The sequence below is a fragment of the Blennius ocellaris genome (assembly GCF_963422515.1).
Source record: "Blennius ocellaris genome assembly, chromosome: 16".
Classification (NCBI taxonomy): Eukaryota; Metazoa; Chordata; class Actinopteri; order Blenniiformes; family Blenniidae; genus Blennius; species Blennius ocellaris.
In genome coordinates this window covers 20,888,944-21,033,122 of record NC_137665.1, presented here as the reverse complement: position 1 = coordinate 21,033,122, position 144,179 = coordinate 20,888,944, and the positions used below count along the sequence as shown (strand labels likewise).

Sequence of the window (144,179 nt, the reverse complement as noted above, 5' to 3'; positions counted from 1 at the left end):
CTCAATCAGAACAAACGACAACGTTTCGCCAGAAAACCCTTCGTTTTTGAGTTCTCATTTCCGAAAAGTTGCACCATTACAGAGACTTTTTGCAGAACCAGACTCGGAGGACCAGGAACCTGCAGAACCAGATTCAGAGGAAGAGGAACCTGCAGAACCAGAATCAGAGGAAGAGGAACCTGCAGAACCAGACTTACAGGAGGAGAAACCTACAGAACCAGACTCAGAGGAGAAGGAACCTGCAGAACCAGACTTACAGGAGGAGAAACCTACAGAACCAGACTCAGAGGAGAAGGAACCTGCAGAACCAGACTCAGAGGAGGAGGAACCTGCAGAACCAAAATAAGAGGAGGAGGAACCTGCAGAACCAGACTCAGAGAGGAGGAACCTGCAGAACCAGACTCAGAGGAGAAGGAACCTACAGAACCAAACTAAGAGGAAGAAGAACCTGTAGAACCAGACTCAGAAAGGAGGAACCTGCAGAACCAGTCTCAGAGAAGGATGAACCTGTAGAACCAGACTCAGAGGAAGAGGAACCCGTAGAATCAGACTCAGAGGAGAAGAAACCTGTAGAACCAGTCTCAGAGAAGGATTAAGCTGTAGAACCAGACTCAGAGGAAGAGGAACCCGTAGAATCAGACTTAGAGGAGGAGGAACTTGCAGAACCAGACTAAGAGGAAGAGGAACCTGCAGAACCAGACTCAGAGGAGAAGGAACCTACAGAACCAAACTAAGAGGAAGAAGAACCCGTAGAACCAGACTCAGAGAAGGATGAACCTGCAGAACCAGACTTACAGGAGGATGAACCTGCAGAACCAGACTTACTGGAGGAAGAACCTGCAGAACCAGACTTACAGGAGGATGAACCTGCAGAACCAGACTTACAGGAGGATGAACCTGCAGAACCAGACTTACTGGAGGATGAACCTGCAGAACCAGACTTACAGGAGGATGAACCTGCAGAACCAGACTTACTGGAGGACACTCTCTTCAAAACAAAGGTTCCCCGGTCTGGTTTGTTTCCTTTGCCTTGTTCCTCCTCAGAAACGACAGATTGTAAAGCGACCTTGGCGAACCTGTGATTTCTGAGCGAACAAACACAAACAGCGTCGCTGCATCAAGGCGACGCCTGCAGGTGTGAAGGAAGAAGAGAAGCAGCCGGGACAGAAGGACGCGCCAGGGACAAAGACAGACAGCATGAAAGGAAAACTTGAGTTTGCATCTGTTGTCCTTTTTTTCTGGGTAAATCAAAGCTGCAGCGCAGAAGGACGTCCCAGCAGGGAGCAGAGACCCCCCCCCCCCACACACACACACCCTCTTCAAAATCTGGGACTTGACTTTAAAGACCTTTTGGACCCGACCTCTTCAGACCCCCACATTAATGCTGATCAGGAAGTCTGCTTAAGAAAACCTCTTCCTATTAATACTATAAGTGCATAAGAGCGTGTCTTAATGACGATCTGAGCCTGCAGAGTTATGGATTATACAAATTTATAACCTGGACGTCCGCGTCTCTTTACTCCCGGCGGTAATTGAGGGCAAGGCAGAGTGGTTTAGTGCCAGACCTCCAAGTCACTCTGGGAATTCAACCCGCCTCGTTTGCATACATAAATTATTAAATGGTTAAGTTCACTTTCAAATGTGTGACTGTGCTTTTCACATCCGGCGGAATGAAAACCCTGAGCCCGGAAAACTTTGAGACCGACTGTCAAAGGAACCCGTCTGGCAGGCAGGTCCCACCTGAGAAACGGTTTGTTTTTTTACGTTGTGGTGGAAAAGTTCTGCGTGTGTTCTGACCGTCAGCGAACAAGAACGCACTGAACAGTGAAAGTGAAGGAGTCTGGCGATAGAAAGTGTACAGGGCCCCGCGTACAGGACGAGTTCAAGTGAAAACGCTAAACTTTCATCGGGTTTTAGGGTCTGTTTATACGGCAACAATGCTCAGAGAGCAAGTTTTTGTAAATGACCCCCAATGTGGAACTTTTTGAGAAAGCTTCGACTCAGTCACCATGGAAATGGAGGAAAACACAGTTTTCTTGAGCCACTTTGGGCTGGGCAATTTATGATAAAAAAAAAATCAGAATTTTGTTTTTATTTTCGATTTTTATTTTCAATACCCTCAAAAATGACTGCAGACGTCATATATATTGTCAAAAGTGCAACTTTATTGCAATAATTGTCCTCACAGTTAAAATGCATATAAACAATCCAGTGTTTCCTTGAGGATTTTTTTCAGCAGCGGTTCAGGCTCTTCTGGGGTATATATGGACCAGAGACCATGACTGGACCAGAGACCATGTCTGGACTAGAGACCATGACTGGACTAGAGGTCATGACTGGACTAGAGACCATGACAGGACCAGAGGTCATGACTGGACTAGAGACCATGACTGGACCAGAGGTCATGACTGGACTAGAGACCATGACTGGACCAGAGGTCATGACTGGACTAGAGGTCATGACTGGACTAGAGACCATGACAGGACCAGAGGTCATGACTGGACAAGAGACCATGACAGGACCAGAGGTCATGACTGGACAAGAGACCATGACAGGACCAGAGGTCATGACTGGATTAGAGACCATGACAGGACTAGAGGTCATGACTGGACTAGAGACCATGACAGGACCAGAGGTCATGACTGGACTAGAGACCAGGACAGGACCAGAGGTCATGACTGGACTAGAGACCATGACTGGACCAGAGGTCATGACTGGACAAGAGACCATGACAGGACCAGAGGTCATGACTGGACTAGAGACCATGTCTGGACCAGAGGTCATGACTGGACTAGAGGTCATGACTGGACCAGAGGTCATGACTGGACTAGAGGTCATGACTGGACTAGAGACCATGACAGGACCAAAGGTCATGACTGGACTAGAGACCATGTCTGGACTAGAGACCATGACTGGACCAGAGGTCATGACTGGACTAGAGACCATGACAGGACCAGAGGTCATGACTGGATTAGAGACCATGTCTGGACTAGAGACCATGACTGGATCAGAGGTCATGACTGGACTAGAGACCATGACAGGACCAGAGACCATGTCTGGACTAGAGACCATGACTGGACCAGAGGTCATGACTGGACAAGAGACAATGACAGGACCAGAGGCCATGACTGGACTAGAGACCATGACTGGACCAGAGGTCATGACTGGACTAGAGACCATGACTGGACCAGAGGTCATGACTGGACTAGAGACCATGACTGGACTAGAGACCAGGACTGGACCAGAGACCATGACTGGACTAGAGACCATGACTGGACCATAGACCTTGACTGGACTAGAGACCAGGACTGGACCAGAGACCATGACTGGACCAGAGGTCATGTCTGGACTAGAGACCATGACTGGACCAGAGACCATGACTGGACCAGAGACCATGGCTGCACTAGAGACCATGACTGGACTAGAGACCATGACTGGACCAGAGACCATGACTGGACTAGAGACCATGACTGGACCAGAGACCATGACTGGACCAGAGACCATGGCTGCACTAGAGACCATGACTGGACTAGAGCCCATGACTGGACTAGAGACCATGACTGGACTAGAGACCATGACTGGACCAGAGACCATGTCTGGACTAGAGACCATGACTGGACTAGAGACCATGACTGGACTAGAGACCATGACTGGACCAGAGACCATGACTGGACTAGAGACCATGACTGGACCAGAGACCATGACTGGACTAGAGACCATGACTGGACCAGAGACCATGACTGGACTAGAGGTCATGCCTGGACCAGAGTCCAGAGTGTGAGGTCCCGATCAAGGCAGTTTGCAGTTTTATTGATTACTATTACTTGTAGCTGTGCACATATTCAGTTTTTTCTCAGTGATTATCATCTCTTTATCTTTTTTTTTGTTCCTTTTGCTGCTCGCACAAGCACCGTACTGCTCAACGGTGTCCCCGCAGGTCATCGGTGGTATTACTCCACAGACCTTTTTCACACTTCCTGGTTTAAAACCAGATGTGGGGAAAAACAACTTCCGGCGGCTATCGCTTTAGCATTGGACAGTGAGGACAACGGCTCAGTGTCAACGTGGCTGTTGTTGTTGTGTTCCTGGTTGTTTATGTGGGGCGAGAAAACAGCCTCACCTCTCCAACCACGCCTTTCCTACGGACCTGGACCAAAGGAGGCAGTGGATCCAAGCCTTGAGAAGAACTGAGGGTCGAGATTGTGCATATAGACAGGGAGCACTTTTGCATGCAGCCGGCACTTCACCCAGGAGGATTTTGTCAGCGGATCTACGATCAGTCGCCTGGAAAGTGGAGCTGGTCCATCTCTCTTTCCCCGGAATGACTTTATCGGCCACCTCAGAGGGACTCTGAAACGGCAGCTTGTCCTCTCACATTAAACTCGCCTGGCTGAAGCTGCTGCTGCGAACCACCATTATGTGGAACATCCAGCCACAGGTAAATATCCAAGATGGTAAATTGTATAGATCAAATATGACCATCACGACAATTGCAGGACGTAGGAGTAGTTCTATAACCACCATCTAGAGATCAACTCCACGACGGAGACATACTGTATATACTAGCACCTCGACTCATATAGTGTATTGATCCACAAGGAAATAATGTCTCAATAATTAAAACAATCTTGCTCACCAGTGAAAATGAAGATCAACAAGACTGTGTTGATTTAATTTTACATTTGAAAAATAAAGTCACAAAAATATGAGATAAAAACGTATACTAACACATAGCCATGTACAACATTGGCTCTGTGAGTTAATTATTTTAAAGTTAGACCTTATTTGTATACTATTGTATTTTATTGTATGATGTATAATTGTATTTTTTTAAAGTCCTAGTGAAATGTAACACACTACTTTGCAAAAAACGATAGTTGGGCTACTACTTGTAAGGTTCCTCCGACTCTGCATGGATTTGCTGAGATGCGTGTTCAAACCAGTCTCGTGTAATGACCAAGAAACCAAACCGTGGACGATCAGGAAGACACACTCTCTGTCTGCCACTGCTCGTCCTGCTGGTTGTTCTGCAGGTCCAGGGTGTTGGACCTCAGATGCAGGTTCCACTGATGCAGAAGAGGAAGGAGGCAGCGGCCTGGACTGGGTGTCTTTTAGGGCTTTGACCAGCCGGTTCTTGTGGCTGTTGCTCTCGTTGCTGAACCGCCCGTCCATCGCTGTGAGGATGCGCTTCACTTTGGACTCGGCGTCTTTTTGGACGGTGCGACACTGTGCCCTGCCTTGCTTTTTCCTCAAAGCAGTGACGCCACCTCTGGACACCGACTCCATTAAGAACTCCCTCAGGTCCACCGAAAATTGTATACTTTTGCCTGTGAGCTTCTCCTTCACCATCTTGAACTCCTGGACTTCTCCGACATCGTCTTCCTCCTTGCTCTCCAACAGGTCGTCAATGTGTTCAGCCACTGATTCTGCTGACTGACTGCTGCCATGTTTGGCCTTCAGCTCTGCCACGGCCCCAAGTATGGCCGCTTTGGCAAACTGCTTTGTCAAGAAAGTCTTGATAATTTTTTTCACTTGGCTCAGTTGGTGTCTCCTGATCTCCGGGATCTTTTTGGAACGGGGGACAATTGATTGGTAGATGTCCTCCACAATCAACTCGTTCTCCTTGTCCGAACCATTGACCGACATTGTCCAGTCCTCTGACAAAGGCTCTGAGTGTTGAGCATCCTTTTCCTCAGCTTCCTCCTCCGCTTCATCCTCTTCCTCCGTTTCATACTCTTCCTCCGCTTCATCCTCTTCCTCCGTCATTTGGGACGATTCGACATTAAAGGTACGTTTCAAACATTTTGGGTTGGAACTTGATGGAGTTTTACAAAAAGTTACACAACCATTAAATGCTAATCAATGTTTCAAATCTTGTGGACTTTCACAACAGATGATCTTTGGCCGAGGTTTAGAAGAAAAGGGTAAAAGTCCTTTAGGCCTGAACACAGAAATGCAGAGTGTTAACAGGAGGTTCATACTGATATACTATACAATACTAATATATATATATATATATATATATATATATATAAATACCCCAGGGATTGCGCAATAACTGATGGATTGTGCCATCAGTGTTGCATCATTCACAGCCAGGATTGCGCAATACTATGAAAGTCTGACCTCAGGGGCTGACCTGCTATCATGTGCTACATAAACAAGCTCCCATGCTAAGGTGTGCTTTGTGGATGAGCTCATATACGAACATGCATTGTGCAGACTAGCTAACATGCTAATGTGCACTGGCACATTAACAAGCTAACAGGCTAATGTATGCTTTGTGGAGCAGATAACATGCGTATGTGCACATAATGTCACATAATGCTTATGCTTTCAATGCTTTGTAACGCTAATGCTAATGCTAAGCTAGTTAGCCTGGCAGATGAGCATATGAGATAATACCAGATTCCAGGTCAGGGTCACCTTGGGTGTAACCTGTGTTATTTTAGGAAGATCATAGGTAGTAACCTACCATGTTAGTTAGCATGCTAGCAAGGTTTGTTCGATTGAGCTGATATTTGGTGGGTGGCCTAATGGTGGTGTGAAGGTCACGAATCACTAGTGAATTATCTGGTCCCACCCACTTTTGATCTCATATTTTTCAAAATAATTCATTTTTGGTTAAAACCTTCAGAATTTATACTGATCTCAAGGGCCAAGAGGCCATGATTGGTGCGACCCCGATGGGCCAGAGTCCTGGGCGCGAGGTCCCGACCAAGGCTGCTTTCAGCTTTAATCTTAATCTTATTTTTAAAATTTTATAGCACTGTATTAATCTGTGCCTACTTCCAGGAAGCGTCTCAGAGTCTCTCAGAGCTCCTAACTGAGCTCAAAAAATCCTTGCAAGGAATCTGAGCTTTAAAGTGATTCAGGAAGTTTCTAAGAGCAACTTTGATCTTAGTGAAGAGGTGTGGTCAACCCGTTGCTATGTATGATACAGTCTGCTGAAAGCTGATTGGTTGTTAGAGAGAGGCAGAAAGAATAACGCCTAATATTGAATGGAGAGTAAATTTAACCAATTAAATATTAAAAATGTCTAATTAGAGAAGACTTATTTTAATTTGTACACAGCTTAAAACTGATTGAACCTCGTTCACATGCCGATCATTATATTGATTTGATTATTGTTATCTTTTCTGTCCACGCTGATTATTTGTACCTCTTAATGTATTTGATTTTAATGGTGGTTGCAACGCAGCATCACCACTTGCTGTGATTTACCACCAATATGGGGCTGTGAAAGAACCACAGCAGTCAGACGGAGACTCTCAGGCTACGCTCCGTCTCCGTGGAAATGGGGAAAACGTAACTCGAGTAACTAAATATTCATACTTTAAAGAGCAGTATCGGTGCATCACTAATGTTAAAGTTCTCCTCTTCTCCATCTTCACCTCCTCCTCCTTCTTCACTTCCTCCTCCTGGTCGCTCCAGAAACCTCGTATTCAAAGTTTCCAGCTCCTCCTTGATTCTCCTCCATTAGAATGTTGGATCCTAGGAGCTGCATTCAGAATCTGCTGTGTCTGTGTGAGCTGGACTGGCTCCGCCCACACATGGCCATCAATGGGAAGAGGAGGAAGTACTTCCTCTCGTGGTGCCATGTGCCAGAACAGAGCTGCCTGATTGTGGGAGGAGTCAAAGAGGGAGGAGCCTACCTTGATTGTGATTGGCTGAACCCCCGATGACACTACATAGAGTTTGATTTCTGATTGGCTGCTTGGAGCAACACACTTTTTAAAACCTGGAACAAGCCAGGAGAGAGAGAGGACACTCTTTCTTCTTCTGGGGCGTCGGTCCAGGTGTGGAGACGAGTAGAACTGCTGGAGAACCTTGAGGAAGTGGATTTTTTCCCTCTAAAACATTGCGGCACCCTTCCAACCCCCGAGCTCATTCACAACCCGCTCCCATCGCCGGCGGCAGCACTGAACATCCGCCCACATCAGACCACAGCGGCAAGACGCCGTTTCTCCCCCGGTTTCCTTTATGGCGGATTAATGATTTATTGCGCCAACTTCTCACTCTTCTCATCTTGCCGGGAAAACGGAGCAGTTTAACAAGCGTGGCTCATTTTCTCCGGCGGCGCTCAGAAAGTCCTCACTGACAGAGGAAATGTGCCACGGTGCCACAGCGTGCAGCACAGCTGTGACCCAGTTCAGAGACTTTCTCAGCCTCAGCGGGGTGCCGAGGCAGCGAACCCGACGGGCTCGGCGCCGCCGCTGTTGCCGTACCGCCGGCTTCGTCTGCTCTGATCACGGCCGGGTCGCATGCTGGCAGGAGAAAAGAATGTAAACACTTTAAGGAAAATGACCCGGTCGTCCTTTGATGTGTAGCTTCAGTCATTGAAACACGTGTGACGAGTCCCAAATAAGCAGCGGGTTTCATTCTTCATAACTTTTTGAATGATTTACAAATGACCCCCGGAAAACGTTTGACATTCAGCACCGCAAAACACTGGCGGTGAAGATATACCAGCAACATGCAGATAGATACAGAAACCTAAACTCTATTTGCGGCTAATCACAGCTACTGTGGTACAGGCTAATGCTAAAGGCACTGACAGATGGTAAACTTTCATGGTGCTTTCAGTAGGACTGACCGAGCTGCAGTCACTCCTCCAGTCAACAGGAGTTCAACGAATTACAAGCCGCTTTTGGCTGGAGCTAAGAGCTAACACCATTTTACACAGAAACAGTACATTGAAAATGATGTAGTTAGCATGTCGGGCCACTAGTAGGAGCTGTTGGTAGTTTTACTAATGAAAGCACAGACACACACACACACACACACACACACACACACACACACACACACACACACACACACACACACACACACACACACACACACACACACACACACACACACACACACACACACACAGCATAGAACAATGAGCTATAAACATGAACACTGGGAGAACATTCTAGTGGATAGACTTGTTATGACTGTCAAAATAAAACTACCAAGTTAGATTGATATTACAATGACTGTCAAAATTAAACCACCAGGTTCTCTGGAGAACAAGGACTGGGAGTCATGACACCACGGAGGAAACTGATTGGCCCTACTGAGCATGTGCAGAACTACTCGTTACGACCATGAAATCAGTTGCAGCATTTTGGAAAATGTGTGTTTTCCTGTTGTCGCGTAAACAGTCACAAAGGAGACCACAAACGTTTTCAGTGTTATTTTATCTTTCCGTCCCTCCTACACACTACAGCCTGACTCCTCCTGTCGTCGTCTTGTCTTGTCTGGGGGTATTTTTCACTGCCACTCCTCTGTTTTGTCCTCTTTTCCAACTCCACGCAACTTCCCATTTGGGCTGGGTGCACCTTCTTAACTAAATTTGGTACCAAACCTATTTTTCTAACTAAAAATGAAGCTGCTTGTTATAGAGAATAAGGCCTTCTGACCTACATGTGTGGAGTCTGACTTGTCCTCGCGCCGTGCGGGAAAGAACTCCTGAGAGATGCCCTGTTGTGAGCGTTTGCTCGCTGGGAGAGCACACCAAATCTCAGTCTGTGCCTTATGACCGGTTTGAGCTCTGCTCGCTGGATGAGTTTATCAGCTGAGAGTGGTTTGCGATTGTTGTGTGTGAACAACAGTGGTGAGCTGTGAGGGCTGGTGGAAGCCTCGAGTTCAATTTGTCTGTCTTGATTGTATGATTTAATGTCCGATCTGCTCAGCGCGTCACTCTACACTATCGTGGGCTGGTGCGGGATCGATGACTTTTGGCGAGTTACGGGTGATCAGAGTCTCGGGGTTGGATCGCTGCTGGCGTGCAGTAACCAAAGTCTGTTATGAGAACAGCCCAAGCTGGGACCAGGACTGTGGAGTATATATGAGACGACTCCCAGGAGGAGAAATAGGGCTGCAGACCCTTCTTCATTAAAACTGTCAATAATTCATCACCAACGCGTAATAATGTGTTGTTTAAAAGATGCTCGGGGGAATTATTGAAACGTGCAGCGTGACTTGTTCTGTGTGGTTTTATGTGTTGTTGCACGTAATCGCCGTTTTTACTGACATTGTGTGAATTGTCGGCAAACACAGGCACACACAGACATGGGTAGCACACAGTCACAACAGTCCACAACAGAGGTGGATAACACTAAAAGGAAAATTGCAAAGATTGGAAAACATCAAATTAAAAAAGATGACCAAAAAAAAAAAACCTCACCAAAGGAAATAAAATTAATATATAAAAGATGAAAAATGTATTAGCCAAATCGGAAGATATTCATATAATCACACAGTGTAACATTCACAATAACTCATTTAACCCTTAGAGCAGGGGTGGGCAGTCCTGGTCCTGGAGGGCCGCAGCCCTGCACGTTTTAGACGTCTCCTCACATCAATACAGCAATTATTGGCTCCTTGTCGTGCTTTCTGCAGAGCCTCATCATGATAACAGGTGTGTTTGAGCAGGGAAACTGCCTTAGATGTACACGCGGGGTCAAAAATGACCCCACAGATTCTTCAACATCTTTAGAATGAAAAGTTGTAATATATTCACATTCCAGGTATTCCTCCAAAAACATGTTTGTGACATGAGGCCATTTGCATTTTTATCTATTTTTTCATTAATTTTTAAGAAAGTGCAGTTTTTGTATCACGACCCCACTCTTCCACAAGTAGGGTCAAAAATGACCCCGAACCAGTTCCGATGGAATTTTCTATGAAACTTAATTCTTAGCAACTCTGACAGTCCCACTTACACATCTGATGTCATCTCTGACATCTAATGCAACTTTGACTGTCAATACTGTCCCACTTACACATGTGATGTCAGCAGTCTCGCCACCCTGGAGGTCATTTTTACCCAGCAACCAACCAATTCTTATTCATCTCAAAATGCAAAACCTTGTGCGTACCACAGAAAATGTACAAACGTATGTGTACAGTAATGTGTGAGGTCAACGGGGTACTACATCGTCTCAACTGAGTTTAGATCGGTACGTTACTCAGGTAGGTGTAAGTACATTTTAATGAGACAATGATGATTGTGGGTGAATAATAAAGATGATTCTCACCTTGTTTGGATAATCAATGACACTAATCAATATATGCTCCATGTTCAAGAGCTCAGGTCGTCAATATCACTGTATGTTGTGGTTTGGTGCACCGTACAGCCGACACGGAGGGACCTCAGTGTGAATGTGCCTTAAACATCTACTGTTATCTTTGATGCTGTGATTGAAGATTCATTTTATTTCTTCACACGATATAAAAAGAAGAAAATCCCAACAGCGTTGTTAAAAAGTTTTATTATTTTTGTATATTTGCTACAATAATCAGGATTCGTCCTGTTCAGATAAGGGATTGACATGTTTCAGGTGATGGCATTGTTATGTAAGTGTGCATTTTGAGGATTTCAATGTACTCGTGCATTGCATTGTATGTCATTGTAACTTCGTACTCTGTTTCTCTGGGTCACACACAGGTGAAGAGGGGACCAGCTCTTCTACTCTTCTCCCAGGTTGGCCTGAGGGGAAGGTGAGGTTTGGGCTGGATCCTCGGCTCAAAGTCTCTGGGGGGCATTCTCGGTGACTTTCCAACTGATTTGGTAAACATCTGCACATTCTTGTGTGTATAATTGTGTTGGAAGGGCTGGTTTGTGTACCTCGGAGGGGCTGCGAGTCAAGGGGGAGTTTGTGTGACCGTTACATACAAAGAAAAGAAAAAAGAGATGCAACAAGGGGTGTTTCCCAGAGCTGATGGGGTGTCATCATGAATGTTGTGAATGTGAATGCATTATTCCATCTTATATGCTTAGGTCTCCATCTTGTATGTGTAATAAATGTGTAGTGGTAGTAGTGTTGATCCAGGAGAGATTTGTTATAGAAAATAAGGCCTTCTGACCTACATGTGTGGAGTCTGACTTTTTTAGGTTTAGACTACAACATGGGCCGGCAACCTTTAACACTCAAAGAGCCATTTGGTCCCGTCTCCCACTGAACACAACACCCAGAGAGACACACATTTTATTTTGACAGTCCCACAGGAAGACCATGCCAGGAGGACACGACACACAAAACCTTCTTCACTGCTGGTTGACAACTTACAACTAATAAACTAAACTACATGAACTAAGCAACAAAAACACAATTATTAGCAACACTACAAACCTAACATAACCCCCAATTATTACATTTAAAACACCACAAACAAGCTCCCATAATGCATTGCAGCTCTCAGCTCCTTTATTGCTACACATTATTAACATGGAAGATAAATGTGGGAGATGTGGATTGTTAGAACCATGAGTGTGATGGTGTGTCTTTAATGTCCTGTAGTTGTTGTGTAATTCACTAGAATGTTCCGTCTCTCTCAACAAGTCTGTAATGAACCTCCTGGAACTGTCGGCGCTCCGCAGCGCAGCACTTTTACTGTGAAAGGTACAGGAAGCTCCCAGCTTCAGACACCAGTTGAGCCGCTGTCATGACCTGCAGCCGCAATTCTACCTTCTTCATCCTTTATTGTTGTAATGACGTCACATCGCTGCTCGTTCACCACCCTACATTTTACCACTCTTTGTAGGGACTGCGCTCTGGGGGGGCTTTGCCTCCTTACGTCCCTCTCTGGGTGGCTTTGCCTCCTTACGTCCCTCTCTGGATGGCTTTGCCTCCTTACGTCCCTCTCTGGGTGGCTTTGCCTCCTTACATCCTTCTCTGGGTGGCTTTGCCTCCTTACCTCCCTCTCTGGATGGCTTTTCCTCCTTACATCCCTCTCTGGGTGGCTTTGCCTCCTTACGTCGCTCTCTGGGTGGCTTTGCCTCCTTACGTCCCTCTCTGGGTGGCCTTGCCTTCTTACCTCCCTGTCTGGGTGGCTTTGCCTCCTTACATCCCTCTCTGGGTGGCTTTGCCTCCTTACATCCCTCTCTGGGTGGCTTTGCCTCCTTACGTCGCTCTCTGGGTGGCTTTGCCTCCTTACGTCCCTCTCTGGGTGGCTTTGCCTCCTTACGTCCCTCTCTGGGTGGCTTTGCCTTCTTACCTCCCTCTCTGGGTGGCTTTGCCTCCTTACATCCCTCTCTGGGTGGCCTTGCCTCCTTACGTCCCTCTCTGGGTGGCTTTGCCTCCTCACCTCCCTCTCTGGGTGGCCTTGCCTCCTTACGTCCCCCTCTGGGTGGCTTTGCCTCCTTACGTCCCTCTCTGGGTGGCTTTGCCTCCTTACGTCCCTCTCTGGGTGGCTTTGCCTCCTTACATCCCTCTCTGGGTGGCTTTGCCTCCTTACGTCCCTCTCTGGATGGCTTTGCCTCCTTACATCCCTCTCTGGGTGGCTTTGCCTCCTTACGTCGCTCTCTGGGTGGCTTTGCCTCCTTACGTCCCTCTCTGGGTGGCCTTGCCTTCTTACCTCCCTGTCTGGGTGGCTTTGCCTCCTTACATCCCTCTCTGGGTGGCTTTGCCTCCTTACATCCCTCTCTGGGTGGCTTTGCCTCCTTACGTCGCTCTCTGGGTGGCTTTGCCTCCTTACGTCCCTCTCTGGGTGGCTTTGCCTCCTTACGTCCCTCTCTGGGTGGCTTTGCCTTCTTATCTCCCTCTCTGGGTGGCTTTGCCTCCTAACATCCCTCTCTGGGTGGCCTTGCCTCCTTACGTCCCTCTCTGGGTGGCTTTGCCTCCTCACCTCCCTCTCTGGGTGGCCTTGCCTCCTTACGTCCCTCTCTGGGTGGCTTTGCCTCCTTACGTCCCTCTCTGGGTGGCTTTGCCTCCTTACGTCCCTCTCTGGGTGGCTTTGCCTCCTTACATCCCTCTCTGGGTGGCTTTGCCTCCTTACGTCCCTCTCTGGATGGCTTTGCCTCCTTGCATCCCTCTCTGGGTGGCTTTGCCTCTTTACGTTGCTCTCTGGGTGGCTTTGCCTCCTTACGTCGCTCTCTGGGTGGCTTTGCCTCCTTACCTCCCTCTCTGGATGGCTTTGCCTCCTTACGTCCCTCTCTGGGTGGCTTTGCCTCCTAACATCCCTCTCTGGGTGGCCTTGCCTCCTTACGTCCCTCTCTGGGTGGCTTTGCCTCCTCACCTCCCTCTCTGGGTGGCCTTGCCTCCTTACGTCCCTCTCTGGGTGGCTTTGCCTCCTTACGTCCCTCTCTGGGTGGCTTTGCCTCCTTACGTCCCTCTCTGGGTGGCTTTGCCTCCTTACATCCCTCTCTGGGTGGCTTTGCCTCCTTACGTCCCTCTCTGGATGGCTTTGCCTCCTTACATCCCTCTCTGGGTGGCTTTGCCTCTTTACGTTGCTCTCTGGGTGGCTTTGCCTCCTTACGTCGCTCTCTGGGTGGCTTTGCCTCCTTACCTCCCTCTCTGGATGGCTTTGCCTCCTTACGTCCCTCTCTGGGTGGCTTTGCCTCCTCACCTCCCTCTCTAGGTGGCCTTGCCTCCTTACATCCCTCTCTGGGTGGCTTTGCCTCCTTACGTCCCTCTCTGGGTGGCTTTGCCTCCTTACATCCCTCTCTGGGTGGCTTTGCCTCCTTACGTCCCTCTCTGGGTGGCTTTGCCTCCTTACGTCCCTCTCTGGGTGGCTTTGCCTCCTTACGTCCCTCTCTGGGTGGCTTTGCCTCCTTACGTCCCTCTCTGGGTGGCTTTGCCTCCTTACGTCCGTCTCTGGGTGGCTTTGCCTCCTTACGTCCCTCTCTGGGTGGCTTTGCCTCCTTACTTCCCTCTCTGGGTGGCCTTGCCTCCTTACCTCCCTCTCTGGGTGGCCTTGCCTCCTTACCTCCCTCTCTGGGTGGCTTTGCCTCCTTACGTCCCTCTCTGGGTGGCCTTGCCTCCTTACGTCCCTCTCTGGGTGGCCTTGCCTCCTTACGTCCCTCTCTGGGTGGCCTTGCCTCCTTACGTCCCTCTCTGGGTGGCTTTGCCTCCTTACATCCCTCTCTGGGTGGCTTTGCCTCCTTACGTCGCTCTCTGGGTGGCTTTGCCTCCTTACGTCCTCTCTGGATGGCTTTGCCTCCTTACATCCCTCTCTGGGTGGCCTTGCCTCTTTTTGTCCCTCTCTGGGTGGCTTTGCCTCCTTACGTCCCTCTCTGGGTGGCCTTGCCTCCTTACGTCCCTCTCTGGGTGGCTTTGCCTCCTTACGTCCCTCTCTGGGTGGCTTTGCCTCCTTACGTCCCTCTCTGGGTGGCCTTGCCTCCTTACGTCCCTCTCTGGGTGGCTTTGCCTCCTTACGTCCCTCTCTGGGGGGCTTTGCCTCCTTACCTCCCTCTCTGGGTGGCCTTGCCTCCTTACATCCCTCCAGGACGAGCTGCAGTGGGACGGAGGCTCAAGGAGCCACAGTGGAGGGACCAAAGAGCCACATGGCTCCGGAGCCGCCGGTTGACCCCCCCTGGATTAGGAGGAAGCGGCTTTATTTCCGGGGACGAGGGAGTGTGGAGGTCTTCCGAGGGACGGACTGTGTGCGCCTGTGTTTGCGTGAGGGTCTGTTGAATGTCTCTCTGTCCGTCAGGCGAGGGAGCGCTCCAGCTGCAAGTCTGAATAAAATCCCCCTCTTTAGCGTCTTGACTACTGAGGAGAAAACTTTGAGGAGCACGGCCACCCGCCGAGCTCTGCCTCCATTGTGTTAAAGCTGCAACAACCTTCAGGAGGCTGTCTGTGATTCTCGGGCGCCTCGGCGCCGCACCGACACCGGCGCCATAATCCCGGAGAAGAACACCCTCCCGGGTGTTTTTGCTGGCGGCAATAACAAACGAGTAATCGATACAGTTTGAGTTTACACTGCTTAGTTGCCTGTCGGGCGATAACAGAAGCATATGCATCGACTTCCAGATGGCCGGCATGTCTTTATCTCGCCCGCGCTGCAAATGTACTGCGTTTATTTCAAATACATATATGCATGGCTTTAACCCTTTATTAGGCTTTATTATTGTTGAAGTGGATGAAAAGACATAAAAAAAAAAAAAAAAAAGGATTTAAGGTACAGGGAATAATATAAACCTGTATGATATTTACACACGCTCAAATCTGTTGTAAAAAGCGTAAAATAAACCACATTTTTTTCCCCCTCATCTATAAGCAGAGGTGTCAAACACATTTCAGTTCATTATCCCGAGAGGACTGCACTGGTAATAATAGTACCAAAATAAACTTGAAAATGAGCCTTTGCAGTTTCCCTTCGTTGTGGTGATTGTGTGTGATGAAAGTGTCAATATCTTCACGAAAAATTTATCGATTACTGGAGAAGAATGACCCCAGTTTGAACATAAAGCCCATTTTATGATGTAAAATACAATTCACTGTTGTATTCTGGGTGTTTTTACAAACTCCCCCTGACAACACAACACAACACAACACAACACAACACAACACAACACAACACAACGGTCCTTATTGTCACTGCAGTGATGTTGAAACCCAGCAGTGTTTGCAGCAGTGAAATGTCGCCACAGCAAGAAAAAAAAGAGTAAAGTAATAATACTAAAATATGAAGTATTGAATATTAAAAAGCAAGACTCAGAGAAACACACAAAAGTAAAAGGCTCAGAGGTTCAATGTTTTGTTGGAGATTTCAAGCCTTTTCCTGGCGGTTTGGCCGGATTAGATCCTCTAACCCAGTGTTTTTCAACCTTTTTAAACCGAGACACACTTTTTTGTTTGGAAAACTCTGGAGGCACACCACCACCACCACCACCACCACCACCACCACCCGAAAATGTTAAAATGTGAAACTCTGTAGCCTCTATTAACAATATAAAGTCTTTCTCATCAAAGTTTTATCAACAGGAATCAAATAAATACAGAAAAAAAGTATTTCCCAATGTGTTTTTTTAATAGTGACTCCCTCAGTGTGAAACCTGGACCTGATGGATGAAGAGCTGAGATCCTGGTTCACATTCTTCCTTTTCTAAAACTTCTCCATCACTGTCACTGACACAGTACTTTGATACAAGATGGTAGCAGGAGGTGGAGATGAACCACACTGACGTCTGTCACTTTACATTTCACCGGCAAAGTTCTGTGCTGCCCTCTAGTGGTGAAGAGTATTTATACATGATTACTCTGCAACACACCGTGAGAGCAAATGTTTCTTTTAGAAAAAAATGTGAAATTGGATAATTTCCCACGGCTCACCTGACGACATCTGGAGGAAACACCAGTGGTTGAAAAACACTGCTCAAGTGGACGTCGCTGATCTGTTGGTTTCAATCACTTCTAATATTTTAACATGCTAGAATAAAAGGTAGTTATTATCTCATGTTGTCATTAATGAATTTGAGTGAATGTCTTTGATAATAGAGGTTTTCTTGTTTGATTACATTAAAAACAAAACTGCTCTGGTCCCAATAGTATTAAAACAAGCCGGCCTGTTTGTTCCTGTTTGTTCCTCCTGTTTGAACATCAGTTGGCTCGAAATGAGCCTCTCTCTCTCTGCGCGCACACACACACACACACACACACACACACACACACACACACACACACACACACACACACACACACACACACACACACACACACACACACCCCCAGGAGAGGCGAGGCGTCCCCGGGCGACACGCTGAACGTATTAATTTATTTACCTTCTATTTCCAATATCCGTCTCTTTGTCTTCAAACGTCAAGACGCATTCATCAGGCAGAATTGAGAAGAAAACCTGAGAGTTCCTCCCGTTGTGGAGTTTTTACCTGAAGCGTTGTGGCGTGTTGCTTTATGAACCTGCAGGACGAGCTCCACTCTTTTTATCTTTCTGTTTCCCCGGAGCTCACAGGTTTCCTCCAGTGACTCGTGGTTGGACCGACTGAAGTCGTCCTCGTCGGCCTGCGGCGGAGCTCGGTTGGCGTCCTGTGCCGGCCCGTGTGGACGGCGTGGCCAGTGACCACGCTATCTGTCCACAGCAGCCTTTAGCCACAGCTGTTGATACGTACGTTCACAATGTTTGAGATTGATGAGAAACACAATGAGGTTGCGAGCGGCGGCAGCATTCCAGCTGTTTGACGTGTGAGAGGCGTCACCAGCCCACTGAGACCCCCCTGAAGCCCCCCCAGCTGGGTTACCATCCCCTGAAGCCCCCCTGAAGTCCCCCCAGCTGGGTTACCGGCCCCCTGAAGCCCCCCTGAAGTCCCCCCAGCTGGGTTACCATCCCCTGAAGCCCCCCTGAAGCCCCCCCAGCTGGGTTACCATCCCCTGAAGCCCCCTTGAAGCCCCCCCAGCTGGGTTACCATCCCCTGAAGCCCCCCTGAAGTCCCCCCAGCTGGATAACCGGCCCCCTGAAGCCCCCCTGAAGTCCCCCCAGCTGGGTTACCATCCCCTGAAGCCCCCCTGAAGCCCCTCCAGCTGGGTTACCATCCCCTGAAGCCCCCTTGAAGCCCCCCCAGCTGGGTTACCATCCCCTGAAGCCCCCCTGAAGTCCCCCCAGCTGGGTTACCGGCCCCCTGAAGCCCCCCTGAAGCCCCCCCAGCTGGGTTACCATCCCCTGAAGCCCCCCTGAAGTCCCCCCAGCTGGGTTACCATCCCCTCAAGCCCCCCCTGAAGCCCCCCCAGCTGGGTTACCGGCCCCCTGAAGCCCCCCTGAAGCCCCCCCAGCTGGGTTACCATCCCCTGAAGCCCCCCTGAAGTCCCCCCAGCTGGGTTACCATCCCCTGAAGCCCCCCTGAAGTCCCCCCAGCTGGGTTACCGGCCCCCTGAAGCCCCCCTGAAGCCCCCCCAGCTGGGTTACCATCCCCTGAAGCCCCCCTGAAGCCCCCCCAGCTGGGTTACCATCCCCTGAAGCCCCCCTGAAGCCCCCTTGAAACCCCCTCAGCTGGGTTACCATCCCCTGAAGCCCCCATGAAGACCCCCCAGCTGTGTTATCGACCCCCTGAAGCCCCCCTGAAGCCCCCCTGAAGCCCCCCTGAAGCCCCCTTGAAACCCCCTCAGCTGGGTTACCATCCCCTGAAGCCCCCTGAAGACCCCCACAGTGGAGTCTCCACCTCCCTGAAGCCCCCAAGCTGGGTTATCATCCCCTGAAGCCCCCATGAAGCCCCCCCAGCTGGGTTACCGGCCCCCTGAAGCCCCCATGAAGACCCCCACAGCTGAGTCTCCACCTCCCTGAAGCCCCCCCCCCCCCCCCCAGCTGGGTTACCGGCCCGCTTGAAGCCCCCCTGAAGCCCCCCCAGCCGCTGGAGTCCCGGCCCGGGATGCTGGCTCAGCAGAATCAAGCTGGTCAAACAACAGAGGGGATAAAAAGCCCCCCCCCCCCCGGCTGCAGATAGAGCTTGTTTACGTGGCCGTCGCTCACAGGCGGCCCACCTGGGAGCGGCGCCATCAGCGCGGGATGTCCTGGTTAGGATTCTTGTTCAATCAGCGCCGCCGGCTGCCCGTGGTGTCGCCCGTGGCATTTTGATTGAATGTTTTCTATTCGCACACAGAGCTCCCGTCTAATGGCTCTTTTCATGTGACAGTGATCTATATGCAGGTAATTGCGACTGGCGATGATGGATAGCGCCGTCACATTTACCATGATTATCCTCCGATTAAACATGTTTCAGAAATTCCAAATGTCAGAAGCTATTACAAGGGTCACCGTTGGGACCTGGCCTTCCACGTGCACATGATGATTGGTCTGAAGTCACCCGCGTGCAGAGGTCCAGCGTCCTGCTGGCACCTGGTGGGAGACGAGGACGCGTCGTCTGGCGTCACATGACCCGGCCTGATCGCAGTGGGTGGAGGAGAGACACAACGCCAAGTTTCAATAAACCACAGCTTCAAATTTACAGTCGATCACATGAGCAAATAAATAGAAGAGAGACTGAGAGACTGAGTGTTTCAGTGAGTTCAGGGACACTAAACTCTTTGTTTTTCTTGGTTTTGTTTGGATCAAAACAGGCAGATTGGATCACTGCAGTAAACAAACAAGTCAGTAACAGTTTGACAAGTTGAAGCTTTTGCTGACGGAAATCACAAGACAAATGTCGCCGATCAATTTAAGTCTGAAACCACACACACACACACACACACACACACACACACACACACACACACGCACACTCACGCACACACGCGCACACACACACACACACACACACACACACACACACACACACACACACACACACACGCACACTCACGCACACACGCGCACACACACACACACACAATGACCTCTAAACTTAAACAACAGGAGAACATTCTAGTGGACGGACCACCAAGTTTTATTATGGTGACTGTCAAAATAAAACCACCAAGTTGGATTTTTATTATGGTGACTGTCAAAATAAAACTACCAAGTTGGATTGTTATTACGGTGACTGTCAAAATAAAACCACCAAGTTGGATTGTTATTAAAGTAACTGTCACAAAATAAAACTACCAAGAAGAATTTTTATTATGGTGACTGTCAAAATAAAACTAGCAAGTTGGATTGCTATCACGGTGACTGTCAAAATAAAACCACCAAGTAGGATTGTTATTACAGTAACTGTCAAAATAAAACTACCAAGTTGGATTGTTATCATGGTGACTGTCAAAATAAAAGCCCAGGAGAATCTAGTCTGGGGGTCAGAACACCAAGGAGGACACCTATGGTGACTGGCTCTACTGAGCATGTGCAGAACTACAGTAGCTCCAGCTGTGGTACACTGAGGTGGCAGCAGCGTTACGCCATCACCTTAACGTTTCCACAAAGTATCGTTTTCAAAAAGTTCCACCTCTGAGCACGGTAATGGTGTGAAGGGATGAAACGAAGGTTTTGCATTTTCACTTGAAATGGTTTGTGCAAACGAAGCTCTGCAAACACTCACGTCTGGAAATGAAACGACCACGAAAGCGAGATTCTCCTTCTGTGGTGTGTAAAGTGAATTACATCACAACACCCTGCAGAGCGTCTCCCTACATCCCACACTTATTGTTTTTAAAGTGAATTTCACCTGGGTGCTTCCCTCCAAGCCAACATTAAACCTCATCTCCTGATTGCAGTCACACACACACACACACACACACACACACACACACACACACACACACGCACACACACACACACACACACACACACACACACACACACACACACACACACACACACACACACACACACACACACACACACACAGACATTCTAGTGCAGTGTTTTTCAACCTTTTTGAGCCGAGACACACTTTTTTGTTTGTAAAACTCTGGAGGCACACCACCATCACCACCACCACCACCACCACCATCACCACCACCACCACCACCACCACCACCCAAAAATGTTAAAATGTGAAACTCTGTAGCCTCTATTAACAATATAAAGTCATTCTCATCAAAGTTTTACCAACAGGAATCAAATAAATACAGAAAAAAAGTATTTCCCAATGTGTTTTTTTAATAGTGACTCCGTCAGTGTGAAACCTGGACCTGATGGATGAAGAGCTGAGATCCTGGTTCACATTCTTCCTTTTCTAAAACTTCTCCATCACTGTCACTGACACAGTACTTTGATACAAGATGGTAGCAGGAGGTGGAGATGAACCACACTGACGTCTGTCACTTTACATTTCACCGGCAAAGTTCTGTGCTGCCCTCTAGTGGTGAAGAGTATTTATACATGATTACTCTGCAACACACTGTGAGAGCAAATGTTTTTTAGAAAAAAATGTGAAATTGGATAATTTCCCACATCACACCTGACAAGATCTCGCGGAAACACCAGTGTGCCGCGGCACAGTGGCTGAAAAACACTGATCTAGTGGACAGACCACCAAGTTGGATTGTTATTAAGGTGACTGTTAAAATAAAATTACCAAGTTGGATCGTTATTAAGGTGACTGTCAAAATAAAAGTACCAAGTTGGATTGTTATTAAGGTGACTGTCAAAATAAAAGTACCAAGTTGGATCGTTATTAAGGTGACTGTCAAAATAAAACTACCAAGTTGGATTGTTATTAAGGTGACTGTCAAAATAAAACTACCAAGTTGGATTGTTATTAAGGTGACTGTCAAAATAAAAGTACCAAGTTGGATCGTTATTAAGGTGACTGTCAAAAAAAAACCACCAAGTTGGATCGGAATTAAGGTGACTGTCAAAATAAAACTACCAAGTTGGATTGTTATTAAGGGGACTGTCAAAATAAAACTACCAAGTTGGATTGTTATTAAGGTGACTGTCAAAATAAAACCACCAAGTTGGATCGTAATTAAGGTGACTGTCAAAATAAAACTACCAAGTTGGATTGTTATTAAGGTGACTGTCAAAACAAAACCACCAAGTTGGATTGTTATCAAGGTGACTGTCAAAATAAAACTACCAAGTTGGATTGTTATTAAGGTGACTGTCAAAATAAAACTACCAAGTTGGATTGTTATTAAGGTGACTGTCAAAATAACGACAACAGTAAAGATGAATGAATATCATATTGCGTGTATGTTGTCAAGGTGTCTTTTGTCTCGTATGTTGCAAAGCAAAATGAAATAAAAAGTGTTTCCTGTCCTGGAACTGTCCTGAACTGTCCCCCCCCCCCCCCCAAACCCCAGGCTGAATCTCCACCCACCTCATTCTGTCCACTTAATGGTGCAGCACCACCTGCCAGCGGACTTTATCACCTCCATCACTCCACTTAATCAGGAGACGAGCTTCCGGCTCGTCTAATCAGACCAATTAGACTGTGGGGCTCGTTGGTGTGGAGTTCAGGGGAGTGCGGGGCTGGCGGCGGCCCAGCGGAGCTTCTGGAGGACAAACCGCCACTTTAAAGGTACGTTTAATACGTCAGGCCAACTTTATTTATTAGAGAAGGTCGCAAGAGGCAAACAGCAACACAACTGAGGTCCTGTTGACACGTCGTCTTCAAGTGAACATGGAAAACGTTTGTAGCATTTTGGCTTTTCTGAATCGCTGCCAATCTCAGTTGGTGGTTTTATTTTGACAATCACCAGTCACACAGTGTCATGAACCCCAGTCCATATTTTCCTGGACTTGGTACTTTTATTTTGACAGTCACCGTAACAACAGTCCAACTTGGTACTTTTATTTTGAAAGTCACCATAATAACAGTCCGACTTTATGGTTTTATTTTGACAGTCACCTTAATAACAATCCAACTTGGTACTTTTATTTTGAAAGTCACCATAATAACAGTCCGACTTGGCGGTTTTATTTTGACAGTCACCTTAATAACAGTCCAACTTGGTAGTTTTATTTTGACAGTAGCCGTAATAACAGTCCAACTTGGTAGTTTTATTTTGACAGTCACCATAATAACAATCCAACTTGGTAGTTTTATTTTGACAGTCACCGTAATAAAAATCCTTCTTGGTAGTTTTATTTTGTGACAGTCACCATAATAACAATCCAATTTGGTAGTTTTATTTTGTGACAGTTACTGTAATAACAATCCAACTTGGTAATTTTATTTTGACAGTCACCATAATAACAATCCAATTTGGTAGTTTTATTTTGTGACAGTTACTGTAATAACAATCCAACTTGGTAATTTTATTTTGACAGTCACCATAATAACAATCCAACTTGGTGGTCTGTCCGCTAGAATGTCTGTGTTCTCCCAGTGCTGTTAATGCTCATTGTTGTCTGCTACGTGTGTGTGTGTTTCATTACTAAAACTAAGAAGAGCTCCCACTAGTGGCCTGGCAGACTAACTGCATTATTTTCAGTGTTTCTGCAGTTTCTCTGTAACCAGACATCATTTTCTAAACATTGCAGTTAAACACCAAACGTCTGTGAAACAGAAGCAGGATAACGATGTTTAGAATTGAAAAGGAAGCCGCGGCAGCAGGAAGGACAGATCCTCAGACCTCCTTTCTGAGTGTACCGGCACCATGACAGCAGAGGAATCACACCCGGCGGAGCGCCGACTGTCATTTCCACCAGATGAACTGTGTCTTATTACACATGTGAAACACGTCATGTGACGTTCAGCGTCTGAGCTCTGGTCCCGAAGCTCGTCGTACACAGGAAGGACAAGGACGGCGTCTGCAGGCCTGGAGTGCCAGCAGCAGCAGAGCAGCAGCAGAGCAGCAGAGCAGCAGAGCAGCAGCAGAGCAGCAGAGCAGCAGAGCAGCAGCAGAGCAGCAGAGCAGCAGAGCAGCAGAGCAGCAGCAGAGTAGCAGCAGAGCAGCAGAGCAGCAGAGCAGCAGCAGAGCAGCAGAGCAGTAGAGCAGTAGCAGAGCAGCAGCAGAGCAGCAGCAGAGCAGCAGAGCAGTAGAGCAGCAGCAGAGCAGCAGCAGAGCAGCAGAGCAGCAGCAGAGCAGCAGCAGCAGTAGAGCAGCAGCAGCAGCAGTAGCAGAGCAGCAGAGCAGCAGAGCAGCAGCAGAGCAGCAGAGCAGCAGGGCTTCAGGAACGATCAGTCAACGGTTCAGGGAAACGTGTTTCACTCCAGATGAGATGAAGAACTGCAGCTCCACATCGCATTGACCAGGGAGGTTCCGACACCAGTTTATAAACAAAAGCAATGAGCCCATTGAAATCTCAGTGATTGTAAATCACTGCACCGCCAAAATAAGATGATGAGGTGAAGCCTTCACACTGTAAATAACTGGTGATGTAACGGAGTGAACTGGGCCCAACGGCAGGAAGTCCTTACACTCAGCATGTCACTCATGACCCCCACCCCCCACCCCACCCCACATCCACTCCACCACCCCCAAACCCCCACCTCCGCTGGATGGGATGCCATTATTTGTGTTCAGCAGGCTTTACAGTATCTGGGGAGGATTACTGCTGCTCCTCCGCCCCGCGCTGCTCCTTCTTGTTGTTGTTGTCGTCCTCCGCAGTGATGTCGCTGCCTCGGTAAACACCGAGTCCATTCAGGCGGTGGCAGCCAATCAATACCTGTGTGTGTGTGTGTGTGTGTGTGTGTGTGTGTGTGTGTGTGTGTGTGTGTGTGTGTGTGTGTGTGTGTGTGTGTCTGTTGAAGGCAAAACGTGGAAAAACAAGCTGCCTCCCTTTTTCCAGTCTCCACCTCTTTCTCAAGGGCCAGAAAGAGGGGGACAGGGGGGGGGGGGTAATACACCAAACCACCAACAACAGAGAAAACAGAAGAAAAATCCTTTCTCTCCTTTTCCAAGGCTTGATCGCCTCTTCTTCCTCCTTCTCCTCCTCCTCTTCCTCCTCCTCCTCCTCCTCCTCCTCCTCCTCCTCGCCCCCCAAGAGGAGTGTTGCTAAATTGCAGCTGCATACTAACAGCTTCCTCTGAATCAATTACCATTTGGATATAAATGTCAGAGCTTTGGAAAGTGTCACCAGGCAGAGACTGAGCGGAAGGCGGCGCTTTATGAAGGAGGGCAGAGCGGCTCGGGGTTTCCTGAGCACAAGTCAGGGAAAAAAAGAAACATTTCCAATTAAAGTATGATCTTACTCTGGAGTCCAGGAGGCAGGGAGGAGGAGGAAGAAGTCTGAGTCTTCTCCCTGTCCCTCCTGGTCCGTACCGGTCCCTCCTGGTCCATACCGGTCCCTCCTGGTCCATACCAGTCCTGGTCCATACCGGTCCCTCCTGGTCCATACCAGTCCTGGTTTATACCGGTCCCTCCTGGTCCGTACCGGTCCCTCCTGGTCCATTCCGGTCCCTCCTGGTCCATACCGGTCCCTCCTGGTCCATACCAGTCCTGGTTCATACCAGTCCCTCCTGGTCCATACCGGTCCTGGTTCATACCGGTCCCTCCTGGTTCATACCAGTCCTGGTTCATACCAGTCCTGGTCCATACCAGTCCTGGTTCATACCGGTCCCTCCTGGTTCATACCAGTCCTGGTCCTTTACCAGTCCTGGTTCATACTGGTCCCTCCTGGTTCATACCAGTCCTGGTCCATACCAGTCCTGGTTCATACTGGTCCCTCCTGGTTCATACCAGTCCTGGTTCATACCAGTTCCTCCTGGTCCATACCAGTCCCTCCTATGCTGAGTGTCTGGTTACCGGCGTTGAGGAAGTCAGATCTGTGTGAGCGTTTGTGAGCTCGGAGTGTCAAAGAACGGAGACGTCCAGGGAAACGTCTCAGAGAAGCAAACGTTCAGCGTCTCACTGAAAGCAATAAAGCTCCTCATTGAAATGTCAATATAACGTTTACTTTTAATAACCTCGAGGCAATAAGGGCACGGCGCCGATTATGAGGGGAAGAATCTCTTCTGCTGAGTGAGCGGTGAGTGGACAGTCACAGGGAGGAAGAGGAGGAGGAGGAGAAGAGGAGGAGGAGGAAGAGGAGGAGGAAGAAAGGAGAGGAAAGAAAACCAACAAGATTTTGGAGAATGAAGAAAACAAAAATGATTAAAGAAGAAAAACATTCCTTCAGCTAACCTCCAGATTATAGAGCATCTTCCTCCTCTAACGTCAGATTATAGAGCATCTTCCTCCTTTAACATCAGATCATAGAGCATCTTCCTCCTCTAACATCAGATCATAGAGCATCTTCCTCCTCTAACATCAGATTATAGAACATCTTCCTCCTCTAACATCAGATTATAGAGCATCTTCCTCCTCTAACGTCAGATTATAGAGCATCTTCCTCCTTTAACATCAGATTATAGAGCATCTTCCTCCTTTAACATCAGATCATAGAGCATCTTCCTCCTCTAACATCAGATTATAGAACATCTTCCTCCTCTAACATCAGATTATAGAGCATCTTCCTCCTCTAACATCAGATTATAGAGCATCTTCCTCCTTTAACATCAGATCATAGAGCATCTTCCTCCTCTAATTTGTGATCATAGAGCTCCTTCCTCCTCTAACATCAGATTATAGAGCATCTTCCTCCTCTAACATCAGATTATAGGACATCTTCCTCCTCTAGCATCAGATTATAGAGCATCTTCCTCTTCTAACATCTCATTATAGAGCATCTTCCTCCTCTAACACCAGATTATAGAGCATCTTCCTCCTCTAAATAATCTAATACTGTCCAACTCAGTATTCATTACTTGATATTCAGTTATTTACACATGCTGACAGAACCCTGGTTATACTTTAATCTCTTACAATTACAGTACAAAAATAATTTCCAATGATGAGTAGTTTAGATTTTTAGTAACTCGTGAAACTAATTGGACACCTGCTGTGAGGAATTGAAGCAGTGATTCTGTTCAATATCGCCCCTTGAAGGTTTGAGCTCAATGTTGTGATTTACTTCATATAAAAATCCCACAATTCCAACCAGAGCATCAGATTGTGACAGAACTTTCTCCGTCACAACAACACTGAGTTTCTATTGCGTCAGTAAACGGCTGCGATGGAGAAACTGCTGCTGGACTTTAGATTCTGACGATGACTGGGGACTCCACGATACGATAATGAGTACAAGTACTAACCTTCTGCTGCTGGCTGATATCGACCACCAATACCAGTACCTCCACACGCAAACGGTACACTTTGCAGCATACTGCCTTCGCACTCATATTTTCTCACAACATAAATTAAAGTTCGTACTTCTCATTAATATTAACGAATGCACGATGTCAGCGACTTCTTGCTGGGCTTGTATCAGGGACGACGATCTTATCGGACCTGATACCTGATACTGGTGTTGCCGTATCCTTAATATTTGATTTCCTCCTCCTCTGAGAAGCAGCTTTCCTCCCTTCTGGCTGGCTGGCTCTGTACCTCCGGTCCATACCTCGCTTTTATGGGATGTGGAAAGCGCAGAAGAAAGAAGGTAAAACTTTTAATTTCCCTCGACCCTACTTTCCATTCTTTAAGAATTCATTAAGAATTCTTTAAGTTGCGCCTCACCTGGTTGCCCGGCTCCAAATTGGGAGCTTTATTGTGGAATATAATCCCCCTTCTATGCATCATAGAGCGGTGAGGTGTGTCAAATTGAAACAAATTAGGGGATTCTACATGCCCGAGGGTCCCTGGGGAGGGGGAACAACACAGCTCCTTGAACTGGATTGTTATTTATCCATTCTGATGATTGCTCCTTTCTTATTTTTGTCCTCGACGCCGTTACGTGAGGTTCGTTCATCCAAAGAGCTTTTCCTCCCCGATAGGATCGCAGCTCAGGCACTCAATCTGTGACCAACCAGCACTGGGGGAACTTGCTGGAAACTGATGGGAGTTTCAATGAGCTTGTTACTTTTGGAAACCGTTCTAGAGCTGCTGTCTCGCGAGTCCCAAACCAGCTGCCATGCTGCCGGAACATGGTGAGGTGACGGTGGAGGTATTTATTGATATACATCTTGCCTAGTGTGACTTTAGCAGATGAGAGATGAGACACTTTCCAGGTTTTCATCCCAGAGTCTCTCTTTATCGACGCAGAGTCGCTGTGAAACCGTCATCCTGAGCTGAGCTCCTGAAACCCGTCGATGCTGCCTGGCTCATTAACTAAGGCAGCAGAACGGATCCGTGAACGGGGCTCGTGTCAGAGGAGAGCAATTCCCCTCTGCACCGGAACTGGGGCAGACATTTTGGTTGGTGCTCTGAGCTACGCCGAATCAAGACCCATAAAAAAAAAAAAAAAAAAAAAAAAAAAAAATCCCTGATTGAAAAGAGAAAATATAGATGCTAGAGAGACAGAATGTGGGGCGAATGACCGTCATCCTCTTCGGCATGACAATCGTCAGGTGAACCTGAAGACTGTGTTCGCTCTTAGATCCACACTGTTCTGTTTCTGTATCCTCGCTCTCTCTTCTTAATAACACAGAATGACCAGTGGCCCAAATCATCTTCAGGAGGTAGAACCTGGTATGACCTTGATACCGACATTCACAGGAGGCAAACTGGAGGCTAACGAGTTCCTGACACATGATTGACAGTTCACCAATAGCCTGCTAACAGGAGGCTAGCAGGAAGCTAACATAAGCCTGAAAAGGCTACTGAGAAGCTGCTAACAGACCACTAATAAGTTGGGGCCAGAAAACAGGAGACTAAGAGGCAGCTAACGAGAGGCTAACAAGCTGCTAACAAAAGGCGAGAGCGCTAATGACAGGCATCTAACGACACTTCTCCACCACTGACACCGTTGTAGTTCCTCTGCGCAACTCGGTTTCGCTCGTGGTCCATTCCAATCTTCCTCGGTGTGGGCGGAGTCATCACACCTTTTCCCGGTCGTGTCGAAGTCGCCGCCACGATGCAATCTGGATCCTCTGCTACGGAGCGCGCCTGCATTCTGAAGGGCGGAGCTACAACTCTGTTGGATATCAGCTTGACTTATTATTATGACAAGATGTGGATTGTTACGATGCTCCATCCCGCTGAATCCTCTGGTCGACACCAGACAAAGAACGTCCGGCCTTCGGTGTTGCTCCAGGGGGTTCATTTCTGTGTTTCCATCTCTGTTTGGCAGCGTTCTCGTTGTGATTGTGTTTTATAAATGTTGGGTGAACTCTTACGAACGAGCTGCTCTCCATTCTCGTCCAGTGATGTCATGATCAGCGGCCCGCCGTCTGCTTGTGCCACATATCCTGCTCGATTCAGCTAGCTTGGACCCGCGGTCGATCAGAAACGTACCTGGCTTCGGGTGCTAACGTGTGCCGGGAAAACTTAAAAACTGAAGTGAGTCGAGTCAGGCTGAGTCGGTGTGAGAGGAAAAGCCTGAAAACTGGGGCAAGACAGATGTTCAACAGGTGGCTAACAGACTGCTTATAGTCATTATCAGATGGCTAACAAGAAGCTAACCATCAGCAAACTGCCAAAAACAATCAAGAAGCTTTGAACGGGAGGCGAACAAGTTTCTAATAAGAGGAAGAACGTCTGGATGAAGCTTTAAAATGTTCCCCTTCAATTCACACTTAAAAAAAAACCTCTTTAAGACCAATGTCAGAAAAATATATTGCTCCAGATTAAACACCAGGAATATTAATATTATGATCAATGATAGTAACAAAAACTAAATATAGTATATAAATACTCATGGAAAATATCTGTGAAATTGTTGGTGTATTGCATATACTGTGTATATACTTGTTCAGCCATAATATGATGTGTATACATGTGTATTTGTAATACAGTGTGTATACTTGAGTACAGAGTCTGATATGTCGCTACATCTTCTATTTAATTTGTTAAGAGGTTTAGGTGAAGTAAGTCAGCCAAAACCCTTTCGGTCTGTAAAGTTCTCAACCTATGGATGAAAAATAGCTTTTGCTTATTTTGTTGACCACTGACAGAAGAAATAATAATAATAAAAAAAAAAAAAAGTCAACAAGCTCCTATTGACGAGCTAACAGGGGGCTAACATGAAGCTAACAGGTCACTCGTTTTCTAACAGGATGCTAAATCAGGTTAACAAAAGAGGTTAACAGGCTACAAAAGAAGGCTAACCGATGCTAATCAGGCTCCTAGCAGGTGTCTCTCCCGGGAAGACGACAAACGGTTTCCAGGTTACTGATGACGAACTGCTCACGGCGGCTAACTGGCAGCTAGCATGCTTTTGGTAGCTGGTGAACAGCAGCGAAAAGACAACAAAGCAGGTGACCAAGAGACTGCTGACATGATGCTAACAAGGCTAACATGCTCCTATGAGACGGCTAACAAGCTGTTAGCATGCGGCTAGTCTGGTCTCCAGCTCTTCCTGGAGCGTCGCCTCCGGCTGCAGCCTGACGGTTTGGTTCAGGAAGTTTTGGTGGTTTCAGGTTTCAAACCTTCCCACTTCCTCCTGTGATGCGCAGGACTGTCGTACGTCCCGGGGTGATTGGTTTGTGCGTCCGGGTGTGAAGTTCCACCTCAAAGCTGGAGGTCTCACTGCTGTCATTTATTATTTCATTCTTCTGTCGAAGTGAGCGCTCATTATTCTTCAGCCAACGCCGACCCTGTCGTTACCTGTCAGCGCTTTTCGCTGAGACCAGCTTTGCACACTTGAAGCTGTTTAACACTAATAGACAATCCCTCTTGCTCCTGCGCTCGACGCGCCGTCCCGCGTGCCACTTTGACTGACAGAGGAGCGCCGGGCCAATTTGCAAACGCCGTCTACCAGAGCATCCGAGGCAGAAAGACATTCATCAAAGGCGCCGTGGCCCTTTTTCTTGTCTTGTTGTCATATTATCTGTACTGTGCTGTCAGGGGCTGTGCCGAGTTAATCACGCTTTATTTCAGTCGGTCTGTCTGAGTCGATCACTTGAATGTGGACGACGATTAAAGTCCACTTCCTTTACTCCTATAGATGGTTGGAAGTTATCGGCTTGAGCTGAAACGCTCTGTTATGGATTCATTGAACGTGTTTGCTGGACGAGGAGGAGCTTCACTGGCGTTGAACTCGTTTCTCCAGACGGCGACATGAAAGTAACGTCAGCATGTCCACAGTAGCAACGTTTAGCATTAGCAGCCGGGAGGTTCGTTTCTCTTGGGAGTTAATCTCAACACGTTTCTTCTGTCTCTTCTCTCCATTAGGTAATGAGAAAAGTTATGACATAACAACTAAGACAAAACAATGTGCTCTTTGCTATATAGCCAGGGAGCCAAACATCTGGCCCGTGGGCAAGAACCGGTCCATAAGAGGCTCTAATGCAGCTGAACCACCGAGCAAAGTGTCAAAATTTCAAAGAAGACATCGATTTCTTTGAAACAAATTTAGCATTTAGCATTATCCCCAAAGCCATGCTGTCAGGGGGCATTTTTAGAAACATACCATGAGCAGCAGCTCAAGCAGAAGGTTTTATTTTGCATCATTTGAATCAGCTTCACGATGAGTCTGTAGGAACTTCCCGCAGTAATTGTTTGGTTTTGTGAAAATACACACATTTTCATCATGTCTACTCTGCGCCACAACAAAGAGAAACATAATCGTTTAAACTTCAGGTTATCATGGCAACTTTTTACTGGTCTGGCTGACTCAGGATGACACTGGACTATGTGGCCCCTGAACTAAAACCTGTTTGACACTTCTAATTTAGAGCATCTTCCTCGGTGAAATCTCGTGGTCACAGATGGTATGTGCCATATATTTTGGTATAAAAGTCATATAAGTGTGATTTAAAGTCCAATAATAGTTTCTTTGTCCCGTTAGGATCATTTTTTATGCCGGTGAAGTCGTGTTGAGGTTACATGAAGGTGGTGTCGATTCATCAACATGCCGCCGCTGCATAAATAGACAATAGCAGGGATATACTGATAGAAGTATCGGGTCTGATACTAGTACTTGTAAAAGCTCCCTGATACAACCCAGCTAGTACTATGTGACATCATTCATCAGCAGCAGGTGGACAAGAGAGAACGAGAGGCATCCTCATATGGAGATTCTTTAATATTAATGACAAAAGTGAAATTGTGTTCTAACAAAATATGAAGAAGAGGAGAAAGATAGTTCAGCCAACACCAGCAACTTCATCACCAGCAACTTCATCACCAGCAGCATTTACCTGATGTTGCTCAGTGGATCCAGTAGCTGTTCTCCATGCTAAATGCTACATGCTAAATGCTACATGCTAAATGCTACATGCTACATGCTACATGCTAAATGCTACATGCTACATGCTACATGCTGAAGGATTTCGGTGCAAGACAATGGACAAAGTAGCTAAAGGTTAGTACTTGTACATTAAAAACGTGGTATCAGCGCATCCCAATAAAATACCACATAGCATTCAACGTCTGTCACAAACACCAAATTCTTCATTGTCCTCTGAATGACAACGTGTAAGATTTACGCAGCTGGCCCTTTAAATGTTGATCTTTCTAAGTCCCGAGTCCTCAGTGAAGTTGTCGCAGTATTGTCGGCAGATATTTGATGGACTGGAAACACCTCCGAGATCGCGAGGGTTCCTAAAATTTGTTTATGGCGAGGTGCTCCTCGATACTAAGGAGCCACAAAGCTTATCAGCCTCGTAACGCCGGCGTATTAAAAGTAGCAGGGGAGCCCAATAAATAAGATCCTCGGGCTCCGAGGAGGGGGCGTGGAGCCCCTCTGCCGGAGGAGTAATAACGGCAGACCTTCGTCAAACAGCAGTCGCCTCGGTCACATAGAGAGAACAAATAAATCCCGGCGTTGGTCGGCGCGGCAGATGGATGAGCGCTGACACGCGGGACGAAGACACGCCGAACGAGGACGGGGGACTTTTGGACAATGACAGCAAAGTGTTGTGAAAGTCATTGTGACACGGCTTCCTCTTCCTGTCAAATCACCTGTCGGTGTGTTTTAATGTGGTCATTTTCACCATCTGGCGCAGCAGGTTTCACCAGATTAAAAAGCATTCCTGAATGCCATTAAAAGTTGGAAAGACTATTCTCTGTTAACACGCCTAGCCATCTCCCGCCGCCGGGATTTCTCCTTGACGTGTCTTTGTTGCATTAGCCGGCGCTTTGAATTCCGCGCGTCGTAATTACCTGCTTCAAAGACGAGCATCGGAATGATCGTCTGGAGGAAATCTTCCTCTGACGGTCCCGTGCATGTTAAACTGCACCAAGTTTACTTTTTCCCTTCGATGTTTGAACACTGAAAAGTCATGAAAGTGCAAATTGATCGATTCAATTTGCACTTTTTGTGATTTGAGAGAAGTTTGAGGTTAGATAGAAGTGACTTTTTGTTTCACAGTGTGAAATGTCAAATTCCTTCATTTGAGCTTTCAGCACTGTGAAGGTCAGTTTAATGATGCATTCACTTATTAAGTTCTTCTGAAGTTACAGGAGTTAGAGGAGGAAGATGCTCTATAATCTGATGTTAGAGGAGGAAGATGCTCTATAACCTGATGTTAGAGGAGGAAGATGCTCTATAATCTGATGTTAGAGGAAGAAGATGCTCTATAATCTAATGTTAGAGGAGGAATGTGCTCTATAACCTGATGTTAGAGGAGGAAGATGTTCTATAATCTGATGTTAGAGGAGGAAGATGCTCTATGATCACATGTTAGAGGAGGAAGATGCTCTATAATCTGGATGTTAGAGGAGGAAGATGCTCTATGATCACATGTTAGAGGAGGAAGATGCTCTATAATCTGGATGTTAGAGGGGGAAGATGCTCTATAATCTGGATGTTAGAGGGGGAAGGTGCTCTATGATCACATGTTAGAGGAGGAAGATGCTCTATGATCACATGTTAGAGGAGGAAGATGCTCTATAATCTGGATGTTAGAGGGGGAAGGTGCTCTATAATCTGGGTGTTGGTGTTAATTTGGTTTTGCGTATCCCGGACACCTTTGTTAAAAACCAACTGCATGCAGCACTTTGCCATCTTTAAATTTTACTGTTTGACAAACAAACAAACAAACAAACAAACATCTGAGCAAAGATGTTTAAGTTGTGGACTTTGGCTGAAAACCTCCTGCCCCCTGAAGCAGCGCTGCTTCTTGTCATGATGTCTCCACCCACTGGGACACGCAGGTTCATTTCAACATCCACCGCTTGTGTTTGAGACCGAGTCGCTCTTTTCTCCGAGATTCATTGGAGTCAAGGTGAATCCATGTTTCTGGAGCAGTTTGAACAACCTGCTGGTTTCCCCTGACGTCACTGACGGCTGCTCAGCCGTGCTCCGGTGAAATAGTGGTTTGTAATCCCATGTCACAGCTGGAAGAGCCCCTGTTTGAGTCCAGAGTCCAGATGTTCTCCATGGAAACCCGCTTGTTGTGTTTGTTGGTGACCTGCCTTCATCAGTTTTACATCATGGTGGAAAACTCGGACATAATTAGATATTAGAAAAATCAGGATTGTGAAAGTAACCTGTGTATTTCTGTGTGTATTTCTGAGTGTTTTTCTCTGTGTATTTCTGTGTGGTTTTTTTTCTGTGGATTTCTGAGTGCTTTGCATATTTTCTTTACATGCATTTTCACCATTTTAATAGAAGTCCAATGCGGCTTTTCCCTTTCCTTTTCCACTTAGATGCTGTTTTTCCGGAGTAAATCATGTTTTCACACACACACACACACACACACACACACACACACACACACACACACACACACACACGCACACACGCACGCACGCACGCACGCACGCACGCACGCACGCACGCACGCACGCACGCACACACACACACACACACACACACACACACACACACACACACACACACACACACACACACACACACACACACACACACACACACACACACACAGCGCAGCGCAGCGCAGCGAGCGCAACCATGCGTAAACGTACACCAGCAGCAGCGCCTCGCCTCCCGCAGACAACTTTTAATACGCCGTTATCTTTCGGTGTTTTATTTTCTCTCCCTTCCACCCAACGAGTTATCGAGTGAAGCCGGGAGGAAGAGGAAGAGGGGGATGAAGGAGGGAGGGAGAGAAAGAGAAACAAAGAAGGAGGGAGAGAATTATCTGAGGTACCTGAATCGGTGACGTGGTTGGATGGGTGGAGAGAGAGAGAGAGAGAGAGAGAGAGAGAGAGAGAGAGAGAGAGAGAGAGAGAGAGAGAGAGAGAGAGAGGGGTGGGTGGAGGCGGGCCGGAGAGGAGAGAGAGGTCTCGGCTCTTGTCTTGACGCCGCTCTTTGATTCAGTTTCAGTGGCTGAGACGTCGGTGCTCCCGGCCACTGTTTCACCCGGTAAGTCCTCTCCTTCCTTCCTTCTACTTCTTCTTCTCCACACATACTTCATCCACCCAGACGGTTCTTCATCCATCCCTCCTCAGAAACCACATTCAGTAAGCTCAACTTCACGCGTAAAAAGTCAGACGCAAGTAACTTTTACACATAAAATCAAGACAAAACGAGGCGCGGAAGAAAAGCTCCGTGTCGGTCTATCCTCTCTCCTCTGCAGCCAAGACAATAATGAGGTTTGTTTTTAATCTGAACTTGTGAAACTGTGCTTTTGACTGTTTTGAGAGAGAAAACGGTGTCCTTCGCTCCGTGGACGTCGACCCGGGCGCTGTCCGTGGTGCTGAAACTGTTAACGCGCTCGTTTTCCCGCAGATTCGCCCTGCGTCGCGGATACTTTATCTGATGTAACGTGAGATCTGACCCTCTTTCCTTCATACAGGAAACCGGAGGTCGTCGGCTCATGGTAGAGAGAAGACACCAGGAGGACATCGTGTCCCGAACCCCTCGTTCGGCCAGAGCCAACTTTTTGGGGGGCGAGAAGACAGACTTCGTTTGGCCCGAAGATGCAGTTGGTGTCCGAGGAGCGCACGAGCTGCCAGTCAGAGTCCGTCAGTGAGAGCTCGGCACAGACCGGAGGACCTGCCACGGAGAAACCCGCAAGAAGCTCCACTCGGTAAGAAGTGGGGAAGAGAGAGAGAGAGAGAGAGAGAGAGAGAGAGAGGGAGAGAGAGAGAGAGAGAGAGAGAGAGAGAGAGAGAGAGAGGAAGAGAGTGGAGGCCGGCAGACAAACCACCAGCGCGTCCTCAAATGATGGGGATACAGTACCTCCTGCTTCTCCTGATCTACCTCGACCCGCCGAATGTCCTGTGCGCCTCGACCAACAGCAGCAGAAAGAGCAAAGCCTCCCCGAGGAAGAACCCCAAGCTGAAGGAGGTGACCGGCAGCACCGCAGCGCCCGCAGCCCCGGGGATGATCACGCAGGTCCAGGCTCCCGGCGTCCAGCACGACACCTGCATGGGCTACTACGACGTGAGCGGCCAGTACGACAAGGAGTTCGCGTGCAACAACACGGACCACCGCTTCTGCTGCGGCAGCTGCTTCCTGCGCTTCTGCTGCGCGGACCGCGCGAAGCGGCTGGAGCAGAAGGGCTGCACCAACTACAACACCCCGGACTGGATCAAGACCCAGCCGCCCTCCCCGGCGCCCACCGGGGACACGTACGACCCGGAGCTGGACCAGACCAACACCACCGTGTACATCACGTGCGGGGTCATCGCGCTCATCATCGCCATTGGGATTTCCGCGAAAGTTGCCTACGACAAAGCCACCAAGCCCCCTCAGGAAATGAACGTGCACAGGTAAGACAACCGGGGGAAACTTTCGTTCCGTGTGGAGATTCCGTTGCCTGGTTGGCAGGGGCGTTTATCAGAGGTGGGGGGGGGGGGGGGGGGTTCACAAAAAAAGCCCTAATAATTTACCAGATGAGGAATGAATGACTTTAACCCAAAGTTATTGAAAATGTTCCCATTTGGGCCAATAACATGCCATTTGCAAGGCTTTGAAGCAGTGAGCTGCGGACAAGGGCATTAATCAGAGGTGAGGGAAAGGTACCCCCCCCCCCCCCCTCCCATTGGAAATACCGTCCCCATAATCTGAAGAGAACCAATGACTTTTATTCACATGTACAGTATTTAAAATATCAGCGTTCGTGCCAACAATACATCATAAAGTGACCGTATTGACAATGTGACCTACTGCTGTAACGCCCCCCCCCCCCCCCCCCCCCCCCCCCCCACAACCCCACCTTCACCCCCCATAAGATAATTACAGTTCATTCCCGCTTCACTAAACATTGAATGTCCAACTTTGGCTGTCTTGTTTGGACGGTGCTTTAGACAAGAATGTGTTTATGATTCTGAGCTGTGTCCCACTGGGACCTTCAGTTTCCCTTCTTTAACATTTTATTCAGATTTTTGTTGACGAAAAAATCTGTAAAATGGACAAAGAAACCAAACACAGCGGGACTGGATGAAGCGGCTGAGTGTCGGGGGACACATTTCTACATCCTCAGAGGACAGTCTCAGGGTTGGGTCACAGAAGGAGCTGGTTTTAGTTTAGATTTTTATTCGTCCTACAATGGGGTTTTTTTCTCACTTGGGAAGTAGAATTAGCTTTAAATGAGCTTTTCTCAATAGTATTCATTCAGTTATGTCTTTTTATTAAGGAGTGGGGTGGGGTGCTGGGGTCCGGACCCCAAAACCTGCTTTAGTGATTTCCTCCCCCGTCCGTTTATTTCATTCCAATACATATGTTTGTGTATATATTTGAAGCGAGTGTCTTTCGTTGGCATAACCATATGATTTAACGGAGGCACCGTCAGGATCTGTTGAAGAGACTCTAGGTTTCTGCATTCAAGGTCTCAACCTCACGGTTAGTTTGACTTTGTCTTTGTAATTTCATCCTGTGAAAACCAGCTCCAGACCTCCTGATCTTGCAACACAGGCCATTGTATTTCCCTTTCAAAAAAAAAAAAAAAACCCCTGTCAAGACGGCTGCTTTTCCAGGAAAAAAAGCTCCAGTTGTGAGCAGAATCCCGGCGGGAACGCGGCTGGTATTTCATGTCCACTGAAGCTCGGGGATGAGCGGATAAAGCAAATGCCACCAGAAAGCCATTATGAGTGGTCATGTTCCGCCCAATGGGAGGGAGTGGTCTTCTCCGCCAAGACTCAGCCTCTGGCGGGGGGTGGGGGGGTGGGGGGGGGGGGGTGCAGAACCACTCGATCAACGAAGAACATAAGAACACTTCCTGTGGTCATTTTCAGTCATTTTCTGTCAGCACGTGCACTAATCTCTGCCTGCTGATGTCAGAAGCATCCTGAGGCTGCCTGCTCCTCCTCTTCATCATCATCATCATCATCATCATCATCATCATCATCATCGTCATCCCAGTTCAGTTGCCACAACGTCCAGTTTCACCATTTAAAGGACAAAATGACCACATTTGGATTTCTATAGTTTTTCTTCTAATCTAACCATGGTGAGGAGATGAAAATACTCCACTATAGACACAATTACCTGTTATTTCGTTTTAATTTGCGTTTCCCATGAATGCCAGAATGATCATTTACCTTAAATCAATGTAAAAACTAGAAATGTGTGCAGAAAACTATGCGATGGACCGAATATATCTTTAAAGACGTCAGATTGGAACAGTGGATCAATATGTGTAAGACTGCGATGTCAACATCATGCTCTGCGGACTGGCGTGAATTTTGCTGGAAAAACCTGGTCCGTTCTTTTCATCACTCCAAAACTGAAATCTTATCAAACAACATCTACCCAACTATGTTGGAGGTCCTGTGGTGGTTCTGAGGGACACCACGATCATATCTTTTGGAACTGTCCTAAAACTAAAACATATTGGGGAAATATTTGGAAAATCATACAAGAAATTCTCCGTCTCCAGATCCCATTCACTTGTATGACACTCTATTTAGGCGATATACCAGAAACAATTACGGGAACTGATAGATATCTGTTGAATATTTTTGCCGCAGCAGCGAAAAAAGCCATCACTGGAAAATGGTTACAAGTCGACCCTCCCACACTGGATAATTGGCTTGAAATCATTAAGGACATACACGAGATGGAAAGATTGACTTTTGTTTTAAGATTGCAGACGGATATTTACTCTTCAAAATGGACAAAATGGACAGTGTATCCGAATAAATAATCGCTATCATGTATATATAACTGATGTATGCTGGCACCTCATTACCCATTTACTTTCCATAGTGGTTTATTACAACAGATACAAGATTTTTGTTACATGAATGCTGCTTAATATTGATCAATGTTTTTTATGCCTGACAACTCTGCCTTATGTGGAAAACTGTTCAATAAAAATTGAGTATAAAAAAAAAAAAAGACGTCAGATTGGATGTACCTTTTATGTAAATTATGTGTTGTGTTTGTTAGAGAGTCAATTCAATCATTTATATAATGTATAGGCCCTTTAACAAAGAATAAGACCGTCGACTGACTTTTTAAACTATAAATGGTTGAGGTGTTATTATGTAGTTAGAAGTAAACTGACTCTAAAGTCTTTTAGAAGTATGGAAATATTCTCCAGCATCAGGTTAAGATTTTAGGATACATTAAACCACATTACACCACAGGGCCGCCACAGGGCCACCACAGGGCCACCGCAAGGTCCAAACACAGGGCCACCACAGGGCCACCACAGGGCCACCACAGGGCCACCACAGGGCAACCACAGGGCAACCACAGGGCCAAAGACAGGACCACCACAGGGTCACCACAGGGCCACCACAGGGCCACCACAGGGCCAAACACAGAGCCACCACAGGGCCACCACAGGGCAACCACAGGGCCAAAGACAGGGCCACCACAGGGCCAAACACAGGGCCACCACAGGGCCACCACAGGGCCACCACAAGGTCCAAACACAAGGCCACCACAGGGCCACCACTGGACCACCACAGGACCAAAGACAGGGCCACCACAGGGCCACCACAGGGCCACCACAGGGCCACCACTGGACCACCACAGGGCCAAACACGGGGCCACCACAGGGCCACCACAGGGCCACCACAGGGCCACCACAGGGCCACCACTGGACCACCACAGGGCCACCACAGGGCAACCACAGGGCCACCACTGGACCACCACAGGGCCAAACACGGGGCCACCACAGGGCCACCACAGGGCCACCACAGGGCCACCACAGGGCCACCACTGGACCACCACAGGGCCAAACACGGGGCCACCACAGGGCCACCACAGGGCCACCACAGGGCCACCACAGGGCCACCACTGGACCACCACAGGGCCAAACACGGGGCCACCACAGGGCCACCACAGGGCCACCACAGGGCCACCACAGGGCCACCACTGGACCACCACAGGGCCAAACACGGGGCCACCACAGGGCCACCACAGGGCCACCACTGGACCACCACAGGGCCACCACAGGGCCACCACAGGGCCAAAGACAGGGCCACCACAGGGCCACCACAGTGTTTATGTTCTCCATTTGCACCACTGCTTTACGCCAGCTGCTCCGTCTCACTGAAACCAGAGTGTAAATGTATAAGAACAATCCATGAGTGGGAACTGTTCTCAGGTCTGTTCTCCGCCCACTGCTGAAGACAAACATCTCGTCCCTCAGTCGTCCTGCTCATTCATGAGTCCACCGTGTCCAGAGCAGAGCCTCCAGACCATTTCGTGGTTGACGATGATGGAACGGTTATGGCTTCACTGCCTGCTGCTGTGGAAATGTCAGCAGAGATTATTCAACATGGCGACGCCGCCGTCCCCACAGAAAACATCCAGACTGACTCTGTACAACTTCCTGGAAGATGCTCAATAATCTGATGTTAGAGGAGGAAGATGGTCTCCATGGCAACTGACGCTGATCTCCTTTGATCTCCTCCATGAGGAGCCTCTCATTCACTTTGTATGGGACAGTTTTTCACAGTTTTTTGAAAAAATAATTTATTCAGAAACAGTTAAACGTTAACGTCCCAACATCTAACGGTCGTTTCTTGGATGATGACAAGTCATCCCTGAAAATGTCACGGAATTCGAGAGAAGTTTTTTTTGCCAAAAGTTTGTGAAATACAAACAATGTAATATATAAACAAATACACGCAGAAGAAAACATAACCTTCTCGTCCAACTTTCCTTGGCGAAGGTAAAATGTGAGAACAAATCTCATGCTGGATGAGCTCCGAGGAATGGGCTCAGTATTGCCGGCGTTAATTCCCGGCGCCGGTCTGAAGCGGTGCGGTCCGAGGAGGAGGGTGAGCAGACCTTTGCCGCTCCGCCTCTGACCTTCAGCAGAGCAGCAGAGCTGCAGCAGCAGTCGCTCCTGCAGCTCCATCGATCGCCGTGCGCTCGGCAAACCCAGACGCAATTTACGGCGGAGCAGTCCACGCTTCTGCAATCCCGCCAACGAGCAAGGCTGCGGCGCTCCGGGCTGCTCGCTTTGACCGGCGGTGACGGGAGAGCTCGAGTCTTCCAGGACGATGTTGCACAAAGTTCAGAACGTTTGATTGATTCTCCCTCTTTTTATTGGCAGTCAGATCCAGATCAAAGTGATCCCTCCGCTGCACATCTTCAAAAACTAGTTTGTTCAGCAGTTCTACGCTGGTTCCTCTCAGACTGAATAGTGAATCTGATCAGGTCGTTTTGGTGATACTGACCGGAGACTAAGTGGACAAACTGACTAAATGCTTCCACCCACAAATGTTCGACACAGTTCTGGTAGGAAATGTGAATCTTTAGGCGAGAAATGGTTGTTTTTTATCGGTTTACTGGCCAGAATGCAGTGCTTTCTTTAGTGTTTGGATTCACAGGATGTTTTATGTGACATGATATTATTTATTTGTCTTTGTTGGTGATTTGCTAAAATAACGGTGTCTAATGTCAGTGTTTTTGAAGAAAAATAAATACATTTTGGGAACTTTTGAACTATTTGTCAAACTGGGAAACATAATGGATAGTTTATTTTTTTAATCAGTATTTATAGTAAAGAGACGACTGAACAGAAAACCTTTCTATAAAACACAATAGTCTGTCAGAAGAGTCCTCATTTATTTATTTACTTACTCACTCATTCATTCATTCATTCATTCATTCATTAATCCATTCATTCATTCATTCATTCATTCATTTTATGTATTTCTTTATTCACTCACTCACTCATTTATTTATTCATTCATTCATTCATTTTATTTATTTATTTATTCACTCATTTATTTACTTGCTTATTCATTTATTTATTTATTTATTAATTTGTTCACTCACTTACTCACTCACCCACTTATTGATGTATTCATTTATTCATTCAATTATCTATTTAGTTTATTTATGATTTAATATTTAGAAATTATTTATGTATTCATTCATTCATTCATTCTTTTATTCATTCATTAATGAATTTATTTATTCATTCACTCATTTATTTATTTATTTATTTATTTATTTATTTATTTATGCATTCATTCATTCATTCATTCATTCATTCATTCATTCATTCATTCATTCATTCATTCATTTATTCTTTCATTCATTCATTCATTCATTCATTTATTTATTTATTTATTTATTCACTCACTCACCCACTCACTCACTCACTCATGTATTTATTGATGTATTTATTCGTTCATTTATGTATTCATGGTGTTCCTGGAGGATGGGTTGTTGGCCCACTGTTCTTCTGAATCAGGTAAATGAACACATCAGCTTCTGCATGAATCCAGATTGAGCGGTTCCTCTTGATCAACACATTCAATTCACCCCCGTTGGAGATCCAGGATCTGTAAAATACAATTCTTTGTTTTCAACATTTCTTCGTCTTGCTGTCACTTCTGGATCAAAGAAATCGTTGAGCAACACAAACTGTATTCAGAGATCTTTTGCATTTCCTGTCACTCTCAGTTATTCTGATGACTATTTCACTAAAGCACTTTTAGTTTCCGTATAAGTCCACATAAACCAAAACCTACTGTTGACTGACACCCCCCCCCCCCCCCCTCCCCCGTCACCCTTCTCAATCTTTTTCTCATTAAGACATATGTTTTTAAATTGGGCCTCCTCCTGCTGCAAATCATGTGGGACGACGCAGAATCAGGTCGCCTCGGTCTGCGAAGGAGAAGCTGAAGCTGCTCCTGGAAGGGAACCTATTAATACACCGTAGATCTCCCAAAGTCACACGCTGTGGAAAAAGTGGACTTTGCGCTTGCTTCAGGTTGACATTGACACAGTTGAACGGCTTCCTTTAAGAACACGCCTCTGTCGTCTCCTGAGTCGATGATTGAATTCAACCAGTTGGAGAAATGTGAATTCCATTGGTTAAATGAGCGCGTGTCCATTGTGAGGACGAGCCTCCCCTCTGACTGTGGCTGTGGTTTGGATTTCCTCTCCGCTTCGGTCCAAACTGGAGCCGCAGCCAAAGGAAAGACGCAGTAGAAGCTGCTTGCTAATTGAAAAAAACAACAAAACAAAAGCCAGCTCAGTGCGTCTGTGTCGTTTCTCTCCAGAGCCCTGGCGGACATTCTGAGGCAACAAGGACCAGTTCCCATCTCCCAGTACGAACATGAAAACATGGCCGCCATCGACGGGTCGCCCAAAGACGAGACGCCGGTCAGAACCTCCAAGAACCACTACACGCCGGTTCACAGCAAGGCTTCCAACCACGGTACGTCACACACCTCTGCTGCGCCGCACTTTGATGTCCTAGGAGCTGCATTCAGAATCTGCTGTGTCTGTGTGAGCTGGACTGGCTCCGCCCACACATGACCATCTATGGGAAGAGGAGGAAGTACTTCCTCTCGTGGTGCCATGTGCCAGAGCAGAGCTGCCTGATTGTGGGAGGAGTCAAAGGGGGAGGAGCCTACCTTGATTGTGATTGGCTGAACCCCCGATGACACTATATAGGGTTTGATTTCTGATTGGCGGTTGGAGCAACACACTTTTTAAAACCTGGAACAAGCCAGGAGAGAGAGAGAGGACACTCTTTCTTCTTCTGGGGCGTCGGTCCAGGTGTGGAGACGAGTAGAACTGCTGGAGAACCTTGAGGGAGTAGATTTTTACACAACATGACCTCATCAAGTGAACTCTTTATTGTATTTTTGTTTCAGAAAAGATTTGCGTTTACAAAGCAACATTTTGAAATCAATGTCTGTTTCGAGAAAACACTGAAACTGATGTAGTTTCCATGTCGGACCACTAGTGGGTGCTGTTGTTGAACACACACACACACACACACACACACACACACACACACACACACACACACACACACACACACACACACACACACACACACACACACACACACACACACACACACACACACACACACACACAGCAGAGAACTTCTAAACATGAACAATGAGAGAACATTCTCATTGACAGACCATCAAGTTGGAGTGTTATTACAGTGACTTTCAAAATAAAACCACCAAATTGGATTGTTATTACAGTGACTGTCAAAATAAAACTACCGATTTTGATTGTTATTACGGTGACTGTTAAAATAAAAGTACCAAGTCCAGGAGAATTAGAGCTGGGAGTCCTGACATCACTTTGCTCTGACTGGCTCTACTGAGCATGTGCAGAACTACTAGTTCCTGGTGAGCATGCATAGTGGCAGCGCCTCAGAAAGTTTTGCCCCCCTGTTTCCACGGAGACAGTCGAGTTTTTAATTTTCTCCCAATCCCCAAAACAACAAAGCCTTACATTTCCACTCGAAATTGTGTAGCTCCTGCCACGTTCTGATTACGGCAGCTGAAGCTTTACGAGCTGCTCCTTAATCCGGCACATCTTTTTGATTGACGTCCCCGGAAACCGACGGTTGTTCCCCCGGTCTCCCTCCACAGGAAGTGTGCGGCAAATTAAGTGCGACGCCCCGTCCGAGGCCCCGTCTCCCCCACGCTGCCGTCCCTTAAGCCTACTCAGCACCGGCTGTAAAATTGAGATGCGAGTTATTATCGTGCGCGGGCGGCGCACGCTTTTTGTCCAGAGATAATTGTGGCGTTCCGGGCGGCTCCTCATGCTCGGTCTCCAGCTCCCTGCTCTGAGATCAGCTGGCTCGCTAAGTGGCCTGCTAGGGTGTCCCACATTCTGCAGGGCAAGGTCTCACTCTGGTTTTCACCCTGCGTGTCCTCCACCAGGACCGGCTGGGACGGCAGCACCGCTCTGCTCTGACTTCACCTGACTGGGGCTGATCCACCGTAGACTGGATATGTGATGGGAGTGGATTTGTGGCGTTGTCCAGGGAAATGGGTTTCACCCAAAGAGGAAATGTGTTGATCGGACGGCGTTTTAATGGTGTTATTTGAACAGACGATCCGCTACCGCTGCTGACGTGTGACGTGCTCACAGTGAAACGACGGCGTTCCACCAGGAGCCCTTCTCAGCCCACTAATAGAACCCTTTAAGTCCTTTTACTCAAATTCTACATATCGTTTCCTGGACGCACATGAACAACAGCCACATTAGACTTTGGTTGCCATGGTGACCAGAGAAATCATAAAGAATTTTCTTATTTTTTATTCGATTTGAAACCGGAATTTTGGAATCATTTTGCTCGAATGTCTCAATTGATGAGAAGTCAGGAAAGTTTAGATGCAACTGAGTCGTCTGATGTAACTTCTAACATCAGATTATAGAGCATCTTCCTCCTCTAACATCAGATTATAGAACATCTTCCTCCTCTAATATCAGATTATAGATCATCTTCCTCCTCTAACATCAGATTATAGAGCATCTTCTTCCTCTAACATCAGATTATAGAGCATCTTCCTCCACTAACATCAGATTATAGAGCATCTCCCTCCTCTAACATCAGATTATAGAGCATCTCCCTCCTCTAACATCAGATTATAGAGCATCTTCCTCCTCTAACATCAGATTATAGAGCATCTTCCTCCCCTAACATCAAATTATAGAGCACCTTCCTCCTCTAATATCAGATTATAGAGCACCTTCCTCCTCTAACATCGGATCATAGAACATCTTCCTCCTCTAACATAAGATTATAGAGCATCTTCCTCCTCTAACATCAGATTATAGAACATCTCCCTCCTCTAACATCAGATTATAGAGCACATTCTTCCTCTAACATCAGATTATAGAGCATCTTCCTCCTCGAACACCAGATTATAGAGCATCTTCCTCCTCTAACATCAGACTATAGAACATCTCCCTCCTCTAACATCAGATTATAGAGCACATTCCTCCTCCAACATCAGATTATAGAGCATCTTCCTCCTCGAACACCAGATTATAGAGCATCTTCCTCCTCTAACATCAGATTATAGAGCATCTTCCTCCTCTGACATCAGACTATAGAGCATCTTCCTCCTCTAATATCACATTATAGAGCATCTTCCGCCACTAACATCAGATTATAGAGCACCTTCCTCCTCTAATATCAGATTATAGAGCATCTTCCTCCTCTAATATCAGATTATAGAGCATCTTCCTCCTCTAATATCAGCTTATAGAGTATCTTCCTCGTCTAGCATCAGATTATAGAGCATCAGCATCAGTAGAGGAGGAGGAGGAGGAAGAGCAAGAAGAAGAGGATATCTAAACAACAGATCATATTTCAAGTAATTCATTTTGTCATTAAGTCAGTCCAGGTGAGTCTAGGTGAGTCCAGGTGAGTCCAGGTGAGTCCAGGTGAGTCCAGGTGAGTCCAGGTCAGTCCAGGTGAGTGCAGGTCAGTCCAGGTCAGTCCAGGTCAGTTCCAGCAGGTTTGATGACATAAGGACAGAATAAACAAGATGCAGGTTAAACAATGACGGTTTGTCTCGACGACCCTTCATCTACTTTTCTGCAGCGACACGAAGTGAAGAATCTTCACTCTGTCTTGATCACTGACATGGTGATGGAGGATTACAAACCCCGGATCATGTTTGTGCTGCTGGTTCTGGATCTGGCCCTGGCCCTGGCCCTGGTTCTGGCTCCGACTCTGACTCTGACTCTGACTCTGACTCTGACTCTGACTCTGACCGTGGCTTTGACTCTGACTCTGACTCTGACTCTGACTCTGACTCTGACTCTGACTCTGGTTCTGGTTCTGGTTCTGGTTCTGGTTCTGGTTCTGGTTCTGGATCTGGCTCTGGCTCTGGCTCTGGCTCTGGCTCTGGTTCTGACTCTGACTCTGACTCTGACTCTGGTTCTGGTTCTGGTTCTGGTTCTGGTTCTGGTTCTGACTCTGGCTCTGACTCTGGTTCTTACTCTGACTCTGGTTCTGGTTCTGATTCTGGTTCTGGCTCCGACTCTGACTCTGACTCTGACTCTGACTCTGACTCTGACCGTGGCTTTGACTCTGACTCTGACTCTGACTCTGGTTCTGGTTCTGGTTCTGGTTCTGGATCTGGCTCTGGCTCTGGCTCTGGCTCTGGCTCTGGTTCTGACTCTGGTTCTGGTTCTGGTTCTGGTTCTGGTTCTGGTTCTGGTTCTGGTTCTGACTCTGACTCTGACTGACTCTGACTCTGACTCTGACTCTGACTCTGACTCTGGTTCTGGTTCTGGTTCTGGCTCTGGCTCTGGTTCTTACTCTGGTTCTGACTCTGACTCTGACTCTGACTCTGACTCTGACTCTGGTTCTGACTCGGACTCTGACTCTGGTTCTGACTCTGGTTCTGGTTCTGGATCTGGCTCTGGCTCTGGCTCTGGCTCTGGTTCTGACTCTGGCTCTGGCTCTGGCTCTGGCTCTGGTTCTGGTTCTGGTTCTGGTTCTGGCTCTGGTTGGGTGTGTGAACGTAGCGGTAGACGAGGGCGGAGCTTGTCCAGAGCTGAAGCAGCTCAGAGGAGACGTGAGTCACTTCTGACACTTTGATGACGACAGTGAAGAGAATTAGTTTTCTGTTGTGCAGCGAAGCAGCCGGAGCTCAGAACATTGATAATGCAGGATCTGACTGGAGCTGCTGCTGCGCCTCACAGTCCACTAACTGCATTTTCACGCCAAGTCGTCTGTTCTGGGTGGAAAAACAACTCAGAACAACAGTTTGATTCCTTCCAGTCCTGTTTTCTCTGAGGCGTTGTTCCTCGACGACACGATTCAGTCGGAGGTTTATTTGGATTTGGATTTCAGGATTAACATGATTTGAATCTGGTCTTAAACACAATTTCTCTGTAAGCTCAAACCTGGGCTCATTTCATGTTGTCTGCCAAAGATGTATTCTGGGTTTGTTGCTGTTTAATATGATCATACATAGACTTTCAAGGTACCAGAACGTTTAGAACCTTAAGTCTGATTCACAGTCCAGAAGGAAGGAGGACGAACTGCTTCCTGACGTCGGCCAGCAGCGGGAACTTTTTAAACTCTGAGACCAAGCTGTGAACTTGTAAGCTATTCCCCCTCACCACAGGCCACGCCCTCTCAGCACAGATCACGCCCCTCACTACAGGCCACACCCCTCAGCACAGACCACACCCATCACCACAAGTCATGAGGCTCGACGCAGGCCACGCCCCTCTAACCACAGGCCGCACCCCTCAGTACAGACCACGCCCTCTCACCACATATCACGCCCCTCACTACAGGCCACGCCCTCTCACCACATATCACGCCCCTCACCACAGACCACGCCCCTCTCACCACAGGCTCCACCCCCTCAGTGCAGGCCACGTTCATCACCACAGATCACGCCCCTCACCACAGGCCACGCCCCTCACCACAGGCCACGCCCCTCTCACCACAGGTCACGCCCCATCACCCCAGGCCACGCCCCCTCACCACTGGTGAATGCGTAGTGGTGTTTTAACTGCACAGCTCCTTTCTCGCCTCCAATGTTTCCAGAAACACATTTCACTGAACTGTTTCAGTAATAAAAGAGAAAGCTTGTGTCTGAGCCGCCATGTTGGTCTGGTTTTACCTGCAGGAGCTGACAGACCTGAATCAGGCGCAACTCAGCCGAGCCAGTACGACATGCTACATGCTACATGGAGCTCACGCGGTAGCGAGGCTACATGCGAAACATGATTAAAATTTGACTGATAAAATCATGAGAGGGTCATCACTTAACAAGGGAACCGGTTACTCCTAAACACCGGTGGTCTGGTGGCTGGGAGACCTCCTGAATCCTCAGGTCGCCTCCAGACAGAGAAGCGTCTGCAGAGCGAGATGCCCTCTGACGACTCGCTCCACCAGGACGGGTCCTTCCTGCACCCAGCCAGTGTTTTCTCAGTGTCAGGGGAAAAACTGCAGCGTGTCCTAACATTTCCCTCAATTCATTATCGTCCGTGACCCACACATGAACGACGTTGTCACGCTCGTTGTCATGGAAACCAACGGTCGGCACAACACAGAAGCAGGCGTGACCATGAACTGGACCGTTTCTTATCTCTCACTGGTTTGAACCTGGCGTGTGGATATGAGGCAAGATATAAATCCTCCTCATGAAGCTTGCACGCTTCCCAAGACGTCTGGATCAAACCTGCACTCTGTTCACTCAGAATAAAACATGCACAAGCTGCTTTTAATGTTTTTTTTTAATGCAGCAGATATTTGGAACGAGCTCAAACGCTGAGTTTAAGCGAAGCTCCTGGATCAATAAGGCGTTTGCTCACTTCAGGCTCCAGTGTAGCTTTTATTGGTTCATCCCACTCACTTATTAACTTTTTAATTAAAATTTTAAATGGAAGTGTTTGCGTGTTTTATCAGTATTCATTCACCTTTTATGCTCTTTTTGTTGCGATTGTGAAACCGCCTCAGAAGCGTCAACGCAAACTGCTGTGAATCGCCTCGTCGCTGAAATAGATGGGAAAAAAAGAAAGCTTTTCCTTCACGGTTTACATTTTATTTATTAGTATTGAATTCAATGCACATATCTGCTCTCAGATTCCATGACTGTTGTAGGTAAACAAATGTCATTAATCTTGCCGAGCGCGCCAGCGGTGATTCTTTTCATCAACAAATCCTTTTGTCACTCTGACGTTCATTATTACACGCCGCAGTTTTAATCACAAAGTGTTTCTCATTATTTGTGCAAATGGAAGGAATTATTTTTCTCAGTGCAGCAACACAAGGAGAAGCTTATTTAAATATATCAGTAGATTAGTTCAATTCAAAACTATTCGTCCATTTTAGGGCTGAGCGAGTCGTCCCTCCCTTTGTAATGAGATCAACAACACAGAGTTGTTATAATATGCAGATGACATTCTGGTTTTCATTTGTCACTGATGGAACATCGTGAAAAACGAATGAAAACAATTTAGCATGTTTATTGAGAGAGTTAAATGAATGTTTTTTTAGCCATTCATCTGTGAGAAAAAGACTTTATTACTTTCATTCATTGGGAATTTGTAGGTTTTGAGGGAAAATCTTTACAGAACAAAGAGTTGATAGAGAACAAGATCCTCAGGAAGAAAACTCTTTCTACATATGCCCTCTTTCTACCATTAACTCTGTTTTTATGACGTCCGTGACCCGAAGAGTTCTACTGAAGAAACCGAGGATGAAGGGAAGCTTGAGACGGACACAGAAAATAACTCCTCACAATTCTCCGATTCACCGTCGGCTGACATGACGACCTTCAGGAGACGTCCAGCTGGTAGAAACCCTGAGGAAGAGTTCAGTCACTCACCTGGACAAACCTGCAGCTCACCAGTGTCACACTGGTTTAGGACCGGAGGAGGCTGAAGTCATTGAAATCCAGATTTTAGAGCATCTTCCTCCACATTTAGATTTGATATCTGAGTTCAGGTGGAAGAATCCAACATGAAGATGCTCTATGATCTGATGTTTGAGGAGGAAGATGCTCTATAATCTGATGTTAGAGGAGGAAGATGCTCTATAATCTGATGTTAGAGGAGGAAGATGCTTTATAATCTGATGTTAGAGGAGATAGATGCTCTATAATCTGATGTTAGAGGAGATAGATGCTCTATAATCTGATGTTAGAGGAGGAAGATGCTTTATAATCTGATGTTAGAGGAGGAAGATGTTCTATAATCTGATGTTACAGGAGATAGATGCTCTATAATCTGATGCTAGGATGAGGAAGATGCTCTATAATCTGATGTTAGAGGATATAGATGCTCTATAATCTGATGCTAGGATGAGGAAGATGCTCTATAATATGATGTTAGAGGAGATAGATACTCTATAATCTGATGTTAGAGGAGGAAGATGCTCTATAATCTGATGTTAGAGGAGATAGATACTCTATAATCTGATGTTAGAGGGGGAAGATGCTCTATAACCTGATGTTACAGGAGATAGGTGCTCTATAATCTGATGCTAGAATAAGGAAGATGCTCTATAATCTGATGTTAGAGGAGATAGATGCTCTATAATCTGATGCTAGGATGAGGAAGATGCTCTATAATCTGATGTTACAGGAGATAGATGCTCTATAATCTGATGCTAGGATGAGGAAGATGCTCTATAATCTGATGTTAGAGGATATAGATGCTCTATAATCTGATGCTAGGATGAGGAAGATGCTCTATAATATGATGTTAGAGGAGATAGATACTCTATAATCTGATGTTAGAGGAGGACGGTGCTCTATAATCTGATGTTAGAGGAGGAAGATGCTCTATAATCTGATGTTAGAGGAGATAGATACTCTATAATCTGATGTTAGAGGGGGAAGATGCTCTATAATCTTATGTTAGAGGAGGAATATGCTCTATAATCTGATGTTACAGGAGATAGGTGCTCTATAATCTGATGCTAGGATGAGGAAGATGCTCTATAATCTGATGTTAGAGGAGATAGATGCTCTATAATCTGATGCTAGGATGAGAAATGTTCTCCTCCACACCCTGGTTGAGGTTGATGGTTTCATTCCCCGTGGGTCCTGACATTTTGGCGCCGAGGTGAAAGTAGCGGCGGAGAACCGAGGGTCTCTGCTGGATGCTGCCGGGTTCATTTCAGTTCCTTCAGTTTGGGAGGAAGTTTTTTACAAACGGTGTCACGTCGCTGATGAAAATGATTCTGCCTGTAGAGCAACAATTACAGAGGCTGTTTGTGTCGGCGGTTGTTCAACACAACAGCTCTTATTAACGCTTCCACGTGAGAGAGCGAGTGTGGGATTATATCAACATAAGGGTTGTGCAGAGCGGCTGGTCGCTGCAGCCGGAGCCTCACATGGTCGTCCTGTTGAACACAGAACAAGGGGAGTCAACTGACATTCCAGTGGACAGACCACCAAGTGGTGTCGTGATTTACGGTGACTGTCAAAATAAAAGTCAGTCAGATTATAGAGCAGTGTTTTTCAACCACTGTGCCGCGGCACACTGGTGTTTCCGCGAGATCTCATCAGGTGAGCCGTGGGAAAGTATCCAATTTCACATTTTTTTCAAAAAAACATTTGCTCTCACAATCGACAGTGTGTTGCAGAGTAATCATGTATAAATACTCTTCACCACTAGAGGGCAGCACAGAACTTTGCCGGTGAAAGTGAAAGTGACAGACGTCAGTGTGGTTCATCTCCACCTCCTGCTACCATCTTGTATCAAAGTACTGTGTCAGTGACAGTGATGGAGAAGTTTTAGAAAAGGAAGAATGTGAACCAGGATCTCAGCTCTTCATCCATCAGGTCCAGGTTTCACACTGAAGGAGGCACTATTAAAAAAACACATTGGGAAATACTTTTTTCTGCATTTGCTTGATTCCTGTTGATAAAACTTTGATGAGAAAGACTTTATATTGTTAATAGAGGCTACAAAGTTTCACATTTTAACATTTTCGGGTGGTGGTGGTGGTGGTGGTGGTGGTGGTGGTGGTGGTGGTGGTGGTGTGACTCCAGGTTTTTCCAAAGAAAAAAGTGTGTCTTGGCTCAAAAAAGGTTGAAAAACACTGCTATAGAAGATAAATTCTGCATTGGCCCTCGTTATAAAACACGCAGGCCTCAGTTCTGCCAGTTGCCTTTGTTTGACCAATAAACTGCCATAAAGGTGAAACGATACAAACGTCAGTGATTTTAAAGTGACGGTTTGAGTTTAGCGTGACTCCCGCTCCGACTCCACACGAGGAAACAAGGCGCCACTTATCTGATGTTTACTTTCCCTGAAGGCCAATTACAACATTACCATGCGGTCCCACTATCCTCCACATTACAGCTTCTTCTGTTTTTTTTTGTTTTTTTTTAATTACTATGCGCCAGAGAGGAGACAGTTCGTTTTGGGTTTTTTTTTTTTTGTTGCTGTCACATTTTCAGAAATAATGAGGAAGTTCATGTTGAGTAATCTATATCACAGCCGGCTGCAGGATTATCGCTGCACAGAAACTCTCCGTCTCTCCTCGGATGTTTCTTCCTGGTTCCTCCGACGGTCCCAGATTAGCAGCGGTGGGCAAAGTGCGCCAGTAATCAGCTTTTAGTTTTCCTCCGGGTTTGACGAAGAACAAACAGACGAGCTGTGTTGTCGTGATGAAGGCCGAGTCCCGGCGCTCCCAGGTGCTTCTTCTCATTATGAACATTTGAAGTGTTGTTCGATCTCGGATTCACCCAGCGGCCTGGAGGGACGGACTTTAGAATCTTTAGAACCTTTAATGCCAATATTCTGGTGGACAGGTCACACCCTGTTTAAACGCCACAGGCCAGTGGAAACAAGAACCAACAGACCCGTAATGTACTGCGTAAGGAGAGCCGTGCAGTAGAATGTACTGCTTTGTGTATCAGTGATGAGTTTCTGTTCAGGCCTCTACTACTATATTCCTAACAGGTTTTATCTGTAGGGTTTAGTGATTGATCGTACGATGCATAGATGATAGGGCACTTTTTAATCTTGCAGGACTGGTGACAATTACAGGAAGGATTCACTTCTCTTCTCTTCTATTCTATTTAATATCTATCTCTTAACAGCTTCTCAGGCCCCGTTTAAGTAGTTTTGAGTTTTTTCAAGTGTTTTTTACCTTTTCCTTTCTGAAAATTTTCAGTTTTTACTGGCAACGTTTTGAAAACAATGTCAGTTTACACTGAAACCGCAAAATGCTGAAAATGATGTGGCATCCATGTCGGACCACTAGTGGGTGCTGTTGTTAGTTTTAGTTTTGAAAACACACACTCACACACACACACACACACACACACACACACACACACACACACACACACACACACACACACACACACACACACACACACACACACACACACACACACACACACACACACACACACACAGCAGGGAACAATAACTTCTAAACATGAACACATTCTTGTTGACTTATTGTTACAGTCACTGTCAAAATAAAAGTCCCAGGTCCAGGAGGATAAGGACTGGGGGTCATGACACCACAGAGGAAACTGTTCTGATCGTCTCTACTGAGCATGTGCAGAGGAACTAGTTCCTGCCATGGTAGCCTGCCATGCCCCCGAAACCCGAGGAAAGTTTCGCGTTTCCACTTGAAATCATTGTCATGGTAACAGTGGAAGCGATGAGGGAGGAACAGGGAGGCGGTCTAATCAAGCGTCTCTACGGGATTCCTGGGATTCCTGATTCACTCCTTCTTCCTCCGCGTGCCGTTTGCTCGTTGCCCGTTGCCGTTCAGACTAGCCGGTGATTGGCAGTGCAATTGAGCGCTGCCTCCGCCGCCGCGGCTCGTCCCGCTCCATTGTGCTCCACGCTGCAGTCTCCATTACGGCCGAGGCTCAGAGATGGACAAATTACATTCCTGGTCTTTGAACGTGGAGGAAATTCACCTGGAGTCCAGAGCCTCCGACTCGCACACACCGACTCCCGTGAAATCAATTACAGCATCGAGTGCTCCCAACTTTTATCCTCTTTTTTTTTTTTGTCCTCCGAGGAGCCAAAAGCGCTGCGGTTTTACGGCACAGTTAAATTTAATATTTTAGTTACTGTGGAGAAAAAAAAGAAAGAAGAGCATTCAGAGTAAATGGATGATGTGAATCTGCTGATTGCCTCGCCGGCGTCCTTCAGCTTCACGTACCGACGAGCCCGTGATGCTCCTCCACTCGCTTGAATTTTTTTTAAAGTTCATGTTCTTTTTTTTTCTTCAGCTCAGTTCATATCTGTCTTTTCTTCATAGTTCAACAAACTTTGAATATTTCTGTTAATAACCTTAATAACTGTTAAGCCATGGCGTGGTCGTCAACCATCGCTCAGTGTGACACCTTAAATACCTGCACCCACTGCCAAAGACACATATACAACTCTTTACAAACAAATTCAATCCAACTGGAGCCGCAGAACACGTTTCAAATTCGAAATGATAAAAAAAAAAAAACTAGAATATAATTTTGCTATATGTACAAAAACTGTTATGTTGCATAATGAAGTTTCATTTACAACTGAGGGATTTGACCATTCTAATACATTTATTTTAGTCTGATTTTAGCACTATCACTTTTTTTCTGCATTTCTTTTAAACAATTTTGCAAATTTAGCTGTCGTAACCATTTTGCAGATTTTTTTTTGCAATTTTACAAACCACTAATTTTAGGTTTCTTTTTTAGCTGTTTTTACATTTTCTCCCAAATTTCATGTAGCTTTAGCTTGTTTCGTCCTTTTGACAATGACTTGAGACGACATTTCTATGCATCTAACTTGCGTGTCACTAGAGGGGGCTAAAGAGCGACATGTGGCTGCAGAGTGAAGACCTCTGCTCTATGCTGATGAAGCTCCGCTGTTTTTGTAAACTAAACACTTTTATTGACTCGGGAATCACATCACTGGCTGGTGAGTTCTGACTTTATAATATTTTGCCTAGAAAGTCGTGCTGAATTTGGAATTGTTTGGAACGTTGATGGAAAGAGAAGGCAGTGTAACGTTCGTAAAATGTGTCCTGTTGGGCAGTGAATGCCCCCAGTGGACAGATTCCGTATTGCACTCAGTGGTTCTTTTCTTTACTCTGCGATGCGATCCAGTCCACCAAAATGGAAATGCTCATGTCTTGTGGCCTCTTTGGTTCACATCCAGCCCTTTGACCTCAGTGATTCAGTTGCAACACTAATATCTTGTCTCCCACAGGGCATTATGGGAAAGAAACCCTTCGCAGTGGAGGCCAAGACATGCACAACTTCATCTCCTCCGGGTTCGTCACTCTGGGTCGCGGCCACTTGAAAGGTAGACCACTCTCATTATCCTTCTCTTCCACTTCACAGTGAAAAGCCGCCCTGCAGAATGACAATCAGTCCACTCAGGGCGTCACGCTGCCGCCGTCCTCCTGCCAAATGACAGAGCAGGAAAAAAAACAAACAAAGAGATAAGAAAGGGAGAGAGAGAGAGAGAATGTGAGTTGTGGTGGAGCTCGGTGCTGGATGGACATTATGAGTCAGAGTGGCTGGAAGTGACATCTTGCAAAGTTCTCACGTGTCCTCGCTCCTCGTGCACGATTAAATCCACACTTCCCGATGACAAAGTCACACTGACACACTCTGTAGGCCATCGGCGCCGAGGCAGCGTGGCGCCGAGGCAGTATGGCGCCGAGGCAGCGTGGCGCCGAAGCTGCATATGCCGAGGCTGTATACGCCGAAGCAGTGTGGCACTGAGGCTGCATACACCGAGGCAGCGCGGCGCCGAGGCAGCGTGGCGCCAAGGCTGCATACGCCAAGGCTACATACGCCGAGGCAGCGTGGCACCGAGGCTGCATACGCCGAGGCTGCATACGCCGAGGCAGCGTGGCGCCGAGGCTGCATACGCCGAGGCTGCATACGCTGAGGCAGCGTGGCGCCGAGGCTGCATACGCCAAGGCTGTATACGCCGAGGCAGCGTGGCACTGAGGCTGCATACACCGAGGCAGCGCGGCGCCGAGGCAGCATGGCGCCAAGGCTGCATACGCCAAGGCTACATACGCCGAGGCAGCGTGGCACCAAGGCTGCATACGCCGAGGCTGCATACGCCGAGGCAGCGTGGCGCCGAGGCTGCATACGCCGAGGCTGCATACGCCGAGGCAGCGTGGCGCCGAGGCTGCATACGCCAAGGCTGTATACGCCGAGGCAGCGTGGCACTGAGGCTGCATACACCGAGGCAGCGTGGCGCCGAGGCAGCATGGCGCCAAGGCTGCATACGCCAAGGCTACATACGCCGAGGCAGCGTGGCACCGAGGCTGCATACGCCAAGGCTACATACGCCGAAGCAGCGTGGCGCCAAGGCTGCATACGTCAAGGCTACATACGCCTAGGCAGCGTGACGCCGAGGCTGCATACGCCGAGGCTGCGTACGCCGAGGCTGCATGGCACCGAGGCAGCGTGGCGCCGAGGCTGCATGGCACCGAGGCTGCATACACCGAGGCAGCGTGGCACCGAGGCAGCATGGCGCCAAGGCTGCACACGCCAAGGCTACATACGCCGAGGCAGCGTGGCACCGAGGCTGCATACGCCAAGGCTACATACGCCGAGGCAGCGTGGCACCGAGGCTGCATATGCCGAGGCTGCATACGCCAAGGCTACATACGCCGAGGCAGCGTGGCGCCAAGGCTGCATACGTCAAGGCTACATACGCCTTGGCAGTGTGGTGCCGAGGCTGCATACGCCGAGGCTGCATGGCACCGAGGCTGCGTGGCACCGAGGCAGCGTGGCGCCGAGGCAGCGTGGCGCCGAGGCTGCATACGCCGAGGCAGCGTGGCGCCGAGACAGCGTGGCACCGAGGCTGCGTACGCCGAGGCTGCATGGCACCGTAGAGACCAACGTAATGTCCTGCTAATCATTATGTAGTGGAGTTGGACGGCTGGTAAACAAGAGGCCTGATGTGTTTCCACAGCGCAGCACTCCATCGACGAGTCGGGACAGATGTCCTGGCAGGCCGACCTGGACGTCCCCATGTCCTACGGTACGTCCTCCTGCACACACACACACACACACACACACACACACACACACACACACACACACACACACACACACACACACACACACACACACACACACACACACACACACACACACAGACACTGAACAAAGCTGTAGTATTTCAGGTTTGCCTTTGAATGAATGCATGAATTCGATTTATCTGCATGAGTTTGTTTGTGTTGACGTTTGACGTTTTCCTCCACTTCCTGTCTGCAAGGTAAGTCGAGGACGATCTCACTTCACCGTGTTTCTGCGGGACTCTTTGTCTGAGTGACGATGTGTGAAACTGCTGATTTCACAAATGTTTTGCGGAGATTCTTTTTGCGTCTCAATCCTTAAAATATCCTTCTTTTTTGTGTCATTATGGCTTTAAATCAGCTGATCTTTGTCTTTGATCAGCTCAACTTTCAAACTCTCACTTCCTGTGATGCTTATTTGAATCACTTGTTCTCAAAGTGTAGCTCACGCCTCACTGGAAACGGAAGATGATGATGATGATGATGATGATGATGATGAGCATGAGTTAAGTTGTGACTTTCCTGGTCTGGTTCTGGCATTTCATTTGGAAGAAATCCACTTTTTAAGTAACGAATACGACCAGAATGTCCTCGTCAGACTGAGCATGTCCGCTAACGTCACATGACCTCGGTATTGTCATCACAGCCAGGACCCACTACGTTGGTATTGATATGCTACTGATCCAACAAAGCTCAGAGAAATCACACTGAAAGTATTCCAAAAAACATTTAAAGAGGTCCTATAATCCAGTTCACCTCCTCCTCCGCCTCCTCCTGGTCTCTCCAGAAACCTCGTATTCAAAGTTTCCAGCTCCTCCTTGATTCTCCTCCATTACAATATTGGATCCTAGGAGCTGCATTCAGAATCTGCTGTGTCTGTGTGAGCTGGACTGGCTCCGCCCACACATGACCATCTATGGGAAGAGGAGGAAGTACTTCCTCTCGTGGTGCCATGTGCCAGAGCAGAGCTGCCTGATTGTGGGAGGAGTCAAAGGGGGAGGAGCCTACCTTGATTGTGATTGGCTAAACCCCCCGATGACACTATATAGGGTTTGATTTCTGATTGGCTGCTTGGAGCAACACACTTTTTAAAACCTGGAACAAGCCAGGAGAGAGAGAGGACACTCTTTCTTCTTCTGGGGCGTCGGTCCTGTATGGGGATGATTAGTTCTGTTGGAGAACCTTCAGCGAGCTGACTTTTTCATAACATGACCTGATTAAGTGAACACTTCAGTGTATTTTTGTTTCAGGAAAGTTTTGCATTTACACAGCAACATTTTGAAATCAATGTCTGTTTCCAGAAAACACTGAAACTGATGTAGATTCCATGTAGGACCACTAGTGGGTGCTGTTGTTAGTTTTAGTACTGAAAACACACAGACACACACACACACACACACACACACACACACACACACACACACACACACACACACACACACACACACACACACACACACACACACACACACACACACACACGAGTGGTACTGCTGGAGAACCTTCAGGAAGTAGATTTAAAGTATGTAGGATTTAAAAAAATTCCTTTGTGCTGTTGGTGGCAGCAGTGAGGTAGCCAAATGCTAACGCTAATGCTAATAATAATGCCACTATGCACATTATGACGTATGTGCTAAAGTGAGAAATCGTCTGAGAGTAAAGGAGTTGCTGAGAAGTAACTAGTTACTCTTGATATGCAGTAAACCTTCTCAGCACAAACACGCCACTGGCTGCAGAGTGAAGAAACGCATCACTTCCTGCCCACGCTGGGCGGCGTGCCGTCGTCTTCCCCACGCCGTCGGCTTTGCTGGTTCTGAATTGAAGAGCACAGATTTAAAACAAGCAACTTTGAAAAGCAATTAGTACGAGACGCCGGCGGGAGAGGCTCGGTTCAGATCATCAGCCTGGAACCGAGCGCTGCTCGTAACTCCTCCAACTCCACTGAAGAGACAAAAACAAACACGCAAATTAGCATTTGAAAGGCAGAAGAGACAGTCGACATCAAACCGAGGCGGGAACACGAGGTGGTAAACACACTTTAACACACACACACACACTTTAACACACACACACACACTGGGTGGCAGTTTGACACGACACCTGGAGGCTCCTGAACAGCAGGTTTGAAAACAGACGTTGGCTCCCGTCAGCCGGTGAACTGAGTGAAGCTTCGTCTGTTTCCACCGCCAGGTAGAGACGCGGCGTGCAGCGGCTGTCGCTTCCTCAGAGCGGAGGAGGTCGCAGCCTCCGTCACATATGTGTCAGCTTGACAGCCGGCGGGGGCCAGTTGGAGGACTGCCCCCCCCCCCCCCACACACACACACCTCCTGTCAGCAGACTGACAGATGTACAGATGTACAGATGTGTGCGGCGTTCGCTGCTCGGTGAAGAGGCGTATCAGTGCAGATCTTGACGTTTCCCTCAGAATCCTGGTTTCACCGTTTCAGTATTTGATGCAGTACATTTGAGCCCCTCTACTCTCACGTCTTCTTGAACCTTCATATCTTTGATTGTTGGTCAGATTTATGTCCAATACGACTTATTTCATCACTTCATGTTCAGTCACTTTCCGTGATTTCCTTCACGTGTCGCCGCCGTTTTCCTCTCATAGTTCAACTTTCCTCTTCGCTTTGCAGTATCTTTCTTCTTTTGCTAGTAATTCACTCTTGATGAAGCAGGACTTTGTTTCTGTCTCCGGAAATTTAATAAAATAAAGAGGGGAGCTCAACCACCATCCAACCAAACATACAACCAGACATCCAGCCAACTCACTAACCAGCTAACCAACCAACCAACCAACCAACCAACCATCCAATCAACCAACAAACCAACCAACCATCCAATCAACCAACAAACCAACCAACCATCTAACTATCCAACTAACCATCCAGCCAACCCACTAACCAGCTAACCAACCATCCATCCATCCGACCAACCGACCAACCAGCCACCAAACTGAATGTATTCTTCACCAGAAATATTTTTCATTATCTACATTTCACAAACAGTTTTAAAAAAGTATTTTCTTGACTTATAATTGTATCTATACCACTTAAATTTTCCGGTAGTGTTAAAATTGATATTAAATATCTTCGTGTCCAAATATGCATTAAAAAAAACCCTCCTTATTTTCTTGCAGCGATATGATATTTGACTTTGAGCTCAACTCTTCCCAAGTCTCTTTTGGAAGGTATTGGGTAGAGGACAGATCAGTCTCATTAAGAGCGTGTGTCCGTCCATGTGCAGACGGGCGGCTTTCTGTCCCACAATGCCTGAAACGTAGTCCTTTTAAACCAACGAGCATCAACGACTGACCTCAGAGTCGTCTGCATCCGTCTGGCTTCACACAACTTTTTACGAGCGTCACCTTGAACGGTCCAGATTAAACTGATGTAGTCCTCAATCCAGCTGGACGACCAAGATCCTCGTCATGAACGACTGCAGATAAACTGAAAGGTTTCCGTACAGACGTTTTACCACTTTTATCACTTTTGCATTAATGATTATAATACAATACATTTATAAGTAATAATAAGTGTGTCTTGTATTAATGATGTTCACATAGTGGGATTTTTATTATAGAGTTGCTATGATACGCTACCTGGTCTGTTGGCGGAAGATGCTCTATAATCTGATGTTAGATGAGGAAGATGCTCTATAATCTGATGTTAGAGGAGAAATGTGCTCTATAATCTGATGTTAGAGGTGGAAGATGCTCTATAATCTGGATGTTAGAGGAGGGAGATGCTCTATAATCTGATGTTAGAGGGGGAAGATACTTTATAATCTGATGTTAGAGGAGGAAGATGCTCTATAATCTGATGTTAGAGAGGAATATGCTCTATAATCTGATGTTAGAGGAGGAAGATACTCTATCAGCTGATGTTAGAGGAGGAAGATGCTCTATAATCTGATGTTGCGGGAAGATGCTCTATAATCTGGATGTTAGAGGAGGAAGATGCTCTATAATCTGATGTTAGAGGGGAAGATGCTCCATAATCTGATGCTAGAGGAGGAAGATGCTCTATAATCTGGATGATAGAGGAAGAAGATGCTGTATAATCTGGATGTTAGAGGAGGGAGATGCTCTATAATCTGATGTTAGAGGGGGAAGATACTCTATAATCTAGATGTTAGAGGGGAAGTTGCTCTATAATCTGGATGTTAGAGGGGAAGGTGCTCTATAATCTGGACAGTCGCTCCATAATGGTCAGCCATGTTCAGAACCATCAGACTGGTGTAGATTCTCAGTCATGAGCGTAATGTGGATTATATCATAAAGCCGCCCTCCATCCCGGAACTCCGCGAGGTGAATCAAGTGCTCTGTGTGCGATTAGCTGACACCTCGCAGACATCTTGTGTACAAACATGTGCCCCCCCGACCCCCCACCCCGAGCCCCCCCCCCCCCCCCCCTGGTAGCATCAGTGATGTGCATCCTGCTTAATTACTTTTTCACGAGTTGCTCCTGTTTTGTCGTCGTCTGGAGGGAATTGCTCCCGCACCCTCCCTCATCCCAATCCACTTAAGGTGACCTTGTGTTATTGGGACACCATGCTGCAGCCCCCCCCCCCCCCCCCCCCCCCCCCCTCCCCCACCCTCTCACCCACCCCCCCAACTCAGCCACAGTGTGCTGTACACAGTGTGTGTGTGGCTCTGGTGTCGCTGAGTGTAAATGGAGCTAAAGCGATATGTGTTGGCCGCCTCCGACGTGTCTCCCTGTTAACTTGACCCTTTGATTACTAGTCATTTTATAGGTACTACCGAGTAAAATCCTTGTTACTGTGAGAGTGGAAGAGTCCGTTCTGGACTTGAACACAGTGTAATGATGTCAGTGGTGTGTTCAGTTGTTCAGATGTTTAAATGTTCAGATGTTCAGATGTTCAGATGTTCAGATGTTCAGATGTTAGATGTTCAGATGTCCAGATGTTTAAATGTTCAGATGTTCAGTTGTTCAGATGTTTAAATGTTCAGATGTTCAGATGTTTAAATGTTCAGATGTTCAGATGTCCAGATGTTCAGATGTTAGATGTTCAGATGTCCAGATGTTCAGATGTCCAGATGTTCAGACAACTTCACTTCATGACGTGACGCACGAGGCCGGCGGCAGGAATTCTTCTAACCTGAGGAAGAACCTGGTCCAGCACCAGATGTTCCTCCAGGCCCAAGAGATTCTCATTAGTTTGAAACTTTACTTACGTGGGGCCTCGTCACAGAATGTCTCTGGAGGGGAAGGAACAGGAGGAGGCGGAGCTCGGCTTTAATTTCAGCGTCACTAAGCAAAGAACCGACCAAATTTGTGAAACAAGCGCGACGTTACAATAAAACCCGTTGGACGTTGTGACATACTTGTTCACCAGGTCTCAGGAGGTTTTCTTCTTCTGCTTTACAAAGACCGAATGAGGAGTTTGAACAATGTTTGATACAACAATGGTAGAATCAGTTTTCAAAGAGCAATCTACTAAAAGTATCTGAGGTGTTTTTCCCTCTCACACCGTGACTGATGCTTCTCAATAAGTGAAAGTGTGTGAAGCTGCTGCCTTCAGCAGGTTGAGGCCGTGTGCACCGTCACTCTGAGAACCCTCTAAGTGACGACATAAATCAACTGTGCTCCACTTCCACGGCCCACATGCAGCTGAGTCGACCTGGGCTGGCCTCCAGGGCGGCGCCGCAGTCGGGCGAGCTCATCGGGGGCCAATAGGAATTCAAATGTGCAGAGTCGATGCAAGAAAAGCAGGGAGAGTGGGAAGGGAGGCAGGATTTACACTTTTCAGCTTTATTTGGCTGCTTCCACTTGACAACTTCTGCACTTTTACTCTTGTTTATTATTAAAGCGCTTTTTAATGGAAATTGTCTCTTGACATGCGGCATTAGTTTGCATGTGTGCCAACTATGTTGTTTTCAGCACCTCGCCCGTTTACGTGGAGACAGACGTCGTTTTGAAAACGTTGCCGTGGAAACGTGAAACTTTCCCGAAACAACAAACGATGTGTTTTCGCCTGTCACTTGAGCCTTTCAGGTGAATTGATGTTAATTTCTTCTAAATATCTGGCCGAAAGTTTCCTAATATGACTTTTAAATTAGAATTTTATTGCATTTTTTTGGTTTATTTGCTGACTATGATGGCTATTTTAGCCATTTTGCTTATTTGTATTGCTTTTTTTTTTTTTTAATGTTTTTTTTGAGTTTTTTTTATCTGTTTTAGTTTTTGGAGCTGTTTGCCTCTGTCTGTTTTGCTTTTTTTTTTATTGTTGCCTTTGTCTTTATGCGTGTTTTCTTATTTCAGCTTTTGCACTCGGCAGTGGCCCACCGTACCTTACCTTCATACCGCCTCCTTCTTTTAGAGCGGCTCTTTCTTTACTTCAAGTCAGAGCAGCTTTAGTCCAGCTTCTCAAATCGAGACCATCTGTAGCTCCAGAGCCAGTTTGTACAGTTTGTGCCATATTTTTGCCTGAACGGTCATTTTAATACCATAAATTTGTCTTCAAGACACTTATTACATATTTGGTACGAAGCACACAGAAACACTGCTGCTGTTGCTTAGTTGTCATTGAGTAAATGAATGAATGAAGTTTCAAACCCGGAGTTCAGCTTCTCTTCACGGCGTTTCCAGTGGCCTGGTTTTGGTTTGGACATGAAAAGAGAGTAAATGAAAGCCTCCATCAGTTCCTTTTAATTCCTCTAGGCTGTGTTTGCCTCACTGGTCGTTTCCTGTCCTTCCGGAGCGTCTCTCCCCGCCGCTCCGCTCAGATCTGCAACTGGCAAATGCACAATGCTTGATGTGATTTGTCTCCTTATCTATAAAGCGGGAGTCTAATGAAGCTGATTAGTGGCGTCCTGAGGCTGATTCACTGCAGCCAGAGAGCCTCTCCACACCTCGGCCCATCCGGACCCTCGTCATGCGTCACGGAGCTCCAATCACGTCTCCAGAAGGAGGTCAACCTCCTCACTCCTCCAGCCCTCCTCTATCTCACATTGGAAGCTGTAAACTGTCCTTTCTCTTATCAAGCCGTCACAAATATCCGCCGGCAGGAAGCTGAGGATCGAGACGCGGTTAAAATATTCCAGAAGGCGTCAGACCTGCTTCGGCGAAGAGAATCTAAATCACATTGTTGACTGAACCTGAGAGACCCTGGAACGAAAAAAAAACCTCTGCCATTGCAACGTTTTCTCAGCCATTGTCGTCATGTTGATTCTTTCCCAGGTAGGAAGAGAAAAGCAATTTACTGAGCAGCTTCAACGTGCGTCACAATCGAGGAGAAAAGGATCTGCAAATGAGCCCCATTAAAGACTGTTTCTCTTGTGAACAGCTATTTATTGAAATTACACACACATTTAAATCCCAGAGATGAATCACAACTTACATTGATACAAGTACATTCATTCTGTGACGCAACAATAAAAGAGATTGTCAGAGAAAACTGGTGAAAATCATAGATTGGCACTGCCTGAAGAGGAATTGAATGACATTTAAAGCAAAGGCAAGAAATCCTTTTAGTTCAAGGGTCACACACAGTCCAGTTCCATTTGAGTAAACTACTGCCTGAATATAAGCTTTTATTGAAATCACGCAGTTTGAAGAGTAAACGTGATCAAAATGTCGCTATTTTTTCACAAAACAGAACAATTATCAATGAGAATGACTCCGATCCCGGCATGAAGCCAACGATGAGTAAACTGTGGTGCAGCGAAAGGTGGAGAAAGGTGGAGAAAGGTGGGGCTCACTGCTGCTTTGCTTTAAGTCTTGACGCTGCTTCTCTTGGCTGTGGCCTTTACACATTTCAGATCGTCTGTCTGAGCGTGGATGAAATGTCAGCGTGTGTCCTCTGCTGCAGCGTTAAGTGAGTGCGGCTATTCTGAAATTGAACCACATTTGTTTTCCAAATGAGAAGCTCGTCCTTCCCCTCAGAGCCATTAACACTCACCCTGCCTGCTCGCGGGCTCACAGTCTTCCTCGTCTTTGATTTCTTTGAATTATTCCGCCGACGTTCTGCCGTGAATGCGTTTCCTGCTCATTGTGACGGGGTGGGGGGGGGGACTGACCCGCTCTGCCTCCTCCAGTGTCGGCGCCGATTCTCCTCCGTCCTGGCCGGGTCGTTTCCGCGTCAGGCCTCGTCCTCGTCCTCGCCCGCCGCACATAATAGGTATTGACAGGCGCGGCGCAGATACAGCTAATCTGCATCCTAACAGGATTTTACGTGTCATATTGGGCTTCCTCGCGGCCGCAGCATCCAACCCACCGCTTTGTGACGCAGCCAATGGCATTTCATGGTGGCACAGCCCCTGGCCTTCAGGGTGGTGGTGGTGGTGGGGGAGGGGGGGGGGGGGGGGGGGGGGTCTGTGTCAAATGTGGCCAATCAAGTCAACTAATGCTGATTGGATGCAGAACACAATCTATTAAAGACATTTGAAGACAACAGCAGCATACCTGAGCTATTGATGGAGAAAGAGAGAAATGGAGTTACTGTCACTAGACGTAAAACAGCCAGTTGTCAAAAGGCCCCCGTACTGTCTTGTTGAAGTCTGAGATGAAGATGGAAGTTTGGCAGTGTCGTCAGCAAGCGGCCGATAAAAAGGGCTAGAACTAGAGTATTACATCTAGTTCAATAAGTTCAGTGCAGCTTGTGTATAAGACGTGTCAACACACTGAGCAGACGACACATTCTATTCTTTCTTGTCTATATTTTTTATGTTTACTGGTGAAGTAATCCAAAAGTAACTAAAACCACTCTGGCACATTACGTATTTTTTTGGTACTCAGAGTAAGTAACTGATTAAATTTTTTTGAAAAGTCACTTGTAATTGTAACGGATTACAGTGTTCAAGTAGCCTTCCCATTCCTGCTGACAGGCCACGCCCCCTCACAGCAGACCACCCCCCCTCACAACAGGCCACGCCCCCTCACAGCAGCCTCTCGTCTGTGAAGCAGCATTTGAACTTTCCTCTCCTCCTGTGCAGTCAGAAACATTCCTCTGAACTGTCTCACTAGTAAAAGAGAGTTTTAGTTCCAGCGCCATGTTTGTCCAGTTTCCACTGCAGGAGCTTTGAGTGATGCGTTCAGGTGCATCACGACGTTTTACAGAGCTGCGGCGCTCAGACAGCAGCGATGTCAGAAGCTAGATATGATTAAAACAGGACTGATGGTGATCAGTGAGCTTTAACACCACGAGCAGCACACGTCAGAGCTGAAGGTTCAGCAGAGCAGCGCCTCCACAGTTCAGGACGGTCGGAGCTGCTCAAACTAAAGGAAATGACATCATTTTGTTCAGCAGGACCCCCCACTGCTCAACCTCCATCTTGTTCTCATGGAGGATGAATCGGCCTTTATGTTAGAGATCTAAGGGCCTGTTACCATGGCAACGACTTCAACTGAAAATACAAAACTTTCATAGTGTTTGTCTGTCCATTTACACGACAATGGCAGTTGGAGTAGGATGGATGGATGGATGGAGGATGGATGGATGGATGGATGGAGGCTGGATGGATGGATGGATGGATGGATGGAGGATGGATGGAGGATGGAGGATGGAGGATGGATGGAAGAATGGATGGATGGATGGATGGATGGAAGAATGGATGGATGGATGGATGGATGGATGGATGGAGGATGGATGGATGGATGGATGGAAGAATGGATGGATGGATGGATGGATGGATGGAGGATGGAGGATGGATGGATGGATGGATGGATGGATGGATGGATGGAAGAATGGATGGATGGATGGATGGATGGATGGATGGATGGAGGATGGAGGATGGATGGATGGATGGATGGATGGATGGATGGATGGATGGATGGATGGAAGAATGGATGGATGGATGGATGGATGGATGGAGGATGGAGGATGGATGGATGGATGGATGGATGGATGGAAGAATGGATGGATGGATGGATGGAAGAATGGATGGATGGATGGATGGATGACACTTAGAACACAACTCAGGCTTTGTCTACTCAATGTTTTGAGTGGAGTGATTTGGGAGATTGTTCCCACGACAGCGGTGCTCCGACTCACTGAAAACAAAACCTTTTGAAAATGCTCCCACTCGTCTCCATGGAAACTGGTGAAAACAGAACTTTTCTGAAACTCTGCTCCCGGTCCTGGTCACCATGTGGCTAGTAACTAATTGTTCTGCACATGCTCAGTAGAGCCAATCAGAACAATGTTTCCTCCAAAGTGTCAAGACTCCCAGTCCATGTTCTCCTGGACTTGGTACTTTTATTTTGACAGTCACCATAATTTTGATCCAACTTGGTGGTCTGTCCACTATAATGTTCTCACAGTATTAATGTTTAGAGCTCATTGTTCTCTGCTGTGTGTGTGTGTGTGTGTGTGTGTGTGTGTGTGTGTGTGTGTGTGTGTGTGTGTGTGTGTGTGTGTGTGTGTGTGTGTGTGTGTGTTTGGTTTCAGTACTAAAACATCTACAACTAGTGGCCCAACATGAAAACGACATCATTTTCGGTGTTTCTATCATTTTCAAAAAGTTGCTCTGTAACCACAGAACTTTTCTAAAATGAAAAACGATGCATTATCACCTGGAACATCATGTAAACATCCTGTAAACAGTGTTGTTTCAGATAGGTGCATCTACTTTTGTGTTTCTATAGAAACACAAAAAACACATACAACACGTCTGAAAACAAGTTCTCTCTGTATCTCAAGTATCTCAGAGTCTCGTGACAGAACGTCTTTGGACCGTGGCGTCTGTAAGTGAGCGATATGATCTGAAGCGTTGACGATCGGAACAGACTCACGCAGATCACACAGAGAAGAAACAACGATGAGCTCATCAGCCAGAGGAGAGTAAAAAACCAGATCAGCCTTCAGAAGGACCGAGACGTGACTCTTGTTCCACATGAAACCTGCCACTCCTTCCCTCTCAGCTCCACCTCGCTGCGGCTCCAGTGTCACTTTGCGAGCCGAGGCCAGCGTTCTCTCTCTCTCTCTCTCTCGCAGCACAAATGGACGGTCATTGTATGTATAAATGGCATCAGACATTACCGATGCGACTGATCCGGAGGTTGACGACACGGAGTCTTCTCCTCTAAATGCTCCATTAGTCGGATGGACGGGGGTTCGTGTGACCGGGAGGAGGCGAGACGCCCACAGACGACTTGTGACCCTTCGAGACGTCCTGCAGGCTCTGGGATGACGCGTCAGGCCTCTTTCATCTCTTTCATTCATGAGGCGAAGTCCTTCAGCAGAGCCTCTGGAGCAGGGGTGTCAAACATGCGGCCCGGGGGCCAGAAGCGGCCCACCAGAGGATCTAATCTGGCCGCCATGGGATTTTTTTATTTTTTTTTTTTAAGTATAAAAATGAACAGACAGAGGCTGATCTAAAAACACCAGATTGGCAAAAAATGACATTTAAAACCGCCCTTGGTCAGAATTTGACCCCCGACATTAATGCATCTGTGGAGGTCACATGACGCAACACCTTTCACAATAAAGGTGTCCAATTTATGTGAAGTGGTACTTTAGATACGTACATTTCCAGATGATGACAAATTGTTTTAATCCTGACTAAAAATATAATATCCAGGTACAGGTGACTGAGGGTTGTTTTTTTTTTGCAAATATAATAATATCTGATTAACTTTAATTTGTAAATTTCAGAATAGAATGGCAAATTCCTGCAGTTACAAAAGGATCAAAAGAAGGAAAGACTTTGACATTTGTCCATATCTGCAGTTTAATGTGATGTTTGACTTGTTGGACCTCCAGAGGTCAGAGGTCAGGTTGATGTGGCTCCTCAACTGGAACCAGTTTGACGCTCCTGTTCTGGAGGAACGACGGTCAGAGCAGAGCGAGTCCACAGTGGGAAGTAACGTAAACCTGAAGTCTGTCCAGATCTGCTCTGCTTGGTCCCGGAGCCACCCTGGCCGTATCAACACCTTCAGGACTGGTTCTGGACTAGAATGTGTTGATCCTGCCGGTTCCCTGGACTTCCAGACGACGGCAATGCACAAAGTCACATGACTGCTGGGTGTCCCGGATTTACCGCAAACACACAGGATCAACACATTTTAGTACGTCAAAAAAAAAGCATTTTAGTCTGGGACAATTCCTCTGGTTCCTCTGGTTCCTCTGGTTCCTCTGGTTCCTCTGGACCGGGTCCGGGACCAAGAACTCTGATCAGCTGACCTCGTAAACCTACGCCACAATCTTTGTTTTTCCATTTTTTTCCTTTTTTCTTATTCATTTTTTTCTTCATTTTCCGACAACGTTTCGTGTGAAAAGTCGTAATTTCCGCTTTTTTAAATTCCGGTAAATTCCCCCGTTTCCTCTGCGGCGTTGGGTAAACGACGCCTGTCAATACGTTCTACACGTCAACAATGGAAGGGTTGCGTGGCCACAGCGCCACCGTGTGGTCGCCGTGAGCCCACGCGGCAGGACGGCGGCAACCGCAATCCACACGGAGCTTTTCCCCTGTAATGTGAATCATCTGTCAGAGGAGTTCCACAGGGCGGCGGCGCCACTTCCCCCTCCTGCTCATTAGAGCCTCCGCCAGCTGGGTGCCTGCTGGAATGCATGATGCTTCATTACGATATTTACCGAAGCCGCTGCCATCCATCGCCGGCGGTAATGTGCTTTGTGGAGAGCCATCAGCATTCGGGCGCTTTGTGTTAATTTAAGTGGCCGTCGGCGTGTTGATGTGCAGCCCGCCGCCGCCGCCGCCGCCGCCATCAGGCTGGTTTACAGAGCCCCCGGGTTCCTCTGCCTCACGACTCCCTTTGCTTTACTTTGACCCTCATATCAGTCTGGTTAACTGGGAGACACGGAATCGACTGCTGCAGAGGTTTGCATGGAAACTGCTGTTGTGTGGCGTTTGAATGTTTCTCCTCTGCTATTTTCTTCCCCATGTTCTCCAAAACGATGCATCCGGGGTTGATTGTCGGCTCTTAATTGCCCGTAGGAGTGAAAGTGAGAGTGTGATGGACTGGATGGTTCAGGGTTCAACCTGCCGCCACCCACAAAAGCTCACGGCGTTCACCTCCTTCCTGATTCAGAGTGGTAGTGAGTATTTGTTGAGCCTGAGAGGAGGCATAAATGAGGCGAGGCGAGTTTATCAACGGCACCATTCGGACACAAAGGAAGAAGAGAATGACGTTAAAACAAGGCGAATACAAAAGGCGTCATTAACGTGTCTGGAAACATGATTCAGTGCAACAAAGGATCTCAGTTTGGCTTTTAAAGTGCATTTTTTAAGAAATGTCATTGATTTCTCTGAAATAAATGTTTCTTTTATCACCTTACCTGATATCTCAGTTCTTCAGATTGATTTTGAGTTTAAAGACTTTCTAATGAAACTTCAACAGCAGAGATGACTAAAGAAAAAAACCTCCAGCTTCAATTGCATTCAGAACAAAACCCTCTTGAATTAGACCAAGTGTTCAGGTCACATGCTGCTGGATCCTTGATATCACAATGAAATTAATACACAACCACAATCTATATTCAATCTATAGACAGATACATCAATCAAATCAACAATATTAAAATAAATAAATAAAAAGGACATTTGTTTCCCACAATTTAAATCAAACAGTGAATCTTTCACACATGCACGTCATTCTTTACATTCACAGTATATAACCTATAAAGAATGAAAACTAACAATAAGGTATCTCATCATTTTACAATCTTTCATAAAATGATTTAAAACAGTTTTTCCTATTTTATCTTTTTAAAGCCGGAGGCTGTAATCGAAACAACTGCATTTTAAAAATGCTTGGGATCATTTCGAGGATGTAATTTCATACATCATACATACATAAAACATATCATGGAAAACTTCTCTGCATTTTTGTCTTGACCTCCCTGCAACGGCGCCACCTGGTGGGGTCTTTGAATTGGAGCTGCCTTTGTTCCTTCATTTGGTTTTAGTTTTACCGGCAAACAGGAAGAGGTTTGTTCTATTAAACCGTCCACCCAACGCTGTGACGAACACGCCCACCGGGGATCACTGCACTGCTGGGCTGGTCGCCGTCGACCTACATGCTCGTCTCACATGAGGAGGAAAGTGGGTCATTAGTTGTGGAACGATATCCGGCGTGTGTCCTTGTGCTTTCATGAGGAGCTTCAATGACTGAACTGGATGGATGGAAGCAGCAGTAAAGACACGAGAAGCCCAGTGAAACCAGGTCACCCCTGAAACACGCCGGTGGAACAACTTGTCTTTTATTCTGGATTTAACTGTGATTCAGGACCAAATCTGATTTACCGCCCGTCCACACCAGGAACCTGGTTCACCTAAACCAGATGTTTCTGGCCTGTCGTCCACACCAGGAACCAGATTTACCTAAACCAGATGTTTCTGGCCTGTCGTCCACACCAGGAACCTGGTTCACCTAAACCAGATGTTTCTGGCCTGTCGTCCACACCAGGAACCTGGTTTACCTAAATCAGATGTTTCTGGCCTGTCGTCCACACCAGGAACCAAGTTCACCTAAACCAGATGTTTCTGGCCTTTCGTCCACACCAGGAACCAGGTTCACCTAAACCAGATGTTTCTGGCCTGTCGTCCACACCAGGAACCAGATTTACCTAAACCAGATGTTTCTGGCCTGTCATCCACACTTGGAACCAGATTTACCTCAACCAGATGTTTCTGGCCTGTCGTCCACACTAGGAACCAGGTTCACCTGAACCAGATGTTTCTGGCCTGTCGTCCACACCAGGAACCAGATTTACCTAAACCAGATGTTTCTGGCCTGTCATCCACACTTGGAACCAGGTTCACCTAAACCAGATGTTTCTGGCCTGTCGTCCTCACCAGGAACCTGGTTCACCTGAACCAGATGTTTCTGGCCTGTCGTCCACACTTGGAACCAGATTTACCTGAACCAGATGTTTCTGGCCTTTCGTCCACACTTGGAACCAGATTTACCTGAACCAGATGTTTTTGGCCTGTCGTCCTCACTAGGAACCTGGTTCACCTGAACCAGATGTTTCTGGCCTGTCGTCCACACTTGGAACCAGATTTACCTGAACCAGATGTTTCTGGCCTTTCGTCCACACCAGGAACCTGGTTCACCTGAACCAGATGTGTTTGGCCTGTCATCCTCACTAGAAACCTGGTTCACCTGAACCAGATGTTTCTGGCCTTTCGTCCACACCAGGAACCTGGTTCACCTGAACCAGATGTGTTTGGCCTGTCATCCTCACTAGAAACCTGGTTCACCTGAACCAGATGTTTTTGGCCTGTCGTCCTCACTAGGAACCTGGTTCACCTGAACCAGATGTTTCTGGCCTTTCGTCCACACCAGGAACCTGGTTCACCTGAACCAGATGTTTTTGGCCTGTCGTCCACACCAGGAACCTGGTTCACCTGAACCAGATGTTTCTGGCCTGTCGTCCACACCAGGAACCAGATTTACCTAAACCAGATGTTTCTGGCCTGTCATCCACACTTGGAACCAGATTTACCTCAACCAGATGTTTCTGGCCTGTCGTCCACACTAGGAACCAGGTTCACCTGAACCAGATGTTTCTGGCCTGTCGTCCTCACCAGGAACCTGGTTCACCTGAACCAGATGTTTCTGGCCTGTCGTCCACACTTGGAACCAGATTTACCTGAACCAGATGTTTCTGGCCTTTCGTCCACACTTGGAACCAGATTTACCTGAACCAGATGTTTTTGGCCTGTCATCCACACTAGGAACCAGGTTCACCTGAACCAGATGTTTCTGGCCTGTCGTCCACACCGGGAACCTGGTTCACCTGAACCAGATGTTTTTGGCCTGTCGTCCACACTAGGAACCAGATTTACCTAAACCAGATGTTTCTGGCCTGTCGTCCACACCAGGAACCTGGTTCACCTGAACCAGATGTTTCTGGCCTGTCGTCCACATGAGGCGGTTTTAGAAGTGAAAACAGGTTTTTTTGAACACCCAGAGTGGAGAAATTCTAAAACCCCGGCTCGTGACAGCAAGGACGAACATTTGTGGAAAAAAGATGATAAATCCTCCCCCCCAGGTCCATGATGTCATCAAATAACCACAACAATCAGGGACTAAAAGCTGCAGAAGTTGCTGATGCTAGCAGAAGGAGGAGGAACAGGGCCATAGACCTATAGAACTAGAAGCTACTGATGGTAGCAGCAGGAGCAGCAGAAGGGCCATAGACTTATTGAACTAGAAGCTACTGATGGTAGCAGCAGGAGCAGCAGAGCCATAGACCTATAGAACTAGAAGCTACTGATGGTAGCAGCAGGAGCAGCAGAGCCATAGACCTATAGAACTAGAAGCTACTGATGGTAGCAGCAGGAGCAGCAGAGCCATAGACCTATAGAACTAGAAGCTACTGATGGTAGCAGCAGGAGCAGCAGAGCCATAGACCTATAGAACTAGAAGCTACTGATGGTAGCAGCAGGAGCAGCAGAGCCATAGACCTATAGAACTAGAAGCTACTGATGGTAGCAGCAGAGCAGCAGAAGGGCCATAGACCTATAGAACTAGAATTATATACAGGTTTATGAGCAGCGGTCTACCAAATTCCTATGTGCTCTGTCTCCTTCTGTGGTTTTGGTGTGTTTGGTGAGTCACAGCGCCCCTAAAGGCATGACATGTGTATTACATGCCCTGAAGCCTGGTGTTGAGTCCTGTTCATAGTGACGTGTTCATAGTGACATGTTCATAGTGACGTGTTCATAGTGACGTGTTCATAGTGACATGTTCATAGTGACGTGTTCATAGTGACGTGTTCATAGTGACGTGTTCATAGTGACGTGTGGACGGAGGTTCTTGGCCAAGGCTGGGAAGAAAACAGATTGTTTTTTTCTCGTCGTGTGAATGTGGCCTTAGAAACAAAATACCAGGTCCAATCATTCGGAAGCTGAAATGTCTAATTTACGTTCTTTCTCCGTCTCGTCAAACACATATTCAAATGGACGCTGTCACACGCTGATACAATGCAGACGGTGATTAAGAGTGCAGCTGATACCAAATGTTCATGTCATCTCTCCCTAATCCAGCGCTTCTCGTTTTAAAAGATGTTAACATCTCCAACAAGCCTCAATTTGTGCTCCATTCTGCTGGAACACATGCTCCGGCTTTTTGTCCAATCTGTCAGTTTTGATGACAAACAAAGAGTTAATTAAGGGCAGAAGAAGAAAAGAGAGAGGCCCCTGGTGCCTCCGGCCTCCTTCGTTTGCCAACTGATTCATTTACAATGAAATGAAGGAGTGCAGCATGTATGCATGAACAGATCCTCGTTCCTCTCCTCTTCCTCCTGCCGACGCTGTGCCTTGATCTGAATTACATTTATTTCGTTTGTTCCATTAGTTCTTTCCCCCGATCGTGAATTTGTGATGATTGTCTCTAAGTGTCATTCAACCATCTGCACCCATTCATCCAAATCTTTCATCCACCTTCTGGTGGACTTTAGAAAACAATAATCCCTCCATTCTACAGAATAACGTGTTAAAGGTGTAATATAATCCAGCTTATTACCTCCTCCTCCTTCTTCACCTCCTCCTCCTTCTTCACCTCCTCCTCCATCTTCACCTCCTCCTCCTTCTTCACCTCCTCCTCTATCTTCACCTCCTCCTCTATCTTCACCTCCTCCTCTATCTTCACCTCCTCCTCCTTCTTCACCTCCTCCTCTATCTTCACCTCCTCCTCCATCTTCACCTCCTCCTCTATCTTCACCTCGTCCTCCATCTTCACCTCCTCCTCCTTCACCTCCTCCTCCTTCTTCACCTCCTCCTCCTCCTTCACCTCCTCCTCCATCTTCACCTCCTCCTCCATCTTCACCTCCTCCTCTATCTTCAACTCCTCCTCCATCTTCACCTCCTCCTCCATCTTCACCTCCTCCTCCTTCACCTCCTCCTCCTTCTTCACCTCCTCCTCCATCTTCACCTCCTCCTCTATCTTCAACTCCTCCTCCATCTTCACCTCCTCCTCCATCTTCACCTCCTCCTCCTTCACCTCCTCCTCCTTCTTCACCTCCTCCTCCTCCTTCACCTCCTCCTCCATCTTCACCTCCTCCTCCATCTTCACCTACTCCTCTATCTTCAACTCCTCCTCCTTCTTCACCTCCTCCTCCTTCTTCACCTCCTCCTCCTTCAAGTTCAAGTTTCCAGCTCCTCCTTGATTCTCCTCCATTAGAATGTTGGATCCTAGGAGCTGCATTCAGAATCTGCTGTGTCTGTGTGAGAAGAGTAAAAGGGGAGGAGCCTGCCTTGATTGTGATTGGCTAAACCCCCGATGACACTGTATAGGGTTTGATTTCTGATTGGCTGGTTGAAGCAACACACTTTTTAAAACCTGGAACAAACCAGCAGAGAGAGAGGACACTCTTTCTACACTTCTGGGGCGTCGTCCAAGGATCCAGGTTCCAGGTTCTAGGTTCCAGGTTCCAATTTCCATATTTGAGGAGATTCACTAAACATGTGCTCACAAATACAAAACATATTTTGCAAATCAATCCCAACTTTATTCAGTCAAACATTCATTTCAGATCACAAACTGCAACACTGCACATATTAGAGCAGTCCGGATGTGAGCTTCAGTTTAACAGCACATTGCTCTGCTTCTTCTTTAGCCGATGAGTGTTGTGAGTACGATCAGTCGTAGTGAGTCAATACCTGCTTACCTAATGAGGCCCTCCACCTCCTTTTGGATCACATCAGCCTCCGCCAATAAAATCCTGGCCGGAGAATATTGAGCTGTTTGTGATTTTTGATGTGCTGCTGTCTTGTTTATGTATCTGAAATGTTCAAGCCGTGTCTGAGGCGTGTTTCAGATGGTCTCCAGCCGCCGTTATCGACATGCAAGCCGCAATTCATCCCAGATCTCTTAATGAAGTGGATTTTCTGAAGTGTTTCTGCTGAATGGGATGGAGAGCGAAGTCTTTACCGAGCAGTAATGGCGCGTGCGTTGGTCTCGTCTCCCGCATTATCGCAGCCATACAAGCTTTAATATGCTGCAGAGCGGCTCTGCTATCGGATCAGATGTGGCTCTGGGCGATCGGAGCCTTCATGGGTGGTGGTGGTCGGGTGGAGGAGGGGTCTGAGACAACAGGCCTCGGTGAAATGACTGCCGGTGCCGCCAACTGTGAAATTAATTGAACTTGTGATCCGAGGGGCTGCAGACCAGCGTCCGGCCCGAGGAGGCGGGTGTGCAGCCGTGCTTACATCTTACATTCGCCCGTGACCGAAGGAACAGCCAGGCCCGGAGGCCGCGGCCCCGATCCCCGCTCAGTTTCCTCCACAAGATGTCTGGCGACGTGGCCGAGCTCCGCTCGACTCGCCTGACATTGCGGCTGATGGTGTGAGACGTGGCGTCCTGCCGCCGGCTCTCGTTAGGGGAATCATGCTGGAGAGGAGCTCAGCTCGCTCACAGATCCATCACGTCAAGCCGATCACTCTGCGCTTAATCAGTCCATGTTGAAGACAGATTTTCTGGCCAGGGATCCAGCTCCGTGTGCCAAGATCCAAGATGGGTTTGAACGTTCACTTTTATTGTGATTTGCGTGTTTTGGAGGACGTCGCTTCTTTCTGCTGTGATGAAATGAGACTTCATTACTGCGAGGCGAGCGGCCGAGACTCTGCCAGGAACAGAGGAAGCAGGAGGATGATGGATCACTGACATGTTGGGTGTGCAGTTCCAAAAAAACTCAAATTTTAGCGTCTGGTTTCATTCAAATTGCAAGTGATTGCTTGATTTGTTGGTTGAGGAGCTTTTCCAATCCTAAAGTTGGCGGTTAGATCCACCATCTCCTCTGTCCATGGGTCAATGTGTCCTTGAGCAAAACAGAAAACCCATAAGTTGATACCAATGGGGGGGGGGGGGGGGGGGGGGGGGGGATGGGTGACGCAGTCCATTACGGCTTGAACACGATATCCTCTGTCGGTCAACTGCATTAAAAGTCCTACGTCAGGTCATCCAAGGTCGTCCACTTTCCTCCATGAGGACTCCAAAATCGTCTCCATGACGATCTCCTGTGGTGTTAGAAAACCTCGGTCGTCGTAGGACGTCTTTGTAACTGACCTGTTCACGCTAAGCAACCTTCAGGATTTCACGTAGGCACGTAGCCTTTCCCCATGAGCACAATGCTTGCGAATCAGCGCTCCGTGATCTCTGCTGGACTTCGACCAGATGGACAGCACTGTGACGCAGAAAAGGTACGGAGCGGTGAAATGTGCTTCTAACTAAACTCCATTATTAAAGTGCAGCTCCCTCGAACAAAAAGTAGAAAAAGCTCTTTCAAGCCTCTTCAGACTGTCTCCTTGTAGCAATATTTCATGCTCCTGTCACTTTCTGTGACCGCAATCAAGCGAACACAATGGACGGCAGTGACGAGGCTCCCTGAGAGTCTTCACCTCCTCCAGCCCGTCCCTGAGAGCCCACCTTCCCTCACACCCTCCACTCAACATCCAACACTTCTGCCTTTTCTTTTGGCCCGGCTGCTCTGGAGGGGAGAGCGTCCCAGGATTCTACATCGTCTTCACATGAACGTTCCACTTCAGGCCGAGAGAGAAAACTATCTCTGACAGAATGTCAGTCACACAGCCAAAAGCTAGTGGACCCTCTGGTGCTCTATAATCTGATGCTAGAGGAGGAAGATGCTCTATAATCTGATGTTAGAGGAGGAATATGCTCTATAATCTGGTGTTAGAGAGGGAAGATGCTCTATAATCTGATGTTAGAGGAGGAAGGTGCTCTATAATCTGATGTTAGAGGAGGAAGATGCTCTATAATCTGATGTTAGAGGGGGAAGATGTTCTATAATCTGATGTTAGAGGAGGAAGATGCTCTATAATCTGATGTTAGAGGAGGAAGATGCTCTATAATCTGGATGTTACAGGAGGAAGATGCTCTATAGTCTGGATGTTACAGGAGGAAGATGCTCTATCATCTGGATGTTAGTTGACGTTACATCAGTTAGTAAGAAGCAGGGAGAAAGAGAAGTTCTGATTTGTAATAATCCAGCTGATCCCTGAGTAACTTCTTGGTGACAGTACCTTCATGACAGTAATTAGTAACTAACTCACGAGAGTAGTGACATTGTTCCAGGCAGCCCTGCTGATCACAAGACCGTCTGAGGCTCAGCTCAGAGATTACGTCGGTCGTTTGTAGCTCATGTTGAGGGCGTGCGGTCGGTTTGCAGATGGAGGTGATTAATCTACGTTAATCTGGTGCAAAAGGTTGAAGCGACACACGTTTTCTGTTGCTTTTCTGAAATGAACAGTCCGAGTCCCTTTAATTAAAGCCACCAGCTTCAGCCATTAAACTCTGCTTTAATTTGCAGTCGAATAAATCAATGAAGGGGACAAATATGCAGGTGAAGCAGCAGCTGCTGTTGCTGGAATCTCCCCGGCGGTGTTCAATCAGGAGGGAGAATTTACTCCACCGGCCTCCGACCAGAGAGCCCGACGTGCTGGAGGCCGCCTCCACCCTCCTCCTGCTTTCGGCACTTATGGTCCCTGCAGTGTCCCACTGGACACCAGGCGGTCTGCTCTGCCCCACATTAGAGACTCTTCCTCCTGCCTCCATCCAGGTCACGTTGCACCGCAGGGTGCAGCGGGACCTGCAGCCGCTCAGGTGGAGGAAACGCCGCACACGTGACCAGGAGCTCTGGAAACCAGGGACTCGTGTCGACCAACAGGCGGCTTTTCATCCAGAGTTTTTCACCAGTCGCAGTCCTGACGCTTCCAGTGGAAACGTTGCTATTGAACGGCGCTATACAGAAGCCATCAGGGGACAGTTAGCATATATGCTACTCCATGCACCGGACTGCCACCGGGGGGTTTGAGCAAAAAAAAAGAAAAAGCTTTGCTAAAACCAGGCCAGCCGCCAGGGGTGATTGTGAAATTACATTTAGAACTTTCGCCTTTATCTAGAATGCCTTCTCTGTCAGAGGAAACTGGAATATTATATCTGCAGTTATCCCGGAAAGCTGCACCTTTGTCAGTTTAAAAAAAAAAAAAAAAAATCCAACATGCGACTGATCGACAATCCAACTTGTGATCGTCGACACAATCATGCACTTTAAAATATACTTTTTTGATAGGGCACTTCTCTTTCAGACTACTGAGTGAGCTCATTAATATTTGAACTTGTGTTATTGTATCGTCTTTGTTCTACCATATTGTTTTGATATGTTTTTTATATTTGACATGTTTGTATGGTTTCATGTGGGGCGACAGACGGACGATATCCTCTGAATCCAGAACATCTACAATGATGATCTGTTCATCAATACACACGGTCCCGTCCAAAATAAACTGGGAAATGAAATGAAAAAGAGCATCGTTTTTGTGTTTTCGTCTCAGAAGACGTCGGCGTCCAGACGATGCCGTTGTGGCTCCAGACCTCGTCACAACCGTCTCCACAGGTGGAAACGGAGAAGCGACTGCCATTGAAGCGTGCTGGGTAGTGTCACTGATACTTAATTACAACGTGTCGGAGCAAATATCACGACCTTCAGGAAAAACAAACAAACATTAAAACAACCTTCACTGTAACAAAGCGCCGCCGCGTCTTAATCAATTAAACGTGTAAGCTCTTAAGCCCGTTGCTCTCCATATCTGTGACGAGCACAACAACGTCCTCGTCACCGCCGCCGGCGGCGTTGTGGATGTGAAACACACTCTTATCGTTTGGTTTAATCTGTCCGTCAGAGGAGGAGGAGGAGGAGGAGGAGGAGGAGGAGGAGGAGGAGGAGGAGGAGTGGTGAGAGGAGCCTGGGTGGCTGCGAGCGAGAAACCAGACACTGTGTGAAAGTGAAACGTGTCTGAGTCACTTCAGGCAAGAGCACACATCCTAACATATGTGGCGTCTGCAGCTCGTCTGCAGGACGTCTGAAGCTCGTCTGTCTGCAGCTCGTCTGCAGCTCGTCTGCAGCTCGTCTGTCTGCAGCTCGTCTGTCTGCAGCTCGTCTGCAGCTCGTCTGTCTGCAGCTCGTCTGTCTGCAGCTCGTCTGCAGCTCGTCTGCAGCTCGTCTGTCTGCAGCTCGTCTGTCTGCAGCTCGTCTGCAGCTCGTCTGTCTGCAGCGCGTCTGCAGCTCGTCTGTCTGCAGCTCGTCTGTCTGCAGCTCGTCTGCAGCTCGTCTGTCTGCAGCTCGTCTGCAGCTCGTCTGCTGCTCGTCTGTCTGCAGCTCGTCTGCAGCTCGTCTGTCTACAGCTTGTCCGTCTGCAGCTCGTCTGTAGCTCGTCTGTCTGCAGCTCGTCTGTAGCTCGTCTGTCTGCAGCTCGTCTGCAGCTCGTCTGTCTGCAGCTCGTCTTCAGCTCATCTGCCTGCAGCTCGTCTGCCTGCAGCTCGTCTGTCTGCAGCTCGTCTGCAGCTCGTCTGCCTGCAGCTCGTCTGCCACACACGCCAGGAAATACAAATAAAAAAATCCGTCAAATCTTCAGTCTTTCTGCGAAAGCTGAATGATTCCTTGGTTCTTCAGCAGACGCTCTCTCTCTCCACTGTTCGGTCTGTTGACACACTGTTTCCTGTTTGACTGGACGCCTTAGCGCCACGCCAGTCAACATGGCCGCCTCCCTCGTCTCCAGCTCCAACACAAAGTGCACCAACGGTTTTGTACTTTATCCAGACAAATTGAGGTCACGTCAATATTCTCTTCTGCATTTTTGCAGTTTTTCTTATGCAAATGAGGATTTTTAAAGAAGAAGGAACAAATAAACACTGAAATTAATTGTTGGTTCATTTAAATGATTAAATATTGTTTACCAGTAAAAAAACAAACAAACAAATCCTTTTACACAAATGTGTGATACATATATTTTAAGTGTTGTTGTGTGAATTCTATACAATTTGTCTGTTGGACAGGATGTTGCTGATCGTTGGTTTATGCAAAGAGCTTGTGAGGATATTGACGGAAAATAATACTATCCATCCATCCATCCATCCATTGGCTACCGCTTTATCCGGGGCCGGGTCGTGGAGGCAGCAGTCTGAGTAGAGTTGCCCAGACTTCCCTCGCCCCAGACACTTCCTCCAGCTCCTCCGGTGGCACCCCAAGGCGTTCCCAGGCCAGCCGAGAGACATAGTCCCTCCAGCGTGTCCTGGGTCTGCCCCGAGGCCTCCTACCGGAGGGACATGCCCGGAACACCTCCCTGGGGAGGCGTCCGGGGGGCATCCGAAATAGATGCCCGAGCCACCTCAGCTGGCTCCTCTCCATGTGGAGGAGCAGTGGCTCTACTCCGAGCTCCTCCCTGGTGACTGAGCTCCTCACCCTATCTCTAAGGGTGACTGAGCTCCTCACCCTATCTCTAAGGGTGACTGAACTCCTCACCCTATCTCTAAGGGTACGCCCAGCCACCCTACGGAGGAAGCTCATTTCAGCCGCTTGTATCCGGGATCTCGTTCTTTCGGTCATGACCCATAGTTCATGACCATAGGTGAGGGTAGGAACGAAGATCGACCGGTAAATCGAGAGCTTCGCTTTTTGGCTCAGCTCCTTCTTCACCACGACGGACCGATACAACGTCCGCATGACTGCAGACGCTGCACCGATCCGCCTGTCGATCTCACGCTCCATCTTTCCCCCACTCGTGAACAAGACCCCAAGATACTTAAACTCCTCCACTTGGGACAAGGGCACTCCACCGACCTGGAGGGGGCAAGACACCTTTTTCCGGTCGAGAACCATGGCCTCGGATTTAGAGGCCATGGTTCAAAAATGGTCCAAAATAATACTAATACAATAAATAACAGCATTGTATTGACATTTGACACATTTTGCTGAACATTTTGTGAACGCTAACTCCCAGATTCAGGTCTACATGAGTCTTAGGTCTGTTAAAAGTAAATTCAAAGCTGCTCCACATCGGCAGCAGAGAGTCTGCATCCAGTTTGAATTCTAACCCATAAACATGTGTTGTCCCTGCTTTAAATAAATAAACCTTATTTTTTAATTTTTTTACGTCTTTTTTATGACAAAATCAGCTCTTTACGAAATTAATCTTTGTTCTGAAATACAATGCAAATTATTACCGAACAAAACATGATCTCTGTCATTTCTTTCTTTTTTCTTGTAAACAGACAAACTGAACTTTGTTTTAGTGAAGAGCTTTGTAAGTGTTTTTTCCAGGATCTTTACCAAAAGGTCGGAGGCTGCAGACTTGGACGGTGTGTCCAGGCAGAGCGCAGCGGTGTGCAGATGTTAACAGCTGTCTCTGAAGCCCCCCCCCCCCCCCCCACCTGGCAGCCGAAGGAGCGGCACGCCGGCAATAAGCCTCCTCACCTCAGCTCAGACCTTTAATCAAGCCCACGTTGACCCCGGAGGGAGTTTTGGCACAAAATCCGACGGCGTGTTCGGCGCCGTAATAATGTGCTGTTTGTCGGGCCGCCGCCAGGAAACACCGCGGAGAGCTCAAGTCTTGGTCTCGCTCTTTCCGGTTTAATCAACATCTCAGCTGAACCCAATTATTTGATTTTTTTTGTGCTGCGGGAAGCGGCAGAGCGCCGTCGGTTCCTCCCTCTGCTCTCCACCATCTCAATGTCTCGTCCATTATCTGCTGCTTCGGGGAAGGTTTAGTCAACGACGCACACCTCCTCCTTTGTTCGTTTGGTTATTCATGGATTTATTTGTGCATTCGTTTGTCCATCTATCTATTTAAAAAAACAAAAACAAAGAAAGATTAAATATCAGGTCAACACATCTTCACTTAAAGTCCCAGTGAAATGTAACACACTACTTTGCAGAAAACAATAGTTGGGGTTCTACTTGTAAGGTTCCTCCGACTCTGCCCCTCCACTGTTGTCACATAACAAAGTTATTTGAATTTTGAATCTCCAGCCGAGGAAGTCGGGGGAATCCTTCTTCGTGGGCGTGACGTCACGAGTTGTGCGGATCTCCATCTGTTGTGTTTATATCGGCTTGTTTCCTCTTAAATATCCAAGTTTTTACAGTGTTTTGAAGTTATAGTCGGGGTTTTATGAGCCTTGACGAAAGATTGAGCCTGGAAGAGACCGAGAGAGAGGAGAAAAGGAGCACGGACGGCAGGAGCTGCTCGCGAGAGCCGCTAGCTCGGGCGGCTAGTAGACGATCAAGTAATACCTGGACTCATCTCCGGTGATTCCGCGCAGTGGGAAAAGCTCTTCGACATGATCCAGGAAGTCGTTCTGCCAAAAGTCAGGAGCCTCAAAGCCTCAAAGGTGAAAAGGAGGACGAATGGAGGACGAAGCGTCTTCTGCTTCCTCAAACATGTTCCAGACGGGGTCACCGATGGCAGAACCACCTTCTGTGTCTTCTTCATCAATCACTGGGTTTGAAATGACGATGATGATGAAATATGGTTCAATTCAGCCTCTTCGTGGTCAAAACTCTGATCCTCCATAATGTAAACACAACTTGGGCGTGTGCACAACTCGTGATGTCACTCTATTATTGTCAGAAGCTCCGCCCAGCAGAGGAAATACCTGTTTATGGGCTATTTTCTCACAGATTGCCGTGTTTTAACATTTTACCCTTCAGCCAGTTAGCATAAAAATGATCCTAGAAGCGACACCAGAGTGTTTTGGAGGTGGAATCTTCATTTCACTGGGACTTTAAGTCTGAATTGATGAGAAGTGAAGGATTCTGGCAGATGTGCATCCAGAAATTTCCTCAGAGGATGAGAACTTCTTCCAGTGTTTGCTTCTGATTTAATGGCTCCTTGTTCTGCAGTTTATGTTTTCTGTGGTTCAAGCATCTAAATATAATCCCGACTTGTTGTTCCGTGGGGCTCCACTGCTGTGCACAGATGGAGTTTCGTCTCTCCGGCACCATTGGGGATCCTCTGGAAACAAGAGAAAAAGGCTTTTTTTGTTGGTTTGACGCCTCGAAATTTTGACATCCAACTGCCGGGATGCAGACTGGGTGACGGCGGAGTGAGACGGCCTGCCGTCATCGTGGAAGATGATAAATTAACATTCTGACACTTCTTACCTGCCGTTGTTCAGAAAACATCACGGAATAGAAGATGTCACACTGTAAATATGTCTTTTCTTTCCACGCTTGCATGATTCCATTTTTCATATTTACATGCCAGTGATCATTTTTCATGAGTGACAATTGAGAAAAAGACTTTATTTCAGACCAAACTGTGGAAAACAAATGGAGAACAGAGAGCCAGGAACCTTTGAAACTGTCGCCGTCATGAAGGAAACTATGAAGGCTGAAAACTGAGCAACACATTCACAGAATGCTGTGACACGGAAACATAAACGTGACTTATAGATTTATTCTTTCTTCGATAAGACATTAAGTCCTTTAATCACCTGTTCACGTTTTCATTGTTCATAATTAGATCACTGTTAATCTCGGTGCAGTGGTTCGCTCTCCGGCCTCACATAGCGAAGGTCCCAGGTTCGAGTCCTCTCTATGTGCAGTCTGCAGCTTCTCCTGGTGCGAGTGTGACTTTTCTTATCTCCCTCCTCCAGAGCAAACCCCCGCTGGAGGCGGTGGCTCTGGATGTGTGGTGAGCAGGTGAACCGTCACCAGAGGAAACACAGATTTTGGTTTTAAATGAAACATGAGAAGTTTGTAGATACAGTTACGTTCTAGATAGACTGCAAAGCAAACGGATGGTCCGGGAGTGATCACAGCTTGTTTGAGGAAGGATTAGAGAAGTTAAACAGACGCCGGCGGCGCCGTGACGCCGTCAGTCAGACGGACTCTGAGCGACGCTTTTCAATTGGCCTCTGGTTGTTTTCGGTTAATTTTTTGAATCTGAGGATCACGCCTCTTGTTCAGCGACGGCTTTGTGATGCGCCCCGGTTTCAAAATGAATTGTGTTTGGATTGAATCAGCAGGAATTAAAATGTCAGGGGGAGAGAAGAGGCGGGTTAAACCTGGTCACGGGAGCCGGCAGAGACACGTCTCAGCCTCTTCGGCCTTTTGGACGGCCGGTGCTCATTTGGGAGAAACGACTCGATCCTTGTTCTGGATCTACTCTCCTGCTGTGACACTGTGCTGGTCACACTGCACACCCATTACCTGCACACCTCTAATCTGCTGCCTCTCACAGTTTTACGATGACTCGTCGTATTTCCAGCCAGCCGTGACACAGAAGTCCCGTTCAATCATCAGACTTTCTCCACAGCTTTAAGCATAACAGATGTTTCCCTGTGAAATATATTTCCAGGTTTGAAACTCAACCCTGCACTCGTGGCGAGGTGCAAAGATTACTATCCAAGGTGGCTGTTTAATTTAATTTAATTTAATTTAATTTAATTTAATTTAATTTAATTTAATTTAATTTAATTTAATTTAATTTAATTTAATTTAATTTAATTTATCTAAGTAACTTTGGCAGCATGGACACAAAATGCACATCAATACATGCGGAGCGTTCGGGAATATGTTGCTCCGACTTTAGTTAACTATTTGTCAAACCGTGAGATCAATAGAGAGAATAGAATAGAATAGAATAGAATAGAATAGTTTATTAAACCCAGAGGGAAATTCTATGAACACGAAGTCTAAATGTGGGTTTAAAACATGAACTTCTACATACACAGACACAACAGCTGTAAACACACATTAAAGATTTATGAGAGACCTTGTGGTCGCCATGGCAACACTGCCTCTCTGTGTGAACGCCTGTACACACACACCCACACACACACACACACACACACACTCTGTGTGAATGCTGATGTTCAGCCCGAGGCGTTGCTCTCTGGCAGGGTGTCGGCGATCATGTCGTCACGACGGACCGAAGAGCAAAAAACAAAACAAACCAGAAGACTGGAGGCGTCGCGGCCGGACGGCGCCTCCTTGTCCTGGATGGACCCACTCCTTCACACTTCTTTGATTGGCTGTTTTAGACCTCCCAAACCGACTGATAGCCTGGAGAATCAACCTCCGTTTGCTGCTGCTCGTGCACATCTGAACTAATTCAGCCTCACGTGGGGCAAAATTCATTCAGTAGTTGAATTAATGAAGGAATCATGACGGTCGTCTAATTGAGTTGATCTGGATCAGCTGATCTGATTAAACATCATCAAGTTCAGTTCCTCTCTAACCTCTCCGTCCAGAAAGGAGAGATTCTGACCAGACCTCCTCCTCTCATTTCCTCTCGTTTATCAAACCCTTCACAATAAAGTCCAGACGTTTCCAGACAAACCATCAAAGTGTTTCCTGACTGACGCCATCTTGGGAAACCTGCCCCAAGGGATTGTGGGATATGAAAGATGGCAGAACATCAACATTGTAAAAAGCTCCAGACTTTGTGAAAGAAAGAGTCTTGAAGCCACGAGGAAAGAGTGAATGTGGTGGAAGTGACGGCTGAGGGTTTTTCCTCAGAGGATCCAGATGTGCAGAGATCCAGTGGACCGACGGTTCGTCTTCTGGCTGCTGAGAGGAGAAAACTGATCAGTGATAAACAGGAGCGTCGGAGCAAAGCAGCGGTTTGGATGGCGTGATAATGTGTGAATCATGATAATGAGGCAGGGCTGCTCCCCCACCAAGCTCCGCTCTGTGACGTCACCAGTATCTCTGACGCAGAAACTCCATCGCGTCTCTGAAGAGACTTTGAGCTCAAACTCCATCTGAAGAGACTTTGAGCTCAGTGGTTCCCAACCTGAGGTCCGGGGTCTGGCTGAAGGACGTCACTGTGTGTCCACTCCTGGTCGATCCTCTCAAACACTATGCGAAAAACTGCTGTTATGAATGTTGTACATTTCACTGCACATTTTACTGTGTCTGATATATTAGATGGATTAATGCAGTAAATTAGGCCCATTTATGTGATGTTTCACGTGAAAATGCTATTTTGTTCTGAAACATTTTCCACAGAAACAGAAATGGAAACATGGTAGTTTCCATGATGGCCCACTAGTGGGTGCTGTTGTTAGTTAGTTAGTTACTTAGTTAGTAGAGAACAATGAGCTCTAAACAAGGACACTGATAGAACATTCCAGTGGACAGACCACCAAGTTGGATTGTTATTATGGTGACTGTCAAAATAAAACCGCCAAGTTAGATTGTTATTATGGTGACTGTCAAAATAAAACTACCAAGTTTGATTGTTATTATGATGACTGTCAAAATAAAACCACCAAGTTAGATTGTTATTATGATGACTGTCAAAATAAAACTACCAAGTTGGATTGTTATTATGGTGACTGTCAAAATAAAACTACCAAGTTGGATTGCTATTACAGTGACTGTCAAAATAAAACTACTAAGTTGGATTGTTGTTACATGACTGTCAAAATAAAACTACCAAGTTGGATTGCTATTACAGTGACTGTCAAAAATAAAACTACTAAGTTGGATTGTTGTTATAGTGACTGTCAAAACAATACTACCAAGTTGGATTGTTATTATGGTGACTGTCAAAATAAAACTACCAAGTTGGATTTATATTACGGTGACTGTCAAAATAAAACTACCAAGTTGGATTGTTATTACAGTGACTGTCAAAATAAAACTACCAAGTTGGATTTATATTACGGTGACTGTCAAAATAAAACTACCAAGTTGGATTGTTATTACAGTGACTGTCAAAATAAAACCACCAAGTTGCTGCTCAGCTATTAACCCATGTTAATCCTCACAAAAAGACTCAAAAAGTAAAATAACATTGTAGCTGTGATCATATTTTTTCAGCAAACAGGTAATTATTCCACATAATCACATTAGCATTAGCTGTGGGTTTTGAAGTAGCTTCAGCATTAACTTAAGCTTCAGCATTTCAGACTTTTTCACTGAGAAAAAATGTTTTCTGATGTATTTTAAGAAAAATACTTCATTCCCTACTGAAAGACTTTAGGAAGTTAATTGAAGACGACACCAACTCCTCTGAACAAGCTGCTGTTCTACTTTACCAGCGTTAACGTCGTGTGAATGCTGACTAGTGGTTTTGCTTCCTTCTGCATGATTGGTGATAAGAATCAATGCTTGATGTCGTGAAAACCCCCAAAAAACGAAACAAAAAGCACCAAGTTTCCTACAAGACTGAATTTTAGCTCGCTGGCAAGAAGAAAAGTGGTGCGAATGCTGAAGAACCGGCGTCTCCGTTCCCCCGTTAGCCTCTCAATTTAAAGAACACAAACAGGAAACTTTTAACAGGATAATCAAGAGTTGAGGGAGTTAATTGAAGACGGGGCTCACAGGCATAAACGCCGTCATTTGTTTTCCGCCGGCTGAATTCTTGTCAGTGATTCAGTTACTGGGTGAGAACAATCCCATTTAAACTTTCCAATTAGTTGAATTGATTCCGCGTTGGGCTCGGTCACCAGAGACCAGCTGCACAAATGGAAGAATTGTGTGTCTAATATTTGGGTCAGTCAGAAATAAAATCCGTTCTATTTCAGCTGGTCGGAGCTCCGTTTGATCGTGGAAGCAGGTTTTAGTTGGGCTGTTGGCTCTTTTCTTGGTTTTTGGTTGTTGTTTTTTTAATGTATTGTTTAATCTCAGACGTGGAGGTGTGCCGGTGGCGAGCGGCTGGCGTTGCGCCGTGTAATGCAGAGCGCTGCCTGGACCAACAGGAGCCACGCAGACCGTCATGACTCACATTAGATCACACCGTCGCTCCCCGGAGACGCAGCCGTCTCCTGGCGGTCGCCAGATATCGACTGTCTTGGTGACAAATGGTCTGTGGTACAAGACTTCGTACGGCCGGTTGTGTTCTTCGTCACCGACCGTCGTTACATGTGCAGGACAGGCAGCCAGGTTTGAGACGCACCAAGTTGCTCACCACTGTTTCATAGGACAAATACTACGAGTACTCACCATTATCTACTTGTATCATGGTATTCAGTGTCAGAGTCATGAATACGTCTGACTGAGCATGAAAAATAATAATCATTAATCATTATTATTAGTAGTAGTATTATTGTTATTATTATTGTTGTTGTTGTTGTTGTTATACATTATTTTATATTGGGTGCTATTTATTTTATGCTTTTTCTGGTTTTTAGTTTTGCATTCTGTTCAAAATACTGTAAATGAAAAAAAGCTAGACTCCTACACGTCTGACTTTTTGTTGCTTCCCCCCGTTGTAGTGAACTGTGACCGTGGTACATACCGAACCGTGACTTGTGTGTACTGTTCCAACCGTACTACTTGTCGATACTCAGTACCAATACTTCTTAAATGCTATTAAGGCTAATTTATACCACCGCAAATGCTACACAGAGACGCCACCTCCAACAGTCTCTGTGTCGAGGCTACGTCACCTGTAGCATGTAGCTTCGCTGGTGTGTGAGCCCCGACACTCTTTAGCATGTAGCATGTAGCACAGCTGGTGTGTGAGCCCCGAAACACTTTAGCATTTAGCATCGCTGATGTGTGAGTCCTGAAACAATTTAGCATTTAGCATGTAGCTTTGCTGGTGTGTGAACCCTGTAATACTTTAGCTTGTCGCATGTAGCTTCGCTGGTGTGTGAGCCCCGACACTCTTTAGCATGGAGCATGTAGCACAGCTGGTGTGTGAGCCCCGACACTCTTTAGCATGTAGCATGTAGCACAGCTGGTGTGTGAGCCCCGAAACACTTTAGCATTTAGCATCCCTGATGTGTGAGTCCGGAAACAATTTAGCATTTAGCATGTAGCCTCGCTGGTGTGTGAACCCTGTAATATTTTAGCTTGTCGCATGTAGCTTCACTGGTGTGTGAGCCCCGACACTCGTTAGCATGTAGCATGTAGCACAGCTGGTGTGTGAGCCCCGACACTCTTTAGCATGTAGCATGTAGCACAGCTCAGCACTCTCAGCTCCACTGAGAGGGTAAACTCCTGAGCGACAGCATGCTAATGCTGGTGGTGATGGAGTTGCTGGAGTTGTTTGAACTATCGTTCTCCTCCTGTTGATATTTTGTCAGAACATATTTGACAGTTTGTCTTTTGTTCTTCTCATTAATGTTAAAGAATATCTAAATCGCAGATGTCGCTCGTCCTCTCTCTTCAACCTGCTCCTGACGTTGCTAACCGACGACGTCACATCGTCACGTTGCATCGTGGATCTTCTCCGTGTGGTGTCAGACCCAGTATGGGTACCGGTACCGGTATCGGTATCGGTGCTTTCCTACTTGTAACGACATGTGAATCTTCCCTACTCCGTGGCCTTAGAGCTCGTCAGTGAAGCGAGTGGCGCTGAATCCGGACGCCATGAATCTTTTCAGCCCTTTAAAGGCTGTAAAAGTTGCTCTGGAGTCAATGTGTGGAACCTGCCCGGTCATCCAGGTCGCCCTGCAGCAGGCGAGCCCTGATCTCCGAGTGTTTCTCATTATCAGAAGCTGCGGCGGTGCCTGGCGTCGGTTTGTGCAAGCGGTGGACAGGTTCTCCGTGCGGCGCGCTGCACCCCGAGCCTCGTGCGCTGCCCTACTTAAAGGGGTATTTTAAGACTTCCCACACGGGTTCGTTTGCCCTTATCTCCTCTTCAAGTTCAGCCTTCTTCTTCTATTGAAGGATTCTTTAGTGTCACAGGAAGGGGCTGCACACAAAGCTCCAGGAATAAAGAAAAGTTTTCCTGCATGCTGGAGAATCTCAAACAGGTCATCGTGAGGATTATTTTACATTTAACCCTTTAACACCCGCCGTCTGCAGTCCTAACGCTGGCTCTGGTCGTCACGCAGTCCGTCCCTTTAACGCTGCAGAGCTTCGCTCTGCGTGTCACTGTAGACACCGTTCATATCACTCTATGAGTAAAACATTGTTTGAGCATGATCAGAAATACAGTCAGGCTTAAAGACGGGATGTTTTTCTGTGGGGAAATTCTAAAACCTCGGCAAAAATGATCATCTGTGGAAAGATGAGGTAACCCCCCCCCCCAACACGGTCCGTGATGTCATCAAATAACCACAACAATCAGAGACTACAAGCTGCAGAAGCTACTGACGCTAGCAGCAGGAGAAGAAGGGCTATAGATCTATAGAACTAGAAGCTACTGACGCTAGCAGCAGGAGAAGAAGGGCCATAGATCTATAGAACTATTGAGCTACTGACGCTAGCAGCAGGAGAAGAAGGGCCATAGACTTATAGAACTAGAAGCTACTGACGGTAGCAGCAGGAGGAGCAGGGCCATAGACTTATAGAACAAGAAGCTACTGACGGTAGCAGCAGAAGGAACAGGGCCATAGACCTATAGAACTAGAAGCCACTGATGCTAGCAGGAGGAGCAGGGCCATAGACCTATAGAACTAGAAGCTGTGAACGCTAGCAGCAGGAGGAGCAGGGCCATAGACCTATATAACTAGAAGCTACTGACGCTAGCAGCAGGAGGAGCAGGGCCATAGACCTATATAACTAGAAGCTACTGACGCTAGCAGCAGGAGGAGCAGGGCAATAGACCTACAGAACTAGAAGCTACTAACGCTAGCAGCAGGAGGAGCAGGGCCATAGACCTATTGAACTAGAAGCTACTGACGCTAGCAGCAGGAGGAGCAGGGCCATAGACCTATAGAACTAGAAGCTACTGACGGTAGCAGCAGGAGGAGCAGGGCAATAGACTTATAGAACTAGAAGCTACTGACGCTAGCAGGAGGAGGAGCAGGGCCATAGACCTATAGAACTAGAAGCTACTGACGGTAGCAGCAGGAGGAGCAGGGCCATAGACTTATAGAACTAGAAGCTACTGACGCTAGCAGCAGGAGGAGCAGGGCCATAGACCTCTAAATTTCTATGTTGTGTCTTCTTCTGTGGTTTTGGTATGTTTGGTGAGTCACAGCGCCCCTAAAGGCCTGACATGTGTACTACATGTGCTGAAGCCTGAAGGTTGTTTTGGAGAAGTTGGGGGAGAAGAAAGATGGTTATTGTCGTCTTGTGGATGTGGCGTTAGATGAGTGAGAGTCTGCAGCATGTGGAAGTTTGCCTCAGTTGGGACACGTCGACCAAAGTTCCAGAAAGTTGTGACTCCTGAACCTTCCAACCAGCCGCCACGTATCGTATGTGAGCCGAGCTTGAGTCTCTGGTTTTGTTCGCTGGGCCGAACGTGAGAAGTTCTAAAGTGGCTTCAACAGAGGAAAGCTGTGAAACGCTGATTTAATGACACGACCCAGCAGGCACGACGGCTTTATTTATTTTTTTTTATTATTTCTTTCTCTCTTATCTCGGTTTTTATCAGCTGCCGTGCTTCAGACGAATGCAATTTCAATAACGCTCCGCTCAAACAGCACCGGCGTCATTTTAATGGCTTTTGGAGGAATTTAATTAGCAGGATATTATTTGAAATTGTCTTTTCCCTGGGCGCTGTGTCATTTCTGCCCCTCGCCTCCCCCGGTGTACCCACGCCTGGACCGCCGAGCGTCTGCACACGTCAAACCGCACACTGGAGATGAATTATGTATCCCAGATGTTTGCGCTGGATTGTTTTAATCTGGCGGGGTGCTGAAGGCTTCAACCCGTCAGCAGTTGAAGGAGGAGCCTTAGCAGCATTTCATGGACGTGGAAAGACTCTTTATATTCAGTAATTAAACGAATAAAATTCAAAGAATCTGCAAAATGGATCATTTTAATGTTTCTACTTTTTGTTTGAGGCAAATGGGGACCAGCTCTGGCAGTACGAAGTTTAAAAACACACGATGCAAGTTCTCAGTGCGTCGCTTCTCCTTCCTGCAGCTCCACATTCTCCAGTTTGAATATCAAATGTTTCCTGGGAATGGTTTTCTATTTAAATGGTCTCAGAAATTCTTCATTTCATCGCTGCTGCACAATGTCTGAGCGTCTGTTCAAAGACAGTCGCAAACATCAGATATCTGGAGAATATCGTCACGATATCAAGTGTTTATAGAAGCCAATGTGGCTCCAAAATCAATCTGGAATGTTTTAACAGAAACACTTTTTCATTTTCAGGTTAAACTACATTTTTTGACTCGTAAAAAAAAAAGAATAATTAATCATCCAAACGGTATTTTAATTTTGTTTGACTTAATGAAAATGAAAAATAAAATGACGATTAAGATTTGATTTTCAGTGTCAAAAGACACTCCAGCAAATTGTGATCCAAATTAATTTGGAAATGTTAAATTAGAAAATTAAACTGCATTTGCATAAGTGCTTTTTCATTTCAAGGATATATAAGCTGCATTCTCTGACTCGTAAATGAAATTAATTCAAACTGCCTCATCATTTCCTTATTCAGGTTCCACATTTTATGGCGGAACTCAAACGAAAACATAAAGACTGAATTGATTTTTCATTTTTATTTGACTTTTACATCCCAAGTGGTGCAGGACAGCAGCCGCTCTCCCAATTTAAATTCTGTTCTTGTGTGAGTTTGTGAGCTCTTCAGCTGGTGGTGTTGAAATGTGAAGCAGCGTTTGGAGAATGTTGTGGAAGTCTCTGGCCAAGACGTTCTGAATCGTCCGTACCTATTGAGCCCATGACGAGCTGCTTTGTTCACCTCCTGAGCAAATATCGTCCAAATTCCCCTCTTCTGTGACACTCAGGACAGTTCTGAGTGAATATTGTGGGAGTATTTTTAAAATGTTTCGCTATCGTATGTGAACCTTCAGCGAGCACAGTGCCAATGATGAGGGGTTCTTTTTTCTTTTACATTTAATTATTGAGCTAAATTGATGTAAATCTGGAACAGACCGACTGCAATCCCAGTGTCAAGTGTGAAAAAGCGAGAAAACTCTCATTTAACCCACATTTCTTGAGAAAACTCTCATTTTAACCCACATTTCGCGAGAAAACTCTCATTTTAACCCACATTTCGTGAGAAAACTCAAATTTTAACCCACATTTTGTGAGAAAACTCTCATTTTAACCCACATATCGCGAAAGAACTAATTCTAACCCACATTTTTCGAGAAAACTCTCATTTTAACCCACATTTCGCGAAACAACTAATTCTAACCCACATTTTTCGAGAAAACTCTCATTTTAACCTACATTTCTCGAGAAAACTCTCATTTTAACCCACATTTCGCGAGAAAACTCTCATTTTAACCCACATTTTGTGAGAAAACTCTCATTTTAACCCACATTTCACGAGAAAACTCTCATTTTAACCTACATTTCTCGAGAAAACTCTCATTTTAACCCACATTTCACAAGAAAACTCTAATTTTAACCCACATTTTGCGAGACTACTAATTCTAACCCACATTTTTCGAGAAAACTCATCTTAACCTACATTTCTCGAGAAAACTCTCATTTTAACCCACATTTCGCGAGACAACTAATTCTAACCCACATTTTTCGAGAAAACTCATTTTAACCCACATTTTGCAGAAGTTCTTCATGCTTCTCACGTGTGTAGCAGATGTAAGTGCGATTCCGAGTTAAAGTTGTCGGTATTTCTTGTGTGCTTCCATATTTTCCTGTCTCTGGTGGGCTTTTGTTCCACTGAACTGTGACTCTTTAAGCTGCTGCTCTGAAGCACAATGTAAAGTCGATGTCACAGTCCTGCACAGAATCATTCCAGCCGACCAGCCCGAGACAAGTGGAGAAAAGTTCCCTGTCAGGCGTCTTCCATGAGACAAAGTGTCCCGCTGCTCGCCGCTCCAATCGACCTTCATCACCGAGGTAAAATAGAAAAAAAAAAAAGACAAAAACAGGCTTGTTGGGAGTTCATCAGTATTATCTAATCAATCCCCTGCGGACACTCTGATTTACAGTCTCCTCGCTGCCTACACCCACATTCAAAATCACTCTCCGGTTATTCTCAGCTTCTCCCTCCCGTCCTGAAAAACCCAGAGTCGTGACGTCAGAGGCAACAGGCCGACAGACAAACACCTGAAGTGCTGCACGGATTCCAGTCCTGCAGAGCCCAGGGGGGGTCTCCTCCCGGGCCGTGGTGACCTCCACTCCAACAGGAAGCAGCGTGTTAGTGCATCACTGGTGTGTGGAGGAGTTTTTTACCTCCCCGACGCCTCGACTCCCAAACTTTATCTTCCTTCAGGGTTTCATTCATGTTTCGTCCCTCAACGCCACAAAGGGGATGTCCCTTTTGGTTGTTTGTTTTTAAATGGAAGGGCCCGTTTATACGGCAACAAGTTCAAGAGAAAATATAAACACCGTCAGCGACCCTGGAGAAAGTCCAGGTTTGGCTTCGCAGTAACTCAGTGGAAAGAGCAGCTCCCTTCCTGTGTCTTCATATAAAAGCGCAACTTTATTTTGGCGATTAATTTAAAACGATTTACTCGTTTAATAAAATTTACGCAATTAAGGCAGTTGTGTTTACTTTCATTTCATTTTGTCCTCTTCTAGATCTCCCATCATGCACCAGTCAGCAGTATCCACCAGGAGAATACTTATTGTCTTTCAATAGCATGACGAAGCAATGACCCGCCCTCCTCTGCCTCTAATTGGTCGCTGATTTGATTGGTCAATGTTAATGTTTACTTTGCAGCATGAGGGCCGGCGAGCCAATCAGAGGCTGAGTTAACCGGTGAATTATAGTGAAATAATGTGACAATGATAAAGAACATTTTAGACGACTTTCTCTAAAGAGTCGTCTGACATGAAATAACATCTGTTGCTCTGATACAGTTGTTACTTGTCACAGTAAAAGCCCTGGTAGATTCTTGGTGTGGCTGCTTCAGTTCCGCTCTCAACCTGGACGATTCGTTCTCTCTGTCGCCGCCACATGTCTGTTCTACCGCCTGTTCTACCGTCTCTGCTCACTGAACCCGTCCCTTTGTCTTCAAACACCGCCGTACAATCGCCTCACTGTCTCGCTCTCCTTCAGTTCTGGCTTTCATCTCCGGCGCTCACCTGCTCCTTATCTCCCCTGGTTTCTGTTCGCCTCTTTATCTGATTGCAGTCGTTCAGATTCTCGGCTGTGTGGCGAACCAGCGACTCACATGTCTCTGTCAGGATCCGTCTGTACCCCGACCCCTCAGGATCCGTCTGTACCCTGATCCCTCAGGATCCATCTGTACCCTGACCCCTCAGGATCCATCTGTACCCCGACCCCTCTGGATCCATCTGTACCCTGACCCCTCTGGATCCATCTGTACCCTGACCCCTCAGGATCCACCTGTACCCCGACCCCTGAAGATCCATCTGTACCCTGACCCCTCAAGATCTGTCTGTATCTTGACCCCTCAGGATCCGTCTGTACCCTGACCCCTCAGGATCCGTCTGTACCCTGACCCCTCAGGATCCGTCTGTACCCTGACCCCTCAAGATCTGTCTGTATCTTGACCCCTCAGGATCCGTCTGTACCCTGACCCCTCAGCATCCGTCTGTACCCCGACCCCTCAGGATCCGTCTGTATCTTGACCCCTCAGGATCCGTCTGTACCCTGACCCCTCAGGATCCATCTGTACCCCGACCCCTCAGGATCCGTCTGTATATTGACCCCTGAAGATCCATCTGTACCCTGACCCCTCAAGATCTGTCTGTATCTTGACCCCTCAGGATCCGTCTGTACCCTGACCCCTCAAGATCCATCTGTACCCTCTCCCCTCAGGATCCGTCTGTACCCCGACCCCTCAGGATCCGTCTGTACCCCGACCCCTCAGGATCCGTCTGTACCCTGACCCTCAGGCCTCCAGTCACTTCAGTACAAACAAAAGGTTACGCACAGGAAAAGCAGCGCCTTTTGTTTCTGCAAAGTTCTGTGTTTTCCCAGCATGCCTCCCTGCTGGTGTGTAATTAGTAATCACTCCTGTAGGCCCGGCCAGTGAGGGGAATGGCGGGGGGGGGGGGGGGTGGACCCCCCACCGCTGTGGACACATAGCGAGTACAAAAGGACACATGCAGGAATAAGTAAATTAACTCTCCATAAAAACCCTGTGGTGTCGTTGCTTGGCAGTGTCATTGTGTGATTGTTTACGTTTTAGACCCGAGGTTTCCTTTGGAGGCGTGAGGGAATTATAGGCTGCTGCTGCAACCAACACACAGTGACAAACAACTAACACACAGTGACAAACAATCAACACACAGTGACAAACAACCAACACACAGTGACAAAGAACCAACACACAGTGACAAACAACCAACACACAGTGACAAAGAACCAACACACAGTGATAAACAACCAACACACAGTGACAAACAACCAACACACAGTGACAAACAACTAACACACAGTGATAAACAACCAACACACAGTGATAAACAACCAACACACAGTGACAAACAAACAACACACAGTGACAAACAACCAACACACAGTGACAAACAACCAACACACAGTGACAAACAACTAACACACAGTGATAAACAACCAACACACAGTGATAAACAACCAACATACAGTGACAAACAACAACACACAGTGACAAACAACCAACACACAGTGATAAACAACCAACACACAGTGACAAACAACCAACACACAGTGACAAACAACCAACACACAGTGATAAACAACTAACACACAGTGATAAACAACCAACACACAGTGACAAACAACCAACACACAGTGATAAACAACTAACACACAGTGATAAACAACCAACACACAGTGATAAACAACCAACACACAGTGATAAACAACCAACACACAGTGACAAACAACCAACACACAGTGATAAACAACCAACACACAGTGATAAACAACCAACACACAGTGATAAACAACCAACACACAGTGATAAACAACTAACACACAGTGATAAACAACCAACACACAGTGACAAACAACCAACACACAGTGATAAACAACTAACACACAGTGATAAACAACCAACACACAGTGATAAACAACCAACACACAGTGACAAACAACCAACACACAGTGATAAACAACTAACACACAGTGATAAACAACCAACACACAGTGATAAACAACCAACACACAGTGATAAACAACCAACATACAGTGACAAACAACAACACACAGTGACAAACAACCAACACACAGTGACAAACAACCAACACACAGTGACAAACAACCAACACACAGTGACAAACAACCAACACACAGTGATAAACAACTAACACACAGTGATAAACAACCAACACACAGTGACAAACAACCAACACACAGTGATAAACAACTAACACACAGTGATAAACAACCAACACACAGTGATAAACAACCAACACACAGTGACAAACAACCAACACACAGTGATAAACAACCAACACACAGTGATAAACAACTAACACACAGTGACAAACAATCAACACACAGTGACAAACAACCAACACACAGTGACAAAGAACCAACACACAGTGACAAACAACCAACACACAGTGACAAACAACCAACACACAGTGATAAACAACCAACACACAGTGACAAACAACCAACACACAGTGACAAACAACCAACACACAGTGACAAAGAACCAACACACAGTGACAAACAACCAACACACAGTGACAAACAACCAACACACAGTGACAAACAACCAACACACAGTGACAAAGAACCAACACACAGCGATAAACAACCAACACACAGTGATAAACAACGAACACACAGTGACAAACAACCAACACACAGTGACAAAGAACCAACACACAGTGATAAACAACCAACACACAGTGACAAACAACCAACACACAGTGACAAACAACTAACACACAGTGATAAACAACCAACACACAGTGATAAACAACCAACACACAGTGACAAACAAACAACACACAGTGACAAACAACCAACACACAGTGACAAACAACCAACACACAGTGACAAACAACTAACACACAGTGATAAACAACCAACACACAGTGATAAACAACCAACACACAGTGATAAACAACCAACATACAGTGACAAACAACAACACACAGTGACAAACAACCAACACACAGTGATAAACAACCAACACACAGTGACAAACAACCAACACACAGTGACAAACAACCAACACACAGTGATAAACAACTAACACACAGTGATAAACAACCAACACACAGTGACAAACAACCAACACACAGTGATAAACAACTAACACACAGTGATAAACAACCAACACACAGTGATAAACAACCAACACACAGTGATAAACAACCAACACACAGTGATAAACAACCAACACACAGTGATAAACAACCAACACACAGTGACAAACAACCAACACACAGTGATAAACAACCAACACACAGTGATAAACAACCAACACACAGTGATAAACAACCAACACACAGTGATAAACAACTAACACACAGTGATAAACAACCAACACACAGTGACAAACAACCAACACACAGTGATAAACAACTAACACACAGTGATAAACAACCAACACACAGTGATAAACAACCAACACACAGTGACAAACAACCAACACACAGTGATAAACAACTAACACACAGTGATAAACAACCAACACACAGTGATAAACAACCAACACACAGTGATAAACAACCAACATACAGTGACAAACAACAACACACAGTGACAAACAACCAACACACAGTGACAAACAACCAACACACAGTGACAAACAACCAACACACAGTGACAAACAACCAACACACAGTGATAAACAACTAACACACAGTGATAAACAACCAACACACAGTGACAAACAACCAACACACAGTGATAAACAACTAACACACAGTGATAAACAACCAACACACAGTGACAAACAACCAACACACAGTGATAAACAACCAACACACAGTGACAAACAACCAACACACAGTGATAAACAACCAACACACAGTGACAAACAACCAACACACAATGACAAAGAACCAACACACAGTGACAAAGAACCAACACACAGTGACAAACAATCAACACACAGTGACAAACAACCAACACACAGTGACAAAGAACCAACACACAGTGACAAACAACCAACACACAGTGACAAACAACCAACACACAGTGATAAACAACCAACACACAGTGACAAACAACCAACACACAGTGACAAACAACCAACACACAGTGACAAACAACCAACACACAGTGACAAAGAACCAACACACAGCGATAAACAACCAACACACAGTGATAAACAACCAACACACAGTGACAAACAACCAACACACAGTGACAAAGAACCAACACACAGTGATAAACAACCAACACACAGTGACAAACAACCAACACACAGTGACAAACAACTAACACACAGTGATAAACAACCAACACACAGTGATAAACAACCAACACACAGTGACAAACAAACAACACACAGTGACAAACAACCAACACACAGTGACAAACAACTAACACACAGTGATAAACAACCAACACACAGTGATAAACAACCAACACACAGTGATAAACAACCAACATACAGTGACAAACAACAACACACAGTGACAAACAACCAACACACAGTGACAAACAACCAACACACAGTGATAAACAACTAACACACAGTGATAAACAACCAACACACAGTGATAAACAACCAACACACAGTGATAAACAACCAACACACAGTGATAAACAACCAACACACAGTGATAAACAACCAACACACAGTGATAAACAACCAACACACAGTGACAAACAACCAACACACAGTGATAAACAACTAACACACAGTGAAAAACAACCAACACACAGTGATAAACAACCAACACACAGTGACAAACAACCAACACACAGTGATAAACAACTAACACACAGTGATAAACAACCAACACACAGTGATAAACAACTAACACACAGTGATAAACAACCAACACACAGTGATAAACAACCAACACACAGTGACAAACAACCAACACACAGTGATAAACAACCAACACACAGTGATAAACAACCAACACACAGTGATAAACAACCAACACACAGTGACAAACAACCAACACACAGTGATAAACAACCAACACACAGTGAAAAACAACCAACACACAGTGATAAACAACCAACACACAGTGACAAACAACCAACACACAGTGACAAACAACCAACACACAGTGATAAACAACTAACACACAGTGAAAAACAACCAACACACAGTGACAAACAACCAACACACAGTGACAAACAACCAACACACAGTGATAAACAACCAACACACAGTGACAAACAACCAACACACAGTGACAAACAACCAACACACAGTGATAAACAACCAACACACAGTGACAAACAACCAACACACAGTGACAAACAACCAACACACAGTGATAAACAACCAACACACAGTCAGGGTCCGTCCACACCAGGAACCTGGTTCACCTAAACCAGATGTTTCTGGCCTGTCGTCCACATGAGGCGGTTTTAGAAGTGTGAAAACAGATTTTTTTTTAACACGGATCCATGAAAGACAGCAAAGACGATCGTCTGTGGTCATCAAAGGTCATGATCAAGGAACCACAGTGGTGACCTGTACGCTGAGGGATTGTGCTGTTTTATGATAAATCTTAAGATCAGACGTGATCATGAACAGTTTCAGATGTAAGTCAAAGTACATGAAGTGTCGACTCATCTGTTTATAAAGTCAATGAAACCAGCATCAACGTTAATAAAATCTATTCTCAATCTAATTTCACTCCTAAAGAACAGATAAAAATGTAACTTTGTCTTCATGCAGCGTTCTACTTTACCCGCCATCATAAATTCACGCATCACATTTGTGCTCGTTTCGTCAAGCGATTAGATGAAAGTAAAGTTTCTGTAGTGAAGCAAGAGGAGGTCAGAATGAATCAAATAATACAAACCACACAATCAGTGTGGTTTACTTGTCGAGCGCCACTTCAAACAAACTGATTTTATAAAAAAACACAAGGTGATTTTCTTTTCCCCCCCAACCTTAAGCTCTTAAGCCTGCAGCTTTTACATTTCTGCCTCAATAAACCGCCAGACTCCACAACAGAACAACCTTCAGCTCTATTAACAACCGAGAATAAAGAAACATTCAAACTCTCCCGGAAAAACAAATGTTTACTGACAAATGTAAATGATAATCAACAACCAGGCAAAAGAAACGCTAAACTCTTGTACGAAATGAAACCTTGTTTAAAAGTGACCTGGAGGTTGATTTATAGAAGAAGAAGCTTCGCTCATCAAGCAGGAAGTGACGCTACAACAGTCAGCCATAACATTATGACCTCCGACTTCTCTGAGTTTCTCTTCATCGCGGCTCGTTACCAAGTCCGTTAGCGGGTCCGAGTGAAAACACAAAACCTTTCTTGAGTTTACGACCTGTCTGTCCACTAGAATGTCCTGTACTGCCACTGTTAGTGTCTATGGCCGATTGTTCTCTGCTGCGTGTGTGTTTTCATCATTAAAACAAACAACGGCACCACCTAGTGGCCTGGCATGCTAATCACATTAATCACTCCCACTGCCTCAGGTTGGAATCCATAACAAGAATCAAAATGCAGAAAGAACGATGTGTTTGACCTTGAAACGTTGTGTGACTGCAGCCTTAGCGGCAAGATATATAAACACTAATTATAGTCGGATCCATATTTCATTCACATGATGAAGAGAGCTGATAATCCGGGGGATTAAATCCTGTTGGTCTTCGTTAGGTTTTGCTTGCAGCGATGAGTTGTACGTGTTCAGAGACCGGGGCCGGGTCTCTTAGAGGAGGCAGGTTACGTTTGTGGGTCCATGTCAGAGATGTTTTTCCTCAAACATTCTGATACGGCGAGTTTGGAAAAGTTAAATTCCGAGAGTCAACAGTATTACTCAAGTTGAACTCGGTATTTTCCTTCACATTTTGTTCAGGTTTCCTCAAACAGTCTGAAGACAAACGAATGAATTTAAATTGTGTGAGATTGACAGTGATTCCTCACCTGCCCACGGTTCACCTGCTGTTACCTCAATGTTGCTCAAGGGCACTTTGGCCTGCTGACATGGCAAAAGGAAAGAGTGAACCTGCAACGTGGAGCTTGAGCCCATTTAACTGACCCAAAGCCAAATATTCCAATGCTTGTTTTAATGTTTTTCTCTTTGTTGAGATTAATTATTATTGTAAAACGTGAGGACAAGGCGGCGGTTGGTTGTTCTCGTTTTCTGTTCTTTCTATTCCAGTAAACAATACTTGCTCACGCTGCACGGTAATCATGAACATTAACCAATCAGATCAGTGAATGCAGCGAGGACGAGCCAATCAGAGGCAGAGGAGGGCGGGGCCTGGCGTCTTAGAGAAATAATAGTGGATATGGTTTGTAGAGCCTGCAGAGTGGTGCATCATGGGGGATTTAGAAGTGGGTGTACACAATCAAGTGGGACTCTGGACGAACCTGGAGACGTCTGAGGAAAGTGAGCAGCGAAACTGTTTCCAGCGCCGGCGAGGCGTCTTGAAAGCGTCTCACCGTTCTGACATCCAGCGCCTCTCCAAAGGTCGCGGAGCTTCACCGAGCCTGACAGCAAGTCAGACGCACGGTTCCCGGGGTGGGTGTGGATTATTACGGTCTGTCAGGAGGAATGACGGGCTGCTCCCGCCCCGGAGTCCAACCTCCGGCTCCACTCCGGCGGAGGCTCTTCGGGCTCGCAGCCAGAGTTTTAATGAGCAGTCCGACCTGTTGAAGCGCGGCCCGACCCCGGGGGCACGTTGGACACGAGGCCCAGCTAATGTTCCCCGCCCCGTCACCCCCGCCGCCGCTTCGGGCAGGCCAAACTCGCAAATTAAAAGGCACAGCGGGCGCGAAGGGACGGGAGCGCTGATTGCGGCTCAAAATCACAAACGCACAATCAAGGTATTGTAATAATGGAAATGTGGCTCGCCGCCGTCTGTTTACCGAACGTCCGGGTGTTTTGGAAGCGCTGGGGTTTGTCTTGACATTTCCAGAAGTCCCACTGCGCCGCCATTCTGAACGAGAGCTGCTCATTATCACCCGGACGCCTCGTGTGGGATTCTCACGAGGCCGGCCGACGTCCAGGGCGACGGCGGATAATCGATGAAACCTTTCCGACGCCGCGCTCGCTCCCCGCCCAATCTGTGCTAATCAGGTCTCCTCATGAACGGCGCCGCCGCCGCCCCCAACGCCTCACAGCGCTCAGCCGCCATTAATTTGCATCATCATCAGTCCCAATTGTTTACTTGTCGCGAGTGATCATTTAATTAGGTAACTTCAGATTGAGGATCCAAATATTATGGACGGATTAGAAGGCGCTCGTCTCCGGCGGCAGCGCGGAGGAGGCCCCGCGCTCCGGAGCGCGAGCATCAATCACATTTAGATGTAAATGCATGTAATTATCTGACGGAATCATCAAACGTGACTCACCGGGAGAGGAAATGGGGCGCTTGTTGCTTTAATTCTGTGTGAAGGAGACAAAAGCCTCTCGGAGGCGCAGCTTCCAGCCAAGAAGAGCTCCGCTGATGGAAACGGCTGTAAAGTAACACCCACTTACCCCGGAGCTTCCCGAGAAGAAAAGAGATTCTCAGTCGTCAGTGAACACCGATGCTATTCCTCCGAGGAGCCCAAGGTTAGCTTTGAAAACAAACACTTCAGAAACTCCTGTTCCTCACAGCTTCTTGTTCTCCAAGGACAGAAAGGGAGACGCATTGTTTTTAGTTGGCGTCAAGTCTGCAGTTTGAAGTGATTCTTCGTGGAGTCCGCCGACACATCACTGAGACAGAGTTTTAGTCGAGAGACGCTGAAAGAAACGACGCGACAAAGGTAAAACCAGTTGGTGATAAATATCTTATTTTGTGGCTTGAAATGGGTGAACTGAGTCGGACTCAAACGAACCAAAATCAAAGTTCAAAGTTCGTATCAGACTCTAAAACAAAGTGTGAAAGTCACTCCAATCTTAATAAAGAACCAATTTTGATTAATTCAAATACAGTGAAATGTAGCAACAACTTTTCCTCTCGCGGTTTCATTCTGCGTGTTTTTAGTTTCTGGAAACGCTCAGGATCCTGGCCGCCATGTTGGGAGTGACTCATCCTTCTGCACATGCTCAGTAGAGACCATCAGAACAAAGTTTCCTCTGAGCTGTCGTGACTCTCAGTACATGTTCTCCTGGACTTTTATTTTGACAGTCACTGCAAGTTCATTGATCTCTGCTGCCAGTGTGTGTGTGTGTGTGTGTGTGTGTGTGTGTGGGTGTGTGTGTGTGTGTGTGTGTGTGTGTGTGTGTGTGTGTGTGTGTGTGGTTTCAATACTAACACTCACAGCGCCCACTAGTGGCCCAACATGAAAGCCTCCCACTCTATTTTCAGCTGTGGACAGTTTTAAAGTGGAGTTCATCCTCGTGAGACTGAAGCTCTTGAAACCAGTTAAACTTCCCGGCGGTTAAACTTCAGGCTCTGGGTCTCATCCATCTTCCGCCCGGCAACTTTTTTTCTTTGAGAGTAAAAAGTTTGTGTTCATTTCCGAGGCTAACCGCGCGGCGCAGCGGAGCGTGACGCGGCTGAATGGACGGACTTAATCCTCCGTCGTAGTTTCAGATTGTGTGTCTGATGGTCAGAAAATCTACTGAGCAGCGACACAACGAGCATTTGTCAGGAAACAGATCCGGAGTTAGAGGACGAGACGGCTTCATCTTTAACTTGGTGACTTTGTTGAATTAGTGACGAGAACAAAGTTGCAGCAATCCACATTATTTATGTGGAAAATGTGATAAATAAACTTTCAGTAATACAATGATGCACAAACTTTCTAAAAAAAAAAAAAAGGGTTATTTTTGTATTTAATTCCAGGAATATGGCACTCCACATGTTCAATCACATACAGTATATAGTCTACAGAGCCGTCCCTCCAAAGATTGTTTTTCAGATTTTCAAACTCAAGTTGCTCTCTTACGTATGTACTGTGGTTGTCATAATGTAAATAAATCAAATGTTTTGGTCCCAGAAAACGACTCCAGACGAAGTGACTCCAGTCAGCTGAGAGTTTAACAATAAATCATTCCACCATCAACTTTGTTGGTAAAAAGTTTCCATTATGTTTTATTTCGGCACGTTCAATTATCTGGCACGACATTTTATTTTCTGACATTGTTTTAAAAATAGTTTCCCTATTTTTAGCCATTGATTTTACAGCGTAGTCTTGAATCTACATTGAAAAAAAAAAACCTTATTTCATGATTTCTCTGTAAAATTCACTTGCTACTCCGTTTCCATGGCGACGGAGTCGGAGCATATTTGAAATGCTGCGTTTTCAAAAAGTCCCACCTTCCTAGCCCGAATTTAAAAGTATTCCGAGTCGCTGTAAACAGACACACAGACGGCGGCGAAAGTTTTCCGGTTTTTATTCACTTGAAAGCGTTGTCGTGGAAACGGCGCCCGACTTTGAGCGACTGTCTGAGTTCTGCAGGGTGTGAAAAACACGGACGCCTCCCGCTCCCCCCGTCGCTCAGCTTCTCGGCGTGACGCTTTCGGCTCTCTGAGTTTCCGCTCTGCCCTGCGGCAAGAAGTCGCAAGGTCGAACTGAGGAGGGGAAACGAGGCGGCCGAGCCTCTTCTCGCCTGGGAAAAGAGCATTTCGGGTGTTCAGGACGCGTCCAGGAGCCGCGACACTCGATCCCCGATCGATACTGCGAAATAAGATCTCCGCCCCCGCCCCCCCCCGGGGGGGAGGTGGTGGTGGTGGTGGTGGGGGGGGGGTCGTCATGTAATGCCAAGACGGTCGCCTCAGTTCTCCTGCCTACGCTCTCTTTTAGAGAACACACACACACACACACACACTGGCAGATCTGTCAGGGTTGAAGCTACAACCGAACGAATGTCAAGAAGTGACAAATGTGTGAGGAAAGCACCGGTTTCCTCCGTTCCCGGGGGCTGAGGTGAACATCGAAGGTTAAACGGGACGCCGCCGCCGCCGCGCTGCTCACACTGAATTTCCCCAAAAACTCCAAACCGGAGAAGTTTGAGCTCTCCGGCGCACCCCGCGCTCGCCGCGCAGTCACAACGTCGCGGAAAACACGCGCGTTGTAATTTTCCGGTGTGCGGCGTCCCGACAAAGCTCGCCGTCTCGCCTCCGTTTTAATCGTCTCATCTGCTACTTATCAGCCGCCGCTTTGTGCCGAAGCACCAATGTTACTCCAGGAAAACACGCGACGTAATTATGAGAAGTAACTTACTGGATAATTCATTTTTTGTAATCCTCCGCTGCTTTTCTCTGATAACATCAGTCTGAAAAACGCTTCATGTGTCTTCATTTAATTGCTTGTTTTCTGCCACGAGCCTTAATAAATCACACGTTTCTAATATTTCCTGAACTGTTTCCAGCTATAACGTGATTTTTATTGTGAAAAAAAAAACCTCTCAAAACTAATTACGTTCAGTCTTTACTTTTAGCCTTGATAAATTTAAATTGTTCACGTTTTTTTTTTTTTTTTTTTACATTTTCTGAACAGCAAAAGCTTTGATTTTAAAAAGTCAATTTTTTTTGCCTTCAGCCGTCAATAATTCTACTTCTTCACCTGTAATTTTTGACGGTTCCTCCAACCTGAAGCCTCTGGGCCAGGCTGGGCTGTGTCTGGGGGCTGGTCAACAGGGCGCCACCTGCAGGCTGCAGGAGGAACTCATCGGCTGACACCGTTATGGAACGCGCACCGACGTTGGTGTTGCTGGTTAGCTGGTTAGCTGGTTAGCTCCAGCTCCGGGGGAGTTACAGCTGATGGCGACCACCGAGCCTCACCTGGTCCCTGATGGACGGAGCTGAGACTCCATGTTGTCTCCACTGATCCTCCTCCGTCCCTGCACTGCTTCATACACAGCACGGACATTCTCTGTCACGTTTCTCCATCAAGAGCAGCTGATCTCCAGAGGAAACATCCAGCTGATCTCCAGAGGAAACATCCAGCTGATCTCCAGAGGAAACATCCCGCTGATCTCCAGAACAAACATCCAGCTGATCTCCAGAGGAAACATCCAGCTGATCTCCAGAACAAACATCCAGCTGATCTCCAGAGGAAACATCCAGCTGATCTCCAGAGGAAACATCCAGCTGATATCCAGAGGAAACATCCAGCTGATCTCCAGAGGAAACATCCAGCTGATCTCCAGATGAAACATCCAGCTGATCTCCAGAGGAAACATCCCGCTTATCTCCAGAACAAACATCCAGCTGATCTCCAGAGGAAACATCCAGCTGATCTCCAGAGGAAACATCCAGCTGATCTCCAGAACAAACATCCAGCTGATCTCCAGAGGAAACATCCAGCTGATCTCCAGAGGAAACATCCAGCTGATCTCCAGAGGAAACATCCAGCTGATCTCCAGAGGAAACATCCCGCTGATCTCCAGAACAAACATCCAGCTGATCTCCAGAGGAAACATCCAGCTGATCTCCAGAACAAACATCCAGCTGATCTCCAGAGGAAACATCCAGCTGATCTCCAGAGGAAACATCCAGCTGATATCCAGAGGAAACATCCAGCTGATCTCCAGAGGAAACATCCAGCTGATCTCCAGAGGAAACATCCAGCTGATCTCCAGAGGAAACATCCAGCTGATCTCCAGAGGAAACATCCAGCTGATCTCCAGAACAAACATCCAGCTGATCTCCAGAGGAAACATCCAGCTGATCTCCAGAGGAAACATCCAGCTGATCTCCAGAGGAAACATCCAGCTGATCTCCAGAGGAAACATCCCGCTGATCTCCAGAACAAACATCCAGCTGATCTCCAGAGGAAACATCCAGCTGATCTCCAGAACAAACATCCAGCTGATCTCCAGAGGAAACATCCAGCTGATCTCCAGAGGAAACATCCAGCTGATATCCAGAGGAAACATCCAGCTGATCTCCAGAGGAAACAACCCACTGATCTCCAGAGGAAACAACCAGCTGATCTCCAGAGGAAACATCCAGCTGATCTCCAGAGGAAACAACCCGCTGATCTCCAGAGGAAACATCCAGCTGATCTCCAGAGGAAACATCCAGCTAATCTCCAGAGGAAACATCCAGCTGATCTCCAGACGAAACATCCAGGAAACATCCCGCTGATCTCCAGAGGAAACATCCAGCTGATCTCCAGAACAAACATCCAGCTGATCTCCAGAGGAAACATCCAGCTGATCTCCAGAGGAAACATCCAGCTGATCTCCAGAGGAAACATCCAGCTGATCTCCAGAAGAAACATCCAGCTGATCTCCAGAGGAAACATCCAGCTGATCTCCAGAACAAACATCCAGCTGATCTCCAGAGGAAACATCCAGCTGATCTCCAGAGGAAACATCCAGCTTATCCTGACCAGTGATTCACAACCAGCAGCCCTGGTTTGTTTTCTAAAGCAGGGATGTCAAACATAAGGCCCGTGGACCAAAGCCGGCCCACAAAAAGCTCCACTCGGGCCAAACCACTGACTGCAGTTTAAACATTTCAAAGAAGTGTTTTGTGGGGGTTTTTTGGCAGAAAATATTTCTTCATAGACACAATGAATAGAATTCGAGCTGAATTCATCTTCTGGAGTGAAAAACTGCCAAAGTGTGAAACTTCAAGCTGAAGCGACAGCAGACCAGCAAACACCCAGTAGATAGTGGAAACCAGAGGGAGAGAAATCAATCATCATTACTGGTTATAACAGAAACTATTTCATATACAGGCTGATATGAGGTTCCTTCAACTTTAGGTCGTTATAGTTTACACTGGTAAACATTTGGGTTCCCAAAGTAAGACGTTCAGAATCACTGGTCTGGAGGAAGATTGTGTGGATGAAATTGAGAGGATTGATGAGTGAACAGCTCAGCAACTCGCTGCTCAACCTGGCGGGACGAAACACAATCAGTCGGTTTCCACATGTTGACGCTGAGACGATTTGACTTTACCTGTCGCCACCGCCAGTGGGGGGCGCTCATCCTCAAGACCTGGACTTTTGAAAATGTAACGCCACAACTGGTGTGTTTCCAGCGCAAAAAAAAAGGTCAGGGACGGAACGGAGCCTTCCGGAGCGGAACGGCAAAGTGTAGCCGGAGCCAAATCTGTTTCTCGTTTCCACTGTAGAAAGTAGGTTAAAAAGTAGGCGGGGCTTGTCTGTACCCCGACAGAAGGGGAGCGGAAAAGCCACCGCCTTCGGAGTGGTTGTTTCCAGAAAGTCAAATATTTGTTGCAGTGGAAACCTGAACCGTGACGGACTATACTGGTCAATTCCAGCACTTTCTGTGTGGTGGAAACGGGGATTAACCGCCAGAACAGACTGATCAAATATCACCTCTTAGTGAGTTTTAATCTTTTCATTCTTAAAATCAGTGTTTGATTCAGTCAACTGATTATGTGGTGTGTCGGTCAAATGCCAGGGCAGATTTTTTTGCCCACTGCTGGTCCTGAGAATGAAAAGAGTGAAAACATCCAGTTTGTGTTCATCACTAGTGTGAAGTCATTTGAATCAGCAGGATTTACACCTTTTAAAACATTTGATCATTCTTGTATCACACATAATATAAAAAAAACTATAAATGTGAGATTTTCTCAATCATTGACTGGTTTACATTTAAATATTTCAGGATTGAGATTCAGTTGTTTTGTTTTTTTAAGTAAAATTCTACTTTTTTACCGTTTTTCTGACATTTCAGCCGGTTCCACGGCGACGGAGTTATTTATTGAAAGCTGCTCGGAGCAGCGTCGAGGTGTAAACAGACACACTCAACATGCTTCACCTGAACTGCAGGAGAAGGTTTCTGTTTGACAGGCGCAGGGTAACGAGGAGTTTCTGTCTGAAGTTTGGATGGTTGTGGTGAACTGCTCGTTATGCTCCCCGAGCCGTCCTGAGTGCTGCTGTCTGGCTGCTGAAGCCGCTGCACAAGATGGAGGGATGGAAATAATCTGAGTGTGTTGCTTCAGTGTGAGGAGGTGTGACACTGATCCCAGTGTGTTCCTCCCCACAACGTCCTCTTTTCCTCCACTTTCCATTTGTGTCACATTGTGCAACCTGCCTGCAGGCGTTCGGCCAAACGAGGCCGAGTCACACTGAAGCTACCGGATCAGGCTGTTCTGACCGGTGCCGACTGCAAACTGGCCTCCTGATGCAACCCAGGAAAACGCTTGCTGGAAACTAAATGACTTTTAATGAGGTGAATCGTCCAAAAACCTCCAAGTGTTAAAGAGTCACACTCTGCTAGAGCCACTTCCTCAAGGTTCTCCAGCAGTTCTACTCGTCTCCACACCTGGACCGACGCCCCAGAAGAAGAAAGAGTGTCCTCTCTCTCTCCTGGCTTGTTCCAGGTTTTAAAAAGTGTGTTGCTCCAACCAGCCAATCAGAAATCAAACCCTATATAGTGTCATCGGGGGTTTTAGCCAATCACAATCAAGGTAGGCTCCTCCCCCTTTGACTCCTCCCACAATCAGGCAGCTCTGCTCTGGCACATGGCACCACGAGAGGAAGTACTTCCTCCTCTTCCCATAGATGGCCATGTGTGGGCGGAGCCAGTCCAGCTCACACAGACACAGCAGATTCTGAATGCAGCTCCTAGGATCCAATATTGTAATGGAGGAGAATCAAGGAGGAGCTGGAAACTTTGAATACGAGGTTTCTGGAGCGACCAGACCAAGAAAAGCTGGATGATATGACTTCTCTAAACCCGATGCCCCCCCCCCCCCCCCCCAGCGGGGAAGTCAGAATCATAACTCCGTTGTGTTGAGACAGAACTTCTCCCCTTGTGAGGCAGGGAAAGGTCACAGTCCAGTTCCCCAATAACAGAAGCTATACATATTCTCCAGCGCCATCGTCACGGGCGACACGGGGGGACGGCTGGCTGAACTCTGATCACTGTCGCCTCGGCGCCTCATCAACCGTCTGCTCTCCTAAACCTCTGGAGCACGACTGGTCATTCAAGAAAGCTTCAAAAAATACATTGTTCCCTGGAGCGTGACAATGTCTCCTCGGTGTGTGTGTGTGTGTGTGTGTGTGTGAGTGTGTGTGTGTGCGCTCCAGGCTGGGTCACACATTGGGTTCAGGGCAGTTTATGACTCTGAAGCAAGGTGGAGGTTGTAAAAACGTCGTCTTCACTACCACAGATTCCTATTGTGATTTAATCTGTGTGGGCAGCAGGCAGGAAACTCATTAATACTCATTTATTTACATTTCTCCTTTTACCCAAATAGGTGTGAAGTCATTACGAAATGTTTCATTACATTACGAGGGGGGCTCATTACGAAAACAAACAGTGCCCATCTTGAAAACTACGTGTTTTCGATGTTTCTGACGTTGCCGTGGAAACTGACAGTTTTCCAAAAGGTATAACCATGTTTTAAATCACTGTTATTTTTGTGTAATAACTTCTCTCCTGAATTGAGCTTATTTATTTCGCATCTTGATTGTTTTTATTGTTTTTGTGTCAGAAATGTTCCATTTTAATTTCTCGGACATCGAAAGACTTTCGTTTCCACATGAGAGGAAACATTTGCTGTCGTGTTGTAAAAACCTATGTTATGTTGTGTTTTCATTATAAAAACAACCCCACACACACACACACACACACACACACACACACACACACACACACACACACACACACACACACACACACCAACACCGACGAGTGGACCAACATACTAATTGCATCACTTTCAGTGATTTAAACTGAATCCGACCTCATTTTCATAAAACGTTGTCGTGTAAAGGTGAAACTTTTCTAAAACAAAAATTTCACTTGAGAAATTGTCATTTAAAGGAAGTCTGTGAATGTGAGTCAATGAAAAGTCCCCGGAAGTGATGAAAACACTGCAGTGTGACTCTAATCTGTGTCTCATATTTAAAGAGTTTTTACAAATGAAGGAAAGCCGATGGCAGAGCAGACAATCAATCTATTTCTACGTTAAAATGTTTCTTTTCTTGTTTTATACAAATGCAAATATTTCACATTATTATAAGGAGTGATGAGGAGTTTAGAGGTTTTCTTGGTTCAGAACATGTAATAACAGGATGTACCAGACCAGAGGAAACCATCTCCTCTTGTTTTGTTTTTTTTGGGGGGGGGGGGGTGAAACTCCAACTTTTTGCCTGCTGGGATTCTTCACTTTTGGTCCTCCTGGTTCTCGGAGTCCCACATTTCACGGCAAGGATAACGGCAGCTTTGTGTGATGTTACTTCTGACGGTTCGAAGAAGACATCAGATAAATCTGTGCTTATCCTTGTTAGTAATTCACAGACTCCCCGGAGCCGAGACGTCGTCCTTCAAGCTCGTGGTCGTTTGTGGATCAACGCTTTCTTCTGGAAATGTTAACTTCACCAGCGGAACAAAACTGGCGTGTTGTCAGCAAAGAAAATCACTTTTTTTTCCTTTAAAAAAAAAAAAAAAAACATGTTTTTTCATGAAAAGAAATGTCTGTGTCTTTGCAGGGCGCAATGTTTCCCCTCTGATGTTGTTTAATAAAGTTAAGATGAATTCATGGGCCCAAAGAGAAATAATGAAGCTGAGTGGAACAAAGAATAAATGTTTTAGAGCCGGAGAGCAGGGACGCACCATTAGGAGGCTCGGGAGTGTTTCACCAGAGAAGAAACATGGCGGCAACAATAGCCTGCAAAGTCATCAAAGATTGAGACGACTTAAAACACGAGGAGCTGAACTGACCTGAAATCTGAACCACCGTTTCAACAACTGCAACAAAACACAGACAAAAGTCAGATTCACTGCAAAATCTGTTTTCAATGTGTGTTAATGTGCTGAGAAACGTGAAACCGATCACATGGTTACCTTCAAACAATGAAAGTTGGCCGAGAAGGTGATTATGTGTTTATTGTGTCTATTTATTTATTGGTTTTATGGATTTGACCAACTTTTCACCCGAATTCCATGAAATCTTCCACCAAAATCTCTCTCTAGTGGATGGACCACCAAGTTGGATTGTTATTACAGTGACTGTCAAAATAAAACCACCAAGTTGGACAGTCATTACAGTGACTGTCAAAATAAAACCATCAAGTTGGACTGTCATTACAGTGACTGTCAAAATAAAACCATCAAGTTGGACTGTCATTACAGTGACTGTCAAAATAAAACCACCAAGTTGGATTGTTATTATAGTGACTGTCAAAATAAAACCACCAAGTTGGACTGTCATTACAGTGACTGTCAAAATAAAACCACCAAGTTGGACTGTCATTACAGTGACTGTCAAAATAAAACCACCAAGTTGGACTGTTATTATAGCGACTGTCAAAATAAAACCACCAAGTTGGATTGTTATTACAGTGACTGTCAAAATAAAACCACCATGTTGCACTGTTATTACAGTGACTGTCAAAATAAAACCACCATGTTGGACTGTTATTACAGTGACTGTCAAAATAAAACCACCATGTTGGACTGTTATTACAGTGACTGTCCAAATAAAACCACCAAGTTGGATTGTTATTATGGTGACTGTCAAAATAAAAGCACGAAGTCCAGGAGAACATGGAGTGAGAGTCATGACACCAGGGAGGAACCTTTGTTCTGATGGTCTCTACTGAGCATGTGCAGAGGAACTAGTTGCAGAGGAACTAGTTGCAGAGGAACTCGTTGCAGAGGAACTAGTGACAGAGGAACTCATTGCAGAGGAACTCGTTGCAGAGGAACTAGTTGCAGAGGAACTAGTTGCAAAGGAACTCGTTGCAGAGGAACTCGTTGCAGAGGAACTAGTTGCAGAGGAACTAGTTGCAGAGGAACTAGTGGCAGAGGAACTCATTGCAGAGGAACTCGTTGCAGAGGAACTAATTGCAGAGGAACTAGTTGCAGAGGAACTCGTTGCAGAGGAACTAGTGGCAGAGGAACTCATTGCAGAGGAACTCGTTGCAGAGGAACTAGTTGCAGAGGAACTAGTTGCAAAGGAACTCGTTGCAGAGGAACTCGTTGCAGGGGAACTAGTTGCAGAGGAACTAGTTGCAGTGGAACTAGTTGCAGAGGAACTAGTTGCAGAGGAACTCGTTGCAGAGGAACTCGTTGCAGGGGAACTAGTTGCAGAGGAACTAGTTGCAGTGGAACTAGTTGCAGAGGAACTAGTTGCAGAGGAACTAGTTGCAGAGGAACTCTTTGCAGAGGAACTAGTTGCAGAGGAACTCGTTGCAGAGGAACTAGTTGCAGAGGAACTCGTTGCAGAGGAACTAGTTGCAGAGGAACTAGTTGCAGAGGAACTCTTTGCAGAGGAACTAGTTGCAGAGGAACTAGTTGCAGGGGAACTAGTTGCAGAGGAACTCTTTGCAGAGGAACGAGTTGCAGAGGAACTAGTTGCAGAGGAACTAGTTGCAGTGGAACTAGTTGCAGGGGAACTAGTTGCAGGGGAACTAGTTGCAGGGGAACTAGTTGCAGGGGAACTAGTTGCAGAGGAACTAGTTGCAGGGGAACTAGTTGCAGGGGAACTAGTTGCAGAGGAACTCTTTGCAGAGGAACGAGTTGCAGAGGAACTCGTTGCAGAGGAACTAGTTGCAGAGGAACTAGTTGCAGAGGAACTCGTTGCAGAGGAACTCGTTGCAGAGGAACTAGCTACCAGGGCCGTGGAGCACCTTGGTGTTTCAGAAACGTTGTGTCTTGAGGGGTTCAGAGTAAAAATGGACCCAAAAACTGGATGACTTTTCACTTCAAAGCATTGGAGCGTCAGGATCAGGACTGGCGGAGGAAACCAGACTTCCCTGGATAAAAGCGACGAGGGGAGAAGATCATTGAGTCCACCGGCCCAGATGATCCCGGGGGTCGTCTCACTGCCCCCAGAGACACAGAATAAAAACACCTGTATTTTCCTCCATACTTTCTAGAAACAGTCGGAACCAAACACACCAGAGGAGCTTTGATTTATTTATACTGTTCTCTTCATCTCAAAGAGATTTTGTTCGTCAAGCCGTAGTTTCCCAGAGCGTGAGGGCGCTTCCTGCCTGCTGGTGGCTGGACGCCGGCCGCCGCTCCACCGGGGGGCGGAAGCAGCCGGAACATGAACACACTAAAAAATGAGAGCAGCCGCCCGCTCTCCCCTCCGTCACATTCCCACAAGGGCAGAAGGAGGTGAGGCGGCCTGGCACTTCACTGCTCCACCCTTCAGCCTGCATAATGACAGAGCAGGGCTCTCTCTCTCTCTCTCTCCCTCTCTCTCTCTCGCTCTCCCCCTCTCTCGCCCTGTGTCGGTCAGCTACCCAGAGAGAGGTGTTTAAAATGGATCTGGGTCACAGTGGGATCCCCTCTCTCCGCCCGCTGGAACCTGGAAGCATTCGCTTCATTTACGAGCCGCATGAATCGGCTCAGCCAATCTGCGTGACACCCCCACCCCCCCACCCCCGTCGGCTGCGTTACTCCTCCGCCCCGCCCTCCGCCCCGCTCCATCCTCGCGCCTCTAAAACGTGGTGCCTCCGTCTGGATGGGAGCTGATCTCCGTCCAGAGTGACGGGCTGAGATCAGCCTCCGACACTAAAACAACATGAAAACAAGCAGAACATTCCAAAACAGGTTCTATGGCTTCTGTTCATGACTGCACTACTGGGAGAGGCACCGCCTCCTCTGTTGCCATGGAAATGGAGATCAAACGATGTCGGCAGGGAGAGGCAGGCACACGACATTCCCTCTGGATAGTTATTGTTCTTACTACTGCTGCTATAGCGAATGTTATTACTACTGTTATTACTACTGTTAGTACTGTTTTGACTACTGCTGCTATAGTGACTGTTATTACTACTGTTATTACTACTGTTAGTACTGATATGACTACTGCTGCTATAGCGAATGTTATTACTACTGTTATTACTACTGTTAGTACTGTTATGACTACTGCTGCTATAGCGACTGTTATTACTACTGTTATTACTACTGTTAGTACTGTTATGGCTACTGCTGCTATAGCTAATGTTATTACTACTGTTATTACTACTGTTAGTACTGTTATGACTACTACTGCTATAGCGACTGTTATTAATACTGTTATTACTACTGTTAGTACTGTTATGTCAACAGTTTTACTACTGATATAACAACTAGTTTTGCTACTGTTCTTACAACTGTTAATACTGTTATGACAACTGTTATTACCACTGGTATTACCACAGTTTTACTACTGGTATTGCTACTGGTATTACTACTGTTTTATTATGGGTATAAACCACAGTTTTACTACTGGTATTAATACTATTTTTACTACTGTTTATACTACTGTTAGTACTGTTATGACAACTGTTATTACTACTGGATTACTACTGGTATTACCACAGTTTTACTACTCTTATTACTACTGGTATTGTTTCTGGTATTACTACTAGTATTACTACTGTTATTACTACTGGTACTACTACTAGTATTACTGCTGGTATTACCATTATTACTACTGTTATTGCTTCTGGTATTACTACGAGTATTACTACTGTTATTATTACTGGTATTACTACTGTTATTGCTTCTGGTGTTACTACTAGTATAACTATTGTTATTACTACTGGTATTACTACTGTTGCTGCTTCTGGTATTACTACTAGTATAACTATTGTTATTACTACTAGTATTACTACTGTTGCTGCTTCTGGTATTACACAGATTATATCTAATGCTCCTTTCCTTCTTCAGCTGCTATTACTTTTAATGTGCTTATTTTACACTGCTAGTACTGTTAACGCTTTATTAATGCGATGTACTTGATTGTTATTACGACCGATTTCTTTTGGAACTTTCAGTTACTTCATAATGTTTTGTTGTCTGCTCCACACAGACGACTCCATGTTTGTCTCTTTCCTGTATTTCCTTCAATACTACTGCTATTTCCCCCTGCCAGTAGTACTTCCAGTACTTGCTCTCCTGAATACTCTCAGTAGTAACCGTGTGAGTGGAGTTGCAGCAGGTGGAGGAATAACGTTGAGACGCAGCTCCTGACGAGGATTATACAATCACTCATGTTGGCTCTGAAGTGCAGAGTACCTCAGTAACACGTATATTAAAGAAAATCCCCTCGGGGAGATAAACTTGTGAACCTCGGTTAAACCGCCGGCTTCATTTTAAAGTCTGAACCTGACGACTCGGCTGCTTCCGGAAGCTTCTCTGGATGGGTTGGTGTGATTGGACCAAAGTCTGGCTTCATGATAACAAGGTGCAGACAAAAGTCCAGGTTGTAGTAGAAATGTGCAGATCTTTGTAAAAAGTCAAAATCTCATGATCAGAGACGTGGCGGCTCCCCGGCGGGAACGTCCTCCTCCTGCAGCCGCTGGTCTTTAGCAGCAGCTGGAAACCTTTTAAAAACAGTTAGAGAAGCGCCGCAGCAGAGGCTTCACTGTCCTCCGTCCTCTTATTGGGTGATAGACGAGCACATTTAAATGCAAATGGGCCGCAGAGACCAGACCCTAAGAAAAACAGCCGTACTGGAAATGGAGGCTGTGGGGATTATGTGAACTGTCTTCGCCGCTCCGGGTGGAGGAGCGCCTCCGTCATCTCCCTTTTCTTATTTGACCATCAAATCAACAGTTAGTGCAACATGGAGAGGAGCAGCTGCTCACAGCCCGGCCGTGATCAACCGCTCTGCTGCACCTCCGTTTACCGCTCTGAACCAATCACAGCGCCCGATCAGGGGTGGAGACGCTCTGGACACGTGGAGGACAATGTTGGACAAGCGGCGTTTTATCTACGACGTTTCAAGTGAAAAGACATCGTTTTTTACCTTTTTCCTCCAGAAATATTTCATGTTTACGCAGCAACGTTCCGAAAAAGAAGTTCATTTCCACATGAACAGCAAAAACAGTGTAGTTTTCATGTTGGGCCACTAGTGGGGGCTGTTAACACTGGAGAGCATTCTAGTGGACAGACCACCAAGTTAGATTGCTACTATGGTGACTGTCAAAATAAAACTACCAAGCTGGATTGTTATTATGGTGACTGTCAAAATAAAACCACCAAGTTGGATTGTTATTATGGTGACTGTCAAAATAAAACTACCAAGTTTGATTGTTATTATGGTGACTGTCAAAATAAAACTACCAAGTCCCAGGACGTATCTTCTGATATGTCACATGATGCAGTGACATCATCACCCTGGTCAGTCGTTGGGGGTCAAAGGTCATGGGGTCACATCACAAATAGTACAATGTGTGAACATGAGAGTTGAACGGTGACGACATGAATGGATTGAAACGAGCAGGACAGATGGTGGCAGCGTGGTGGATCAATAGCCTTGTAATCTTCTGGTTTCCATGGCGACACCGAGTGTAGTTCTAGTTTATTCCGTGTCTTAATGTATTTATTTCGTGTCCTTGATTGCTATTATTCTAAAACAGTTTCATGTCTTCACATCAATATTGTCTGACTTGATTCCCTGGGAACATTTCTAACGACACATTCTGCCGTTAACCCTTCCACACCAGGGGAAAGACTTGCTGCTGCGTCATTAAGCTGTGACATTAGCATTAACCAACGCGCAGTGGGGAAATGAAGAACAGAAGGCAGCTGATGACATGAATGGAAACATGTGAAATGTCACTTCCTGGTTTTCACTCGTCTTATTAAAGTTTGAATCTTGTTGTTTTTTTTGTTGTTTGTGTTTGTTTCTTACAACAGGAAACCACCATCATGAGTACCAGCACAGCCACCTGGACCTGACCGCACTCACCCCCAAACTGGGTAAGGACACACCTTCACCATGATGATGATGATGATGATGATGATGATGATGATGATGATGATGATGATGATGATGATGATGATGATGATGATGACGACAGACCTCACTCGACCCTCCACAAACACTGCAGTAACGTCCCTCGTGTGATGAGCTCTTTTCAATTTCACACACCAAAGTCTATCTTTCAGGGGGAAATTAAAATCTGAGCCGATTTTAAAAAAAGAAAAAGGAAAGAAAAGCTGTGAATAAATGAAAAACAAAAGAGAGAAAGTGCGATTATCACAGGGATCATCTGAGCACTTTTGCTCAAGTTATTGCAAATCCAATTACGGCGGCGCAGCGCCCCGTCCAGTCCCGTGAATGTGATTTAGTGTGAAAGAGGAGCAGCTTCCAGGGTGGGATTACTGCGACAATGAAATAAGACACGGCGCCGCTAAAGAGGCTTGTCGGTCCAAACGTTTCCAGGAGCCGGCAGAGCCGGTGCTGGAGGACATTCCCTCTCCTGGACGTCGCTATGGAAGCCAGTGTGGCTCAAAAATCTATTGGAAATGTATGAACAGAAATACTTTTCTCATTTTCAGATTAAACTGCATTTTTTTCTTTGACTCGTAAATTAAAAATTATTTAATTTCATTTTTTCATTTTATTATTTATTTCATTCATTTAAAACAATGCACCAGCAGCATTTCATGTGAATGAAAAGGAGCAGAAAGAAGTCAAACGTGTAATTTTATCAACACAAAATCATTTACAGTTCCAGTTCAGTTTATTTGAGTGTCACACGCAGCGTCTTTTTCCAAAACATCAAACACAAAATAAATAAATAAGGTTGATCTGCTGCTCCGCAGTGTCGTATTTCTGTTTCTTAAACACATCAATGGACTTAGAAGTTTTAGTTTTACAATCAAGATGGTTCCACAGACCGACTCCTTCCATTGAGATGCATTTTTCCTTTACGGCCGATTGAAACCTGGGTTTTGTAAAAACCTCAGTTCCTTTCAGTTCAGATCTACTTTTTCCCTTGGCGGTAAAATTTCCAGATGAGCTTTAAACATGGTTTTTAGAAGGTTTCTAAAAACTTTTAACGTTTTCATTTTAATTAAGTGACACAATAAGCAGCCTTGAAGAAGAAAATGAAAATGCAGTTTGGATGATTGGTGATTAATTTTTATTTATGAGTAAAAAAAAAAAAAAAAAAAAAGCAGTTTACCTGCTTTTTAAGGGTCAACGAGCTTCATGCTGCTGATACTGGGGTGATGCGTTCAGGTGCATCACGTAACTCAGATATTTCTTTCTCTTTTACTTTCCTCTTTTAAATTTGTATATTTCAATAGTCCGGAAATCATGGTAATCTGAAAGTGAAAAAGTATTCCTCTTAAAACATTTTAAATTGACGTTTGAGCCACATTGGCTTCCGTACGTCGGAGCTTCAGATCCAGGAGGTCAAACATGAAGCCTGTCGATCAAAACCCACTCCAATCCTCCACAACACCAAGACCACGGTCACAATTCAGAGTAAGATCTTTTTCTTTCTTCAATACGGAGCTGTGAAAGTAGCTTCCTGGTTTCTACCAAACTCAGAGCTCATACTGTCAGGGACACGTTGTTAAAAACTCCCACAATGCAACAGCCAGGGACGTTTTCTCGATTTCTCACTGGATTTTACCCCAGAGAGTTTTTGTTGAGAGCGGCGTCAGTTTCACAATAAATAAAAAGCTTAGATGTGAAGTTCATCGTGGCAATATTGTTTGGGTGCAAACCACTCAGGATAAACTAAAAACTAAACTTTTACACTCCTGGTTTGAAGCCGATATGAAGAAACATCGTCACAAGTCAAATTAGAGACTGAATCTCTTCCAAAGTGGTGAGAAATAAATAAACACACCAATATTCCAACTTGTACAATTAATAAACTCTCTAACTTTGCCTCTTAACACATTACCTTCACAGTAAACTGTAATTTTTATGATTATGATTATGATTATTTTTATTATTATTAGTAGTAGTAGTAGTAGTAGTAATTTTTTATTATTATTTATTACTATTATTCTCATTAATTATTATTATTATTATTATTATTATTATTATTATTATTATTATTATTATTAATATTAATAATAATAATATTATTATCATTATTTATTATTACTATTCATTATTATTATTATTATTATTATTATTATTATTATTATTATTATTATTATACTCATAAGGGGTGTTTTACATTTTTGTGGACAGTTTTTCCTCAGACTTTGTTAAATATAAGAATCAGGAGCAAGAAATGTAAATAAGAGAACATTTACTCAAACAGACAAGAAAAATGATTTCAAATTAAAACCTTTCTTAGCAGCTCTTCTTTCATAACTTACTTCAAATCAGCCGGTTAAGTTATGAGTTGATAAAACAGTGTGACAGTTTGTTCGTTTTCTTCCCTCTCGGTCTTCTCACTGGGTTTGGAAATGTGTCTGAAAAGTCCGTCACCACGAGACAAAACTCTCCCGACGCCACTTCAGGACGGTCTTGAGACGGGATCACAGCTCCGCTGCATAATTCAGGAGCTGCTGGTCGGGAGACGCTTCAACTCTCTGCAACGTTGCAGTCGCCTGCTGCAGGAATTACTGCAAAACATGTTTTTTGTAAATGTTTTCCAGGTGATTTCTCACCGACTGTAATTTCAGGCTGAAATGACTTGACAACGGTCAACAACACTTTATTGTGGCGAGCAGTCGTTATCTGTTACGTGGCTGACGGAACAGCGGGTTTCTTCTCGGTTTATTACGGCCTGCTGCTCCTCTTAGTGGCCCTTCAGGACTTCACTGCCTTTGTGCTGAATTATTGCTGGGAAAATAAAAAATATCGGTTTCGAGAAATTGTTCAAACAGACATTAAAAAAAACAAAAAACAACATGTCTGTGATTCCCAACCGGAGGCTCAGAGTCTCACCCTTCTCCTGCTCACAAGTCCACAGATTTAGATTTGGACTTTTAAAAAAAATTGCAAACTAGAATAAAGACAGAAAAGTTGTTTACAGACAATATTTTAAAGTTAAAACAGAAAACGAAGCGTAGAGTCACATTATATAAAATCCACTTCCTCAAGGTTCTCCAGCAGTTCTACTCGTCTCCACACCTGGACCGACGCCCCAGAAGAAGAAAGTGTGTCCTCTCTCTCCTGGCTTGTTCCAGGTTTTAAAAAGTGTGTTGCTCCAAGCAGCCAATCAGAAATCAAACCCTTTATAGTGTCATCGGGGGTTTAGCCAATCACAATCAAGGTAGGCTCCTCCCCCTTTGACTCCTCACACAATCAGGCAGCTCTGCTCTGGCACATGGCACCACGAGAGGAAGTACTTCCTCCTCTTCCCATAGATGGTCATGTGTGGGCGGAGCCAGTCCAGCTCACACAGACACAGCAGATTCTGAATGTAGCTCCTAGGATCCAATATTGTAATGGAGGAGAATCAAGGAGGAGCTGGAAACTTTGAATATGAGGTTTCTGGAGCGACCAGGAGGAGGAGGAGGTGAAGATGGAGGAGGAGGTGAAGGAGGAGGAGGAGGTGAAGATGGAGGAGGAGGAGGTGAAGATGGAGGACGTGAAGATGGAGGAGGTGAAGATGGAGGAGGAGGTGAAGGAGGAGGAGGTGAAGATGGAGGAGGTGAAGATGGAGGAGGAGGTGAAGGAGGAGGAGGTGAAGATGGAGGAGGAGGTGAAGACACAGGAGGAGGTGAAGGAGGAGGAGGAGGTGAAGACACAGGAGGTGAAGGAGGAGGAGGAGGTGAAGAAGGCAGAGGAGGAGGTGAAGAAGGAGGAGGAGGTGAAGATGGAGGAGGAGGTGAAGATGGAGGAGGAGGAGGTGAAGAAGGAGGAGGGGGTGAAGAAGGAGGAGGAGGTGAAAATGGAGGAGGAGGAGGTGAAGAAGAAGGAGGAGGAGGAGGTGAAGATGGAGGAGGAGGTGAAGATAGAGGAGGAGGTGAAGATAGAGGAGGAGGTGAAGAAGGAGGAGGGGTGAAGAAGGAGGAGGGGTGAAGAAGGTGAAGAAGGAGGAGGAGGTGAAGAAGGAGGAGGAGGAGGAGGTGAAGGAGGAGGAGGAGGAGGAGGAGATAAGCTGGATTATAGGACCAGTTTAAGACAGACCAACCAAACCCAGAACCTCCGGTTGGGAAACACTGATTCTATAAACAACCTCTTCATGTCGTCTCGTTGAATTGGATCAAATCTCGTAATTCCACACGCCCAGACCAGAGACTCTGACTCAGACTGAACTTTTGAAGTGCGACTGACGGTGGCGTCACTGCTGGCGTGTTGCCGCGGTAACGCCCGCTGACGTGGGTTTGGATGAAGCTTGATTGATTGACTGTCACTGATCCTCTCTCTCTCACTTGGATCCGTTAGCCCACAGACCAATGAGATACGGTAAGCAATACACATACATGGTGCTTATGTGTATTTTGTTCACCCCCTCCCCCTCCCCCTCCACCCGTTCCATCCCCAGTCAGGATCCAGAGTTACCCCTCCACTCCTCACCGGGGGTCATTTATCCTCCTCTTGTTTACCTTTTACTTTTTTTCTTTCACAGTGTTTGTGGGTTTTCTTTCTTTTTTTTTGCAGTCAATTCTTCACGCTGCTGCATCACAACCCATGACCTTCAGTCCTTTCTTCACGCATTACTTTTCCCTCCTTCACACACACACACACACACACACACACACACACACACACACACACACACACACACACACACACACACACACACACACACACACACACACACACACACACACACACACACACACACACCTCCTGCACCATATGTTCTCTGCGTTGTGTGTCCCCGTCCTCCTTGATGCGATCGTCCTATTTTGAAGCGCGGCTCCTGCGCCCCCCTGCTGTGCAGCCTGACCCCTGGCTGGCCGTCCTAAATACTGGAGCCCCGGGAGCCCGAAGCAGCGCCGGGAGTCACAATGGCGACTGACGGTGTTCCCAGAGTCCGCTCACGTTTAACGGCCTCCTGCAGGTCGTCCACTGCTAAACCTGAAGTAACCGGTTTCTGCGTCAGAGTACCTGGATGTATTCAGTAACGCCCTTGTGGGTAATAGTCAGTATTTTACTCAACTCCCGATTGTGAAGTAGGTCAGCAACATGGAGGCTGAAACACGAAGGGTCCGTTTACACGACAAGAGTTTCAAGTGAAAACGCTAAACTTTTATAGCGTTTTGGGTTTAAACAACAACGGCAATGAACACACAACTTTTTGCAAACAGTGGAGTCCTGGTCCTGGTCCTGGTCCTGGTCCTGGTCCTGGTCCTGGTCCTGGTCCTGGTCCTGGTCCTGGTCACCACGGCCGTAATAACTAATAGTTCTGCACATGCTCAGTAGAGCCAATCAGAACAAAGTTTCCTCTGTGGTGTCAAGACTCCCAGTCCTTATTCTCCTGGACTTGGTGCTTTTATTTTGACAGTCACTGTGATAACGATCCAACAGTGTTCATGTTTAGAGCTTGTTGTTCTCTGCTGTGTGTGTGTGTGTGTGGTTTCAGTCCTAACAACAGCACCCACTAGTGGCCCAACATGAAGACTCCATTGTTTTCAGCGTTGCTGAGGTTTCAGAGGAAACACACTGTTTTCAGAGCGTTGCCATGTAAACTGTCTTGACCTGTCGTGTAACCGGAGCTTTTATAAATCCGACCTGTTGTCCGAAGTCCGGAGCTGCAATCAAAGTTTTCTTGTTGTTTGACTGAAAGGAACTGTTACTCAGCCTTTGCTTCAGTTTACGACCGTCTTTAGTTTTAGCCTGCGGCGCTCGGAAATCGCTGAGTTCAGCGTCTCGGTTATCTGAGAGGTCATTCGGCTGTTTAAATGTCGTGGGTTTGAGGTCCGCAGGATTTCTGCCGTCGTTCAGTATTTCAGTGATTCCTCGTCGCCTCGTCGCCGTCGATGACGGAAGAATCCTCCTGAGACCTGCTGGACCACAGCTTGTTTCCCAGAAAACCAATCTAGAAAGACGGATTCAGTCATCAGCAGTCGCCCTTCATCTCAGAGCACATACCCCACCCCTCCACCCCCTCCACCCCCCCCACTCCTCCTCCTCCCTCCACTGACTCCCCGGTGTTTCTGATTGGCTGTGAGCTGACGGCGCTGCCCCGCTTCCTCCCCTGTCCCCCTGTAGAGCGACCCCAGCGCACGAACAACATCCTGACCTCGGCCACGGAGCCCTACGACCTGTCGCTCTCCAGATCCTTCCAGAACCTGAGCCATCTGCCGCCCTCCTACGAGCTGGCCCTCCAGCCTGACTTAAGTAAATACTCTCTGCACAGATTAAGTAGGTGGTCCTTCATTCGTCCTCCATCACTGCTGTCTTTCTGTTTTTTTCTATAGGCGTGGAATGACGTGGCCTTCATGGCCTCATGCATGGCTGGGTGGGGGGGGGGGGGGGGGGGGGTGGGGTCACCATCGCGGAGACGAGCTCCATGACGAGCCTCTCCAGACGTCTGGTGGCTCGTCATGCAGCTCGTCCTGCGACTTTTTCCACCTCTAACGGTGAAATCAAGTTAACATGCATGGCGAGGCGCCTCCGTCCTCGTTCCTTCCACTCGTCCGCCGGCTGACGGCTAATTGGCGAGTCATTTGGCTCCATCTGTGTCACGTTGTTAACGCCTCCTAATGACATATTAAGATGGGCCTTTTTCTGTTTTTCATCTGAATGGCTTCGATACGCCGACATGGCTGAACGTCTTGGCGGCTCCACAGTTCGTTATCGTCACGTTGACATTTCCTGCTTGATGACGGTCGCTGAACCTGGTTTCGGATTCGTTGCATGTTTTTAATGAATGAAGTGTTTCCCCCCCCCCCCCAAATAATTAACCTTTTTTTTTTTTTAAAGCTGCAATTATCCTGATGTATTGCTTGCACGTATTTTGCAGCAGTTCAACTTAAAAATGGTCAAAGTATAAAAACAACGAGCGAATAAAAACGGGATGGAAAGATTTCAGTTATTTATTTTCACATTGATTATCAATCAATAGAGAGGCTCTGACTCTTGTTACTGAACAGACAGTGAGAGAGAATATGTTCTTTCTCTGTTTCAAATCTATCTATCTATCTATCTATCTATCTATCTATCTATCTATCTATCTATCTATCTATCTATCTATCTATCTATCTATCTATCTATCTATCTATCTATCTATCTATCTATCTATCTATCTATCTATTCAGGGACCATGTACAAAAAACATAAATCTTAAAGAAAAGATGCTCGGTACCAGATTTTGTACCAGAACATTATGACACATATTGCAAATACATCCTGCAGTAAAACGTTGTTACATTAAAAATACCTATTAAAGTTTATCACCTGGTTTCATAAAGTGCATATAGAATACTAGAAATGTCAAACAACACATTATACCAACAAGGCAACGAGCAGGAAATCAACAGTACACATTTTAAATATAACCTACAAGTAAAGTTAATAATATTATTATCAACATCAGTAATAATCCTTCAACTTCATCAACTCGATTCCTAAAATTCATACAGAATACTATAACTATATATATACTATAACCCTGCAGGTTGTATTGATTTATTAATATTGTCTGACACACTAATCCTCCAAACTGAACACCTTGACGCCCATAGTGATGCTGGAGTGGCAGCTAGCTTGATGCTATCCTGATAGCATTGCTATGACGGCCACACAGTTTCAAAAAAACTCACACTGTCATTTTCAGAGTCGTTCCATTGGTGGTTGTTTGTGTCTTATGCCAATCGTCACACAAAGTTGATCAATAAACACTGGTCAAAGATCCACGATGCAAACCGGCGAATTTTACGTGACGTCATCCGTCAGCAGACGGAGGACGAGAAGACGAGCGTCGTCTGGAGATTCTTTAATGTTAATGAGAATAACAAAGATAAGACAGACAGAACTATAGTTAACAGATGACCAGCAGCAGCACAATGTGGCTCTGTAGTTAAACTGCTGCTCTGGGCTACATGCTACATGCTACATGCTACATGCTACATGCTACATGCTACATGCTACATGAAACCCGACACCTCGTGTTTAGTTTTTATTACCACATTACACCGTTCTGAAGATCCACCTGGAGCCGAAAGCTACAATCCATCAATAATTCTGTTAAATGTGAAAAGAAAAGAAAAACAGAATAACAAAAGCACGTGTCTTTTCATTTCAGTGTTTTTTGTTTTTTTTTATGTCTTGACGCAACAGTTTGCTAGCTTGGTGGAGACGAGGCGGCCCGGCGCCCGTCTCATATCTGACGTATTAAAAATAGATGCTGCCGAGTGAAGCTTCTGAAGAGAACGGTGGATTTCTTTCAAGATATTTTTTTGTTTCTGGAACTTTAAAGGGTTTATTTGAAGCACATGGAAGCTATGGGGAGTTCTCTCCGAGTGAACAAATACACAAGTTTACATTTCATTGGTTTCATCTGAAGTCAACAGAAGAAAACAACAGAAGGTTTTCAACCTCATCAGACCAACAGCAGAGACGAGACGCACTGACATCGCTGTTATACCGGACGAGTCCGAGTACTGACCTCTACGTACTTGGCGGTGCTGAGTACCAATACGAGTACTTATTAAATGCCAATAAGTCTAATTCTTACTCCACCACTTTATTTCTCAAACAAAACAAACATACAAAATAATAATAGATGCCTAAAATCTTAAATTCTCCGACGACGTTTCTTTATATTTCAATAAAAACCTTGTTTTAATTGTTTTTTTTTAAATCGACTATTTGTTTTAGAATCGTCTCTGTCCTCATCTAGATAGTTGAGTAACTGGAGTCTTTTACCAAAAAGCTGCATTTCCCACTCTAAATTTGAGGGTTTTTTTGTTTTTTTGTTTTTTTTTAAGATTTCTGTTCCTTTTAAGTTATAGTTACTTTCTCAGTTAAACTACTGAGCGACAAACCGAGCAGCTGGTGATCAAGTTGCTAATATGTGACGTCATGTAACACTCTCCGTGTTGTATCGTCGATCTTTTACCAGTATCAGTCCTCCGTGCAGTATCAGACCAACACCTGATACTGGTATCGGTACATCTGTACACAATACCTTCAGTTTTAAAGAGTGAACGTCTAGTTTTCAGATTATTTCTATTTCAGGTCATTTGAGAGAAATAAGTTGCATAAAGAGAGAAACCCGTTCCGTCGGGTCTCGTACAGAGAAACACGTCTGTCCCACGTCCTTCCATCTTCCTCCTCCTCCTCCCTGATCAACTCCAGGCTCCGGCTCTTATCTGGCTGGATTCTCGTAGACAAACACGAGAAAAATCAAAAGGATGAATCACTTCAAAGTAGAAGCGAGTTTCATTTCTTCAATGTGAGTTTGAGACGAGACGTTGTGCAGGACTCGTCCACGTCGTCCCCTGAAGAAGAGCCTCCAGTCGAACGACAGAACGTCACCGCTCTTTGGAAACGAGCCCAAACAGTAATGTAATCAGCTGCTATTTTAATTCAACCATCTGGAGAGACGACGACGGCGATTACTGAATTAAATCACTCGGCTCTTTTTTTGCAATTTTAAAAACTGCCGATGTTAAATGAGCGCCGGCTCCGTCCCGCTCGTCCTTCACCCGTCAAACCGGAGACAGAGGACGTTGACGCGTCGAACCCCTTCAGAGGACGACGGGCCAATCTGAGTGTAATCACCGGGATTAAATCACCTCCCACCACAAACATGCCGCCTTTAATCCCAGAGGGCTGAACGGCGTCGCAGCGGTTCCCATTAAAATTCCTCCGAACCTCCAAAGATCGCAGTGTAATTGACGTTCCTCTGCGTTCTGGAGTGTCGGTGCTTTATGTGATTACCGTCGTCGGGGATCGATAGCTGAAGCAGAAAAACGGCGGCGGTATTGGAAGTAATCTAGTGAAGTGCTTATCCGGGCTTCAATGAGCCGTTGTTAGCGGGCCGCGCTGTTTGTAGCTGAGTTATTTCTCTCGGCGCTCGCTGGTTCCCACGGCGACTCGTCTGGACGCTTCAAGCTTCTCGCAATCACAGTGAAGTTGGTTTTGTCGCAGAGCCGCGAGGCGGCAGCCTTCATCACTCCATCAGAGTGTTTTACAGTCGGCCATATTGGAGCGACACTTCCTTCTTCCATCCATCTTCTGTACCATCTTGACCTCAAGGTTGGGAGAGTTTAACCTCCACCTCCGGTTCCCAGCCTGAGACGAACGGCGGGTCGGATCTCAGCTGGTCCAGAGTAGAACCTGTTAAAGCAGGAAACCTTTGCTGTGTTCTAGGGATGCGTTTACACGACCGTGACGCTCTGAGGCACTGAAGATGTGGCTTCTTTAAAACGCTTTGATTGCGTCTCCATGGAAACGGGGTAAAGGGCACCTTTTTTGAATCACTGCACATGTGCACTAAAAAAACCACTGTGACTGTGCACGTGCACAGAGTTCTGCACATGCTCAGTAGAGACAATTAGAGCAGTGTTTCTGCCGTGATGCTATGACTCCCAGTCCATGTTCTCCTGGACTTGGTGGTTTTATTTTGACAGTCACCGTAATAAGGATCCCACTTGGTGGTTTGTCCACTAGAATGTCTGTGTTCTCCTGTTAATTTTTAGAGCTGGTTGTTCTCCTAAACCTCTGGAGCACGACTGCTCATTCAAGAAAGCTTCAAAAAATACATTGTTCCCTGGAGCGTGAAAATGTCTCCTCAGTGTGTGTGGTGTGTGTGTGTGTGTGTGTGTGTGTGTGTGTGTGTGTGTGTGTGTGTGCGCGCTTTCATTAAAAAACTAACAACAGCACCCACTAGTGGCCCAGCATGCTGAATTCATTGTGTTCAACATTTCTGCTATTTCAATACAAAATTACATTGGATTCAATATTCTCAAATTGATTTTTACACTTTTATATTTGAATTCGAAAATAAAAGTGTTATGTCTATACTGCAGCAGCAGACACACTGACAACTATGTTGTCTGCCGGGCCACCGGAGGGCGCTGTGGCGTGTTTTGGTAACAAAACCAGAGAGCATTGTACACTAAATGTGAGGAAAATGGAGAGAACCAACATTCTAGTGGACTGATGATGCCGTCAGGGGAGAGTTTCAACTATTAAACTGCCGATATGGACGATAAAACCAGAACACAGGGGCCGCCATGTTTGTTTACAGGCCCATGAACTGGAGGAACTATTGATCATAGTAACAGACTCCGTCTCTGCTGGAGGGAATCGAGACCGTGAAAGAATCTTTCCGTTTGGGAGCCGAGATAAAAACTTCAGAGAATCAGTGGATCAGAACAACGTTGTGGTGGAAAACGCACCCCGAGAGTCGCATTCTTTTAACTTGCACATCTTTGGGTTGAAGGGAGAGAACATGAAAAGTCCCAGGAGAGAAAGGAATCAAACTCGAGAACTGTCCACTGCGTTACTGTTCTGCCGTGTATTCTCTCTCACCAAATCCAGAACCTCCCCGTTCCCTGAAGTGGCTCATGCTAACGGCTCACATTCTATATTCGCTGAGAATTCTGGTTGTTTTCTTTGTCGCAGCAGCACATCATACATTCCCACCACAGGACCAGTGGAGAAGACGATCTGTCCAGACACTGGAAGCTTCGTCCTGACCTATTAAAGCAGCCCTGGGCCCCGGTGGCTTCCTCTGCCCGCCAGCTCGCAGCCTTTGGTTGAGTTTCGTTGACATTTCCTGCCATAATGTCACGTCTAAACTGAGCCTTTGGGGGAGAAAATGCTGCCGCGCGGCGCCGGAGGCCACAGTCGGGCCTCCATCATTAGAAATGCACAGAGCCGCGGACATGAATCCCCCCCCGGTGGGGAGGGACAATGAGGTGACCTTCTGTATCCAGGCGTGACATCGCTCCCAGAGAGACGAGTGTCCAACACAAACAATCCCCTTCATCCGTCTCCTCCACGACTCGGTCCTCAAGCAGACATTCCACCTCTGCGTCGGCCAGTAATGAACGAGTGCCGGGGCAACGAGTTCATCACAGAGCGTCCACGGCGTCGTTCTCCTGGGAGCCGCCGCGGCTCGGGAAGGAAAAGGGGAAACGCGTAGGGCGGCGGCCCGCCGAGACCACGGTGGTTAATGTCGCCGTAATGAGCGTGTGCACACGGCGGGGAGGCGACCTGTGACACCACAGGACGGGTTGGCTCGTCGAGAGCCCGGCGGAACCCAGCGACGCTCTGAGGACGACGGAACAATAGAAACACTTTGAACAGGCAAGACTCTTCAACTGCCATCGTCCCTCCTCAGCATCGTGGGCGGCCAGTTATAAATATTGATGAGCAGGACTTGGACTCTATCTTGACACGTCAGCAACCGACTGGAAATGACTTCGATTTTGCATTTTGTTCAGAAAAGCTTCACGTTCAGACAACAGGATGAAACGACGGCACTTGTTGGTATCGTCCAGGGTGAATGATCTTCACACACTTTACCTTCCAGTCAACAATCACACAAAACCCTTTCTTCATTCAGGCGTGGAAAATGACCAGAAAGTAGGCAAGCTGTGGCAAAAGGCCTTATTTTTGACTCTGAGTTCAAATCTTTACCCTCCAGTGGAATTTTCTATTATACACTATACTATATAGAATTATTTTCAACTTGCTGGTTCTGGTTTTCCAAACAATGAGAGTAGTTGGGTTTTTTTATTTTCAGGAATACAGCTGGTTCCCCAAAGCTCCTGCTGACCTGCTGTTACGATCCACAGGTGGTTTGGTGGAACCATAAATACAATTACTCACAAAATCAATCAAATACAATTCAAATTTTCATTATTAAAGTAAAAGCTTATGCTTAAGTTTTATGAAGTTCTTCTTCAGGCCTTTCTGCTCTTCTAAATGTAATTGGAGCTCGTTTTGAAAAGGCATTACTGTCGTTGCTGTCAGATTGTCTAAAGACGTTTTATCTTTTATTCAACATGGTCTCACCAATGGCGATTGGCTGCGACGTGTTCAGGCTCCTTTGGGTTGGTGTTTCCCCCCCCAACAACACCTCGACACTATGGAACAGCCTGTGTGATTGGAAAATCAGCAGCTTAAGAAAAAATACATTAAATAAACAGCCACAAAACTCGTGTCTGTCGTCTGCAGGAAGCATGAATACCATCCAGTGTCAAACTCTGTGGCGGAAATTACACGGCTTTGGACCTGAGTTCAGCCAGTGGTCAACCGTCAGCCTCTCCGGGAAGCTTCTCTCAGGCAGCTGGTTTTAGGCTCCGCCCACAGGGCAACGTCGTCTCTATACGATCGTCCACAGGAGCAGAGGAGCAGGACGATTCTCCCTGTCTGGTTGCGTGTTTTTGGTGTATTTGTGTGGCTGTTACAGTGCCACCTAAAGGCCTGACATACGTACTGCATTGTTTTGAGGCAAATTGATGGTAAAGTTCGAATGGAATTAAGTGGACAGGGAATTAGTATTTGAAACCCAGACCCGGTTTTCTTTTTCATTTCTTTGCGTTTTCTTTCAAAATCCTTCTTCCTTTGCGATCATTCTCATATTTCCTGATTCACTATTATTTGTTTTTCAGTCCGAGGACAGGACTCTCCTAACATTACCCTTGTCTTTATTGCTCAAGCCTCAAGTCGAACGTGAAAATTCAATTCTCAGCAGCAGGCCAAGTGAGTAGAACCTTGGATGTCATGTGAATCAAACCGGGGGAAAACTAGGAGCCAGGACCGAGCTGGCGGTGTGGCGGTGTGGCGGTGTGGCGGTGTGGCAGTGTGGGAGTGTGGCGGTGTAGCGGTGTGTACGATCTGGCTGCATTGTCACGACAGCGATGTCCAATGAAAACACAAACGTTTGGTTTCGTTTTGGCGCTTTGTTTATCTGGCGGCGATGCACGGCGCTCCTGAAAATCGAACTTTATGAAAAAGCGCAGACTCCATGTAAACGTGAAGCTCCTCTGAAACGAAAAGTTGTTGTTGCCGTGGAAACGGGGGCCTCAGACTCCCTGCCAGTATCCTTTAAAGCAGTGATTCCCAACCGGGGGTACACGGACCCCTAGGGGTACGCGAGGGTATTGCAGGGGGTACGCAGACAGATTATAAATTAGCCTACAGTATCCACACACAAAAAAAAAAAAATTATACTATATTATATTGTATTATATCATGAATTTTAGTAAGGCCATACGTTTATTTTCCATGAGTAGCAGTTCGTCCACAGTGATTGTAACACTACAATGCACATAATATGAAAAGACTATAAAGTGGCGCGCTTTAAAAAAAAAAAAAAAAAAAAGGTTCACGTTCTTGCTGGGGGCGCGCACGATTCGCGAAGCTAGCTAACTCTAGCTGCATACCGACTGTAAACATGGATGCATGGCTAGGCAGGAGTAAACGTCCAGCTACCGCTACTGCTACCGTCGCCTCGGACGCAGGCACAGGGGAGCCCAGTGAAAAAAGGAATTATGAAAGACTTATGAAAGACAAGCAAGCGCAAGTGTCTCATTAAAAGGTATGTTTTTACACTCACAATAATTGTTTTATTTAAATGAGCAGTTGGATAGATAGAAAGACAAAGGGTTAAATATAAGTACACATTAAGGCGAATAATCACACACGAGAGAGGGGGTACACTGGTCAAAAAAGGTTGGGAACCACTGCTTTAAAGGTCTGATAGAGTCTCACTACGAGGTCGACGTGTCTGTGAGCAGTTTTCAAATCTTCCTTTTAAAGTCGCATTCGTCCAGAAACTTTTTTTAAAATGAGGATTAGGACGACGTGCCCACATTTAGCATGACATGAAACCAGAGATGCTGCTCAGCAGGGAGTCGCCCTCCGCCGAGTATCAAGTGGCCTGAGATTTCTCTTTTCTGGAGGCTTTCAGGAACGTGTGCAAGAGACGGAGAGAAAAAAAACTGCTTTTTAAATCCTGCAAAAACCTCAAAGTCATCAAACCGAAACGACAGAATGTGTTGATGTCTAAAAGACAAACTGGTTCAAAACTGCTGCGTCTGCATTCTTGAAATCAAATCTTGAAACTTCAAAACTCGCAGATAAATAATGTGTGTAAAAACCACCTGCATGTGGCCTTCATGTATGAGTTCATTGTTTCCTGCTTCTTAAGAGCTGCTGCTCCTTTTTCCATCCGACATTGATGAAACTGGATCCTCACCTGGTGTCACTCTCACATCTTCATCCACGAGCTGCGAAAACCAAACTAAACCTCAACTAGAAACAACAAATGTACATTTAGGGGTTTTATCCAGGAAACCGGAAAAATTTAAATCTCTCTCAGCTCTGATTATTTGTACTCATGATCAGTCCCGTGATCCATAATTCATCCATCCATCATTTCCTCCTCGAGGTGTTGAGCTGCCACTCCACATCACACTGCTTTCTGTGTCTATGCTGTGGCCACGGCTGCAGGACTGCACCTGTTTCTTTAAGGTAGAAACGAAACGAGGAAATTCCACTTATTATTATTTATTTATTTATTTTTAATTGGTGAAAATCAGAACTATATGATTCAGATGTCAGAACTGAGTGGAGAAACATGTGAGATTCAGCAGCTAAAGACAATAAGTAAGTCTTGAACACTTTAGAAGTTGAAGCTGAGAGGAAATAAGAGTAGAGAGCTTCATTCCCCCCCAGGGGGAAACACAAGCTTACAATAGCTCAAGGTAAAAGGTGCAGAACTTATAAAACTAAGGAATTAAAATATGTAAACATATGTAAATATCTAAACAAGAGCAAAAAAGAGCACCAAAAAAAGAAAATACAAAAAATATACATAAAATAAAACAATCCAGTAAAAAGAAAAATCCTCTAAAATAGAGTAAATTGCCAGGATTGTTATACACACAGTGTATATAGGTAAAGAGCTGTGCACAGTGCAGGTGTAACGGATGTAGGACATTTACACTGAGTTGTTAAATGTCCTAACAGCTGTTGGGATGAATGACTTCCGGTAGCGTTCTGTTTTATAATAGATATATATAATACAGAATGGAAGTGACCATGTCCTCGTCCTCTTCCTGATCACTTCTCCTCCGTCCCCTCAGACGATAAAGACGTAGACGACTACTACGCCCGGAAGCACCACCACGCGGACTTCGGCGGCCGAGGCCCGACCCACATGGTGAAGCTGAACCCCGAACCCCACCAGCAGCGGCAGCGCCCCCGCCGGGTCCAGAGGGCCATGTCCCAGGACCACGTCCTGTCGCCCCCCAGGACTCCGCGGCGCGGCGACTACGGCTTGTCTTCGTACGGCGTGATGGCGGCCGCCGCGTACGGGAGCAACCGCCACCTGTCGGAGGAGCAGCTGCTCTCGGCGGACCGCCTCCACTCCCAGGACCCCCTGCTGCTGTCGCCGGCGATGCGGCGCGACAAGTTCCGCGAGAAGGCCATGGCGCGGGCCATGTCCCACGCCGACATGCTGCTGCCCACCACGCCCGTCATGGACCGCCACAAGATGACCAAGATGCACTCGCAGCCCAGTGCCTCCAGCGACTACAACACGCTGACGGTCAACCACCACGCCCCCACGTCCAAGCGCCAGGCGTTCGCGTCCCGGCGGACTCACACGGTGGACCACCTGCAGTACATCCCCGGCCACCACCACGCGTACCGCACCGCCAGCAAGAACGAGGTAACTGTGTAGCCGCCGCGCCCACGGACGGATTGTCAGACGGCGGCGGGAAAGCCTTCCACCCGCCGCGCCCAACATCTCACACTTCCTGCTTCCTTAGCACAAGCTTTCAGCTTTCAGCCGCCTGGCCGCGGCGCCGCCGGGACCGGGCGGCCGACACGTTTCCTCTCGTAGAGCATCATAAGGGCTTCGCGCGTCGACGCACAGATCCTTCACGTCGGACCTTCGGCAGCGTCGAGGAGCATATTTTTTAAAACTGGACGCGGGACTCGGAAAGGAATTGTATCAACTTTATAAATATATAAATACACTATATTTACTATTTGTATTTTGGGTCCTTGTTATAGCTTTAGAGATTCTCATGAACTGATGTAAGCACTTCGAGTGGTGCCTCTTGAAATTTCCACCACGAAGTGGGTTTGTGGGTTAAAAAGCACAATTATCGAATTCCCTTTTTTTTTTTTTTTTTTTCTTGTCGGATTAAGTTTTTATCTTTGGTTTCTTCAGCGGGCGGCCAGAACATATCAGCTTATTAGTGGAAAACGGCTATTTCGGTTGCATCCAGTAGATGATTGTAAATAGGCTCTATTAGCGGCGTTAAACAGGAGTAGCTGGCCCTTCTGCTATTTTCTACTTTCCTTCACGGACTTAGTCATTTTTGAGTTTAGATTAGTCGGTTCTGCCAGGTTGTTGTGATTATTTCCACAGATGTCTGTTCAACATGTGGATCTAATATGTAAACGGGGAGCAGTTTTCCTCTGTGATCGTAGCGTAGAACCTTCCAGCGACGTCAGAGACCAGCCCAGTCCAAAGCCATCCTCAAGCTGGAGCTCTGCTCTTATGTGTCCATGCTTTTGTTGTCCATGATGATGATGATGATGATGATGATGATGCCCACCCTCCTTGGTTTGTGATTGGCCGGCTGCTTCCACCCAAACATATATCAGGTACTCGGTGGAGGAAGTCGACTGGGACAATCAGCGCCTGAAGACGTGGTTGGTCGGTGAATCGTGAACTGAACTGTGAAGCGTCTGTCCAGATGTTTGCGTCGAAGCAATGCCTTATCGTGTGGAACCCCAAAAGCTCTTAATTGAACAACCGCGCTTCTGTAACGCGTCGCGTCGTCTTAGCTTTACCGTGCAAAATGACCGTTTAGGATTCACCAGCAGGAGCCTGAGGAGTGGCGGAAGGCGCAGAGCAAATACCTCAGAAAGACGAGTCACGCTCTGGAAATCAAGCGAACGTCAGCGACGGCGTCGTTCTGATATAAATCTCCACAAATCTGCTCGGATTCATGAGAAAATTCAGATAGTTTTGATCTCCAAATGGCGAAAAATTTCCTTCAATTCAGTCAAACTGACATTATGAGACAAAGACATCGTTGTTTTGTGTTTCCACGGAAACGGACTGGGAGAAATGACTGGAGGCTGAAGTTCATCGACTGCAGAACAAGTACCGTACTCAGAACTCGTAGCAGCGTTTAGAAAAGTTGCGTTCCTAAAAGTTCCTCCGTTGCCGCCATTCTTAACAACCTCTGAGCTCCGTCGCCTTCTAATTCCCGAAAACACGATGAAACTTGAAAATGGGCCTCAAACGGTTTCTTTCATTTAAAAGTCCATGCTGACGTTGATTCTTAGCTGTCCGTTCAGTCGTCTTTGTTTTCCCTCTGGTCAGGAGTTGATCCTAGTCAAACACGTCTGAACCAATCAGGAGACGACTGATCCTCTGACCTCCACATGCTGGCTTGTGATTGGACGACACATCAGGTGGACAATTTCCTGACTTACTTTGTGGTTTGCTTTCGCCCAAAGAAGGAAGGAATCATAAAATACAGGCTTGGACGTCAGTGAGAGACGATTTATGGCGACATTTTACTCTAAATACCAAGGTATCGCCGTTAAATTACAAATATTTTGACTTCCTCGGCTTAGCATTTGTTGTTTGCGACCTTGTTGCTGATGCAAACGATGTCTACATTCTACATCGATGCGTCTTGTGATAAAAATGTGGGTGACGTTCATTGAGGACGTTTCCTGAAGGCGAACTCCCCGAGGAGCCGGCCGCTTTAAACGCAGCGTGAAGTCATGAGCTCATCAGTACGACGAGGATTAGTCGTTCTGGCTCCTCTCACTTCATCCCGATGAAAATTCAGCCCAGCCGTCGGGTTGGAAGAGGTCCAAATGATAGAACGGCCAAATGAAATGAAGCGGCGGCACGGCGGCTCTCAGAGTCAATACGTCTTAATAGAAGTGGCCAAGATTCCACTTCTTCTTTGTTCTGAGTTCAAGACGAAGGAAACGAGCGGAGGATCGAACCTGAGCAGCTTTATGTGCTGCAAAAACCTTCAGAACCTGCAGAATCCTAATCCCAAGTCCGCTTCTCGAACCACAAGGCCACCATTGTCCCACACCTCAGATTACACCAGATAATAGAGCATCTTCCTCCTCTAACATCCAGATTACAGAGCATCTTCAGTGAGCGTCAGATTATAGAGCATCCGCAGCGAACGTCAGATTATAGAGCGTCTGCAGCGGACGTTAGATTATAGAGCATCTTCCTCCTCTAACATCAGATTATAGAGCACCTTCCTCTTCTAACATTGAAATTATAGAGCATCTCCCTCCTCTAACATCAGATTATAGAGCATCTTCCTCCTCTAACATCAGATTATAGATCATCTCCCTCCTCTAACATCAGATTATAGAGCATCGTCCTCCTCTAACATCAGATTATAGATCATCTCCCTCCTCTAACATCAGATTATAGAGCATCTTCCTCCTCTAGCATCAGATTATAGATCATCTCCCTCCTCTAACATCTAGATTATAGAGCATCTTCCTCCTCTGGCATCAGAATATAGTGCATCTTCCTCCTCTAACATCCAGATTATAGAGCATCTTCCTCCTCTAACATCAGAATATAGTGCATCTTCCTCCTCTAACATCCAGATTATAGAGCATATTCAGCAAACGTCAGATTATAGAGCATCTCCCCCCTCTAACATCGGATTATAGAGCATCTTCCTCCCCTAACATCAGATTATAGAGCATCTTCATCCTCTAACACCAGATTATAGAGCATCTTCCTCCTCTAACATCAGATTATAGAGCATCTTCCTCCTCTAGTTGATCTAACTTCAGCTCATGTCCATTTTGAATTAGTGTTCTTCATTACACAGTGGCTATTGTCTATTTCTTTATATTTCTTAACATTTCACTGCTGAGCTCCACGTCCAGTCAAACTTAATCCCAGGTTGCGTCTCCTTTTCAAGAAGCAGGCTCACCCAGACGTGTTTGAAGGGTATAAATCCAGTTCGGCTCCTGCTGTGTTGCTGTTGGAAGGTCACAAACAGCTTTCAGAATACAAATCTCTCCGTCGACCTCCACTGTTCGCCCTGAGAAGGAATCCGCCACTATCAGGAGCCACGACTGTAAATACAAACTTGAATCCTCGTGATGGGAGAAGTTTAATTAGCAGGAAAGCGGCGTCTTTTTTTTTTCATGTTCATGACTCTTGTTTCTGTGCTTTGGAACTGTATCTGTTGGTCATTTCATCGTAGTGTGAGCATTTGGACAGTTGACCAAAATGTGTCACGAGAGATGTTTCCTCTTCGAAGGCAGGTCTGCGTTGGACGACGATGTTGTTTTTGTTTTCAGATCGAGGGATTGCTTCTGTGTTCCATCCGCCTGCTGGTCTCACTAACTCCTGCTCTTTTCTCACTTTATTAATAATGATGTCATCCCAAGAGCCTTTTTCTCTATGTGCAATATTCCTCCGTCATGAAGTATTAACTCCATAACTCTTCATTGTCTCTGGTAGACTTTTTAGTTTTTTTTTGGTTTTTAATTTCATGACGCAGACTAATGTGGAGCGAATGAAAAAATGTGTTTGTTCGGTCACATTTTACAGGAGACTAACTTAAAAGCTTAAAAACAACAGGATACGACTGTTTATTTGTGTATTTTTCTGTTTGTTTACAGATTATTAAAGCACATCATGTGTGTTGTATATGTGTGTTTTTAAACTGTGATTGTACCTGAGCATCATCCTGCAGCTTCCTGCCGCAGAACAAACACACACAGGTTGAAACAGCAGGAGACAAACCAGAAAACTGGACAACTTTCAAACAAACTTCTTCAGCGTTTTGGACAAAACACAAGTTATGGTGACGCTGCCAGATTGCTATCAACTTTTTCTTTTCCAGTGTGTGACACCAGAAGGTTTTAGTCAAATGCATGTTTTTTTAATTGAAATTGGAGTCATTTTAACTGGTAAAATTGTTTACTTTTACAAAGATACAAACATTTTCACGACGTTTCCTCTGATCCACAACAAACAAAACTTTAAAGTTTAAATTTAAAGGTTATTAAAGCAGAAGTTTACCAGTCAGGTTGAAATTAGGCTGCATGTGGCCCCTGAACTGAAATGAGTTTGACACAGCAAAATGAATGAATAAACTGACAAGAGCTATACTCGGTAGAGTGCGTAGCTACACTCGGTAGAGTGAGGGGCAACACTCGGTAGAGTGAGGAGCCGCACTCGGTACAGCGCAGAGCTACACTCGGTAGAGCAAGGAGCTACACTGGGTAGAGCGCAGAGCTACACGCGGTAGAGTGAGGAGCTACACTCGGTGGAGCGCACAGCTACACTCGGTAGAGCGAGGAGCTACACTCGGTAGAGCGCACAGCTACACTCGGTAGAGCGAGGAGCTACACTCGGTAGAGCGCAGAGCTACACTCGGTGGAGCAAGGAGCTACACTCGGTAGAGTGCAGAGCTAAACTCGGTAGAGCGAGGAGCTACACTCGGTAGAGCGCAGAGCGACACTCGGTAGAGAATGGAGCTCCACTGGGTAGGGCGCAGAGCTACACTCGGTAGAGCGCGGAGCTACACTCGGTAGAGCGAGGAGCTACACTCGGTAGAGCAAGTAGCTACACTCGGTAGAGCGGAGCTACACTCGGTAGAGCGCGGAGCTACTTTCGGTAGAGCGCGGTCTTTCGCCAGTCGAAGCCACATTCCTTTGCAGAACCGAGTTAGCACCGCTAACATTGTAGCCGTTAGCTCATGTGGATGCTAACTAGCCTGTCAGGGTGATCTGTGAAACACTGAGCAGGGAGCGTCTCCATGGCAACAGAGAATCTCCTTTAATCTCCTCCATGAGGAGCCTCATCCACTTTGTAAGGGACAGTTTTTCACAGTTTAGGGGGGAAACACTAACAGTCTTGTCCTGCTGTGAGGCCTGCCTCACTGGCTGTATTTTGTCTGCACTTTATTGTGACGATCAGCAGGAAGGATCCTGTCACACACACATTAAATACATGACCCAGACTGTAGAAACTGCTGTAGAACAAATATTAGTGTAAAGTTCATATTGTTGATCTGCTGAGGAGCAGAAAGGTCATGTGACCAGGTTGTGTTGATCACAGTCACATGAGGCTCAGCTCTCCTGCCTCACCTGGATTTCATCCACTGATACTCAAACTCTCACATCTTTACTTCATAACATATCAAAAATGTGTCACATCATACTGAAAATTCATCTTTAACACAAACCAGTGGAAAATATAAATTTTTATTTCATGTACGTTTTTCTTTTTTTTCTTTTTTCATGATGAGGCACTGCCTACCCCGACCGTACGTCACTGGTCTGAAACCTCCTTGAAATTCAGAGAGTAAGTGTCAATCCAACGGCAGAACAAAACCTGACGCTCGCGATGAACAGGCAGAGAGCGGCAAATAGCAGCAGTTTCCACGTCCTGAACGCCCGTCCATTTGCATTTAGATGGAAAAAAGGAGCAAGGTTATTTGAGCGGCGGTGCCGTGAATGGAGGAGCAACGGTCAAATGTTTAGCTGTTAAACAATTTAATTTTGTTCCCTCGGAGTCTTTCAGCAGGACGAATTAATTCAGCTCTTGGCGTCAGGAACAGACGCGGTCCTCCGTTTTCTGTGGACAAAAAAGGCATTTTGTATATTTAACATGAACGCTTTCATTTTCACTGAACCGACCATCAAGAAGATCCGCGTCTGCCTCCATGAAAAACATCCCCCTCCTTCACAACCCGAGGTAGCAGGAAAAATAGCGGGTACCTGGAGCTCTGTGGACCGAGAACAATAATAAAAGAAAAAATAACTCAAAAATGATCAAAACATTCAGGTCCAATTTTAGAAAGGACAAGATCTTTCGTCGTGTTCGGTTGAATTTTACAATTAATAGGTGAACAAAAGGATGCTAATGCTAGGTGAAGTCGCTTTGGAAACACACTAATGCTAATGTTGGCTACAGAGGGACAACTCTCATTTTCTCATTATTGAGGCACTCCTCATCACGTAAACAGGAGTTAAGTGGAAGAGTAACAGACCTGCTTTTCATTGGAGACCAAAATTCCTGATAATGCTAATGCTAAGAAGAGAGGGCAGCTTTGCTAAAGCAAACAAGAGAGAGAGAGAGAGAGAGAGACAGAGAGAGAGAGAGAGAGAGAGACACAGAGAGAGAGAGACGGTAATTATTTTAACAATTCCAATTTCTAGAGCAAACTAGAGCTAGACTCATAAGAGCGCAGATCTTCGCCAATGCCACATTTGTTTGCTAAACCGAGTTAGCATCGCTAGCATGATAGCCTTTGGCTCGTATCGATGCTAACTAGCGTGTCAGGGAGTTACATCACTATGAAACACTGAGCAGGGAACGTCTCCATGGCAACTGACACTGATCTCCATTGATCTCCTCTATGAGGAGCCTCTCATCCACTTTGAATGGGACAGTTTTTCACAGTTTTCTGGGATTTATTTCGGAAACGGTTAAACATTAACGTCCCAAAATCTAATGGATCGGTGATGACAAATCATCACAGAAGATTTCATGCAAATTGGGTTAGTAGTTTTTGGGAAAAATTGGTAAAATACATACAAATACATGCATACAAATAAATAAGTAAATACATGCAGACAAAAACCAAATCTTTTCAGTTAAATTCGTTGGTGAAGGTCATTCAAGGTGACGTCTGGTTTGCGTCTTGCTTCAACCACGATGCAAACACAGAAACGATCCAGAATGTGGACATTTGACCATAAATCCTGCTGCTCTGTCTCTGATTGGACGGCTTTTCCATCTTGAAGATAAACCAACAAACAAACCGAAGAGCTGCAGAGGTCAGAACTTTCTCTCTTCACTCCATCATTCCTCTGACCGGCGGAGTGTCGGATTTCAAACGGCTGCCGTCGACCTTTAACGCCACCTCGACGGCGAGCCGACCAGGAGGTGCAGAAGCGTGACGGACGAGCGTCTCTCCGGTTGATCGATGGGCTGAAGAGTCGAGACGCCAACCCTGGAGAGCTCAGCTGATCGGTGAGGCGAAGGAAGACCATCGTTTCTTGTTCAGATGCTGTATGTACGTTTAGGTGTGCCTTCATTACGAAAACTAACAACAGCACCAACTAGTGGGCCGACGTGAAACTACATCGTTTACAGTGTGTATGATGGATATGCTCTTCCAACCATTGGCTCCATTTGTCAGCTTTGTTTTATTTATATAGTCCACCACATACAACACAGTCATTTCTAGTCTTCACTTGAAACATTGAGTAAATGGAACCTAAACTATGTTAGTTTGAGGACGATTTGCCTTTATATATATATATATATATATATATATATATATATATATATATATATATATATATATATATATATATATATATATATATATATATATATATATATATAAAGGTTCTCCAGCAGTTCTACTCGTCTCCACACCTGGACCGACGCCCCAGAAGAGAAGAAAGTGTGTCCTCTCTCTCTCCTGGCTTGTTCCAGG

The 144,179-nt window shown here is 46.2% G+C and overlaps 1 protein-coding gene across 1 annotated transcript; it reads left to right on the top strand.

Moving 5' to 3' along the window:
• Window positions 1–36,102: 36,102 nt before the first annotated feature.
• LOC308141458 (shisa family member 6) lies at window positions 36,103–136,375 on the top strand (the record flags this gene model as incomplete). Its single annotated transcript, XM_080511632.1, has 8 exons — window positions 36,103–36,653; window positions 43,362–43,519; window positions 55,780–55,875; window positions 57,511–57,579; window positions 119,712–119,774; window positions 124,165–124,185; window positions 125,938–126,066; window positions 135,777–136,375. The coding sequence occupies 8 exons, from the start codon at window positions 36,103–36,105 to the stop codon at window positions 136,373–136,375; spliced, it is 1,686 nt and encodes a 561-aa protein (XP_080367758.1).
• Between the last annotated feature and the right edge of the window lie 7,804 nt (window positions 136,376–144,179).